Here is a 144,179-nt window from a genome sequence, read left to right as displayed (position 1 = left end):
GGTGGGACAGGAGAGCCAGAGAAAACTGTGGAAGGCGGCGGGAGGGGGTGGGGAGTCCCCTCCCACTGCTTGTAAACACAGTAACAATAAAACATTACAATATAATAGTATACAGTGCAGTGAAACAGTAGAACGGTGGTATCTGCAAAGAAAACTATGTTTAACAATGAAAAACACAGCAACAATAAAATATTACATTATAATAGCATACAGTGCAGTAGAATGGTGGTATCTGCAAAGCAAACTATGGTTAACAATGAAAAACAGTAACAATAAAACATTACAGTATACCAGTATATATAAAATATAATTAAAGTAGAAAGAGTAGAAAAGTAAGTAAGAGTAAAAAAAGAAAATTAACTATTTTTGGCTTTTTTATTTTAAAAATTTTTTAAAAAACTTTTTTGTAACTTTTTTTTTACACTTTTTTTTGTAACTGTAAATGTTCCAGGCTAGGGCCTCTCAAAATGCGATAGCCATCTAACATCTTTCGAGACCCTGTGTGGAAGTGTGCCCTAGACTGTGCGTGCTGTACCCTATACTAATACTCCACTAGTGTGTGGTAGCGACAGAAACAGTCCCCAATGCAGAGACCAGGTTGGCCAGGACAGGAGGGACAAAAAGCGTGTGTCACGCCCATTTCTGTGTTTTCTACAGACACAACATCTTCTTTGGGGTGCTCTTTGGGTAGGGGTACCAGGGAGGACATCCCGGAAATTGTCTCTCATGCAGCCGGCTCACTGCCTCTGGATTGTGAATTTGGGCCACAGAACCTTCTGGATACAGAAGGGCTGTGATGATCTCTTCCTGGAATTGTAGGAAGGATCCATTTCTTTCTGATGCTTTGTATCGCACATAAGCATTCAGCAGAGCCAATTGGAATAAATATACAGACACTTTTTTTGTACTAGTGTCTTACCTTACAGGAAATTAAGTACGCACCATCATCTGGTCGTTGAAGTCCACCCCTCCCATGTTAACCACTTAAGCCCCGGAAGATTTTACCCCCTTCCTGACCAGGGCCTATTTTGCGATTCAGCACTGCGTGACTTTAACGGACAATTGCGTGGTCGTGCGACACTGTACCCAAATAAAATTGACATCCTTTTTTTTCCCACAAACAGAGCTTTCTTTTGGGGGTATTTGATCACCTGTGCGATTTTTTGATCATACGCTAAAAAGTTATTGCGTTTACTTACTAAGGGAAAGATTTTTGTCATTTTTGTTGTTTTTTTTAACGAGTAATGGCGGCGATCAGCGATTTTTTTTGCAGGACTGCGACATTGCGGCGGACAGATCGGACCCTTGACTGACATTTTTTACCCTTTTGGGAGTACCAGTGACATTACTACAGTAATCAGTGCTATACATATGCACTGTTACTGTAAAAATGACACTGGCAGGGAAGGGGTTAACTTTATTTGAGGAGGAGGGGTTAAGTGTATCCCTAGGGGCGTGCTTCTAACTGTGATTGGATGTGGCTGTGCGTGTAACTGCAGAGAAATATGATCCTGCATAGCAGGACCGTATGATCTCTGCTGTTACACAGGGTAGAATGACAGGTGGCTTTGTTTACATTAGCCGCCTGCCTTTCTCCCTCTGTAAGCGACGATCGCGAGTGACAGGCGGACATTGGGTCCGCCACTCACACGCGCGGGTGGGGGGGCGTGAACGAGCGGGGGCGGGAGCGCGCATCCAGCGGCGCGCCCTCGCCCCCTAGAGCCTCACAGGCTAGCGACGTAGTACTATGTCGCTTTTCCTGTGAGGGGATGACTGCCGACGTAAATAGTCGTGCGGCGGTCGGCAAGAGGTTAAGGTTGTATTCGTGGACACAGAGGGACTTCTCAACAACACCAGTTACCATTGCAGTTTGGACTGTTGTATCTGCACGAATGGAGGACAGAACGAAAACATTCTGTGCATCCCTCCACTTCACTGCAAGCAATTTATTACACTTCAATCAGGCTCTCTCCCCCTGTCTAAGTCGGAAATATACAATTCGTTGGTGGAAGCCCCGGTGATTAGGTCGCACTGTGCCACATGCTCCAATTCCAAAATCATAAAAGTGGTACGCTTGTGTAATAATTGTCCACGTATAAATGGTACCCCTTTCCGAATAAGGGGGACACCAAGTCCCAAAAAAATCTTGCTGCTGCGCCCTATGTAGTCTGGGCAGTTGGGGGGCTCCACATTGCTATCTTTTCCCTCGTAAATCCAGAAGCTACATGTATAGCATAGCCTGTTGCCCTGTCACAGAGATTACACATCTTGACCCCATATCTGGCACACTTGCTGGGGAGAAACGGTTTGAAAGCAAGGTGGCCAGAAAATTTAATCAGGGACCCATCAACGCAGACAGCTTGTTGGGGCATATACAAGGCTGCAAAGTTCTGGTTGAAGTGATTTACGAGGGGCCGAATAATGTGGAGCCGGTCATATCCAGGGTCACCCCGAGGACGACAGAATTCATTGTCACTGAAGTGCAAGATTTGTTTGTATCTAGTCCTGGCCATGGCAGCAGAAAACACAGGCATATGATGAATTGGGTCAGTGGGCCAATATGACTGCAACTCACTTTTTTTTGTAATGCCATAAGGAGGGATAGGCCCAGAAAGGTTTTAAATTCGGAAACAGTGCTACGTTTCCATGCAAATTCCCTGGCAAGGGTCAAATTTGGATTTGTGGTGATGAATTGATCGGCATATAAATTGCTTTGGTCCACAATAGATCTGTACAGATCTTCCGTGAAAAACAGCTCATAAAAACCAAAGGGAGTAAAATCAACTGTTTCCACCTGAATTTCGGGTTGGCCAGTGAATGGGGGAAGTACGGGCGCTGCAGAAGTGGTGGACCCCCAATCAAGATTTGCAAGCATCAGGAAGGGCACTTCGAATTATTGGTGGCTGCGGGACACTACTTGTGTTAGCCACCGCGCCAGCTTGAACTGCACATTATGGGACTCGCCACGTCACCAAGTGTTACTGCAGTGCTGGTTTAACTATAACCAGGATGTACTAGGCCACTGGTGAACCCTGCGATTGTTGTACCTCAGCAATAGAAGAATGGGGTCAAATATGCCTGACCTTAGCAGGGACCACTACACCGTCGTCAGAACTATCTGTCAGGGTGCTGCTCTACAGGTTCCAATACTGAGCCTGATTCTGACAGTGAGGCCTCCCCATCGCTCTCATCTGTCATGCTCAGCATCGTGTAGGCCTCTTCACTAGTGTACCTCTGTTTGGACATTTTGGCCAATAAATGTATTGGTACCTAGTTTGACTCACAGGTAAAAAAGCACCTGGTTGTCAAGGATTGTTTGAACCGCTACCAAAAAATTTAAATGCTAGTGTTAGCAGAGATCAAGCCTGACTCTGCAAATGCTGCGGTTTAGTGTGCTGTGTATTGGAAGTGATAGTAACCTGCTGAAACTGAACTTCTTCGGGGATGGGCGGAGGGGCTAAACGCAGGTGCTTGCAGGTGTCGGGGCTGATCCTGATAACACCGCGTTGGGGACGCTAGTAAAGTTCTGATTAGATCAAAGATATTGATCTGTTCAGACACTATACTAGTAATGGATGTGTTTAGTGTGTGTGTGTGTCACTCAAAGGGTTAAAATGTATTACTAAATATGTGACGGGCAATCTGACGCTATCATGTATTGAGACTAACTAACATTAATGCTAACTGATGTCACCTGTAACACTAATACAGTGATCAGAAAAAAAGATCTGTACCCTATAATAGTGACGCTGTGACAGGGCAATGAAGGGGTTAACTGGGGGTGATTAGGGGGTTAAATATTTATTAGGGGATGTATGGTGGGTACCCTAGACCTATCTCTGACAGACACTAACTACCACTAACTGTCTCTCACACTAACTGAAGTCACAAGTGACACTAATACAGTGATCAGTAAATTATCTGTATACTGTATATAGTGTACACTGTGACAGGGAGTAAAAGGGTTAACTGTGTGCCTAAGTGTACTGGTGTCAATGTAGTGCTTGTGTACTGCGTGTTTACATTACACAGGCACAGGACATTCTGCAATTGGTCAGAACCGATCACCAGGTCCAGGCCAAAAATCATTGGCCTGGACCTGATGACTGATCGGTTCTGAACCCAATCAGAACATCACCGGGACTGCAGGCGCATTCCCACGCCCCGTAGCCCTGCGCACGACTGATGCACAGTTGCGTCGGTTCGCACAGCTGAGCCACCTTGCCGCAGTAAAACTGCGGCGGGTGGTCGGCAACTGGTTAATAGGGTTTGCCGTTCAGGTCAGAACTTTTTCTCTATAGTACTACTATACTTTAGTGTTTTTCATAGCAAGCCAATTTCAGCTTCGGAAGTGTTTAGGTGATTATCAATGGCAACCCTTGTTTTGCTCTCTATAAAGGTTTCCTTTAAAATTATGTAGCACAACCCCCTTGGGGGTTGCTGGTTAGTGAGATATCCTCTGCACTCATCTGACCCTGAGAAGCGTCCAACCCATTAGGCACTATAGGTTCAGACATTTTCTGGAAGATTCTTGAATACACTTGACACAATGAAATACCAGTTTAACTGTTTACTGGGATATAAATGTTAATCAAATAACTGGATAAGAACAGGTAAAATGTTGAACAGTTATTGTCGTGTCCCTCCACCAAACCCCCAATAATGCAAAAGGGGCTTAGAGGACTGACACTGCAAGAAACAAATGCTTGACTCACAACATGAAATAGGTGAGAGTAACTGCAGTAATTATCAGCTCTAACTATCAAGGCTATAATTGAATGTAAGCAACATAAACATTATTCTGCTTCTACTATAATCAGGCCTAGAGTTATCTTATGTTTGACTAATAAGATTCCTATCATATGTTAGGGGATCCCCTTTAAGAATTGTGAAAAGTGGAGTTCCTGCTCTAGCAAGGCCTTGTGGAATCTTCACCGGCAGTTGGAGCTCTTTATCACTTTTCTATGTGATATTTGTAATCCAGAATGTAGGGGTGTCTATAAGGTCCTAACTGCCACCAGTGTATTATGGATGCAGGGTTATACTTGTGGTTACTGGTGTCACCAGGCACTCTTGCACAGCAGCAGCGTCCACATGTGACTGTCCGATCCCCAAGCGGGACTTCTCCTCACGGTGTTGCGTCGCTGGGAATGCTCAGCTCTCACTGTTCCGGTTTGTCAGTTCAGCGTTACCCGCTCTCCTCTCAGCTTGATCTGGATCCGCTCTCCACGAGTCCCCGAGGCAAGAGAAGTACATTCAATCTCCCATGATCCAATTCGTCCATTTTCGGGGAAAGCCGGTCCTTCCCATAAATTCTTAAAGGAGCACTCTGATAGAGTCAAAACGGTAACTCAGTTATATATATATATTTATAACATATGTAAACACAGGAGTCCCAGCTCGGCTACAATTATTAAACAATCCTTCACAATAAATATGCGCATTCCCTGCATTTGAAACCATAATTTCTATATTATCTGCAATCATCATGAGGGTTTTACAGGCTGTACCTTTGCATAGGATCCAACTGAGTGCACAATCACGTGTCAGAAGTGTAACGAATGCTGAAATCTTTGGGTCCTTCTGCCCTTCCAATTTGTCAGGAAGCCAATAGTCATGCGCATGCACTGGCACACAGACAGAGGACTCTTGCCAGCAACTAGGTTGCACTCATACGTCAGTGCATCTGCATGCAGACGTGTGTGCCAGCAGGCAAGTCTGCGTGCCTTGGGCGCAAACACAAACATACCCAAACACAATCCTGGGAATGGCTCCAAGTCACTTTTTTGAAAAATTCCTCTTTATTGTTGTGAATAAATAAAAATTTGAACACACTCCACATAAACCCACACAACTGACAAAAGCTGTACCTAATGAGGGCTCACGAGGTACCAGTTCACAAAGCTTTGAGATGAGCATCTTCCAATTACAAGGTAGGGTTAAAGCAACCAAGAGCAAAGGGATGAGCGGATAAGATCACAAAGGATCACTAACAGGCATCAGGGGGCCAAATCCACAGCAGTAGATGGGTCCTTGAGCCACACACACGGGTTCACACATTATCAAACTTTTTCTTACATGCTCCTATTTTCTTAAGTGTCCCAACGGAGAGGGAGATTCAAGTTAACCAGGCATTTCCAGAATACAATAGAAGGCCTTCTTACAGGGCAAAGAGACTGATTTCCTAGCATAGAGTAGATTAATAGTAATAGGCCTAAAAGTTTCTGTTTGGCCACAGTAGGGGCCAAACAGGCATGTTCTTGGTGTTGGGGTAAGACAAATTTTAGAGACTGTGCTAATGATGTCAAAAGTATCCAGCAAAACTGAGAAAAAAACAGGCAAGTCCAGGAAATGTGAATAAGCCTCCAACTAGTCTGTCCCTGACGTGCAAACTGGCTGTTGAAGGCATGGGAGAGTTGTAGATATCTACAGTATATTGGTAGTAGGTAGGCAGATTGTGATCAAAAGGAATCAATCGCCCATTTTTAATAAGGTCTTAATTTGAAACTTAGCCCATCACTGGTGGTCGGAAAACATTTGAAAATGGGAAAGGTAAGAATTGTTCTGCAGCGGATAGGAAGGAGAGAAGGTATGAGGGGGTTGCATTTCCCACCTAAGTCCTATTAACCGGGCTCTAATGGTGGTTTTTATCAGGGGGCTGAGATGATAAGGGGCCCCAGGACAGCAAAATAATAAGTGCCGGAGGGCTTCCAGTGAGTGTAGGATGGCTGCCTCTAGTAACGTAGAGGAGTTACTTAAGTTGGGCACTAGCCACCAATGGGCAATAACCAACTAGGTGGCTTTGAAGTATTTAAAGAAGTCCAGCATGGCCAGTCCCTCCTGTAGGGTCGGCATGGTCAGCATTGAGAATTTATAATGCGAGACCTGGGAACCTCACAAAAATGTGAGTAACAATAAGTGAAGTTATTTAAAAAGGACTTAGGGATCCAGGCAGGTGAATTTCAAAATAGGTGTGTAAATTTTGTTAGAATGTTCATTTTTATCAAATTGATGCGATTGAGCAGAGATAAAAGCAAATTCCTCCACACCTTCAAACTGTTCTTAACAACATAGGAAGTAAAGTCAGAATTTAACATTTAGGATACCACTATGCCGAGATATGTAAAAGATGGAACCCACTGCAGCTGCATACCCGGGAAGGCTGAGGCTGGAGTCAATAAGAAAGAGACGTGATCTATGCCAGTTAATTATGAGGCCGGAAGCCCATGAAAATATTGGAAAAGAGGGACCGGCAGTGTTCAGATAGAGTAAGAGGTTGTCCGCTTTTTTAATGAGACTCTACCCCCCCAACCAACCAACCTCCAACCAACCAACCTGGAGTCCATGGATATCAGAGGAAGTACAAAGGGCATCAGCTATTGGTTCCATGGCCATGACAAATAAGATGGACGAGGGGGGACAGCCCTACCGTGTGCCTCTAAGCAATGAAAAGGAGCGAGACAGCCGGGCCCCCCCCAGGCGCATAGCTGCAGTAGACCCAGAGTACAAAAATTGTAACCATGTGATGAAACACAAAAGCCTCTTCTATGTCCAGAGACACTACCACCCCGGTGCCGGTATTGATATGTTGCGCCTGAATATTCATAAATAATGTGCAGAAGGTAATGTCTGTAGATTTATGGGGAATAAATCCTTTTTGGTCTGGGTCAATGAGACTATGTAGCAGCTAGAGTCTAGAGTTTAGGAATTACATAAGAATTATAGGGTCACTGTTCAGGAGTACCATAGGTTGGTAAGACACACATAGGGATGGATCTTTGGGTGGTTTATTCAAAACAATGTGGGCCTCTTTCATGGGCTAAAGGAGGACCTTGTTCTCTGAACAGGTAAAGTGGCAGCTAGAATGGGAGATAAAATATCTGATTGAGTTTTAAAAAACTCATAAGGTATCCCGTCTGGACCCCTTATGGACGTTTTTTAACAAGCTCTCTCTTATGACTACCATGTATGTATTTATTTGATCAAATGTTGTTGCCACGCAGTCACCTTACACACTAAGTCACCTTTCACATTTTTAGTGTTTGGTGCTTTTATCACCGTCATCTATTTATATATTTGTTATCTTTGATGTCACTGGCTTGTTATTTCTAATGACTGGGACTGAAGCCTCAGTTATTCATCGCACCTTTGTTGCACCTGTAGCACTCTCTTAGTGGTATTCCGCTCACAGCACAGCAGCCACATCTTATTTACGGATTTTCCATATTATTGTTTTATGCACAGCCATATCAATCCTCTTTGTTGCACCATTAGCAATTTATACTGTCACTGTGCTTAGAGCATAAGAGTCACGGTTTATCTACTTATGGATTACACTTTTATCATCTGATCTATATGTACTAAGGATAAGCGCAGCTTCATTACTGTAATACTTGCAATTTGAGAAAGTATTGACAGAAGCCTACCATTTTCGTCCCCCTGCTCGAAAAAGTCTTGTTTTCACTTGTGCAGGTCTGTCCTAGTAAGGGCAGTCATATGAAGCTGCAAGTCTCTCCTCACAGATATGAGGTCAAAATTAGTCAGCGTGGGAGAGGTCGTGTAGCAGTAAGCCTATGTTTTTTCCAAGTTTTGTGAATACTGAGTGTGAATCTGATGGTCAGACATGATGGAGAGGCTCGGAGTAAAGGAGAGAAGAGACATAGACGGAGGGCCGGCATGACAGGGGTTAAAGGGGTTTGGGACAAGGAGGGGTTTTCAGCCCAGTACGATAGAAAATATAAGTGGTGGGACTTTTAATTGGTGTTTTGGCCAGGAAGGGGTGGAGCTACAGGGAGAGGTCAAGCTAGGGGCCTCAGGAAGTCTTCAGTCAGATGAAAGCTGCATTTGAGAATATTTCCCACCCTCCCTCCCATTTTCTTGTATTTTCTTGTTTTCTCTGACTTTTGGTTTTGCGGTCCACTGCCCTTGTTTTTGTTTTTTGTTTTGATAGAGCCTTCTTCTTTTGAGGTGGTACAAACAGTAGCATTTAATTTCGTATGCGCTGATTTACACATGACATTATACACATTTGTTTGAACTTGATGAAACCTGCCATCTACTGTTCTGGCAGTGGTAATTTTTATAATTGTAACGAGTAACTATGCAGCACAAAAAAAAAAATATCGGAGTAGAAGTATTGAAATCATCGAAAAAATGTAGTGAAGTAAAAGTGGAAGTAGGAGAAAAAAATTCTACTCCAGGAAAGTACAGATACCGCCTTTCGGTACTTAAGTACAGTAGTGAAGTAGTTCTACTTAGTTACTATACATCTCTGCTCCTGTGTATGAAGTGGAGGGAGTCAGTCTGTCAAGGTCAGGAGACAAGGTAGCATTGAAGTCCCCTATAAAAAGAACCTTGTCCGGGCAATAGGAGCTGACCAGATCCAGCAACATATAGAGGAGATCTGAGGAGAACAAAGGCAAAGGCATTAACAAAAACATACCTCTGATTCCAAATAGTAAATGCCAAGATTATATATTTGCCATTCAGATTAGTGTGTACACCCTCCACATCACATAGCAGAGATTTGCTAACAAGTATGGATACCCCCTGGAGTAAGAGACGTATGTGGCGTGAAAAGCCTTATGGACCCAGGGTCTCTTCAAGAAAGAATCTTGCTACCTACCAAGTGCGTCTCTTGAGAATGCTGGGGGCATAAGGTTTGTTGTATTGAAATAGCAGGGCCTGTTTAAATTTAGAATGGAAGCCTCTAAAATTCTAGGACATCAAATGAAGACATTTTGAGTCACAGTTACCTATAAAATATACAAATTAGCCAGCATGTAAGGGAAGACGTAAAGGGTGGATACAGCCACCAGTAGAGCAGCACTGAAAGTAAGACATGATCCTGGGTAGAAAAGCATTTCAGTGCAGTGGCAAACACACATTTCAACATAAAAAGAAGAAAAAGAAGAAAAAACTCCCTACCCTCCTGCTGTGGGCTCAACATGAACACACCACAGTTGACTTATATCCAGAAACGTTTAGGGAAGACCCTAAAATTAACATTCCAAAAGGAACAGTTCTCCACAGGGGAAAGTTCAAGAAGGACGCCATGGAGAATATCTGTGTGCACTACTGGAGGAACGATATACTAGCTCAAGAGATGAGGAGGAGCCTGGCTGTATTATCACTCTTTCTCCAGTGGATAGCAAGGCGGCATGAAACGCGTCAACGTCAGAGGAACCAGGATGCTTTGCGACGCTTTCGAAGCATGCGCTTTGCTGTTCCCAAGCATCCATGCTCCTTTGTCAAACTAAACAGTCTACTGGGAGCCAGGGTAGCCGGCCGGAAGTAGAAGCAGGTGTATATAATAAATAGGAATTATGCTTTGTACTGGTACATTGTTTTACAAAGACAATAAAATCCACATATCAAAATAGGTAAAAGCGAAGGTTAATTAGAAGTATTCAAATAATATAAGAATGAATTATAAAAAGGATTATACATTAAAAAAAAATGAAAAAATATAAAAATGTAAATAGAGAGATATATGCATATCTTGGTATGGGGGCTATAATCAGAACCAAACAGATCAAACAAATTAAATAGCAACATTTTCAAACGAGAATTCAATCAGAGGATATGGGTGTGAGCCAGCTATAGCTCATGGATTGTACAAAGAGCAAATAACTCCTGAGCCTATGGGGTGGCCTTGCGGCTGGTATCCTAAAAATGCAATTCAGGTCGAATTGTAGTAAATTCAGGCTTTGCTGCCACTCTCGGGTCGTGGTAACCCAAAGCAGATACTGGAAAAGAGAAATGGACAGAGGGCGCACCAGCCTAGCGCATTATCTTTAAAACAATTTATTGTAATAAACATATGCAGTATACACATTATACTCACAAAACAGTTATGGAACACGGGCAATAAGCAATGAGGGACCACCAGGGGTCTCTACTGGGCATCCTTAGCTACCGCAGGCCATGGAAGGATGTAGACCTAAAAAAAACAGCCCTTCATCAGAGCTAGTTGGGGGAATGAGTGGTAGGGCTTTTGTATATTCCAAACGGTCACATGATCAAGTCCTGAAGCTCCACCCGGATCATCCCTGTGTCTGTAGTCTTTGTGTCCCCATTTCCGCTGATGTCCTATTTTGGATATCCGGTGCCGCCATCAGATGGCGGCATACAAAAGCCCTACCACTCAATCCCCCAACTAGCTCTGATCAAGGGGGAACACCCCAAAACGCGAAAGCTGTTTTTTGGAGGTCTACATCCTTCCACAGCTGAGGATGCCCAGTAGAGACTCCTGGTGGTCCCTCATTGCTTATTGCCATGTTCCATAACTGTTTTGTGAGTATAATGTGTATACATGTCTATTACAGTAAATTGTTTTAAAGATAATGCGCTAGGCTTGTGCGCCCTCTGTCCATTTCTCTTTTCCAGTATAGCTCATGGATTAGCTTGTCTTAGTGTTGGACTATTATGAACTTTATATGAACTGTTATAAACTAAGAAACATTGCCTTTGAGCCTAATCCCTCCCTTTATCTAAACCGTGACAATGCCTTTGCAGGCATTACTAATACAGTTTATGTGTTTTTCTTTTTTTATTCCACAGGTTTCACAAATTACTTTGGCTATCTTCCAGATTGCCCTGGGCATCAGCTGTGCAATACTCTCAGCTTCCCAGTATACATCGTACACTGGTTATAACTTCTGGGGACCAATATCTGTACGTACAGTATGTAATCTTTGTCACAACTGTCCCAGTTACTTTCATTTGTCACATTCTCGGCCTTATTTTCAATGAAGCTAACAATCCCTTATTTCTCATACAAACAAAAACAGCTGCTATAATGAATTATCCATCAACCTTTTAAATTTAAGGTCCCATCCAGGATCTTGTTTATTGTACACAAGCACTAATTAACTTTTTTATTATAAGGTCACATCTCGTTTTGGTGAGTCATCTCAAGGAAGGGGTGGGTGCACATAGGTATTGGAAGGCAGGTCACTATGATTTATTTTGGCACTATTGAGTGATCACACCAATTGTTTTAAATCAATGGTTGCTAAGGCGTACAGCTAAGATTGAACGCAATTTACTGGATTATTCACTGTGGACTATTTAGGTACTATACAGTATGTGGACACATTTATAGGATTCATTGCTTGCTAAGGAATACTATCAATGTGCTAAAGTCTTATCATTTACCTTTTTTTTGTGTTTGCTGATGTTGTTTTTCCTGTATTGGCCCACTTTGACACTTATGAGCGAATTACTCATCAGAGGCAAGAGGGTGAGTTGGCTTGTTGATAAGAGTCAAATCAGAGGTGTAACTAGAACCTTCAGGGCCCGGTGCAAGAAACCATGAAGGGCCCCCTGGACCCCTGGCCGAGGCCCTTCTCTTCAAGCCTGGGGCTCTTCCAACTGATCCTGGGGCCCTTTACTCTCGTTACGGGGCCCTTTATTATGGTCCCGCAGCGGGACCCTTTCACAAGTTCTGCAGTGGGCCCCCTTCCTGCCATCTTGGGGCCTCCCCACGGTGGTGGAATGCCAGGTCTCAAGTGTGACCTTTGCGATCCTGGAAGTTTATCCACTGGTGTCAGTAGTTTTTATTTTATGGTACTTTAATTGTATTCTTTTTTATCATTTCATTTTATTTCACTGACTATGACTCTGTCCATTTAGAAAAGGAAGGAGCTGGTAAATTACATATTTACTGACCCCTTCCTGGTTCTCTATTGTGACACATCCCCTGTAGCAGCCGGCAGGAGGGGGCAGAACAGTGGGGGGGGGGGGTACCAAGGGAGCACACAGGGGCCCAGAAAACAGGTGAACTGGCGGGGGCAGCATACAGAGGAACCAATCGCCTCCATTTTCCTCCTGCAGCTACAGGAGGAAAAAGGAGGATAGTGATTTCTCTACATGCTGCCCCCACCGCTCCTCCTATCCAGGTGTACAGGGGAGCCGCACAGGCCCCCTGGAGCATGTTGCTCAGTTGCAATTGCAACCCCTGCAGTTATGCCCCTGAGTCAAAAGACTCTATGCACCAGAACAGCCCAGCTGTAGCTGTGTATGCAAAGGGTATCTTATACCTAGGGCAGTGGTTGCAAACCTTGGCACCCCAGATTAGGGATTGACCGATTATTGGCAAGGCCGATATATATCGGCAAGGACGATATATTGAGGGCCGATATTGACTTTTGCCGATATATCTGTATCGGCCCCGGAACAGACCGATATTGCCGATATTCCAAATATTGCTGATGTAAGGGTAAAATGATGGGTCAGTGCTGGTACAGCAGCCAGGTGTACAGTGCAGTAAGCCATCACAGGTGATCAGGACAATGATTGTGTACGGTCCATGCTGCACTTTGTTCTGTCTCATTATTAGTAATGAATGACAATGTTCTGGAAATGACTGGCTGCCAGCACTTCCTATGGACGGTACAGACACACACTGCCAGCCACTGTCACAAAGCTCCACCCCCCTGCCCGCCCCTTCCTATACACTGCATCCATCTGTGGGCTCCTCCGCCCTACACAGCTCTCTGCCTGTCACATGTGTCTGTCCGCCTCCTTAGACTGTCAGTAAAGTTTGATTGATCTCCCAGCCATGCCGGGAGATGTAGTCTTGCGAGGGAGCCTGGGAAATGTAGTCTCAGTGTACAACGGACTCCTACAGACTGGCAGCGTGTTAGTGTCAGAAAGAAGGCACAGAGTGGTTACAGGGGGGACTAGGGGACATAGGGGGGGCCAGAGAGAGCGGACCGGCACAGAAGGGTAATGACCATAGGAGGTGCAGGGGGTCCCTGGGTTGGCATTGTCTATAGGAGGTTCCTGAGGTGGGCGTGACCATGCACGTGACCTCCAAGATCGTATGTGGAATTGCTTATATCTTTAATTTGTACATATGTGAGTGGCATATTCAATAACATTTGTAAACTGAATTATGCTATGTGACATAATTTTGCCCTTACATGAGCATCACCACCTAATGGTTGGAGGAGGAGAAGACTAGTCTCCACTTTCTAGCTGTTTGTTGTTGTCTAGCTTTTTTTCTAGCAGTTTAATTTGCACTGACTGCAGTGTTAAAAAATGTTAATAAACAAACCTTAACATGTTCAGTAACAGATTTGTATTGAAAATTGTGTTTATTTTGCAAAATTTTAAATGTACAAAATATCGGCCAATATCGGCCGATACCGATATGCATTGGCCAAAATATCGGTATCGGCAACGAACAACCAATATCGGTCGATCACTACCCCAGATGTTTTGGAACTACATTTCCCATGATGCTCATGCACCCTACAGTGTAGTTGAGCATCATGGGAAATGTGGTTTCAAAACATCTGGGGTGCCAAGGTTCGCCATCACTGACCTAGTGTATAGTGTGTTGAGATTTCATTTTTCGGACAATGATCGTGTTACATTGGTGCTGACAAAAGAAGTGGAAAATACAAAGAATGGCAACATTTAAAAAAAAAAAAAAATTCCAGGTACACCTTTCTTGCTGTGCATCCAGCAAGCCATTGTAGATGGAGAATGTATTTAATCATGGGTGGGGCATTCATTTAAAATTAGCGCGGTTCTTCAAATGGCATACTGTTAACCTATTGTACATGATTATAGGCCCTCACCTTGTAAAACAATCCATTCAGTTTAAAATAGAAATTAAAGGCAAAGCATTTGTGTATACCTATAAATATATTATAAATACCTTTTTTCCCCCTCTTAATGTAGCACCCTCTAAGGTGCTACCAGTGTCAGAGTAGGTAAACCATAGTCTATCTCAGGGCTAAATCTGGGTCAGGGTTTACTGGAGTTCTTGGCTGGATGTCTCATGCAGGCAGCCCTCTGGTGCCTCACCCTGGTTCTGGAAAGTTGGAGAACATTCTTAAAGCTGGAGGGCGGAGGCTAGGAGGGGTGTCCTTCATAAATATGCATAAGTCATGCCAGCAGGGGAGTCCGGTGGAAGATAGAGATGGAGCGCTGAGGAGACTGTGGGTGGCCCTTGAGGTGAACCCCCTAGTTTGGGGGGGGGGTGCTCTGCCTCAGGCCGGGGCTCAGGTGCTGGCCTGGGAGGATCCTGACAACAGGAAAAGTTTGGAAGGAGTCTTCCACGAGAGGCAGCAGGAGCAAGGAGGACAGTATGAGTACTACAGCATGGTGCAGGGAATTACAAGGGGAGAGACTGCCACATGTAGCAGATCTCGCTGGAAGATAGGGGTGTGCTTAAATCTTCCCTAACCTTGCCCTGGGAAATCTCTGGAGGAGTTAGTCAGATATACTGGTGAAGAAGCAGCTAGGTGGCCCGATGGAGAAGAAGCCGGGTGGGCTGACATTTCCTGCAATGGTAGAGCTGGGACTAGTGTCTACAAGGGAGCTAGAGGTGCTCCAGGGTGCAGTTCACAGCACATTGTGCTACTTCATAAAAGGACAGAGTTCCTAGTCCATAAGGGGCTATTGCTTTCTAACAGATTCTGTTAGCTATTAAAAAGGAATCAATCAGAACTGTACAGACTGGGGAAGAAGAATCAATCAGAACTGTACAGACTGAGGAAGAAGAATCAATCAGAGCTGCACAGACTAAAGGTGAAGAATCAAGTGGAGTTGTACATAGGTAGAAAGTTGGGCGTCTCATAATTCCTATTCTAATAAAACATCAAAAGCAAAGCTCAAAGACTGTTCCTTGTTTTTGGAGAAAGTTTTGTGTGGCCTGGCTGTGCAGCAGTGGGGAACCAGTGGGGAGTTTGCTTCTTTGGGCTCCTCAGCTACGTTCATTCTTGCTCCATTCTTCTTTTGTTCTGTGAGGCGGGCAGGCGAATGTGCACAGAAAAAAGGAGACACCTGTCCACTGACTCTTCTACTGAGGGGATGGCCCTCACAGGACAGGTCCCATGACACAGATCTTTACTCACTTTAGGCAGACTCTCCAGTGTCTCCCTTTCAGTCAGCTCTGCAGACACCTGGGTTCAGCTCCTATCTGAGGTTCAGGCCCTCAGATCGACTACCAAGGCCACATGGAAACTTCTACAGAGGAAGGGCAGGCGCCCCCTCCCTCCGGGACCCCACTTTCCAGCCGAAGACCATGAGCACATGTGCCCTTGGTATTTATACAATCACCCAGCATGCACCAATGCACTTTCCTCTGCCAATCACCATATAGACCAGTGTGGAACATTCAGACAAGCTGAGCTGCACCTGAGCACCATAAACCGACTCTACCAATGGATCCTGCTCCCTGGTAGGCACAGAGCACTATAAATTTACCTGGCAATCATCCTGGTAAGCAGAAGGACCCAAAAACTATAATCTCTTCTAGAACCTACCTAGGAGGGTGCTACATATAGTATTAACCTTTATTCATCTGAGCTATTATATACAATGGTATGTAGAGAGAAGGGAGGATAGAATGGATAGGCCAGCAGAGAGAGTAATTAGACCAGCCTTTCTCAACCTTTTTACCCCGGGAGAAACCTTGAAATAATATTTCAGGTCTTAGAAAACCCCTGCTAAAACAAATTTTTTGGGAGTCATTGGGCAAATGCTCCTTACATTGGTGGCCAGTGGGAAGAATACCCCTTAAAGTGGTGGTCAATAGGAGGAATGCCCGTTACAGTGGTGGTCAGAATACCACCCTTACAGACAACTAAAAAGATCTTTGGTGTCAAGCAGCTGGCTCTGGTACTGTGTATGCACCATCATATGGAAGGTCAACTAGCCACAGCCCATGGTTTCACTGAACCCTGTTTGAGAATGGCTAAATTAGACACTCCCAGAAGAATAAATGGAACTGACTAGTCAAATGTGTTGGCAAGTTCAGAGGCACATCACAAATTAACAAAAAAATGAATAAAACAAAAAATAGTTAATTGTTCTGTTCTTTTAACATCATTTTTTTGGGGGGTTGGAACAGGGTTTTTTTGAACCTTCTTTCTGAAGTGTTAACCATAATGGAAAATGGCCTGAATGGGCACAAGCTTTATCTTATAACAAAGTTGGAATTTGCTTTTTAGAGTGTGTCACAAGTCTAAGGCTACATTCACATGTCAGCGTAGCGATCACGGGCAGAATCACCACGATTCTGCCCGCGATCCGGAAATCATTGCAAATCGCGGGACACCTGTGATTTGCAATAGCACCCCAAATGCTGTGCGATGTTGCCACGATTTCCGCCTGCCAAATCGCGGTAACATTGCGCAAAAAAAATCACGGGACCCATGACACCCCAAAGAAGCTCTTGTACCTTTTTTGGGGCGTCATGCGTCCCGCGATTTTTTTTGCGCGATGTTACCGCGATTCGGCAGGCGGAAATCGCGGCAACATCGCACAGCGTTTGGGGTGCTATTGCAAATCACGGGCAACGCACAGGCGCCCCGCGATTTGCAATTATTTCCGGATCGCGGGCAAAATCGCGGTGATTCTGCCCGCGATCGCTACGCTGACATGTGAATGTAGCCTAATCTTTGGTGACGTTCTCTTGCAATACTGCATATTCTCCATATAACATATAGATGTTAAAATAAAAACTCTATTAGGCAGAACTATAATATTATAGATATGCTGTCTTGTTTTTTTTGCAGTTCCTTTTTGCTGGATGTATAACAGTCGCTGCCACCACTAGAACATCCCTCGATCTTGTGAGTACTTCTGTCGCTTTCCTCAGAATTTTAGTGAAAGTAATGTGTGATGGAATGGACAGATTTATATGATCTTTGCAGATGCAGGTAAAGTGATTCATCAGTGGTGTACAATTGGATCCCTCTTGATCTCCTAGGACCTGTTTACAAATATCTCAAAATTAAAGACAGGAAAATTGTTGTTCATTTGAGCATGGCCCTTCCTGGTGGCAGGGAGTAAATATGAAATACTCATTATTGTAACTGTATTTCACATTTTCTTGATTAAAAAGATTGCCTTCCCCACACTCCCTCACTGCTCTTTGTCTCTACCAGAGCTGGGAGTCCAAGCCCTGTGTAAGCTCCATGTTGGATTATGTGCTGGAGTTTATACAGGGTTACTGACTATCTCCCCTCCATCACATGACAGTGTTCAGGCCTAGTGACTGGCTGTTTAGGCATAAGCCTTCCCAGGGCCGTTTGAAGGAATTTGGGGGCCCCAAGTAGAATGGACATGGAGGCCCCCCAGCACACACGCAAAGTTGTCAGATATTATCGCCCCTCCCGTTCCCCCACCATGTGCCCTAGATGATACCAGGGGGACTTTTTTCTTATGCTATGGGACTATCCAGCTGTCTGTTAACAGGTAGGTATTGTTCCCAATTGGTCCAATTTTTGCATGAAACAATGGAGTGACAGACTGTCAGTGTGATCATGTCGCTGGCCTGGTCCGGTCCACGTGTGTGAGGAGGATGTGATGACTCGTGGTGTGTCTCTCTCTGGCGAAGTTTATGGGCCTGGTGGGGTGGCGCCACTCCCGCGCGCGCTTTAGTCCTCCTAGGCTTGGGCGGGGCTGTTGCGCACTGCGCAGATGCGCGCCGCCGCTGCGCACTCTCAGCCTAGCGAGCCGGCGCCGCGTGACGTCATGTCGCTCCTCCGCTGTGCGCCCGCCCGCCCGCCGGCCTGTCACAGGCCGCCTGTGTGTTGTGAGGCCTGCCTGTGTGTGTGAGGCGCTTGTGTTTTGGGTTTTTGGGATAATGTCAGTCTGTGTCTTGGGTCTTGGGGCCCCGGGCCAGTTCGGGGCCCCAAGCAATTGCTTGTTTTGCCTGCCTTGACGCGACGGGCCTGAGCCTTCCACCATAGGAGGACGTCACATGCTTCCCCATACTTGGTCCCCAAGGACTTCAAAGGAGCAGCAGGAGAGCGGGGCAAAGGTAAGTGGCAGCAAGTGGAGGGTTGTTCTTTCATGAGAGCCTATCATTTTTTTTTTTTATTAGAAATTTAAATTTTGATTTAAATGTACAGCTACCTTTCACTGCTGTTGCTAGGGTTTCCTTACTATAGAAATAACTGATTTATTTTCTCTAATTAGTTATCTTTCTGTCGTTTTACCCAGGTGAAAGGTTCAATTGCTTTGAATATCTCCAATGTATTCATATCAGCCACAGGAGTAACACTCAACAGTATTGATGTTTCTCAAGGACAATATACCTCTGATCCTCATAGAAGTGTGGTAAGAAAAAAAAAACATTTTAGAGCATTATTAACCGCTTGCCGACCGCCGCACGACTATTTACTGCGGCGGTCAGCCCCTCACAGGCAAAACGACGTAGGACTACGTCGCTAGCCTGTGAGGCTCTAGGGAGCGAGCGCCCACTCCCGCTCGGTCACGAACACCCCCGCGCGTGTGCCCGGCGGACATCGGGTCACTCGAGATCGTCCGTTACACCGGAAGAAAGGCAGGCGGCTAATGCAAGCAAAGCCGCCTGTCATTCTCCCCTGTGTAAGAATGGAGATCAAACAGTTCGGCTATGTAGGACCGTTGATCTCTGTTCTTGCACATGAAGCCACATCCAATCACAGTTAGAATCATGCCCCTAGGGACACACTTAGCCCCTCCCTCTCAAAAAAAAAAAAAGTTAACCCCTTCACTGCCAGTGCCATTTTTACAGTAACAGTGCATATGTATAGCACTGATTACTGTAGTAATGTCGCTGGTAACCCCAAAAGTGTCAAAAATGTCAGTCAAGGGCTCGATCTGTCTGCCGCAATGTCGCAGTCCCGCAAAAAAAATCGCAGATCGCCGCCATTACTCATTAAAAAAAAACAACAAAAAAGACATAAATCTTTCCCTTAGTTAGTAAACGCAATAACTTTTGCACAAACCAATCAAAATATGCTTTTTGCGATTTTTTTTACCAAACATATTTAGCATAAAACAAATTGGCCTAAAATGTTAAAAAATTCTGATTTTCACATTTTTTTGGGGGAATTTCATATAAAAAAATGTGAAAAATATTGTTATTTTTGCAAAATTGTCGCTATTTTTTGTTTATAGCGCATGATCATAAAATTGCACAGGTGATCAAATACCACCAAAAGAAAGCTCTGTTTGTGGGAAAAAAAGGACAACAAATTTGTTTAGGTACAGTGTCCCACGACCGTGCAATTGTCCGTTAAAGTCACGCAGTGCCGAATTGCAAAATAGGCCCTGGTCAGGAAGGGGGTAAAATCTTCCGGGGCTTAAGTGGTTAAAATAACATTGCATCATACTTCAGTCTAAGAACTACTACAGGAGTTGACCTGAGCATTGTCAGGGGCTGCCCCTTTTTGTACTGTGCACTATATGTTTTTTTCACTTGGAAATCAGATCCCCAGCCCCAGGTCAATGAATAGTTAAGAGCAAATAACAGAAAACACTCATTGGAAAAGATGGGCAGGAACAGAAATGGAGGGAGGTCTCATTAGTAGGGATGAGATAAACTTACCTGGGTTTGGTTCAAAGCAGGTTCTTAGAACTAAAGGCCCGTACACACGTACCGATCGTCGGCATACAAACGTCGGTGGACGAAGGATCTGCCGATTGTACGCGTGTTAGTATGGTGCCTCCGACAGATGTCTGCGCACAATCCGCGGACAAAAGTCTTTCTTGCAAACATGAAAATTTTTGTATGCCGACACCAGAACGGACGATTGTTCGCCTGTCAGTACACAATTCGGCCGACACACAGCTACAAATCCCAACACGCATGATCAAACCAAATGAGTTCCCGGAAGAATTTTCTCTAGTAAACTCAACATTTTATTCAGAAAGAACTTTCGGCTCGCGGAAGTCCAAGAAATAGGTGAAATGCGGAGCACATGCTCATCTTGATAAATGTGAGAAGAAGGAAGATGCTGCTCATAATGCCATACTTTTCTAATAAAAAGGCATGTGTTCTGTTATGATGAAGATAATGTTTGTCTATTCTATCTGTTCTATCAAATTTTATAATTAAATAATTTGAACTCTTCACCATTATTTTTGTATTTTCACACCAAAGATCTAACTATTGATATGACCCTTTATTCTTGTATGAATTAATGTCTAAAACATATTTTTCAGGTTATGCACAATATTAAACATGTTAACAAATTCAGATAGGCCATTTTTTATTTTCATTTTCTTTATTTTTTGGATCTCAGCAAAAAAAACCAAAGCAAACATCAATACTTTCCGTATAATAAACTAAACATAAAAAAGGTCCATTTGGACAAAATTAAACTAGAAACTGGCAAACAGGGGTAAAATAAATAATAGGGGGTTACAAAAATTAAAGTTGCTGGTAACTGTAATCAGGTTGCCATGAGGGCAGGTTTGGATCATGCTGGCCATATTGCCACTGGCCATGTGGCATTTGGCGAGGTGGTGGGTGTTGTGGAGGTGGAGGTGGAGGTGGAGGGCACGGGTGCTCCTGGCATGCATGGCTGTGCTCAGTAAGTATGCCGTTTTCAGCCTTTTGCAGCACATCAAGAATAATTTTTCTGGCATACTGACACTGCCTGAGATCCACCTTATCCAAAATTTTGGCAGTCATATTCCCGAAGGACTCATTGGCCTCCGGTTTCCGACGTAGGGCTATGGTGGCCTCCTGTATGAATTCATCTGTGATGTCGTCGATGTGTTTCCTCTTTTGCCTCCGTTTGGCAGGAGGAGGTGGTGGTGGAAATAGTTCCGCAGGCTCCTCAGGCTCCTCAGGCTCCTCAGGCTCCACAGGCTCCCCAGGCTCCTGGCTGCAACCTGGCTCCTCCTCAGTGACACTTCCCTGTTGATGAAATGAACAATTGATTAGAATGTTATAGTGTATATAAAAATGCATGTTTGTTATATTATTGTGAACAAATAGCAGACTTTACATACAGTGGCGTATCTAGGGTCTCCAGTGCCCTTGTTGAGGAGCTGTATTTGGCAACAACCCCCCCCCCCCCAAGATCAATGTAAAACTGTAACCCACCCCCCCAAAAAAAAATTAAAGGGCATTAAAAGTTTCTAATTTGCCCCTTGTTTGCCCAGTGTAGAGCTCTCTAGTGGGCAATCATTGTCTCAGGTGTGAAAAAGAAAGAGAGGGTTGAGAGATAGAGAGAGGGAGAGAAAGAGGGGGTGTGAGAGAGAGAGGAGGGGGTTGCAGAGAGAGAGAGGGGCCTGAACTTGCAGAGGGCTTGATGTAGGGCATTGAGGGTGAAGCAGTGCAGGGAAACAGGAATAAGGAAGCCACCTGCCTTGCTGACCCAGAGTGAGAGACCAGAGACATGGAAGCAAGGATGGATGGATCATTTGCAGGAGCTGTTAGTTTTGTATTAAAAAAGGTTGAGCCAGAGGAATGCTGAGGCTACAGCAGTGTTTGTTAGGACCAGAGGTGTGCTGGGGATGCAGCAGTGTTTGTAAGACCGGAGGTGTGCTGGGGATGCAGTGAGAGGCAGTCTCAGTCTCCTGGTCTTTTGGCTCAGCTGCTCTCAATGTTTTACACCTGCATGAAGCAGCTCTCAATGTTTTACACCTGCATGAATCCACCTGCAAACTGGGGGTTCTGGGGTGTGCAGGCTGAGTGGATTGTTAAAATAAACAATAAAACAATGCCAATGTTTTTGTGACCCACCCCCCTTGGCCTGCGCCCCTGGCGGTTGCCTGTCATGCCAACCCCTTGCTATGCCCGTTTACATAAAGGGTCAATTATGGTTTAGCTTATAATTTTGTTACATGATTACATTTTAGCAGACAATATATTGTGAAATGCCATACCTGAGTAAAACTCTCCTCCAGGAAATCCTCATCCTGGCTTGGATCAACCGACACTGAGCCCTCTGCCGATGTAGAAGGCAGTGTTGAAATTGACGGCCTGGATTCCATGGTGTCTGCCAGGAATCGCATGTTATCATAGTACCACAGCCGTGGTACATATACATTCCGTGCCCCTGCTCCAGACTGGGTGGAATCTTCAATTTTTTTTAACTCCCGCCTGTAGGCAGTGCGAATACTGTTTATTTTTTTGCGTATATACTCAAAATTTGCCCCAGGACAGACGGGCTTGTAGAAGGCCACCAAATGTTCCATGGCCTGTTTTCTGAGTTTTCTATTTTTATAATCTGCGGACTTCACTTGCCACAAACACGGCAGTTGCCTGAACTCATCAATGAAACTGATGAGAAAGTTGTGGGTGGTGTAATTGTCCACCATATTGCAGGACAGTATATGCCTGCAAGACACAAAACAACACAAAACATATTAAAATAGCATGTATTTTGGCACATAATAAAGATATTCCTAATAAAAGCTGTATAGGGCCCAAAACACACACTTTCTATTAAAAGAGTCGTACCTTTGTTTGTGGGGAAAAGTCGTGATTCGCCGCTCGATCGTGCTCCAACTCTCGATATGTCCGCTAGCGAATCGTCGGCCGAACGATCTGGCGTCCTTTAAATACAGCGCAGGCGTCAACTCCTCCTCCAGTGGCGGGCTTGTGCAGGGGTGTGTACGTGCCGAAGATCAGGCCTACATGCGACACTCACACCTGAGGCAGTGGAATAATCATTGTTTAATTACGAACCATGTCTCAACAATCTGGGAGCTCAATTAGTGGGGGCCGAAGTGATTGGGCCACCCGAAAATCAAGGGCTACACCCATGTCAAAGCCAGAAATGGTGGAGATGGTCTCCATTTTAGAAAAAATGGATTACGATGGAAAGTTGGCAAATTACGATCGGCCCAATGCCAGGAAAGATGGCATCATGGACAAGGTGGTGGCCTGTTTGGTCAAAAAATTCGGTGTCGAGCGATCGAAAGATCAGATTCGGAAACGGTGGTCTGACCTCAAACACCGTGAGCAGGATCAGCTTTCCCAAATCCATCGGATTTTGAAAAAAAGTAAGTTTTTTTTTTTTTTTTTTTTTTTTTAATCATGCAATATGTTTTTTATAATTTTGTGTATGTTGTATTAACATGTCTAGATTATAATGTCTATGTAAAAAGTTAGATTACTCATTTTAGTTGTCATGTCGTGATTTGATCGATCTATTGTTGATGTTTTAGTATATGACATTAAAAGTCAGGAAGCCATAGTTAAAAATATATGTATTGTGTTGCAACGAACGTTCTTTCCTGCACGAATCTTCTCAGCAAACATTCCTATTAATCACAGATTATTATTCAAACCTTTAAATAGGAGAAAAACGTAAACTCCGTGCCAAACTATGGGAAAGGAGGAGGAGAGGTTTGGCAGCTCCATCGGCAGTTGTGGAAGAAGAGGAGGACATGGGCCCAGATGGTGGCACAGATTCCACTAAAGGTAATTGGTTCCTATGCACTGTCAAACATTAATGTACCATATTTTTCGTAGATAACCATGTACATGTCTTCATATTTGTTACTAAAAGAGCTATCAAGCAGGGCACCATGTCCTAACAAATGTACCTCTTGTGACTTTTATGATATGGCCAATGTTTTGTATTATGTAGATGAAGACATTATGCCTGAGGTGATTCTGGTGGAGCCTACAAGTGACCAGACACCAGAGCAACAAGAAGGTTGGTAGTCACAGATTTTTGTGTAGTGGGATCATAGAAATATGTGTATTTGCAATGATTGTTTAACCTTATATTCTTGTATTCCCTTACAAATTTACATTGCAGATGTTGCGTCATGCCAGGATGTGGCATCCCCAGCCAGGTCTGAACCAATATCTCCTGGCAACTTGCCAAGCAGCATGGAAGCCACTTCCGAAACTGTGGAGGAACCAGGACCAAGTGTCCAAGAGCCAATTGTGTGCCCACGTAGGTTTTTTCAGAATGATTTTTATCAGTGTTATTTTTAGCCTCCAATTTACAACACTAGTTCCCTATGGGAGCCTCTTTATTTGAATGGAAGTCGCACCGTAAGTCGGATCAGGATGCTCTGACTTGCGGGGCCACTTGCGTTGTGAAGATTTTTGAGGGGGAACTACACCAAAAAATTGAAGAACCCACCGTGGGTGTCCCCCCAAGTTCACAACCAGGCCTTTTGTGTGTGGTATTGAGTTTGAGGGTATGCCCACAACAAAAAGACAGCGTGGGTTACCCCCAAAACCCCTACCAGACCCTTATACAAGCATGCAGCTTGTCAGGCCAGGAAAGAGAACGAGCAAGCGGACCAAACACCCCCTGGACCACAGCAGGACACATGCCCTCAACATGGGGGGGTTTTGTTGCTTTGGGCCAGGGGGCCTCTGCACCGCACACCCAAAAGCACCTTACTCCCATGTAGAGGAGGACAAGAGCCTCATCCCCACAACCCTGTCTGGTGGTTTTGGGGGGTCATGCGGCCAGGGGGTTCCTAGGACTTTGGAAGCAACCTTTAACAAAGGGTGGCCCCCAGATCCCAGACCCCAATCACTATGTGAATGGGTATGGGGTACATAGTACCCCTACACATTAACCACATAAATGGAAGTGTATGTGAATAACGACAGGAGACGTTTATGAAATGTTCTTAAAGATCTTCGTCCGGTCTTCTCCACTCTGCTCTTTGGATCTTCTCCTCTCCAGTCTTCTGCTGTCCAATCTTCTGCTCTTATGTTGTCTGCTCTTTTGCCCTAGGCTCTTCTTCTTCCTCCTGTCCTCCTCCAATGCTGTTGCCGTGCATTCTGCCCGTCTCTGGTCTCTGCATCTTAATATATATACATTACAACCATGCCCTCACAATGACGTCATCATGCGTTCACACCCCTAATGAATATATAGTAAGCTCAGGAGACCGGCAGAATCATCAGCAACAGCATTGGAGGAGGTCAGGAGGAAGATGAAGAGCCTAGGGCAAAAGAGCATAAGAACAGGGTAGGTATTAACTCGAGAGGAATTTAAAGATTACCTGCACACCAAATGTTTCTATATTATGACCTCATGTAGGTGATTCACATTGACTCCGTTGTATTTTATTTTCCAGATCATGTATTACATAGTTGCACATTGGCCAAATTGACCCGTGAGGCTCTTCAATGCTGCTCAGACCTCGAGCAAATAAAAGAGACTGCAACGGCATTGCAAGGAAAGATGCGTGATTTTGTGGACATGCTTGCCAAATTTTAAAAAAAATTAATTTAAAATTTTTTACTGTTTGTTTTGGGATGTTCCTATTTTTATATAATATTTTATGCCAGTTTTATGACACTCAGATGTTAAAGAGTGTACCCAAGTTTGGGAAAAGCACTTTCCAACACCCTAACCCTAACCCTAACCCTAACCCTAACCCTAACCCTGTGAATGTTTGATACTAAAACATTTTTACATTCAACAATGTGTGTTCAATTCTTTATTAGACTTTCGTTGGGGGGTCGAGGTCTAAAGCTGTGTAAAGAAGCACTAAATGTATGATGGCTGTCCTATTCACATATTTACATGTTAATGAAAGCATTTGGGACACTGCCATATGCAAGTTGCTGGAGGTGTCAATGAAATGTTAAAGATACCCCCAGTTTTAACGCATATCACAGTGCGATCTGACATTTCACACAGGATCGGATCACACAAGTTTGAACGACTGTGCGATCCTATCCTGATGCGGCTGAATAAATGCATCATGTGCGACTTTTGTGCGAGTGCAGTGCAAATTGAGCCATACAAACTGTATAGCTGATTTTCGCATGAACATCTGATCGCATGTAATAAAGGAGCAGTGCGCTACGATATTACATGCCATCAGATGTGCAGTGTGAATTGAGACATACACTTTGTATGGCTACATTCGCACTGAACACGCATACAAGTCGCACATGACCCTTTATTTCTGATGTATCTGGATTGGATCGCACAGTGCTTAACACTTGTGAAATACAATCCTGTGGAAAAAGTAAGTGGCGGGTCACCCTTATGCAATGCTGGAAGGCTGCAAAGTCGCAGACTTCCCGCATCGCATAAGTGTGACTCAACACTCAAGGTACTAGCAGTCCTAGGATTCAATATGGCATTGATATTGCCAGTAGCAATCAGTGTAGGGAGATCAGTGTAATCTATAGTGTATTGCTTGTTCGTTGCTCTAGTTCACTTTCCATTACCTATATATATATATAACACTTTGAGATGAACAATGATCAAGTTTCACATAACACTGACATATCCTAACATTGGTGGGCAGTGAGAAGGATGTCATAAATGAACACAACATAACAGGTGTAGGTACTTTGTTAATACCCTAATGTATTATCTGAAATATATAGTATGGGCAACTTCTGGACAATGAACACCAATATAAGGTGACATTAGATGAACCTTGGGTGTGACCTAGTTCTCAATGTGACAGGGTTTGTGTACATTTTGTGGGGTGCAGAAGGCCCTTGTATTTACACCACTGGCTAAAAAATAACACATGGCCATCATCACTTTGGATCAGCTGGTGAGAGACTACAGTCAAGAAACACACTGATGAATGTATTAACCCTTCCAAAGTCACACATATATAACACATGATTAACCCAAATAATTGTGTTTGGCATATGTGCCCAAATGATTATAATCCACAATACAGAATCATTGCAATTTTTGTTTAATGTGTTGAAAAATAATATATCTCTGACATTTATCTTGTGTGTCCAATCTTTAACAAGATTAATGTGTTTGTGACAGTGATTGCTGCCAGGACACAGCTCCTCTCCCCACGAAATAGTCCAGATATTCCTGGCGGATCTGACGGGCCCTGTGTGATGCCAATGCTGACCGTCCAACTTCCATTGACGGCATGGACTCCACTTGGTTAGAAGGTTGGGCCTCTCCACTTGTACCTGGCATAGCAGGGTCAGTATCCAGTTGCTGCAATACATAATTTTGTGCATTCCTGCGTAGGAAGTTGTGCAAAATGCAGCAACACAAGACCACATTATCCACTTTGTACAGTGCCAGTTTTATGGACGTCAGGAATATCCGGAACCGGTTGGCCATTATCCCGAAGGCATTCTCCACAACTCTGCGAGCTCTGGACAACCGGTAGTTGTAAATCCTTTGGTCTGGGGTGAGGTTCCTCTGAGGGTAGGGCTTCATGAGATGCTCCCCAAGCGCAAAAGCCTCATCGGCGATAAACACAAAGCTCATACCCTCAACAGTTTGCTCCCTGGATGGCAGGTTCAGAGTGCCGTTCTTTAGACGACGAGCGAACTCCGTCTGATCAATAACTCCCCCATTCGAATTGCGGCCATTTTTGCCAATATCCAAAAAAATAAACTCATAGTTTGCATTAACTATGGCTAGCATGACTATACTAAAAAAACCTTTATAATTATAATAAAATGTGCCGGAATTCGGAGGGGGGACAATGCGGACGTGCTTCCCATCAATAGCACCCCCACAATTGGGAAAATTCCACTTCTCCAGAAATTGATCAGAAATCTCCAGCCATTGCTCTGCGTTTGAAGGAAACTGTGGGGAAAAAATAAAAAAAATAAAATTAGTGCTTGAGCACATCACATTATTAATTACACACACAGTTGTCTGTTAAATGCTTATGCAACTTGCTAAAAAAATATACAACAGGAAGGCAAAGGTTTGGATATGGGGATGTAACATCTACATACATTTATTTTCAACCTCCTATTGTTCTTATATTGTAAAGGGCCATACACACTAGAAGATTCTCTGAAGACTTTTTCGTGCAGATTTACCTTTTCTATGTAGTGCAAGGGCCTACCAGATTGCATAGGATTTGAAAGTGTTTGTTGGACCTCATATTATTTGGTTTTGGTAAATCTGAAGGATAAATTGTTCTGACATTCTTCTAGTGTGTATGGCCCATTATACTCACCAGCTAGAGCTGAGATTTACAAACTACGGCCCTCCAGCTGTTGCAGAACTACACATCCCATGAGGCCTTGTAATTCTCTGACATTCACAGACATGACTAGGCATGATGGAAATTGAAGTTCGTGAACAACTGGTGGGCCATAGTTTGAAGACCTCTGAACTTGAGCTTTGGTATATGCTGACTTTGAGATTTAGCATGTGGGTGGGGGATGGGTAAGTAAAACTGGGCATTTATACATCAATAAGGGCTTGTGGTCAGTGAAGGTTTTAACATCATTACATAAACATACAGAATCATAGGTGGGAATGGATGGACTGATGTATTTTAGATAAATCATTAACTAGGTACTAAAACATTGGCCAAGGAATAATTGTTTGAGGGAAAGCAATAAAATGACCCAAATTCAAAATACTGTTAACAGGCAATGCGTTTAGGGACACATAGGAGAGAATGGTGGGGTGGTTAGTGGGTCATTTTACAAATGGTTAAAGATAATCTACATCTTTACTACTATGTGCATGCGGACAGAGGGTAGTTTACAAATAATGGCCTGTATCAATTGCTGTACATCCAAAAACATCATAATTCGGGTGAAACTAGTAATACATGTAATGTAATGTAAAAAATCAAACATACCTTGATATAGTCCTTCTGCAAGACCTTGATGATGGCAGAGCAGGTCTCAGGGATGATGATACCAAGTGCTTGGGGGGAAATGCCTGTGGTGAACTTCAGATCCTGCAGGCTTCTCCCTGTTGCAAGATACCTCAACGTCGCAATTAACCTTTGCTCAGGAGTAATTGCAAGCCGCATACAAGTATCCTGCTTCAGAATATAGGGGGACACCAGGGCAAGAAGACGGTAAAAGATGGGATCCGTCATCCTCAAATAATTCCTGAAGTCATCAGGATTATTTTCCTGGAGCTCCCTCAGCAAGGACATATGAGAAAATTGATCACGGTTAAGCAACCAATTTTTCGTCCAGGAGGTCAGCTTCTTCTTCCTATTGCTCGTACGTCGTCTCAGAGCCAAAACTCCAACACTAACGACAGCAACGGACGAATTCACGGTCGCCATAATAAATTCTCGAACGATGTCTCGGAAAATAGCGAAATGTCGTCAACCAAACAAATGCTACCGAAATCAGCGCGAGATGCCCAGAAGGGTCACGGCCAAACACTCACTTCCTCTTTTGTAGCGGCGAACGTGCGTGGAACGTAGTGACGTCATTTTCTGTCGGAAGACAAATGTCCTGGGCAAGTTTAGAGCACTTTTCAACAGACAAACAACAAACACACCAGCCGCGAACATTTGTAGGACGTTCTGTCGGCCGACGATCGGTACGTGTGTACGGGGCTTAAGACAACATTTTTGGTGCCATATTCCAAATTCACTGAAGTCAATGGAAGCCGAATGTTAGTAAACAGTAATGGCTATTTTCTAGGCTAATAGGTAAAGGGATGGGGATCCCTGTGACACCACTGACCCAATATAGACCTGTCCTTGTTTGGTCAAGGACATTAGCCGGGACACCCCATCCTTTGTTTGTGTTAGCGTAGGGGATCAGATGTCATTTGGTGCAAGGGAAGCAATGGAAGTGGATTGTTTCCGTGGTCAGCGTTTTTTTCTTTTGGCGGATCGGCGAGTGTTGTTCATCATGATTGACATGGACATTGACGTCGCTGGACAACGTGATAGACTGAGGATTTACGATGTGGGACATAGTGCCCCTGCCCTGGGCTAGCTAAATTTTGTGTGATGTAAAAGATGGTGTCGCGCTAATCACAGCATAAATATAATCCAACTGACAGTCCCATGTGCAATAAAAGTCCAAATCGATCAGAAGGAGTGCAGAGAAATCCAGAGGATCCACCACCAAACAGAGTCACTAAACACTCTTACCGGCTGCTTAGACCCAAACAAGTGTCACACAACGCCCAAAGTGCTGATGTATACACGACAGGCGGGATCCAATAGCCTCTAAAGATCTCCTGCTGTTGCGGACCGGTAACTACTCCAATAAACTTTTGCTGCACTCAAAAGACATAAACAAAGGATCCCCTCATGGTTTAGTAAATCTTCACAATTTATTAGGGTATAAAGAAAGCAGCTTACATGGTAGATGTCAGTTGTCAGCATTCGGTTGTATAGCAAGATGCGATCGTTGGTTTCCCCACCAACAAGATGGCTGCCGCATCCCTCGTCTGCGCATGCCCATCCCGACGCGTTTCATCATACAATGACGTCGTCAGGGGTGTGATGGCTGAGCTGCAGTAAGCTGAGCTGCAATCTATCTTTTAGGATTCTTCAAGCTGTCCCTAAACCTGGTGGCTGATTACGCCTGCTTGTTGTTGGAAGAATGATCCAACAAGTAGTGTGAGAAGGTCAACCCCTAAAGTTATGAACATTTTTCCAACCTAGCCAATACCTGGAAGGCCAGCTGAGGAGGAATGGCTAGGGATTAGATTAATATATTTTGGCGGAACTTATCACACTTTCTTTCCCCTGATGTTACTCCTAGGAGGAATGTGTGAATCAGAAGCTACTAATTGTTTTAGGCCTCAGCAGGTGCTATGTGCTTGAGGCTTGGGAAAATATACCTGGTGAAACTGGGCTGGAGAAGAAGACCCTTACTGGAGAATGTTAGAGCCGTTTCACACTAAGGCACTTCTAAACTGCCAATAAAACACAGCGCTTTTCGGGCACTTTTGAAGAGATTTTCAGGCACTTTTGAAGAGCTTTTCAAGTGCTTTTGAGGAGTTTTTAGACGGTTTTGAAGAGATTTTTGACCGCCCACCAGCGCACTGCCCCAGTGTGAAAGCATTCATTGATTCTAATAGGAATATACTTTCGTAAGCTTTTCAGGTGCTTTTTTTTAGCACCAAAGTGCTTGAAAAGCACCTCAGGGGTCTTACAGGGTGGTTGATCAAGAATCTGCTGCCTGAACATTGGGGGTGGAGCCAATGACATCATCCACAATCCAGGAAGTGTATGCCAATGTTTTATGCTCCTTAACCGCTTGCTGACCGCCGTACGACTATTTACTGCGGCGGTCAGCCCCTCACAAGCAGAGCCGCTAGGGAGCGAGCGCGCGCCCCCGGAGGTGCGCTCCCACGCGGTCACGGACCCCCCCGCGCGTGTGACCGGCGGACCCGATGTCCGCCGGTCACTCAGCGATCTTCGGTGCAAAGGGAGAAAGGCAAGCGGCTAATGTAAACACCAAAAAAGATAAGTGCTATACAGCACCCCCTTCCTGGGCTCAGAACCTGGTCCTCAGGCTGCCTCAATCCCGGAACTCGTGCTAGTACTTGGCATCCATTATGGCTAGGCTTTGCTGCCCCTTACGACCAGGGCGGTCGACCAAACACTGCAAATACAAGACAAAGAAAGGGCGCACCAGCCTAGCGCATTATCCTCAGCGAGTTTATTAAATGAAAATTAAAAATCAGCTACTCACAAACATTCATGAAATTCAGGCACATCGATTCCATAAAGCCGCCTCATAGCAGAGGTCCAACGTCTTTACTGGAAGCAGAGGGCTGACGTGTTTCGAGGCCGTGCCTCTTCCTCAGAGCCTGGAGACCATGGTCAATTTACTGGCCCTATGTGGAGTAAATGGTTGCATAGGGCCAGTAAATTGAAATTGAAATCTGCAAAGTTTTTGGCAATCAGTTGTGTAGCCACGCCCATTGGGCGATATCTCCTCCCACATCCCCAAGGGTCATGTGGAGGCCTGGTCTTCCATACCATATTTAAGCAACGGATTTGACCATGGTCTCCAGGCTCTGAGGAAGAGGCACGGCCTCGAAACGCGTCAGCCCTCTGCTTCCAGTAAAGACGTTGGACCTCTGCTATGAGGCGGCTTTATGGAATCGATGTGCCTGAATTTCATGAATGTTTGTGAGTAGCTGATTTTTAATTTTCATTTAATAAACCCGCTGAGGATAATGCGCTAGGCTGGTGCGCCCTTTCTTTGTCTTTTATTTGCAGGCTAATGTAAACAAGCCGCCTGTCATTCTCCCCGGTGTAGGAATGGTGATCATACGGTTCTACTATGTAGGACCGTTGATCACTGTTCCTACACCTCAAGCCACATCCAATCCCAGTTAGAAGCACGCCCCTAGGGACACACATAACCCCTCCCTCTCAAAAAAAGTTAACCCCTTCACTGCCAGTGTCATTTTACAGTAACAGTGCATATGTATAGCACTGATTACTGTAGAAATGTCACTGGTAACCCCAAAAGTGTCAAAAATGTCAGTCAAGGGTCCGATCTGTCCGCCGCAATGTCGCAGTACCGCAAAAAAAAAAAAACAGATCGCCGCCATTACGCGTTAAAAAAAAAACGACAAAAATCTTTCCCTTTGTTAGTAAACGCGATAACTTTTGCGCAAACCAATCAAAATATGCTTTTTGCGATTTTTTTTACCAAACATATGTAGCATAAAACAAATTGGCCAAAAATGTAAAAAAATTTTGATTTTTACATTTTTATTTGGGGAATTTCATATAAAAAAATGTGAAAATATTGTTATTTTTGCAAAATTGACGCCCTTTTTTTGTTTATAGCGCATGATCAAAAAATCGCACAGGTGCTCAAATACCACCAAAAGAAAGCTCTGTTTGTGGGGAAAAAAAGGACATCAAACTAGTTTAGGTACATCGTCGCACGACCGCGAAATTGTCTGTTAAATTCACGCAGTGCCGAATCGCAAAATAGGCCCTGGTCAGGAAGGGGGTAAAATCTTCCGGGGCTTAAGTGGTTAAGGGGTCAGAGTCCACCTGCACATGCTTTTATCTGTGTGCACCATTTTGTGCACACTAAAACATGAGTGTATTTTAAGAAGTTTTTAATGAATCTCTTGCAAGTTTTTATAGTTGTAAAAAATAGTGCAGCGCTAAATGTGTATATGATAAATGATGCACAGCATATTAATGACCAAACAAAAATATGTACAAAAAATTGGAAAAAAAAACTAGAAAAACAAAGTCCAATAAGTCCATAAAGTGAAAATAGTGACTTGAAGGATGTTGAATCCCACAAATAAAATTGGTGACTGGAACAAGTGATAAATCCCACACCAAAAGAATAAGGATGTGCTCACCAGATGGTATGGACCCAAAATACTGTATAGCAAATGGGTCATACACGCTGTATGTGTAGATGTCCTTGGTACCGGATAGTAGGAACCTCTGCAGTGTCACTGGAACACAGATGATGATGAATATCCTCCAGACTGCTCCAAAACGAAAGGTGCCTAGGAATCCCCACTCATGGGATTGTATGAAGGGATAAACCAAAGAGACACCATAGCATAATACCGTTTGGGCAATTTATTGGAAGATAAAAGGAATTACACTTACAATATAACAGATGGTATAAAGCATTTAGTAATTTAGGCACTCATGATACTTCTAACGCGTTTCTTTAAAAATAACATTAGAGGCTAATTCCTTTGAGGATGTTATTTTTAAGGAAACGCATTAGAAGTTATTTTGCAGGTGACACCATTATTGTTATATTGCATTTTTTGTGCACACTGCTGTGTTTTAGGGTTTTTGCGACACATTTAGGCTGTATATTTCTATAGTATCCATAGTGGGTGACAACATTATTGCACATATTACATACATTGGTTTGCAGTGTATTTAACCCCTAGGGGGTATATATAATACATTTTTTTAATATTTGTTTGGTCTCGCTGGGCAATCTTTGTGTTGTGTGTTTTTTACACATTGTGTTCACACGGATACTATTTTTGAGTTTTCTTTGCCCACATTTTGTAATATTTTTGTTTAGGGTGTTTTGCACTAACACTTTATAGTCTCTTTATTGGTTCGGAGTAGAATCACATTGCCTTTATTTTAGTTAATTAATTTGATGTGTGGACACATGTTTATGCTGACAGCCACTCATTAGATATCACACTAGCATAGTTGCCAACATTTGGAAAAAATTTCCAGGGACACTTTGCAGCATAGCTATCAACTACTAACCACACCCACTTCCCTGAAGCTCGCCCACTCCACCCAATTAATCTCTGCCTACTTATCATCAGATTATAGGGTCTACTAAATAAAGAGAGAATTACAGGAAATTGAAAAGGGAATTTCAAACTTAAGGCCAAAGTACCAGAGTAAATTACCCGGGACAGTGTCCAATTTGCCGGGACTGTCCAAAAAAAAACGGGACAGTTGGCAGCTATGCACTAGAGAGGTCTGCATGGTGGTTGCTTAGTTATATTGTGAGAAGTACCTGCAGCTCCAGGTATTGAAGTGAGCATTAGACGCCATGTGGAGCTACAGAAAGAATGTGACTGCTTTCAGTTTTGAGGCTGCTGCTTAAGGCCTTAGTAATAAATGCTCCTAATATTGTTAGGAAACTATCCTCAGAGTTTTCTTGTGCCTTGGGTATTCTGTACCCCAAAACCTGTGCCTAAAGTTTTTGGTGGAGATCTGCAATAAACTGTAAAAAGACCCCAAGAATAGAGCCTGAGTTTGTCTGTGTGCTACTGGGGCTTGAAATAGGGTGGGCAGCCTCTGAACAGGCAAGGGGATTGAGTTCATCTCTACCAGCTCCTTCGGGGGTCATTGCTACATGTGGGGGCTCACAGTTTGGTATGCTCCTAGCTTAGTTCAAGCTACCGTTGCCCTTAGCAACTGTCAGAAGATTGTGGATTTTGATTGTGCTTTATGGTTGGGAGTGTAACTAAAAACTGTTTCAGAATACTTTTTGTATGCCTGTGGGGAGACTTGTTTTTTGTCAGGGGAGAAAGCTTGGTGGTGTGTGTGTGTTTTCTTTCCTGCAATCAGTGGGTTAACTGGCACAGCAGGTAGAGTTCAGTGTTTAGCACCAGAATTGGGAAGAAGAAGGCAGGAGCCATAAGCCTCAGAATACATGTGTGTACCATGCTAGGGAAGACAGCATGCATGGAAAGTTAGGACAAGATGCCATACTACAATTACTTCGTTTACGACACTGTGCTGGAATCCACCAGAGGTAACAGATTTTGGACTGGCTGATGCAAAGAATGAGTATGTGATTCACACAGGAGTGGGGTTGACACAAAAATCCAGATTTGCGTAATCTGAGCACCTAAGTATTGTCTGTGGGTGTGGGACGCTTTCCATTATCATAAATATGTGGTGCCTCTGTGATCATTGCTGAGACTCTTTGTTGAACTTGCTACCAAGCAACCCCCCGCCAACTATATTCTGGGTTAAGTGGCAAATCAGATACAGCACCAAAGTGCTGGAGTTCACCAAATCTGCTGAGTAAATCCACAGCTGCGATGATAAGGACCAGGAGTTCATCGGTAATGAGGCTGGGTATGCAGCAGAGGTAGAAAGCTTTTGACCAGAATGCTGAAGACATCATGACCTGCCCATACCAAAGGCTATAGCAAAATAGAAAGGTGAGACCTCTGGGGTTGCTAGTGATAGGGGCTTGGGCCCAGGGTCACCCAATTTTGAGGCAGAGGAAGGCACCAGTGAGGCTGTGCAGCTGGATAGAGACACAGTTGAGTGGGAGACCTCAGAAGGGTCCCATTCTAAGTGGTCCTAGCGGACATTGTCGAGAAGGGAGTACCAGATTGTATCCCCGAGCCAGACCAAGCTGAACACATGGAAACTTCTACCAAGTTGTTATAGAATGCTAAGAGATTGCACCTGGATAAAACTCTTAGGAGAACATAGCCTACAGCTTTCCTCACCACGGACTCCAACACAACTATAGCTTGGGCACATATTAAACTGATAAAGAGAGCTACAGATTCCTGTGTTCCAGTGGGGAAGGGGAAGGTTATAGAGTTTCCCCATTTGTCTACAAAAAGGTTGCTCTGGAATACAGATATAATACCCACGTGCCCAAGCAAGTGATGGAAGAGATTAAGGGGCACCAGTAGGCTTAGTGTGAACGAAGAAACGTGGGAGTACCTAAGTGCACCAAACCCATGCTGATATGAGGATTCCATCGTGTTTTGGGAGAAGTTTCTGGGCCGCAAGAAGAGGTAAAGTCTGGAAAGAGCAGAGTGGTGATCAAGAGGTCTGGATGCAGAGACCATGAGTGGGCCAAAACTGTCTCGGCCTTTACCAATCTTTCACCACTGTTTTCTGGCATTTTGCTTCTGTGTTTGAGGACTTGAACTGTTGTCTGATGAAGCTGAAACTTGACACACACGCATTTTGTAAGAGAAGCTTCTACCTCAAACTGGATTCTACAAAGAGGACCCTCTGCCTTTACTACAGCCTGCTGGACTTTTTTTTGTGTTGAATACAGTTGATTTTTTTTGTGCCTTTGCCAAAATGGAGCCACGTCCTAGGTCCATGACTAAGAAAAGGTCTACATGAACTGTTATCCTGTTATGCTGATTGCACTTAGTTTACTTTCGATTAGATAGGATATGTATTTTCTGCTTTATTTCAGGGCGACAGAGAATGTCTTTGTGTCAAACTAACAGCACTTCAGTTACAGTCATGCTAATTGTTTGGACTTTGTGTTTGCTGCATTGATTACTTACTTGGAGTTCAATAAGGGAAGGAATGTGGCGCTGCCAATTTTTCATACCACTCAATAAATATCTAATAAATTTGTGAAAGTGTAAACAGTATATAAATAAATTATAGTGCAATATGTGTCCAATCCAAGAATGCAAATAAATTGAGTGCGTGAGTAAATATGCACACAAGTGACTGACAAATAAAGTGCAGAAGTGCAAAATACTGGTATAGTGTACCTAGTACCAATGCGGTATATATAATATAATGACCTTAAACGATATAGGTGAATAAAATGAGAAATAAGTGGGTGTCTTATTAAAAATGTGATACCAAGTGTTGACCAAAGTGCAATATAAAAGTGATAGGAGTTAATATAATAATGACACAGCTAATCATAAATTAATGGCACTCACATAGATCCGTGATAACATGTGATAAAGAGGATAAGAGTGGTAATAAATAATATTAATGTATTAAATAAGTTTCTAAAAGATACCAGCTGGGAATGATTGAACCCTCACAGTGGGTATATGAACTATAGGTAGTTACAAACCACCTTAAATAAATAAATATAGCAGCAATTCCAGAACCTCACATCAATAAATAGTCCATAACTAATTCAGTAATGAATAGTCCATAGAGCAATACAAAAATGAAAAAATAATGCAGTAGTAATCTTCAAGACAAAAAAGTGACTTCAGTGCAGGTGCTTTTAAATATTCCTGAAAAGGTGCCAGAACTCAGGTGATCAATCCGTGCTCCCCGCACCCTTTGGACCGCACTCACCAGAGTAAATCACCCCTACAGGGGTACCAAGACTTCAATGGGTAGTATCCTGGGTCCCCCTCTGGTCTCCCTGGGTGATCCTATGGACACGAGTGCTATCCGGTCCCTGCCCGAGTCCTCGTCACACTGTCCTTAGAGTTAGGTATTTGTCCACGGGTATATGGGGGGAATAAAGGTCTGACATAGGGTAGTACCGTCTAATAATGTTTATTAAATCAATATAGTGGTACTCACAAACAAGCAGGTTAAAAATCGGCAGGTAATTCAGTGGTGATCGCGCACTTCCGGGACGCCGTGCGTTCCACAGACCGGATGTGCGTGTCAGCTGGGCGGATGTGACGCAATGACGCTCTACGCGTTTCGTCAGAATGACGTCTTCAGGAGTAGCGTCATTACGCCATCTCCGCCTATTTATAGTATCATGGGAATCGGGCCATTTTTTGCCGCTCCAATCACAGCGGCTGGCTGAGCAGCCAATGGAATAAATCTATGTGTGTCGCACTTAGTTGCCGGGTGAAAGCGCTCCTCACATAACTCGTATATGGAAGCAAGTGGCCGTCCTAAACTGAAAACTCCGCACCACACGTCTCAATGCGTGAGCGCCATAGGATCGACCAGCATATACAAGACTATAAAGCTTTTCTTATGCGGTGATATTATGTCCGCATTGCAATGTGCCCGATAACGGAAGTATTTTTAAAAAGGTCCTAATTCCATGGTACTAGAACATGAATATATATAAGAAAAAAGTTTTAATATATACACAGCAAGCAATCAATAAAAATAAAATTATGTATGTATGAATAGAGGTAACAATCACAATTGCAAAGGAATAAAATGATGAATTTATAAAATTCCTCCTTTTCTCCTGAAAATTGAATTATGTGCCTGTGGTTGGCAGGTGGAGATAGTCTGCGTATCCCAACTGATTAGTTATAGGTAAAGGGTAAAAATAGGCAAAATTGGCATGGATTAAAAATGTAAAGGATTAAAAAAGTCTTATAAGTATCCCAAGTCAAATGAATCTCTGGAAGTACCCTTAATAAAATGAAATATTGGGTGAAGGGGTGATTAAAAAGATGTTGGAATCCAGATATCCCAATGTGTTAATGTATTATATCCTGTGTTCAATAGAACAAATGGGGACTAAAACCGTGAATGATAAAAGTGCTAAGTGCATATGTTCAATGAATCCACAATCTGGTAATATAAATATTGCTACCCCAAATATATCTAGGTGATGCATTGTGTGAAGGTGCTAGAAAATATATATGTCTTCTAGGAAAGATATATAAAGAGAAGGGTAAAAGTGCCAGGAAGAATCAAGAGGGGCTGGGGTGATACCCTGGTGATAATAGGGAGTGGCTGATGAAAGCCAAAAAACGAAAGTAGGACAAACAACACCCCACACATACTCAAATCAGGGGGTACTACTCTTGTGGAGAAAGACTGGTAACTGACCTCAGGGGGCTGGGCCTGATGTTAATCATGTTATAAAATATTAAAAATATATATTAAATATAAATATACTGAATGTTAAAAATTAGAAATAAAACAGTTCAGGTCTATATCTAGATTAAGTCCCCTGGGTTGAAGCGATTCCAGTAAATATATCCACCTGGTTTCATTTTGGGAGATTTTCTTCCTTTTGCTCTCCCCTCTCCAGTGTCTGGAAATTGAGTCTATGCCATAAAAGATCAGGCCTTTCGGGTTCTTATTATGGACTTCTAGGTAATGTCTGGAGAGGCTATGTTTCGGAAAGCCATTTTTTATATTGGTTATGTACTCCCTGATCCTTACATGGAGGGGTCTAGTAGTGCGTCCTACATATTGTAGATTGCAGGTGCATTCTACAACATAAGTAACATGAGTAGTGTTACATGTAATAAGGTTATTAATTTTGTGTCTCTTATGGTTCACTTTCGATTTAAAATCTAGCATTTTCTTAGGCTGAGAGGGATTATTCCTGCAGGCCAAACATTTTCTGCACCTGATAAACCCCTTCATGTCAGGAAAGATTTCGACTTTCTTAGGGGGGTCTATCACATTTTTGAACAGTCTGTTCCTTAAGGTTGGTGCTCTCCGGTAGATGAACATAGGTTTCTCTGGTAATACTTTAGAAAGTGTTTTATCACTCTTTAACACTGGCCAGTATCTTCTGAATATCTTTTCTACCTCTCTATATTGTCTATGGTACCCCGAAATAAAGGCACAGTCATAATTCCCTCTCTTCTCTTTAGTTTTTGTTTCCAGCAGGTTTTCCCTGTTCATATTTCTGACCTCCACCCTTGTTTTTTCCAAAGTTTCCTTGTTGTACCCTTCTCTTCGAACCTTTCCATTAAAATAGATGTTTGTTGGTCATAGTCATCTAACCTCCCACAATTTCTCCTCATTCTCATGAATTGTCCTTTGGGGATATTGTTTTTCCATTGCAGATGGTGGCAGCTAGTTCTCGGAATATATCCATTCTTATCTGTGGTCTTAAAAAACGTCTTTGTTTGTAGATGACCCTCTTCTTTGAAAATTTGTAGATCGAGATAGTCTATTTTTTCCAAATCCCAATGTCCAGTGAAAGTTAGCCCATATGGATTGGAATTAATCTCTTCCATGAATTCTTGTAAGGAGTCTCTTGACCCCTCCCAGATCATTATAATGTCATCTATATAGCGTTTATAGAATTTGATTTCCGGTATATTTTGGTTGTAAATTTGCTGTTCCTCCCACGTGTTCATGAAAACATTTGCCACACTGGGGGCATATCTGGCCCCCATGGCAACGCCTTTGGTTTGTACGTAGAATGACTTGCCATACCAGAAGTAATTACTTTCCATCGCCAATTTTAGGCCTTCTAGTATGTACTGTATTTGGGTTCTTTTCAGGCTGTTGTCTTCATAAAGTGCTTTCTTTATTGCACTAAGCCCATCTCCTTGTATGATGCTGGTATACAACGAATTTGCATCTATGGTGACCAAAAATTGGGATTCATCAATTCTTATATTTCTGATTTCTTTTAGCAATTGTGTGCTGTCTTTTAAATAAGATTTGCCTTTGGATACCAGTGGTTAAGGACTAGACTGGTCAAAAATGTGATAGACCCCCCTAAGAAAGTCAAAATCTTCCCTGACATGAAGGGCTTTATCAGGTGCAGAAAACGTTTGGCCTGCAGGAATAATCCCTCTCAGCCTAGGAAAATGCTAGATTTTAAATCGAAAGTGAACCATAAGAGACACAAAATTAATAACCTTATTACATGTAACACTACTCATGTTACTTATGTTGTAGAATGCACCTGCAATCTACAATATGTAGGACGCACTACTAGACCCCTCCATGTAAGGATCAGGGAGCACATAACCAATATAAAAAATGGCTTTCAGAAACATAGCCTCTCCAGACATTACCTAGAAGTCCATAATAAGAACCTGAAAGGCCTGATCTTTTATGGCATAGACTCAATTTCCGGACACTGGAGAGGGGAGAGCAAAAGGAAGAAAATCTCCCAAAATGAAACCAGGTGGATATATTTACTGGAATCGCTTCAACCCAGGGGACTTAATCTAGATATAGACCTGAACTGTTTTATTTCTAATTTTTAACATTCAGTATATTTATAATTTAATATATATTTTTAATATTTTATAACATGATTAACATCAGGCCCAGCCCCCTGAGGTCAGTTACCAGTCTTTCTCCACAAGAGTAGTACCCCCTGATTTGAGTATGTGTGGGGTGTTGTTTGTCCTACTTTCGTTTTTTGGCTTTCATCAGCCACTCCCTATTATCACCAGGGTATCACCCCAGCCCCTCTTGATTCTTCCTGGCACTTTTACCCTTCTCTTTATATATCTTTCCTAGAAGACATATATATTTTCTAGCACCTTCACACAATGCATCACCTAGATATATTTGGGGTAGCAATATTTATATTACCAGATTGTGGATTCATTGAACATATGCACTTAGCACTTTTATCATTCACGGTTTTAGTCCCCGTTTGTTCTATTGAACACAGGATATAATACATTAACACATTGGGATATCTGGATTCCAACATCTTTTTAATCACCCCTTCACCCAATAATTTAAGGGTGATTCATTTGACTTGGGATACTTATAAGACTTTTTTAATCATTTACATTTTTAATCCATGCCAATTTTGCCTATTTTTACCCTTTACCTATAACTAATCAGTTGGGATACGCAGACTATCTCCACCTGCCAACCACAGGCACATAATTAAATTTTCAGGAGAAAAGGAGGAATTTTATAAATTCATCATTTTATTCCTTTGCAATTGTGATTGTTACCTCTATTCATACATACATAATTTTATTTTTATTGATTGCTTGCTGTGTATATATTAAAACTTTTTTCTTATATATATTCATGTTCTAGTACCATGGAATTAGGACCTTTTTAAAAATACTTCCATTATCGTGCACATTGCAATGCGGACATAATATCACCGCATAAGAAAAGCTTTAGGGCTCTTTCACACGGGCGGTCTGATCAGATCTGCCTGTCAGTTTTTTAGGCGGATCTGATCGGATCCTCCATGCAGCTCTATGGGGCAGCGGGTGTCAGCGGAGACACCTCCGCTGACACCCGCTGCCATCCGCATCCGATCCTGTGCTGAAATCTGGACGGATGGAAACCCTATTTTTCCATCCGTTCAGTAATCGGAGCGGATCTGATGAGAGCGGACAAGCGGTCCGCTCTCATCCGATCCCCCATAGAGGGCAGCGGGTGCTGAGACACCTCCCTCTCCGCTCTGCAAGCGGAGACGGAGCTGTCATCCGCCCGGCTCAGCGGGGATCGCGGATCGATCCCCGCTGAGCAACACGGATCCGCCTTATAGTCTTGTATATGCTGGTCGGTCCTATGACGCTCACGCATTGAGACGTGTGGTGTGGAGTTTTCAGTTTAGGATGGCCACTTGCTTCCCATCAGATGGGCATATACGAGTTATGTGAGGAGCACTTTCACCCGGCAACTAAGTGCGACACACATAGATTTATTCCATTGGCTGCTCAGCCGGCCGCTGTGATTGGAGCGGCAAAAAATGGCCCGATTCCCATGATACTATAAATAGGCGGAGATGGCGTGATGACGCTACTCCTGAAGACGTCATTCTGACGAAACGCGTAGAGCGTCATTGCGTCACATCCGCCCAGCTGACACGCACATCCGGTCTGTGGAACGCACGGCGTCCCGGCAGTGCGCGATCACCACTGCATTACCTGCCGATTTTAACCTGCTTGTTTGTGAGTACCACTATATTGACTTAATAAACATTATTAGACGGTACTACCCTATGTCAGACCTTTATTCCCCCCATATACCCGTGGACAAATACCTAACTCTAAGGACAGTGTGACGAGGACTCGGGCAGGGACCGGATAGCACTCGTGTCCATAGGATCACCCAGGGAGACCAGAGGGGGACCCAGGATACTACCCATTGAAGGCTTGGTACCCCTGTAGGGGTGATTTACTCTGGTGAGTGCGGTCCAAAGGGTGCGGGGAGCACGGATTGATCACCTGAGTTCTGGCACCTTTTCAGGAATATTTAAAAGCACCTGCACTGAAGTCACTTTTTTGTCTTGAAGATTACTACTGCATTATTTTTCCATTTTTGTATTGCTCTATGGACTATTCATTACTGAATTAGTTATGGACTATTTATTGATGTGAGGTTCTGGAATTGCTGCTATATTTATTTATTTAAGGTGGTTTGTAACTACCTATAGTTCATATACCCACTGTGAGGGTTCAATCATTCCCAGCTGGTATCTTTTAGAAACTTATTTAATACATTAATATTATTTATTACCACTCTTATCCTCTTTATCACATGTTATCACGGATCTATGTGAGTGCCATTAATTTATGATTAGCTGTGTCATTATTATATTAACTCCTATCACTTTTATATTGCACTTTGGTCAACACTTGGTATCACATTTTTAATATGACACCCACTTATTTCTCATTTTATTCACCTATATCGTTTAAGGTCATTATATTATATATACCGCATTGGTACTAGGTACACTATACCAGTATTTTGCACTTCGGCACTTTATTTGTCAGTCACTTGTGTGCATATTTACTCACGCACTCAATTTATTTGCATTCTTGGATTGGACACATATTGCACTATAATTTATTTATATACTGTTTACACTTTCACATATTTATTAGATATTTATTGAGTGGTATGAAAAATTGGCAGCGCCACATTCCTTCCCTTATTGAACTCTAATTTTCTATATATCTTCGGAATATAGTTTGAAGGGGGCTGCAGCCAACACTTACGGAGTAACTTGATATATCCTAAGCGTGGATTTCTCTACATGCATTGATTACTTACTCCACTAGGTGGTGGTAAAATACAGGGATGGACTTTAAGTCAATTTTTTTTCAATATAAAAAAATGTCACACATTCCCTCCCTATACATTGGAATGTCATTTGTGAGGGGATGGTGTTTCAAGATTGAAGAAAATGTGATAAACACGTTGTTTGCTGCTTTTTTCTTTTCTAGGTAAACAACTGCAAGATTTCTGCTCTTCAAGAAGCAATGTATTGCCCTATTCTCTGTATGATCATTTACTTGCTGCTACTAATTGGACAGTAGTAGGGATCTATATAAGATGTATTGTTGCTCTTAATGTAAGGATGCATGTTACTGTATGGATGATTTTGCCTTATGACAGCCTCTAACATTGATATAATTGTTACTGCTCCAAGGTTTTCTACTTCATACTGTATATATGTGAATTGTTTACCCTTTTTAACTCCTACCCATCCATTTGTAATGTAGGATACCCAGCTTTGGAATTTTTGGATTTTTTTTTGAGAATTCTTGGCCTATAAATACAAGGTCAATTTTTAAGGGGTGGGTGGGTGTAGAACATAAGGGGTCATATCTGTTAGGATGCTGGTAGCTGGTGGCTACTAAACATCCAGTCTGTGGGAAAGCTGTCACATTTAGCAGCAGTAGTAATACTGCTGCTAAATGTATCACTTTCTGCTACTGCCAGAGGTCAATTTGGTTAAAAATCTATTAGCTTAGTTGGCCATTTGCCAAACCTCCATACACGCAAAATTCAGTCTGTTTAGCCATTCTTAACACCCTATAGGTTTTCTAACACTTCCCCTTTTTTACTCAAGGGGGCTTTTATTTCTGTCTTCATGCTGTCTGCATTACCTTTAGAGAGATTCTGTTATTTTCTTGTCCTCTTGAAAAAAAGGGAAGTAAAGGTAATTTCCATTGGGGACACATATAGCATTGAAACGTCCATTCCCCAATGCTATGCAAATCTAGATAGAGACCAAGATAAAGAAGTTTGGTTTGAATTCCACTTTATGATGCAAGAACTTAATTCTAGGTGGCACTGAGCTCTTCTAAGCCCGAATTGACAATGTGGGGGGTTTATGGGCCTCCCATTGAGGTATGTATATGGTAAAAAGGAAGAGAGTATAATCAATCTTACATAGTTACATAGTTAGTCAGGTTGAAAAAAGACCATCTGGCTCAATCAATTAAAAAAAAAAAAAAACAGTAAAGAAAACCCAACCATACAATCCCGTATACACAATCCTATACCCACAGTTGATCCAGAGAAAGGTGAAAAAAACCCAGCAAAGCATGATCCAATTTGCTACAGCAGGGGAAAATCCTTCCTGATACCCTGAGAGGCAATCATATATTCCCTGGATCAACTTTACCTATAAATATTAGTACCCAGTTATATTAAGTACACCCAGGAAAGAATCCAGGGCTTTTTTTAAGCAATATCTGAAGGGAGTCTATTCCACATTTTCACAGCTCTTACGGTGAAGAAACCTTTCCATATTTGGAGACGAAATCTCTTTTCCTCTAGATGTGAAGAGTGCCCCCTTGTCCTCTGTGTTGACCTTAAGGTGAACAACTCAACACCAAGTTCACCATATGGAACCTTTTGTATTTATAGATGTTGATCATATCCCCCCTTAATCTCCTCTTCTCAAGGGAGAATAAATTCAGTTCCTCTAATCTTTTCTCATAGCTGAGGTCCTCCATGCCTCTCATCAGTTTGGTTGCCCTTCTCTGCACTTTCTTCAGTTACCCGATATCCTTTTTAAGAACTGGTGCCCAAAACTGAACTGCATATTCCAGATGAGGTCTTACTAATGATTTGTACAGGGGCAAAATTATATCTCTCTCTCTCTGGAGACCATGCCTCTGTTAACACAAGAAAGGACTTTGCTTGGTTTGGAAACCGTAGCTTGGCATTGCATGCTATTATTAAGCTTATGCTCTACCAGAACACCCAGATCCTTCTCCGCCATTGATTCCCCCAGTTCTACTCTGCCTAGTATGTATGATGCATGCATATTCTTAGCCCCCAAGTGCATAACTTTACATTTATTTATCTTAATAGGGAATGAAATTGAGCAAAGGGAGTAAAAGCAGATTTTTGGTTTTAAATGACTCCTACATGAAACACATATGAAGTAAGCCATTTTCTGACTTTCAGACCATCTAATGTTTAGGGGTAGTGAACCTGAACCTATTCAGCATTATAATGAGTGTCATCACTGCGTAGAAGCTATTTTGCTTCCTTTTTTAACTTGCTGGAGACTAATTATTGAAAGCCACAATTAAAGGGCTAATAACAGAGCTGAAATACTGCACATACTGTATATGTAAATAGTTTCACCTGCCATTCTGTTCTGTAAAGCTGGCCATAGATGGATCGAAACTCGGTTGGTTCAGCAAGTCCCTGTTCAACAGAAATTGGGAGTGTTGGAAAATATTTGTTGATGGAGAGTTCTGCTCTCAGAATCCAAAGTCCTGACTGGGGGGATACCCCAATCCTCACTTGTAGATGGAGGAATCCGTTATTTCTTTTTTTTTTTTTTCAATTAGCCCACTTGCTGAACCGAAAAAAAAATCACCTTAATGCCAGCTTAAGTCTTGTGGTTCAAACAGGGAGCCTGTAGTTACAAAACCTTTGGCGACCAAAACAAAACCACTTTGCTAGGATCACTTCATTTGGAAGAACATTTTCTTTTTTTTTTGTGTTCCTAACCTGGCCTAGAATATTGTAATAATTGGTAAATCAATCTATATGAGTTGACTGTAGTTCTTCTGCTGATGGGGAAAAAAAATGATGTCTGTGACTGTACAGGGAATAGCTGCATCCTGACTTCAGTCAGCTCTAGACATACAGATAAATCCAGCCCTGAGTCCAGCCAACACTGTCCCTGGGTTTGATGTCAGACAGCAAAGTCAAACGGGTAAACTTACTTTTTTCCTGCAGTTAAGCAATACAGCTGGGCCATTGGTCCATCCCCAGTTTGGTGAGAACGTTGCTGCAATTCATAGCACACAGTTGTAAGGCCAGCTTCACACTAGCTGCGGCCATGGCTCGCAGCAGGGGGTCTGATGCCTCCATGTTCTCCATTTCAGGTGCAAATCAGGTCAGATTTTTTTGCCTGATTTTGGACCTAAAACGGAGCAAAAGATGCACAGGACCAGTGAACCAGCTTCATTGAGAAACCTGCATCCAATTTGCGTAAGTGTGAACCCAGCCTAATGGGCCATACACACTATAAGATTTTCTGAAGACTTTTTCCTTTAGATTTACCAAAACCAGATAATATGAGGTCAAACCTAAACACTTTCAATTTGTATGCAATCTGGCAGGCCCTTGCACTACATAGAAAAGGTAAATCTGAAGGAAAAAGTCTTCAGAAAATCGTATAGTGTGTATGGCCCTTTACTATACTCTCCCCTCCTTTCTGCAAGCTCCCATTGTCATATAAATGTTATAAATAGAACGTGTGTATAATAGTAATATATGGTTAAATATAAAGTGTAACTAAAGGCAAAACCTTTTTTTGTTTTAAATAGAACTGAGAGGGATTAGAACACCTGTCAGTTTTTATTGTCATCTGTTCTCCTGTTAGGGAGTTTGGGAGTTTCACCTCTATTTGGCCTGTTTACTATTGTCATTCAAAGTAAAAGAAATCACCAGAACACTGATAAAGGGGAAATCTTCCAATGGGGACACTAGTTCTGATGACCAAGGCGACACCTCAGGATTCCCTCACTTTGGAGGGATTTCCTTTAACTTCCTATTTTAGCTATGTAAGAGGAAGTGAAGGAAAATCTCCTCTATGGGACACAGAGGGCAAAAAAAAAAAAAAAAAAGAAAAGACAGGGGTTATAACTCTCCCTATACAAAATTTTAAAAGTTGCTTTTAGTTCTTGTTGGTGGTGGCACTTAGTGATGTCGCGAACCTAAAATTCGCCGTTCGCGAACGGCGAACGCGAACATCGGCAAATGTTCGCGAACCGGCGAACCGGGCGAACCGCCATAGACTTCAATAGGCAGGCGAATTTTAAAACACACAGGGACTCTTTCTGGCCACAATAGTGATGGAAAAGTTGTTTCAAGGGGACTAACACCTGGACTGTGGCATGCTGGAGAGGGATCACGCAAAAAAAAAGTTCTTAAAAATTATAATTTTTTGATAGAGAGCCAATTATTGGAAAAATTAAAAAAAAATAAAAATAAAAAATTTCTTTGGATTTAGCATCTGGGGGGTCTAAAAAGTGTACCTGTGAAGTTTCAGCTCTGTAGCATGTCCAGAACCCCTAAAAAACAGCATTTGTCTTATATTTTCAGGAATATGGCTTCTCTGCGGCTGGCTTTTTCTCTTGCAGGCATTTATCGGGCATTTTTTTAGGCAGGCATGTCATTTTTTGTATTTAGTGTCTGGGGGGGTCTAAAAAGTGTACCTGTCAAGTTTCAGCTCTGTAGCATGTCCAGAACCCCTAAAAAACAGCATTTTTCTTATATTTTCAGGAATATGGCTTCTCTGCGGCTGGCTTTTTCTCTTGCAGGCATTTAGCGGGCATTTTTTTAGGCAGGCATGTCATTTTTTGTATTTAGTGTCTGGGGGGTCTAAAAAGTGTACCTGTCAATTTTCAGCTCTGTAGCATGTCCAGAACCCCTAAAAAACAGCATTTTTCTTATATTTTCAGGAATACGGCTTCTCTGCGGCTGGCTTTTTCTCTTGCAGGCATTTAGCGGGCATTTTTTTAGGCAGGCATGTCATTTTTTGTATTTAGTGTCTGGGGGGTCTAAAAAGTGTACCTGTCAAGTTTCAGCTCTGTAGCATGTCCAGAACCCCTAAAAAACAGCATTTTTCTTATATTTTCAGGAATACGGCTTCTCTGCGGCTGGCTTTTTTTCTTGCAGGCATTTAGCGGGCATTTTTTTAGGCAGGCATGTCATTTTTTGTATTTAGTGTCTGGGGGGTCTAAAAAGTGTACCTGTCAAGTTTCAGCTCTGTAGCATGTCCAGAACCCCTAAAAAACAGCATTTTTCTTATATTTTCAGGAATACGGCTTCTCTGCGGCTGGCTTTTTTTCTTGCAGGCATTTAGCGGGCATTTTTTTAGGCAGGCATGTCATTTTTTGTATTTAGTGTCTGGGGGGTCTAAAAAGTGTACCTGTCAAGTTTCAGCTCTGTAGCATGTCCAGAACCCCTAAAAAACAGCATTTTTCTTATATTTTCAGGAATACGGCTTCTCTGCGGCTGGCTTTTTCTCTTGCAGGCATATATATCAGTGGTGGGTGGGCAGTGGCACAGTACACTCTCTGTGGACCTGACAGCAGTCACTGGCACCCAGGCAACTGCAATTTAAAAAATATATATATTTTTTTTACTTTGCAAGCTGCTGTGCCACTTTATATATCAGTGGTGGGTGGGCAGTGGCACAGTACACTCTCTGTGGACCTGACAGCAGTCACTGGCACCCAGGCAACTGCAATTTAAAAAATATATATATATTTTTTTACTTTGCAAGCTGCTGTGCCACTTTATATATCAGTGGTGGGTGGGCAGTGGCACAGTACACTCTCTGTGGACCTGACAGCAGTCACTGGCACCCAGGCAACTGCAATTTAAAAAAATATATATTTTTTTTTACTTTGCAAGCTGCTGTGCCACCTTATATATCAGTGGTGGGTGGGCAGTGGCACAGTACACTCTCTGTGGACCTGACAGCAGTCACTGGCACCCAGGCAACTGCAATTTAAAAAAAATATATTTTATTTTACTTTGCAAGCTGCTGTGCCACCTTATATATCAGTGGTGGGTGGGCAGTGGCACAGTACACTCTCTGTGGACCTGACAGCAGTCACTGGCACCCAGGCAACTGCAATTAAAAAATATATATATTTTTTTTTACTTTGCAAGCTGCTGTGCCACCTTATATATCAGTGGTGGGTGGGCACACAGTGGCACTGCAGTGGGCACAGTACACTCTGTGGACCTGACAGTAACTGGCAGCCCAGGCAACTGCAATAATAAAAAATATTTTTTTTTTTCAATTTATTGCAACAAGATGCTGTGCCACCGTATATATATCAGTGGTGGGCAGTGCACTGCAGTGGGTACAGTGCACTCTGTGGACCTGACACAGCACTCACTGCAATTATGACAGAGGAAAAAAAAAAATATTTTTTAAAATGCAAGGTACTGTGCCTGTGCCACCCGAAATGAGTGTGGTGTGCACACAGTACAGTCTGTGGTAGGTCTGTGGCCTCTCACACACAGCGGGCAGGCAACTGCAGTGTACAATAGATATATATAGATATATATATAAAGAAAAAACTCTATTACCTTACCAGCCCTTAAAAGGGCTTTTGGGGACACTATATATATATATATATATATATATATATGTATATATATAAATAAAAAAAATCCTCAATTACCAGCCCTTAAAAGGGCTTTTGGGGACACTAGATAGATATAGATATATATATATATATAAGAAGAAACAACTCAATTACCAGCCCTTAAAAGGGCTTTTGGGGACGCTAGGTATATATATATATATATATATAAAAAAAAAAAAAAAAAAACACAAATACCAGCCCTTAGAAGGGCTTTTTGGGGTGCTGACACTATGGTTCTGCTCATTGTTCTCCTCGCTGGAGACTTTGACATAAGAAAGCAAAGTTCTGTCTCTACCAGGATTGCTGCATCCAAACAGAGACACAATGCAGAACAATGTAAGTCAGTCATGAGAAAAAGTCATGAGAAAAAGATCACCTAAAAAAAGACAACAAGCAATACTGATGACTATCCCTTTGCCCTCTGCCAATCCATTTTACACTTTTACACTTTTCAGTATCTATGATGAGCACTTGACCAGACAAATATTGCATAAGCCTTCGTTTTATATTTGTAGCACTTACCAACAGAGGGACCACTGGAAAAAAAACAGGTTTCCCTTAGCTGTCCAAAGGCTGCCAGCCCAGGTATCAGCTCCAGAGCACCCCGACAAAATTCAAGCTTAGTCTGGCAGTGTCTTTTTGAAGATTTAACCACTTAAGCCCCGGAAGATTCTACCCCCTTCCTGATCAGGGGGTATTTTGCGATTCGGCACTGCGTGACTTTAACGGACAATTGCAGGGTCGTGCGACGCTGTACCTAAACAAATTTGACGTCCTTTTTTTCCCACAAACAGAGCTTTCTTTTGGTGGTATTTGATCACCTGTGCGATTTTTTGATCATGCGCTATAATCAAAAAAAGACCGACAATTTTGCAAAAATAACAATATTTTTCACATTTTTATATGAAATTCCCCAAAAATGTAAAGGTTCCATATGTAAAAATGTAAAACACTAATTTTTTTTAAATTTTTGGCCAATTTGGTTTCTGCTACCTATGTTTGGTAAAAAAAAAATCTCAATAAGCGTATTTTGATTGGTTTGCGCAAAAGTTATTCCGTTTAATAACTAAGGGAAAGATTTTTGTCATTTTTGTTGTTTTTTTGTTTAACGAGTAATGGCGGCGATCTGCGATTTTTTTTGCGGGACTGCGACATTGCGGCGGAAAGATCGGACCCTTGACTGACATTTTTGACACTTTTGGGGGTACCAGTGACATTACTACAGTAATCAGTGCTATACATATGCACTGTTACTGTAAAAATGACACTGGGAGGGAAGGGGTTAACTTTATTTGAGAGGGAAGGGTTAAGTGTGTCCCTAGGGGCGTGTTTCTTACTGTCATTGGATGTGGCTGTTTGTGTAACAGCACCGATCAATGGTCCTACATAGCAGGACCGAGTGATCTGTGCTTTTACACAGGGGAGAATGACAGGCGGCTTTGTTTACATTAGCCGCCTGCCTTTCTCCCTCTCTACCCGATGATCGCGAGTGACCGGCGGACATCGGGTCCGCCAGTCACACACGCCGGCTTCTTCGGGTACGAGCCGGGGCGGGAGCACGCCTCCGGCAGCGCGCTTGCCCCTATACGCTCCCAGGCTAGTGACGTACCGGTACGTCACTTTGCCTGGGAGGGGCTGACTGCCGCCGTATATAGTCGGGCGGCGGTCGGCAAGTGGTTAATGCAGTAATTGAACACAGGCGGGTAAGGGGATGAGGGTGCAGGATACTCCAAAACACACGCAGGTATCAGAGAACAGATTCTCAATAAAGTTCTTCAGTAGCAGCTTCCAATAAGTAGAGGGGACAGCCAGCTAGTCTGAGACTCTGTAAGAGCAGTCACAGTCCTTGCAGCAACCTCTGGTATTTAATCATCAAGGCACTGGCACACATGGAGCTCTAGGCAAAAGGTACTATTGACAATTTCCAGAGGCAGCTTCCCAACCAGCTCCCCTGCAACACTCTTCAGTGAAAGGGCTCCCTCTCCAGCCCAGCTTCCACAGGTAGGGCCTTCCAGCAAGTTTATTTACGTCCAAGTTCCTCCAAGGCCCTCAGCCAAGCACATGCTGAGGCCTAGCAGTAACAGCTTAGATCAGACCCTTCTAAACATTTAGCTTCTCCCCAGCCACACATTCTGGGCTTCCCTCCCAGAGATTGGCTGAGGTTTGATAAATATTTATAACCCAGTGGCAAACCCTCCTACTCTATTTCTGGAAGCTTCTTCCAGAGGCAGGTAGAAGCATTCAACCATCAGGCATAGGGATAAACCTGACCAGACCTATAAAATAAATTGCTCAGTTGGGTATAGGAGAGCCAAAACCTAAATCTAGTCAGCTTAGGGCAGGGCGCTATTAAAAGTACAACCACCCCAACCTATAACTGACCTTTGAAGCAAGGAGCAAATGGAAGGGCGATGTATGTCAAAAACAACAAACAAAAATTCTTAGCTCACTTACTAGACAGTGCAAGCAAATAAGTTGGACCGCACTCGGATCCATGAAATCAAAATAGTTCTTTATTCCTCATCGAATCCATATAGACAGTGCATTGAGAGACATGTCAGGTTGACGCGTTTCACGATATAGATAATCGCCTACTCATAATGAGTAAGCGATTATCTATATCGTGAAACGCGTCAACCTGGCATGTCTCTCAATGCAGTGTCTGTTTGGATTCGATGAGGAATAAAGAACTATTTTGATTTCAGGTATCCGAGTGCGGTCCAACTTCTTTGCTTGCACTGTTTCTGGATGGCGGATCTGATCAGCACCGGTTCATTCAGTCTCACCTAAGCGGCTTTTCCTTCCCAAACTCCATATCACTTACTAGACAACCTGCAACAAAATAAATTGATCCTGTCTAACAGTTCACGTTAAAAACAAAGGGTTTATTTTGCACTCATTTTCAAATATATGTGTAAGCTGCAGTGGCCACGTCATGGCTCCCCCAGTGTACTGCAGTCCTAACTCTATAATTTTGAAAGTCTCCTGAGTTGGAGCACATATTCAATAATGGATATATTAAGAGTAGGTATGCCTGGAGAGAGCCCACCACTCCATAAAGGTATAGGGACACACCGGACCCCCAGAAATGGCAGTGAAGGTATCCAGTACATCCCCTCACCAATTACCAACAGTACAAACAAATGGCACCAACCCCAACCTATAACTGGCCTTTGCAGCAAGAAGTACATGGAACAGCGACGCATGTTCAAAATCAATAAACAACAATTCCCACCTCACATACCAGCCAGCTTGCAACAAACCGAATTGACCCTGCCCAACGGTTCACATTAAAAACAAGGTGTTTAGTATGCACACATTTGCAAATATATGCTACCTATCAAAAACATTAATGTAGGTTTCTCTGTGGTTATGTGTTTACAGGGGGGCACTATAGCAATTCTTGGGCTTCTCCTTACCACAAATGTGCTGCAGTTTATTCTGGCTTTATCTGCGTTTATTGCAGGAAGTTGTTCTCTGCGTCACACTTCTGTAGCCTCATCACTGGTAAGAGCTTTTAAGAAGTAACACACTGTAGATCCTTCAATTAACCTGGGCTATTCAGACAAGTTTGTCAATATAATGTTTTACCTTTTTCTTCCCTGTTAACCTCTGAGAGTTTATCTGCAATCCTGAACTCTTCAAAATTTTGAACATGTAGTTTACATTAAAGCAAGAATCCATGTAGGCATTCACTACTTTCCAATCAGGCACCCATACTACATGGAAACACAAGAAGCTCTGCTAGATTGATTTTGGGGTGCCCTTATTCACACATCAGAAATGCAAGAAGTCTTACTTCTTGTCCTATAAGGGCCCTTTCACACGGGCGGTCCAATCAGATCCAGAGAATGCTGGGCACAGGACTGCATAATATACAGGACTGCATAATACACAGAGCTCTAGGCTCAGGACTGCATAATACACAGAGCGCCGGGCACAGGACTATATAATACACAGAGCACTGGGCAAAGGACTGCATAATACACAGAGCATCGGGCACAGGGCTGCATAATACACAGAGCGCTGGGCACAGGAATGCATAATACACAGAGCGCTGGGCACAGGACTACATAATACACAGAGCGCTGGGCACAGGACTGAATATTACACAGAGCTCTGGGCTCAGGACTGCAAATTACAGAGAGCGCAGAGCACAGGACTGCGTAATACATAGAGCACCGGGCACAGGACTGCATATTACACAGAGTGCTAGGCACAGGACTATATAATATACAGGACTGCATAATACACAGAGCTCTGGGCTTAGGACTGCATAATACACAGAGCGCCGGGGACAGGATTACGTAATACACAGAGTGCTGGGCACAGGACTGCATAATACACAGAGTGCTGGGTACAGGACTACATAATACAGAGAATGCTGGGCACAGGACTGCATAATACATAGAGTGCTAGGCACAGGACTATATAATATACAGGACTGCATAATACACAGAGCTCTGGGCTTAGGACTGCATAATACACAGAGCGCCGGGGACAGGATTACGTAATACACAGAGTGCTGGGCACAGGACTGCATAATACACAGAGTGCTGGGCACAGGACTGCACAATACACAGAGCACTGGGCAAAGGACTGCATAATACACAGAGCGCCGGGCACAGGGCTGCATAACTCACAGAGCACTGGGTACAGGACTACATAATACACAGAGCGCTGGGCACAGGACTGAATAATACACAGAGCACTGGGCAGAGGACAGCATAATACACAGAGTGCTGGGCAGAGGACTGCATAATACACAGAGCGCCTGGCACAGGACTACATAATAGACAGAGCGCTGGGCACAGGACTACATAATATGCAGAGCGCTGAGCGCAGGACTACATAATACATAGGGGGGTGTTAGGCATAGAGTACAGAATTAAGAGGTTTGCTATGCACAGAAGACACTTCTGCCCCCACATCCATAACTCACCTCTGCACCCTTCTCTCACAGATTATCTCTGCTAAAGTTAAACTCTCCACCTCTCCATGCAGCTGCATCAACTCTGACCCCTGCCCCCCACTGCCCTCACCTGTGTACAAGCAGACCCCCCCTCCCAATCTGTTTACCTCCCAATCCCAGCCCTCCACACAGTCAAGTTTTGGCTCTGTCTCTCCTCCATTGAACAGCAGCAGGAGTGGCAGTGAGATCGTCCAGCAGGGGTGTCGGCATCTGAGCCACCAGGCTGTTTCTCAGCCAGCATGGGATGCTCTGTCTACATTAATCTGGCCCGGACAATGTCTTCAGTCCGGAGACTGTCCCCGGAAACTGGGGATGTCTGGTCACCCTATATTAGACACTTAAATTTTGGGATGCCGGACCTCATTCCCTTACCCCCTATCCCACTGAGCCCCAATCTAAACTCTAAATTTTTCTGTCTGCATTTCTTTTTATAATTCTTTCTGTATAACAGGTTACATTTCCATTTAACTTTGTATAGTCCTCTCTTAAACTGGGAGTCAAAATTAAATTGAGAGACAGGATATAGAAAATTAGAAGGTGAACAAAGTTATCCTCTCATGTTAGGAGTTACTTTATTAGTTTTGTGTTTAAGTTCAGGTTACGGTTTAAATTACAAAGTAAACTGGAGAGAAATATGGAGCACTGTGGTTAGGGTTCAAACAGGGGGTTAGCGTTAAGTGTTGGGGTCATGTTAGGGATCAGGGATTGGTGACAAGTCTGGCTGATTATTGTCCTTACTTTAATATTTCCGCATTTTATTTGGCTCTACTCTACATTACAAATGTGTTCAAGTTAACCGGTTGCCGACCGCCGCAAGCACATGTACTGCGGCGGTCAGCCCCGGCCAGGCAAAGTGACGTATGGGTACGTCACTAGCCTGTAAGCCAATAGGGGGCGAGTAAAGCCACATCCAATCACAGTTATAAACACGCCCTTAGGGACACATTTAACCCCTCCTTCCCCAATAAAGTTAACCCCTTCCCTGCCATTGTAATGTTTACAGTAACAGTGCATATATATAGCACTGATTACTGTAGTAATGTCACTGGTACCCCCAAAAGTGTCGAAAATGTCAGTCAAGGGTTCGATCTGTCCGCCGCAATGTCGCAGTCCCGCAAAAAAAAAAAAATCGCAGATCGCCGCCATTACTCGTTAAAAAAAAAAACAACAAAAATGACAGAAATCTTTCCCTTAGTTAGTAAACGCAATAACTTTTGCGCAAACCAATCAAAATACGCTTATTGTGATTTTTTTTACTAAACATATGTAGCAGAAAACAAATTGGCCAAAAATGTTAAAAAATTTTGATTTTTAAATTTTTTTGGGGGAATTTCATATAAAAAAATGTGAAAAATATTGTTATTTTTGCAAAATTGTCGCTATTTTTTTGTTTATAGCGCATGATCAAAAAATCGCACAGGTGATCAAATACCACCAAAAGAAAGCTCTGTTTGTGGGAAAAAAAGGACGTCAAATTCGTTTAGGTACAGCGTCGCAAGACCGCGCAATTGTCCATTAAAGTCCCACAGTGCCAAATCGCAAAATAGGCCCTGGTCAGGAAGGGGGTAAAATCTTACGGGGCTTAAGTGGTTAAACTAAAAAAAAATTCAGATGTAACATTTAGAAAGCATTGACTATATCACGTTATGTAATGCCTAATAAAATAAACTACATATTCTTTTGTGTCTTTTTTTAGGTGTATGTGATCCCGGCAGATTTTCCCCCACATTCTCCACCTCCATATTCTCTAGAGCCTCCTGTTTTTACTGACCCTCCACCTAGTTACTCCAGCATCGGCTGAGCGACTGTACATTTCGGGTCAATTGAAGGAACAATGAGCATGCACTCATAACAATAGGAAAATAATGCAAATGTTCTATATATGTGTATATTTCTTATCACTGGCCCTGGATATTATTTCTTATTGGCTCCAGATAGACATTTACGCTTGTGGAATACTTTGGCCATACAGGAGGTGCTAAGATCCTCTATTCTACTATCCAGTTGATTCCTCTCTTTACCAAGGTTCCAAAATGAGGACAATGTTTGCCACCACATTACATGAACTTTTCTGTATGTCTCCTGCATGTGGCAATGCTCATTAATAAGCAAGACTCTGGTTTGGAGAGATTTGGAATATTATGTCTAGTACAACAGGCTCTCAGCAACTTATCCCTATGATTTAGAGAATTACAGTATCTCACAAAAGTGAGTACACCCCTCACATTTTTGTAAATATTTTATTATATCTTTTCATGTGACAACACTGAAGATTGGACACTTTGCTACAATGTAAAGTAGTGAGTGTACAGCTCGTATAACAGTGTAAATTTGCTGTCCCCTCAAAATAACTCAACACACAGCCATTAATGTCTAAACCGCTGGCAAAAAAAGTGAGTACACCCCCAAGTGAATATGTCCGAATTGGGACCAATTAGCTATTTTCCCTCCCCGGTGTCATGTGACTCGTTAGTGTTACAAGGTCTCAGGTGTGTTAAATTTGGTGTTATCGCTCTCACTCTCTCATACTGGTCACTGGAAGTTCAGCAAGGCACCTCATGGCAAAGAACTCTCTGAGGATCTGAAAAAAAGAATTATTGCTCTATATAAAGATGGCCTAGGCTATAAGAAGATTGCCAAGACCCTGAAACTGAGCTGCAGCACAGTGGCCAAGACCATACAGCGGTTTAACAGGACAGGTTCCACTCAGAACACCATGGTCAACCAAAGAAGTTGAGTGCACATGATCAGTGTCATATCCAGAGGTTGTCTTTGGGAAATAGGTTGAAGGGGTGGGGGTTCAGCCTGTTAGTGCTCAGAACATATGCCGCACACTGGGTGGCTGTCGTCCCAGAAGGAAGCCTCATCCAAAGATGATGCATATGAAAGTACACATACACAAATAGTTTGCTGAAGACAAGCAGACTAAGGACATGGATTACTGGAACCATGTCCTGTGGTCTGATGAGACCAAGATAAACGTATTTGATGATGTCAAGCGTATGTGGCGGCAACCAAGTGAGGAGTACAAAGACAAGTGTGTCTTGCCTACAGTCAAGCATGATGGTGGTGGAAGTGTCATGGTCTGGGGCTGCATGAGTACTGCCGACACCGGGGAGCTACAGTTTATTGAGGGAACCATGAATGCCAACATGTACTGTGATATACTGAAGCAGAGCATGATCCCCTCCCTTCAGAGACTGGGCTGCAGGGCAGTATTACAACATGATAACAACCCCAAACACACCTCCAAGACGACCACTGCCTTGCTAAAGAAGCTGAGGGTAAAGGTGATGGACTGGCAAAGCATGTCTCCAGACCTAAACCCTATTGAGCATCTGTGGGGCATCCCTAAATGGAAGGTGGAGGAGCGCAAGGTCTCTAACATCCACCAGCTCTGTGATGTCATCATGGAGGAGTGGAGGAGGACTCCAGTGGCAACCTGTCAAGCTCTGGTGAACTCAATGCCCAGGAGGGTTAAAACAGTGCAGGAAAATAATGTTGGCCACACAAACTATTGACACTTCGGGGCCAATTTGGACAATTCCACTTAGGGGTGTACTCACTTTTGTTGACAGAGGTTTAGACATTAATGGTTGTGTGCTGAGTTATTTTGAGGGGAAAGCAAACTTACACTGTTAAGCCCCCGTTCACACTAAGGCGACCTGTGAGGCGACCTGGTCGCCTCACAGGTCGCCGTAGGTCGCCTTCCATAGGGAAGCTGCGGACCCGTTCTAATAGGAGCGACACAAGTCGCTCTGACTTAGAAAAAGGGTCCGGAGCTTCTTTGGGGCGACCCGGAGGCGACCGCCATAGACTTCAATGTTATGAAGTCCGTGGCGGCCGCTCCGAGGTCGCGGCGCGCTGCTCGCACCGCGACCTCGGAGGTCGCCCCCCGAAGTCGGATCGCCCCTATGTGAACTGGGCCTATACAAGCAATACACTCACTACTTTTCAAGTGACAACACTGAAGAAATTACACTTTGCTACAATGTAAAGATATAATAAAATACTTACAAAAATGGGAGGGGTGTACTCACTTTTGTGAGATACTGTATTATAGCCAAAAATCACAAAAGACCATGTTTCTGTCACTCTGCTGTTATTGGGAAGTTGCCAACAGCCACACTTAATTATTAAGGTGCATTTGTGGATGTACACCTTTGGGCTACATCATGTTTAACTGTTTTGGAATCTTTGTGCTATATATATATATATATATATATATATATAGTAGCTATATTTATACCCCATTCTTTTATTAAAGTTTGCACCATCTTGCAGATTTTCTTGCTAGTTTGTAGGCAGGGGCAAATCAAGGATGGTAAAATGTTTAGCTTTCTGCCTACCATTAGCCATTTTTAGCGACTAAAGAGTCCATGTACCCCAAGTCCTGGTAACGCACCAACTGGCAGATCCAGAGACCTACTACTTACAGTTCCCCAGGTATAGACCACCACCACAAGAATAAAGTGAGTCCAATCCAGACGGACTTTCTTATTTTCTTTACTAAATGACAAGGGAAGTCGAACATCTTCAGTGCAAATAACATCTTCATATCCAGTAAATCAAGCCAACACGTTCCAACATACTATTCCAATGTTGGCCCATCTTGTCCTACTTCAGGGCCTTTTTGGAATATATATGCCCTGCTGTATCGCCAGTTATATTCAAGATTTTTTGTTGCTATGAGCTGCACTGGTTTGTTTTTATGTATGGTTGTATGATTTGCATATATACAACTGTTTTAATATGTATACAATAAAAGCTATTTTCTTTATTTAATAACAAAGTACTTTTTCATATTGAATGGTTGGTTGCCTCCATCCTCTAGGGGTTTTGTGTTCATGCTTGACTATTAGGGACGAGGGCTACCTCCATTCAGGTATAGCATGATGTGGTAAATCTCCTATATAGTTGTATTTTTAGTGCAATCTTTGAGTTGCATGTCTTTTTTTACAGGTGCAAAGTCAGAGTTGTATAAAGTACTCGAAAACCCATACTTGAGTAAAAGTACAAGAGCTCGATCAAAAAGTGACTTGAGTAGAAGTACTAAAGTATTCAACATTTTTTGTACTTAAGTATTGCAAGTAGTTTTTTTTTTTAATTTTGCTACTCAAGTACTGAAAGTAAAAGTACCAGTAGTTTTGAAAAAAAAAATTGCTACTCAAGTACTGAAAGTAAAAGTACAAGTACTGTGTTATGTAGTTATTAAAGAAAGAAGTCAACAGTTTGAACATCATATTGTTTTTTATTATTTCAAATGCAGCTTTTATTTATACATACAGTAGCATTTATTTTCGTATGCGCTGATAATACACATGTTTTGAGCTTCATGAAACCTGCCATCTACTGTTCTGGCAGTGGTAATTTTTATAATTGTAACGAGTAACTATGCAGCACAAAAAAAAAATATCGGAGTAGAAGTATTGAAATCATCTAAAAAATGTAGTGAAGTAAAAGTGGAAGTAGGAGAAAAAAATTCTACTCTAGGAAAGTACAGATCCCGCCTTTCGGTACTTAAGTACAGTAGTGAAGTAGTTCTACTTAGTTACTATACATCTCTGTGCAAAGTGCACCGGAAACGCAAAAAAATGCATATGAATATGCCGGTCACACGCGCGGGGGGGGTCCGGACAATTGCGCGGTCATGCAATGCTGTACCCAAATAAAATTGATTTCATTTGTTTCCCACAAACAGAGCTTTCTTTTGGTGGTATTTGATCACCTGTGCAATTTTTTTTTTTTTTTGCGCTATAAACAAAAAAAGAGCGACAATTCTGAGAAAAAAAAAAACAATTTCCTGACAGACTCCATGGCAGAATACTTATGGGGCTAGTCCCACCTCCAATCCTATCCTATAGGACACCCAGTCCCATAAATCTTTGCTCCTGTTCAGCTCCTTTGTTCTTTTTTTTGTCCTCCTACGGTGCACCTGTGCAGTGCTCATGTCCTACTTGGTTGGATTCATAGGGATGGCCAGCATTGGCGACCTGGAGATAGATCGCATGTCTCCACTAAGCCCTAGCTGTGGCAGGGTATGGAGTGGGCATAAAAGGGCTTGTTAGCCTGGTATTGCGGCCTTAAAACCCAGCTGCTGTAAGTGGCCTTTCAGCCTGGAAGTCCAGTGTATGCTGGTCCTCTATCCATCCCTGGTGTCTAGTGGGCCTCTCTGGTAAGTTGTTTTTTCTTTCTCCATGGCAGCTGTAATATGTCCTTTATTGTTTCCCCTTACCTCTCTCTCTGCTCCTTTACTTCCCTGGTGTCTAGTGGTCCTGGGGCCGGTACTCTACCGCGTCCCGCAGGGCGCCAGTTTATGCCCTCTGCGCATGCGCGGTCGCCTCGGGATCGAGGCTTGGTTCGCGCCTGCGCGGTGGCGGTGGTCGGCGTTGTGGCGCATGGGCTGTGGATTCCGGTCAGGGCCACTGGATGATGTCCGCAGGCACCATTTTTAAATGTAATTGTCAGTATACAGCAGTCTGTGTAGTGTTCTACACGCTGCTGAGAAGAGAGTGGACCAACCTTCACACATCTGCCTCTTCCCTGCTTGTTGCCAGGACAGCTGGAGGTGAGATTGATCCCCAGGGTTGTGGGGGCTCTTTTTCACCCCTTCTTCTTCCTCTCTGATTCCCGTTGTCCGACTTATCCCTGTAGGTCAGCGCCAGAGATGGAAGCCTCGCCGCCCTCCTGTGGTCAGCCATCCCATAGCAGGTACCTATGGCATGGGGTGGTGGGATGGGTAGAGAGGGGGAAAAGGGGCGTGCTTTCATGTCCTTTACTCCCTGTTTGTGTTCTTGTTCCTTCTTCTTTTTTTTTTTTTACAGCCCTCCTAGGTCTGATCCTCTTCGTTCTACATGCAAAGATGAGCATCGCTCTAAGTCGCATCACCGGCATTCTTCCTCAAGGTCCAGGCGTAGGTCCCCGTCCAGCTCTGGGTGCCATGGGAAAGACCCTGCCTCTCCCGGCCCCTCTCAGCACCTAGACAGAGTGGGTTGTTGGGGTTGTGGTGCCCGAGTCAAGGTCAATGTGTGACCGATGCTTATCCCAGGCTGTGGGCGACAGGGACAGCTCTGACCAACGGCTGGAGTCCTTAGTGAAGCGGGTCCTCAAAGACTCCCTAGCGGAATTGCGAGTTGGCCAGACTCGGGGCCCGGTTGTAAACCCTCCATACTTCCCCCCTCGGAAGGGCACAAGGCCGAAAGGAGCTGGGGGTCATCACAACCCAGTCATCCATCAGCAATGCTGTCAGAAAGTGACTCGGAAGCGGTAGATCCCTTTCTGGAGTTTGATTTTGCTACCGTTCCCCCCTTGGTCAGGGCAGTGAGAGAAGCCCTGAACTGGGAAGATCCAGCGGTGTCTCCGCCAAAACAAAAGATGTATTCCAGACAGCTGAATAAGGAGCTTTTTAAATGAGAGGGGCTGCGAGCAATCTATGGTGATGTGAGTCAGAGATGCTGCTAGCACTGTTCACTCCCTAACTGTGAGTGCAGTTTGTGTAACATGATAAAGATTGTGCTGCGCAAAACTGTGTATCCTATGTAAAAAGTTATTGTAAAATCAATTGTCTATATGATCACTATTTGTGATGATGGATGTGCGGTAAACAGATATATTAAATTGACTATGTGATAAATATACTCAGAGAAGCTATGTTGCTGTGACAATCGTGAAAATGAAATATAAACACAATGAACATCAATAATTTATCATTTCCATATTTGATACATTGAAAAGTATCCCAAAAAAGGTGGATTTAAATAAGACAATCGTGCAAGAAATAAATGTAGTTTTGCACAGTACAATCTTTATCATTTTACACAAGCTGAATAAGAAGCGCCTTTATTTCCCCTTTCTGGGTGAGTTGGGAGAAGTCATTACAGATGAATGGAGCAGAGTGGAAAGGAAGAACTCCATGCTCTCAAAGATGTCTAAACTTTATCCCTTTAAGGAAGAGGAAGTGAAACACCTGGAGTCTCCTCCCCTGGTGGATGCGGCTGTAATGAGGCTGGTCAAGCATGTGACCCTCCTGTTAGAAGATACGGTCTCTTTCAAGGACCCTTTGGATAGATGAATGGTTTCCGACCTCAAATGAATCTGGCGGCTGGCATGGCCTGTAAACTGGCCTTAGCCTTGGCCGCAATGTCCAAGGCTATGGAGTTGTGGGCCGACAGTGTGGACGAAACCCTAAGGAGTGTCTCAGAGGACGTCGCAAGAAGTTCTCAGATTCGGGAACTGAAGATGCCCTCATCTTTTTTGGGGGAAGCTTCTATTGATGTTATCCGTCTTTTGGCCAGGGTTATGCTGTCCTCCGTTACGGCCAAGCGGGCTCTTTGGCTCCTGCCTTGGATGGCCGATCCAGCCTCCAAGCAAGTGTGGTGCCGTATTCCCTTTGAGAGTTCTTCCCTTTTTGGGAAGAAATTGGATGATGCCATAACCCCGGCCAAGGGTGGCACGTCTGGGTTCCTTTCCCAGGATCGGCGTCTTCTGAATCAGAAGAAGATACAGCCCAGGAGGCATGCCCCAGACCGTACCAGGGAGGCAGGTACCTATAGGCCCGGTAGGGAATTCGGGCGGAACTGGAGGTCAAGACAGCCTTCCTTCCGAAAACCTTTAAAGAGTGTCCCCTCTGGTGACTAAGTCCTTTTGAGATTGGGCCCGCCGAACCATATCAGGCGGGGGCACATCTGCTGCACTTTTGGACATGTCTGGGCGGCCTCAATCTGGGACTCTTGAACTGTCAGAACAGTCTCTTTCGGACACACGTGGACGTTCCACAGTGCCCCCAAACTCAGGTTCGTCCCTACCTCCCTATCTTTTTCAGAGGAAAAACGTCAAATACTGCTGTCCTATGTGGAGTCCCTGGTATCCCAAAGGGCTGTCATTCCTGTACCGGAGCACAAACGTAGACAGGGAATGTATTCCCCTCTCTTCATGGTCCAGAAAAAGAATGGCTCTTGGAGACCCATCATTGACCTTACACACCTAAATCAGTCCATCAAAAAGGAGAGGTTCAAGATGGAAACACTGTTGTCTATCCAGCAGGCAATCCAGCCAGCAGATTGGCTGGTGTCAATAGATCTAAGGGACACCTATTTTCATGTTCCCGTTGCAAGGGAATTTCAAAATTACCTCCACTTTGCCATTGGTCACTCTCACCTACAGTTTACTTGTCTCCCCTTCGGGCTTTCCACATCGCCGCGGACATTTTCAAAAGTCTTGATGGCTGTCGTGGCTCTGTTGAGGGTAATAGGCATTCGGCTCCACCACTATTTGGACAACCTTCTCCTTTTGTCCCGGGACAAAGATCAGTTGGTGGAGCACCTCTGTCAAGTCGTGTCCAGCCTCCAGTAGTTGAGGTGACTCCTGAATTTGGAAAAAAGTAGTCTAATTCCTACTCAGTCCCTTGTTTATGTCAGGGCTCTGTTCGACACAGCGAGAGGCACAATCTCCATCCCGGAGGAGAAAATCCCAGTGATCCGAGACAGGATACTCCTGGCTCTTTCGTCTTCTCCTTTCCGTTCTCGACAGTGCCTGAGAATCATCGGGACCATGGTTGCCAAGGCCCCCATGGTGAAGTGGGTTTTCTGAAAAATGCGGGCCTTCCAGAGTGGATTTCTCCAACAGTGGGATACACTTCATCTGGATCAGCCCATCTTTCTAACCCCTTCCATGAGGGCGAGTCTTCCATGGTGGCTTCATCAGGAGAATCTCCTCAAATGTCACTCCTTAGCCCCAGCCTCGCGGATCATTGTGACCTCGGATGCCAGCAATATGGGGTGGGGCACTCACTGCCTTTGAGGTGGCTCAGGGCAGGTGGAACTTTTCTCCTCTGGGGATAGTTTTCTAATGTTCTGGAGCTCCAGGCAGCGCTTCGAGTGCTCCAAGTGTTCTGCCATCTAACAAGAGGACTTCCGGTGATACTCAGACTGGACAATACAGCAGCGGTGGCATACATAAGAAAGCAAGGCGGAACACACAGTTGTTCCCTGCTGCGAGAAGTAGAGCCGATCATGTCATGGGCGCAGGAAAATTTGTCCGACCTGTCGGCTGTCTACGTCCCCGGAGTCCAGAATGTACAGGCAGACTTCCTCTCTCATGTAAAGTTGGACAACAACGAGTGGGCTCTCCACAAAGGGATCTTCAAGTGTATCCTGACCCTGGGAGTCTCTCCAGAGGTTGACCTCTTTGCATCCCTCTGCAACCACAAACTACAGAGGTATTACTCGAGGTTCTGAGATCCCCAGGCCCTCGGAGCGGACGCCCTCACAGACCAATGGAGGTTCCGCAGAGCCTATGCCTTCCCTCCAGTCCCGGTAATTCTCCAGTTTCTGCGGCGACTGGGGTTGGAAGCAGCAGAGATAGTGGCAGTGATTCCATTCTGGCTAAACAGGCCTTGGTTCCCTCTTCTGATGCTCCTCAGTGTCCGGAATCTGATTCCGCTACCCCTCAGGTCAGATCTGTTATCCCAGGGCTCCACGCTACAGCCATGTCCAGCTTGGCAGCAGCTGAAGGCCTGGTTTTTGAGAGAGGAAGGTTACAGGCCCTAGGCTGCTCTGAAGAAGCCATCCCCATGCTGCTAAATGCTAGGGGGAGCTTGACTAACAAAGTCTACAAGAGAATCTGGTCTAGGTTCTCCTCGCATATGGCGGCTTGACCCAAGCCTCATGCCTCCCCCGAGGTCCAGGACATTCTGAGCTTCTTGCAATCGGGTCTAGACCTGCCGCTCTCTGTCAGTTCACTCAGAGTTAAAGTGTCGGCCATTTCAGCATTTACCGAGATCTCTTGGGCTAACCACTGCCTTGTCCGACAATTCTTTAACCTCCCTGGCTCGGGTGGATTTTTCAGTGCAGGATCGGTAACCCCGAGTCACGCTCGGGGTGGATGTGCAGAGAGCGCAGCGGTGTTCTCTTACCTTCTCCTGGCGATCCAGCGATGAACTCTCATTGCTGTGACCGCCAGCCGAGAGTCCCGCCGCTCCTCCATCCTCCGTCGGTGTGATGACTTCCTAGTTCCGTTCCCTGCAGCAGCAATGTTGCATGGGAGCGGAACTAGGGAGGGAAATTAAAAAAAAAAAAAAAAACGTTGCACAAAACACAAACACATAACACATTTTATATTATATATATATATATATATATATATATATATATGCACACACACACACACACATATATATATATATATATATACCTATATACACATATATATATATATATATATATATAAAATTATATTATTGATTCGATTATAATTCATGCGTTATATATATATATATATATATATATATATATATATATATATACACACACACACATATACAGTATATATATATATATACACACATATATATACAGTATATAATATATAACGCATGAATTATAATCTAATCAATAATATAATTTTATTATATATATTATATAATAAAATTATATTACTGATTTGATTATAATTCATGCGTTTGTGTTTCAAATTTATCACATCTGGGATGTCTACTAGAGTCTTATTTTGGTCAGGGTTAAGTCAGTAATTACTAAGAATTGTAGGCCTGTAATACATAACGCCAAATTTCCATGAAAAGAATTGTACTGCTTTTGGTACAGAATTCCTGACAGAATCATACCGCCAGGGAGGTTAAAGGGGCAGTAAGGCTCAGGCCCCAGAAGAGGCCGAGATTCCCCAAATGGGACCTTCCGCTAGTCCTCAATTTCCTCTCACAACGTATTCAGGACTCGGCTGAGGTTCTTACAATTAAGGATCTTACTCTTGTGACGGTCTTCCTGGTAGCCATTACTTCAGCTAAGAGGGTCTCCGAGCTCGGGACTTTAGGCGCAAAGGAACCATTCCTATCCTTCTTCCCGGACAGAGTAGTCCTAATTCTTATGTTGGAGGCAAGACCAAAGGTTACTTCAGTGTTTCACAAAAATCCGGAAATAGTCTTGCCTACCTTAGGCAGGATAAAGGCTCCTCTGGCCATCCACTCGATGTTGGGAATTTTCTCAAACGGTAATTAGAGGTTGCGGCTCCCTTCCGGCAGTCTGAGTACCTGTTCTTCTCATTCAGTGGGAAGAATAAAGGACTACGTGCTTCTTCGAGGTCTATCTCTTCCTGGATCACTTAGACCAGTGGTCCTCAACTCCGGTCCTCAGGGCCCACTAACAGGCCAGATTTTAAGTATTACCTTGGGCAGATGCAGACTAGAGTACTGCAATTACTGAGCAGCAAATTATATCACCTAGGATGTATTTCAGTTATCTTGCAAACCTGGCCTGTTAGTGGGCCCTGAGGGCCAGGGTTGAGGACCACTGACTTAGACCATCCAGTGGGCTTATAGGGCAAAGGGCTTGGTGCCTCCAGAGGCGGTTACAGGGCACTCGACTCAGAGTGTCTCCACTTCCTGGGTAGTTTCCAGACACGTCGCACCTGAAGTGATCTGTAGGGCGGCATCCTGGTCTTCCATTAATACGTTTTTGTCACATTATTGTATTGAGCCAGCGGCTCTATCTTCTGTTAATTTAAATTACAAGTCCTGTCGGTTGACAGAGTTAATTAAACTTTTATTCAGCATCATCCCACCCTGGTGTGTACGGCGAGTTATTTCCCGATAAGTATGCTGCCATGGAGTCTGTCAAGAAACCGGAAAATTGTTATCAAATACTTACCATAATTTTCCTTTCCTGATGGACTCCATGGCAGCAGGAGTCCCCTTCCAGTTCCTAAGTAGGCTAGTTACAGAACAAAAGAGCTGAACAGGAGAAGGATTTATGGGAGTTGGTGTCCTATAGGGTAGGATTGAAGGCAGGACTTGCCCGATACGTATGCTGCCATGTAGTCCATCAGGAAAGGAAAATTACGGTAAGTATTTGATAACAATTTTCCGGTATTTTTCACATTCTGCTATATAACATTCTCAAAAAATAAAAATAAATAGAAATCAAACTTTTTTTTTTACATTTTAGGCCAATTTGTTTTCTGCTACATATTTTTGGTAAAAAAAATCGCAATAAGCGTATTTTGATTGGTTTGCGCAAAAGTTATCGCGTCTACTAACTACGGGAAAGATTTATGTACTTTTTATTGTTTTTTTTTTTTACAATTTTTAGTGGGACTGCAACATTGCGGTGGACAGATCAGACCCCTAACTGACATTTTTTACACTTTTGGGGGGGACCAGTGACATTACTAGAGTAATCAGTGCTAAAAATATTCACTGTTACTGTAATAATAACACGGGCAGGGAAGGGGCTAACATTGTGGGTGATCAAGGGGTTAAATGTAAGCCTAGGGAAGTGATTCTAACTGTATAAGGGGGGGGGGGGCTTCTGAAATGACCATAGAGACCTGTGTTCCTATATAGAAGGATCACAGGGGCTCTATGATCATTCCAGGGCGAAGAACGGTCAGCTGTGTTTACAACAGCTGACCATTCTTCTCTCTCTCAGCGGGAAACGATCACGGGTGTCAGGCGACAATTGGAGCCACCTGCCCCGTGCATCGGAGTCCCCACTACCGAGTGGGGGAGGGAGCGTGCCGCCGGCGGGGTGAGCTGGCCCCCTAGCTCCCTGCTCGCGACCGACGTAGCCCTACGTTGGTTTACGCAGGAACCGGTTAAAAAATACCTTTCCTTTTCAATCTGCAGCTGCTGTCATTTTCTGAAAATGCAATGCAATATGGCTACCTTGAGTTGTTCTGTACACAGAATGTATAGCAACCACACCCCAGAAACATCTTTTCCTGCCTGTGTGATTGGCTCACCAATTTTTCCAGAAGTCCGCCCAAGATACAAGTCAGATTTCTGGCATCCCCTGCAAAAAAATGTAATTTTTGGTGACATATTTCTAATAGGAACACGTCTAAAGGGATGCAGGCCCAGCAGATTTCCTCATTAGAGCCCTGCAGCTGCCACAGCTGGTTGAGAATTATGAAACCACTCCCATTTGACCCACTCAGCACAGAGGAACAAACAATGATTTCTTCAGAAATTCAGAATAACAAAAGGTAGGAATCTGCAACAAAGGTTGTTATAATCCTTGCAATGAACATAGATCACTCAGAGGGAGAGGGGATATTCAAAATGTCTGTTTATCCAATGATACTTCAAAAGGCCCATATCAGTAGAAAAAGAGTGCACATATCTAGAGATGGGCTCAGGCATGTTTGGATTCCCATGAGACAATCCCGCCAGGATCACAGGCAAGTAGACAATTGGGAAGTAGAGACATCAGCCCATTGGAATGCAGAGATGTCAAGCTAGGGATGCCATATTTTAAATTTTTTTGAAATTTTCAATCTCTACCTGTGTTGGCTTTTTTATATTTCATAGAGAAGGGTTCGGGCGTGTTCGATCTAGCCAGGAAGCCGACATTGCACTCCTCTAATCCCAGGCACTGAGACTTTTCCCAATCTGTGCAGCTGCGGATCGAGAAATGTCTTACTGTCTGTAATTAGCGGAGTGCAGTGTCAGCTTTCTGGCAGGATCGGGCACGTGAGAATTCAAACACACCCGAGCCCATCTCTAATATTTAGGGAGAGCAGAGTTTAGACATGCAATGTGTTTGTATGTGGAAATAATTTACAGCCACCTGATCACTTCCACAGCCTGTTTCTCACCAGTGGCGGCCCGTCCATTGGGAGTGCAGGGGCGCCGCCCCCCCATCCATGCGTCCGGCCCCCTAATCTACATGCAGGGCGACGAGTACCCGGAAGTGATGTCATGACATTTTACATGGAGACCCGATCAGAGCCGAATGCGTCTTTGATCGGGTCTTCGGCGGTCATGCAGGCTGGTTGCCAGGGTCTTCCGGTGGGACAGGAGACCTGGGTGAGCCGCGGGAGGTGGCGGGAGGGGGGGGGGGACGTCCCATCCCGCTCCTTGTAATGACAGCTGAGCGGCTTCTCAGCCGCATCGGTTGTCATTACAAGACAGCAGACCATCGGCTCTGGACGCCGGTACCGGGGTGATGCCTCTAGCTGCAGGCATCACTCCGGTACAAGCACTTTCCGAAATATTGGCAATATCGGGCACCTTGGTGGCCGATTCCGATATATCGGGGAAAGTGCATATAGGCCCTTGATATATCGGCTTTGCCGATAATCGGTAGATCATTAGTGTAAATCATGGAAAAAACCCTGGTAGACAAGTGGTTACATTATTAATTGTCCTGGAGTGACTGTTTGGTGAATGTCGTTTTCGCTGCTTTATAAACATACCTCTTGAAGTGTATGCATAGCCCAAAGTTTATTCAATACATAATGAAAGGGTAATACATTTCAGTTTTTTTTTTTTATTTTGCTATCTGTGTCCTGAGAGATTTTCCTTTATTCTCTGTCCAAGAAACATGATATTACATGGCACAGTACAATGATGTTATCACTAGTTAATCAATAATCTGGCAGACAGAAGGCTGAAGTATGTCAACTAGGCAGATATTGGAAATTTGCAGAGCATTTAAAAAACTAGTAGGACTCATTCACACAGGCGGTGCAGCGGGCAGGAAAAGCCGGTGGTTGAGCCACGGTTTTTCTACAATTTGCGAGCAGGCACACAATGTCTCTTCTGTAAAGAATATACCTACTTGCCTGTTCACAGTGTTCTGCTGCGGCATGTAAACTAAGCTGCGTGTGGGGAGACGCAGCGTTGTGCGGCAGCAGAAAAATGCTTCCTCCAGTAGCAGGAAATGGAACTGTATTAAAAATAAAGTTCAGCAATATACACACCCCAGTGGGAAGACACCCGACCAGGAACACTCACAGGTAGTAACAGCAATGAAAAGTAGCGGAAGATCTCAAGTGTGCTGACAGAATTTGTCTTAAGGCACGAACTGCGACCTAGCTGGTCCGTCCCCAAGTGGGGGAGCTCCCAGGTAGGATGATGGTATGTCCCTGCACTTTCCTTACTTGTCTGAATCATATACCTGGTACTATGCACTGCCCCTGACAGGCAGGTGACATGTCCCTTCTCTAGCCACACACGAAATTCGCACTAAACCTGAGAGCCAGGGTCTTAAATAGACTCTGCCTGACCAAAGATGGCCACCAAAGTCACCTAGCTGGTCCATCCCCAAGTGGGGGAGCTCCCAGGTAGGATGATGGCATGTCCCTGCACTTTCCTTACTTGGCTGAAACCTCTCCCTGATGCCAAGCACTGCCCCTGACAGGCAGGTGATATGTCCCTTCTCTAGCCACACACAAAATGCGCACTAAACCTGAAACCCAGGGTCTTAAATAGACTCTGCCTGACCAAATATGGCCACCAAAGTCACATGGGGTGCCAGCATCCAATCAGATGCTGCCTCTCTGTGACAGAGGAAACCATAGAGGAACTAGGTTCATCTCTACTTCCTCCTTCACCTATATTCCCACTGCAGACGAGCGCCACCTGCAGTGGAGAAAGTAGACTGCACCTGCCTACATGCGCATGCCATCTGTTTGACCATACCAATACTGCTGAAAGTGAAGGAAAATCCCAAATTTTGCATGTTTTCAGAACAGGAATAGAGGGGAAGTCTTCCAATGGGGACAATAATGACAACAAGGGACTACCTCACTTTGAATGGATTCCCTCCTCCTTCCTGTTTTGGCTATGGGAAAGGCCTATGCACCCATGTGTTTATAGAACAACCCATGAAATCTCATTCCTTGCTTGTGTGATTGACTCTCTGCTTTACTCAGTTTGCAATGAGCTTCAAGTCAAATTACAGACATCCACTGACAAATTGCACTTTGTTGTTTCTTAAGGCCCATACACATGATAAGAAAATCAAAAGTAAAATCTAGTCCGACGAAGAATCTGTTGATTTTTGGATTGTTGGTATAGTGCTTTTGTCAGCCAATTTCAAAATTGGACGATAAAAACTGAATGTGCAGGCTATAAAAATGTTATCGTATGTGAACACAACGTCTGATTGTTGTTTAATTAGTACAGCTTTCTTCCAAAAAAAATGGTAAGAACAAGACTATGCATACTCGGAAACAAAAGAATACATTACAAAACAATTCAACACATTATATTACTTCTGAAGTTGAATTCTGTCATACGGGAATTTTCGTATGAAGGTAACCTCTTCACTTTCGATATGAGACTAGCATGCAACAAAAAATGTACCAAAATTCGTGTATGAGGTGAAGTGAACAGCCCCAGATAGTACACAGAGATGAAACAAATCTCCCTACATAGGTTTTACTTGTATATGTGCCGTCTTCAGCTTTCTATACTGTTAAGAAAGTGCACGTCCTGTTAGTATTTTTTCTTCCTGGTTCACCTGTGGGTGTGGATTCTTGCCATACACTATGAGACAGCTGATTGGGGGAAAGGCACACACCCCCCTCTCTACATAGGCAGAAAAAGGAAGAGCTGTGCTGTGAATAGTTCAGCTCTTTGATAATCTATTTATAGCACCCACCCCGACACAAAATTCAGCCTGGTTTTATCTCAGTTGACGGAGAACTTGTCAGAAATGATCACGCTGATAACAGAAGAATGGAGCAGGGGAAAGCCACGGGACTTTGGGCTTTGAAGAAAGATAAGTAAACACTACAGATAGATGTGCCGAGGTCAAATTTCATGAATGGGGTTTACATTCACATTAAGGCTGGCCATAGATGACTCGCAACCTAAGCAACATGGATGCAGGGAATCCTCCCCTCTTTGCCATTATATTCTGACAGCAGGACTCTGAGTCTTCCTCTGTTAGAATTCACTGATCAGTGGCTGCAGCCAATTTTTAGTTTTGGATAAAATAAGCATTAGTTAAAATCCCTAAAATCTTTGCTGGCTGTGTCCCTGTGGAGAAATGTTCTTTCAATTCACCTGATTTGATTCACAAGAGGGGATGAGAGTAAAAAAACTCAAGGGAAATCTCTATTTAGAGTGCACTCTTACTGGCAATTATAGCCATGCCAGGAAACGATTCACCCCTTGATCTGGTTTGTTTGCGCAGTGTGGGTACACCCTTAGACATTCATAAATGGAATAAGCGTCAACATTCTAGATTATCCCTCACTTTCAGTCCCAGTAAAAGTAGTCACTGGGACAAACAGAGAGAACATTTCTCCAGCAGGAACACAAAGCAATAAAAACAAAATGTAGAAAAAAGCCACCACTCCATCAATATTTCAAAATGTCGGTTTATCCAACGATACTCCAAAAGACCCATATCAGTAGAAAAAGAGTACACATATCTAGAGATGGGCTTGGGCGTGTTCGAGTTCCCACGTGCCGGATCCCACCAGGATCACAGGCAAGTAGACAGTTGGGAAGTAGAGACATCAGCCCATTGGAATACAGAGATGTCAAGCTAGGGCTGCCATATTTTAATTTTTTTTTTTCCAGGCAAGCCCTACCTGTGTCGATTATTTTATATTTAGTAGAAATGGGTTTGGGCGTGTTCGAGTTCTCACGTGGCTGATCGCGCCAGGAAGCCGACACTGCACACCGCTAATTACAGTGACTAAGGCCTCTTTCACACGGGCATTCCGTATGTCCGTATATCACCCCATCCGTTTTCGGGTGATATATGGACATAATGCATGTCAATAGGATTGCGGATGTCAGCGGATGACCATCCGCTGACATCCGATTTGCGTCCTTTCAGTTCTGTTCCGTTTTTTGGAACGGAGCAGAACCCTATTTTTCTTCCGTTTAAACAACGGAAAGGACGCAAAATCGGATGTCAACGGTGTCATCCATTGTCATCTGCAATCCCATAGACATACATTATGTCCGTATATCACCCGCAAACGGATGGGATGATATGCGGACATACGGACCGGATGACACAAGTGTCATCCGTGTCCGTAAAAAAAAAAAAAAAGTGCCGGAGCGGATCGAAATACGTGTGTAAGAGGCCTAAGACATTTCCCAATCTGTGCAGCTGCAGATCGGGAAATGTCTCAGTACCTATGATTAGCGGAGTGCAGTGTCGGTTTCCTGGTGGGATAAGCACATGGGAACTCGAACACGCCTGAGCCTACTACTATACACATCCTTTTTTTCAAGGGTATGGAGCATGTCTGTCTTTCCTTGAGAAAGAGGGTCTTGGTACTCATTGGTAAACATTGATGTATCCTGCTGATATGTGACAGGAGACAGTCATTTTGGGATATGTTGGAGTGCTGGAATTTCGCTGCGTTTAGATGCGTGCAGGGTCATCGCTCAGCCAAGCACCTGTCCCTCAATAAAGCCTTACATGAGGTCATTGTGGTGTGGTTTGATATATTGCAAACAGTAATAAACAAAAATGGGTTCTAACCCTTCACTACTCTATCCACATTTCCCCGCATCCAATTCGCATAACAGGAAAGTGGGACCGGCTCTCATTCGAGCCGTTTTACACATCTCCAGGGTGGCCGCAGTCCACATTAGAAAAGGGTCCTGTGCGTCTTTGGCTCCGTTTCAGGTATGAAGTCAGGCAAAATTCAGACCTGATTAGCACCGGAATCAGTGAACAGGGACACACCGGACCCCCTTCTGTGAGCCACGGGGAAACGTTCAATGCCTTAAAACAGCTGGTCATATTTTACAAAGTGAAGCAGCCATATACGTAGCATTTGTGACAGTAATAAAACCGTGAACATGCAGAGATAAGAAAACAGTATCCAGGGAGAAGGTGAACTTTGAGTCCTACACACTTTCCTGGACCAGGTTATTATTCATCTGTTAACTATCATTAAAGCCATAAGGTCATTTTGAAACAATTTTTATATCCCATAAAACATCACAGAGGTCATAGTACAGGATGTTATATGAATCTCTTTTTTTTTTAGTCGTTGTTTGTGCTTTTACTTCTTCCGTACACAGTTTTTTTTCGCTGTTTCTCTAACTAAGACTTTTAAATGGACTCTCGAGAGGCCCCATTAAGACTCCACTTTCATGATACAGTCCAGATCAATATTCACTCATCTTCTCAACCACGGTGGGATGACCCTCCTCCTGCCATCTGCTGTAACAATACAGCAGTTGCTGGACGTCGGATTGTCTCACCTGCATTACGAAGGAGGAACCAGACAGAAGAATTTCACCAGATCTTTCTGAGGGCAAAGCCTAAACTTCGTGGAGTAAGTGCAAGTATTTGGTTGTTCGTTTATTGTAGATATCTGGAGTTTCAGCCAAAACCTGTTTTTTTATTTAGTTTGTGATAAGATGTGAAGGAAAGAATTTTTACTGCTGATGTTTAGGGTTTTACTGCTTTCTGTGTTCCTACAGAGGAGATTTGCACACATTTCCTGAGCGAATATGGCTGCCCTCATGTACAGTATCTCACAAAAGTGAATACACCCCTCACATTTTTGTAAATATTTTATTATATCTTTTCATGTGACAACACTGAAGAAATGACACTTTGCTACAATGTAAAGTAGTGAGTGTACAGCTTGTATAACAGAGTTAATTTGCTGTCCCCTCAAAATAACTCAACACACAGTCTTTAATGTCTATACTGCTGGCAAGAAAAGTGAGTACACCCCTAAGTGGAAATGTCCAAATTGGGCCCAATTGACGATTTTCCTTCCCCGGTGTCGTGTGACTCATTAGTGTTACAAGGTCTCAGGTGTGAATGGGGAGCAGGTGTGTTAAATTTGGTGTTATCACTCTCACTCTCTCATACTGGTCACTGGAGGTTCAACATGGCACCTCATGGCAAAGAACTCTCTAAGGATCTGAAAAAAAGAATTGTTGTCTACATAAATATAGCCTAGGCTATAGGAAGATTTCCAAGACCCTGAAACTGAGCTGCAGCACAACGGCCAAGACCATACAGTGGTTTAACAGAACAGGTTCCATCCAGAACAGGCCTCGCTATGGTCGACCAAAGCAGTTGAGTGCACATGCTCAGCGTCATATCCAGAGGTTGTCTTTAAGAAATAGACATATGAGTGCTACCAGCATTGCTGCAGAGGTTGAAGGGGTGGGGGTCAGCTTGTCCGTGCTCAGACCATATACTGCAAACTGCATCAAATTGATCTGCATGGCTGTTGTCCCAGAAGGAAGGCTCGTCTAAAGATGATGCACAAGAAAGCCCGCAAACAGTTTGCTGAAGACAAGCAGACTAAGGACATGGATTACTGGAACCATGTCCTGTGATCTGATGAGACCAAGATAAACTTATTTGGTTCAGATGGTGTCAAGCGTGTGTGGCGGCAACCAGGTGAGGATGAGTGCAAAGACAAGTGTGTCTTGCCTACACTCAAGCATGGTGGTGGGAGTGTCATTGCCTTGGGCTGCATGAGTGCTTCCGGCACTGGGGAGCTACAGTTGATTGAGGGAACAATGCCAACATGTACTGTGACATACTGAAGCAGTGCATGATTCCCCTCCCTTCATAGACTGGGCCGCAGGGAAGTATGCCAACATGATAACGACCCCAAACATTCCTCCAAGACGACCACTGCGTTGCTAAAGAAGCTGAGGGTAAAGGTGATGGATGGGCCAAGCATGTCTCCACACCTAAACCCTATTGAGCATCTATGGGGCATCCTCAAATGGAAGGTGGAGGAGCGCAAGGTCTCTAACATCCCCCAGCTCCGTGATGTCGCCATGCAGGAGTGGAAGAGGACTCCGGTGGCAACCTGTGAAGCTCTGGTGAACTCCATGCCCAAGAGGGTTAGGGCAATGCTGGAAAACAATGGTTGCCACACAAAATATTGACACTTTGGGCACAATTTGGACATTTTCATTAGGGGTGTTTTTACTTTTGTTGCCAGCGGTTTAGATATTAATGGCTGTGTGTTGAGTTATTTTGAAGGGACAGCAAATTTACACTGTTATACAAGCTGTACACTCACTACTTTACATTGTAGCAAAGTGTAATTTCTTCAGTGTTGTCACATGAAAAGATATAATAAAATGTTTACAAAAATGTGAGGGGTGTACCCACTTTTGTGAGATAATGTACATATACTGTATAATTATACATGAAAGTCAATATAGAAAAAGCTACACTTTCTTTTATGTTCTGTTATCTACAACTTTTGATATTGGTATCAAGATTCGATCTTCACCCGATTACTGTGATAATTATATAGAGTATAATTATATATTTTACAGTACACCTGTGTGTTCTTGCATTGAGGCTGCAATGACCAATGCAGATCAACACAGGTCAACGCTCCTGGTATGCATGGCCCCTTAGGGTGAAAATCATGCATTTTATGTATCTATTGTCACACTTCTTGCAATATGGCCATAATAACATTCCCACTTTCCATTTTTTTTTTTTTTTTTTTACGTTTTTGCATACCAGTTGTTTTTGTTCTTCCTATACAGCAAATGAAAACTTTGCCCTACTAAATTAATTGTTTCTGTTTGTTACCAAAATATTTTACTCTTAGACCCCGTTCACATAGGGGCGACGCTACTTGCGCACCGCGACCTCGGAGCGGCCGGCACGGACTTAATATCATTGAAGTCAATGCAGGTCGCTCCAGGTCGCCCCAAAGAAGCTCAGGACCCTTTTTCTAAGTCAGAGCGACTTGTGTCGCTCCTATTAGAACGGGTCCTGTGCTAATCTATGGGCAGGCGACCCACGGCGATCTGTCAGGCGACCAGGTCGCCTGACAGGTCGCCCCAGTGTGAACGGGCTCTTATGTACTAATGAAAGAATTTCCAGTTGCAAATTCCTTTAATGCTTCCCTTGTTTCTTTCAAAACCCCTTCACAATCAGCAGTGTAATGGTACCAGGAGAGTAGATATTTAGCTAGTGCAGGCTGGATATGTGTATTTTTTCCACTTTCACATAGATAAAATTTGCATATCCCACTGCAAACTCACACCTCATCAAACCAAAAGTAGTTATTATATACTACAAATTTAATACATTTTAGGATAAATAATAACTCAAATAGTGCAGCACAAACAGATAATCGTTAATAAAAGATAAAAAATATTCATCAAAAAAATCATAAATTGATGATTCATAAGTCCATGTCGTTTTTCAAAGCTTAAAAAGTCCACACATTGATAACCACTGTGAGGAAGTGCTTCCAATTCAGGCATGCAGGTGTCAATGTGAATAAATTCCCTCCACCACAGACATAAGCAGCCGCTCACTTCCTTGTTATAAACAATATGGTCTCAATGCACCTTCCCCAATAAGGGGACACAATTCCTCCAGTGGGCACTCAGCAGCAACGATAATAATCCATCAATGGCGTATGTGCAGAAATAAAACAAAGCAACATCTAGTGCTCTCTGCTTAATAGTACAACTTGTTAAAACGGGTGAAAGAACTTAGAAGTCCAGCACTTGTAACAAGTGCATATGATGAGTGTTCATAGTACAGGCTATACACCAAAAAATATGGCATCACACATAGCTCCCCCATGTACGCGTTACGTCCTGGGTGGGACTTTGTCAGTGGGATGAAATCCCGCCCAGAAGGTAACGAGTACGGGGGAGAAGCTACGTGTAACATCACCTGCGGCCATCTTTTTCAGTATATAGCATGTAGTATGAGTGCTCATTGTATGCACTTGTTACAAGTGCTGGAAGGCGCATTGACATCATATTGGTCATAACAAGGAAGTGAGTGGATGCTTATGTCTGTGGTGGAGGGAATTGATTCTTATTGACACCTGCATGCCTGAATTGGAAGCACTTCCTCACAGTGGTCATAAATGTGTGGACTTTTAAAGCTTTGAAAAACTATATGGACTTATGAATCGACAATTTATGAATTTTTGGTTGAATATATATTTTTCCTTTATTATTCATTATCTGTTTGTGCTGCACTATTTGAGTTATTATACATTTTCGAGGTGTTGCGTTTTGGCCTTGCAGTGTTAAGCTTGCAATGCACTAGTTTATACTTAAGGATTTGTGCTAAATGTATATTTTATTGTGGATTTTAGGATAAATAGTTTCTTTTGAGCTTCCATCCCCAAAGTTTCATCCCATAAAATGTTTTAATCCTGTAATCCCATTTGGTAGTCAATTATGGTGTACAGGAAATTAACATCACATGTTGTTATTACATAATTAACTTGTTTCCATTCTGCATTTTCTAATTCATTCAGTATGACATTCTCAATGGCACGTTGCACTTCATTTAGTCTGGTGTAACACCCCAGACATACGGAGAGTAGGCCCACTCTACCAAGCCCTGCCAGCTCATCATCCATTAAAAGTTCTTGGGTAGCCTGCAGCACTCCCTTTCAAGGGCCTACCACCAACAGCCTGGGATGCTTTCCCCTGCTTGGGTTCCTACATTCCCCTGAGCCTTTCTTAGCTCAATCATATGAGACCCCCTACTTGTTCTTATCCTGGGAGGATTCTACCACAATTATGCAGAATTTCATGGGCCAAATTGCAACTCCGATTGCTGAGACCATGAGTGTAACACATCCCCTTCCCCTGCATAATCATTATGTGACCCTTCCTGCTGCCTTAGTGGCCTCTAAGCCTTCAGTTATGAAGTCTCTATCCAATGAAGGGTCTCTGAAATCCGTGCTGCATTAAGTTGTCCCTGAGGAGTTTTAGGCAGCTCCCATAGCTTCTAGATTTATAGAGACCATTCATCTATTGGTGCTGTTACCTGTCTAAGAGCCTCTAGAGGTCCAAAGCCTATCATAACTTTTCTAATACCCAGATGTCCTGTACAAAGACTGGGAGACTCTTGATTTCACCTCCCAAACATTTTGCAGCCCAATACCAGTTTACGTTGTCATTTATTAAGAAGTCGGCCATTTTGGGCTTTGATGAAGCAACAGTGTCATGTCCAAATAAGCACTGACGAATTCTGTAGAGGATGCGCTGGTATTTAAGTGCCTTATAGATGTCTAGAGAGTCTTTCCAAAACCTTGTTTTCTATGGCAGGCACTGCTAGGAAAGTGGTGCAAGTCTGTCAAACTGTAGTGGAATGGACTAGGTTTAGGAGAAAGAATCTAGCTGTCAAGGCTTACCTTGGTTGGAGTCTGTAGCGCAGAGATGTACGCTCAATCTTGCAGATATCCATAGTCCAAGGTGACCAGGTAAGGAAGCCACCTGTGAATGTAAAACAGAGATATATCAGCGCACGCACAAAATAAAATAAAATGAAATAAAATAAATAGCAGCTGACACAGGTAAAATAGATAAAAACCCAATGAACAATAGACAATAGAAAAGTGCAGCGCTTAGAAGGTTAAAAAACAGATCAATGGATAAAAGCAAGAGTCCTTGAATGGCACAATCAATATCTAAAATATATGAGGGTAATAAAAAGTCCAATAAGAGAAATCCAATGAAGGTGCTCAGTGCTGTAATGACACACAGGAAAAAAGTGCTTTCAATCTGTGCATTCCTCCACCAGAGATACAAGCCTCTCACCTGAGGGCTGTGTTAAACCAGCCTCAAACAAAATCCCAGCAATGGTAATCTCTTGTTCAGGACAGCGGTCTCTAAGGACATCCCTTCGTCTGGCTGATGGTGTCCTGGTCTGGCGGTTGATGTGGAGCTCCTCTGATGACTCTTCTATGGTTGGGTGACTTCTGACTCTTCCCAGCACGGTGACCGGACATGAAGGGGGAAATCTCTCCCAACTCTCGGCTTCTCTTCCTCCTGCTCACAAGTGTCCACAATCAGGGGAAAGTTCCCCTTAAAGTGTCATTCCACCTTGTGGGGGGTCCTAGGCCTGCAATGTGCAGACTGTAGACATGAAGCTGATTCTGCTCTGACCTGTGTGAGGATCTTCTCTGTCTCTCCTCCGTGTCCCCGATGGAAGATGGAGGCTTCTTGTCCTGGCTGAGAGGTGTGAGGGCCGTTCTGTGTCTGCACTATGGATCTGGGAAGACTCCAATCACATTGTGAGCCAACTTCCTCACCTAAGTGTCTGCACAGATCCATAGTGCAGACACAGAACGGCCCTCACACCTCTCAGCCAGGACAAGAAGCCTCCATCTTCCATCAGGGACACGGAGGAGAGACAGAGAAGATCCTCACACAGGTCAGAGCAGAATCAGCTTCATGTCTACAGTCTGCACATTGCAGGCCTAGGACCCCCCACAAGGTGGAATGACACTTTAAGGGGAACTTTCCCCTGATTGTGGACACTTGTGAGCAGGAGGAAGAGAAGCCGTGAGTTGGGAGAGATTTCCCCCTTCATGTCCGGTCACCGTGCTGGGAAGAGTCAGAAGTCACCCAACCATAGAAGAGTCATCAGAGGAGCTCCACATCAACCTCCAGACCAGGACACCATCAGCCAGACAAAGGGATGTCCTTAGAGACCGCTGTCCTGAACAAGAGATTACCATTGCTGGGATTTTGTTTGAGGCTGGTTTAACACAGCCCTCAGGTGAGAGGCTTGTATCTCTGGTGGAGGATTGCACAGATTAAAAGCACTTTTTTCCTGTGTGTCATTACAGCACTGAGCACCTTTATTGGATTTCTCTTATTGGACTTTTTATTACCCTCATATATTTTAGATATTGATTGTGCCATTCAAGGACTCTTGCTTTTATCCATTGATCTGTTTTTTAACCTTCTAAGCGCTGCACTTTTCTATTGTCTAAGGAAGCCACCTGGACTGCAAATCTGTGCACGGGGGCTTGGCAGGAAAAGTGCTCCAATTAGCAGTACCTGCAGGAATACAAACAGGATAGTCCAGGAATAACCGTAGTCAATGGATGCCACAAGTCAGGATAAACACGGAGCGGAGGCAAGGTCAGAAGCTGGAGTCAGTCTGGAAAACAAGCTCAGGAGACAAGAAAACAAGAACTAAATCTGTTAACCAGGAACAATGAACTGACACAGGGGCAGCCCGTCCATTGGAGGCGCCGGGGCGCCACCCCCCTATCCATGTGCCCGGCCCGCTAATATACATGCAGGGCGCTGGACGCATGGATTCCAATAGGGGATTTTTTTTAAGCACATGATTAGAGCCAGAGGCTCTAATAGGCTTCAAAAAAGGTGGGCTCGAGGCGCAAAGCACCGCGCCTTGAGCCCACCCAGTTGTGTGACAATATCGAATGAATATTCACTAATGTCACACTGACTCTCCTCCCAGGAAGAGGGTTGTGAGACCCCTTTCCCAATTGGCCAAAAGGAGAAGCGATCTTACTGACCAGTGGCCAGGAAGAGGCAGAAGAGACACAGCTGGAGGAAAAGGACAGCGACTCAGCCATCCAGCACTCCCCGGCTCGGACAGGAGGAAGGAGGAGGTAAGGAGGCAGACGGTTGGGGGGGGGGGACGCGTCACCTGCCAACTGACTGAGTCTGACTGAGACTGACCGCTGGACGGACCAACCAATGGGGAGGGGGGTGCACATTGGTTTGCCCCCCCCCCCAAATTATAGAGCACCAGCCGCCACTGAACTGGCACTGCTCTTAAGGAGAGGCAATGTTTTATACCTTGCTTAAAGGAGAAATTAGCTTCAGGTGGACAATGAGAGACACGAGCATACTCAGGTAAAGTCCAGCCCCCTAATGCTGCAGGCAATGCCAAATAAACAAGACTGGATCAATACGAGCTGAAGTGTGGCTCAGAGGCAGGATAAAAGGCCCATAACATCAAAGTATCCAGGTTCAAATCCCCTGATAGGTACTTAATGGCGGCCACGCCATTATTGTCTAGAGATAGTTTGTGCTGTACGTGTCTACCTTGCAGCAACTGCTTCCATTAGAAAGACTGGTTCTCTTTTTGTCATCCATGATGATCCCCGTAAAGAAGAACCAGTTTCTCGTTCCACCAATTCTCGGAGGCACAGACAGGATTATCATTCAAGTTTATGGTCTTAAGGATCAGATTCCACCCTTTCTTGTCAAGGCACACTCAATTAGATAAGTGAGTGCCTCCTGAGCTTTTCGGCATCACACAACTGTTTCCCAGAATTGCAGGACTAATATCTGGTCTTCTTTTCTGAAATTTTCCAGGTTTTACAAGATGGATATTCAAGTCTCATCTGATACCAGCTTTGGACATAAGGTCTTTCAGGCCTGTGCTTATTGTCTGCTCCCAATACTGCTTTGTTACAAAACTGAGGCATCCTGAGAGTGGGACAGATTATACTAGGCTGGTCACTCTTTCTTGTTTGCCAGTCTCCAAATCCTCCTGTAGGTGACAGTATACAAACAGTAGTCTCTAAACCTTGTGTCCCTCAATGAACTCCAAGAACAGAAATTCCCGGTGAATACAAAAATCCAATTATTGCCCAAAAGGTAACAAACTTCTCATCCATACTGTCAACCATCTTTCTTTTTTTTTTTCCACATCAGGTTGCAGGGACAACAGTTTTAAGTACCATCATATAAACTTTATGCCGGGGCTCAACAACCTGTAGATTGGGTGACTGATAGAGCCGCCATCCCAGAGCATCAAACATAGTGCAATGCATTGGGACTACTTGCAAAGTTAGAGCTGTAGTAGGGAGCAAGAGCCACATAAGCCAATGCCTCCTCTATAGTGCTGGCTCCTGTCCCATGCGGAGTGATACCAACTGCACTCCACCTTTTATCCTTTTTATCCCGGCTAGCGGTCTTTAGAGTGGTGCCAGCAGCAGGAAAAAAGAGATCTTCAGGTCAGTGTGAAGCAATACACTTGGCATAATAGTATATGGCTGCTTTCACACTGATGTGCTGAAGTTTACCAACACCATGGGTGCAGTGCTGTGTACCTGTAGCTTTCCTGTGAGTTTGCTGCGCTTAACCATACAATTCTATTATAGCCTGCGGGTTTGGATGCTCTTTCTGAATGCAGGAGTTGTTTTGCACGTTCAGAAAGTGCACCACACCTGCAGGATATAGAGGTTCATCTCATAAAAATAGAATATCATCAAAAAGTTAATTTATTCCAGTAATTAAATTCAAAAAGTGAAACTCCTATATTTTATATAGATGCGTTACACACAGAGTGATATATTTGTTCTTTCTTTTAATTTTGATGATTATGGCTTACAGCTAGTGAAAACTCAAAATTCAGCATCTCAGAAAATTATATTATGTAAGACCAAAAAAAAAAAAAAGGACTTTTATTACAGAAATGTTGGCTTACCGAAAAGTTTGTCCATGTACACTATAGTATGCACTCAATAGTTGGTCGGGGCTCCTTTTGCGTAAATTACTGCATCAATGCGGAGTGGCATGGAGGCGATCAGCTTGTGGCACTGCTGAGGTGTTATGGAAGCCCAGGTTGCTTTGATAGTGGCCTTCAGCTCCTTTGCATTGTTGGGTCTGATGTCTCTCGTCTTCTTCTTGACAATACCCCCCTGCAGATTCTCTAAGGTTAGGCAAGCTTGCTGGCCAGTCAAGCACAGTGACACCATGATCATTAAACCAGGTATTGGTAGTTTTGGCAGTGTGGGCGGTGCCAAGTCCTGCTGGAAAATGAAATCAGCATCTCCATAAAGTTGGTCAGCAGAGGTAAGGGTGAAGTGCTCTAGAATTTCCTGGTAGAGGGCTTGATAAAACACAGTGGACCAACACCAGCAGATGATAGGGCTCTCCAAATCATCACGGACTGTGGAAAATTTCAAGGTCCCAGAGTCTGGAGGAAGAGTGAAGAGGTGCAGAATCCAAGTTGCATGAGGTCCAGTGGGAAGTTTATACAGTCAGTGATAGATAGATAAAGATACTGAATTTTGGGTTTGCACTAGCTATTAGCCATAATCATCAAAATAAAATAAAAAATGCTTGAAATATATCACTCTGTGTATAACACATCTATATAAAATAAGAGTTTCACTCTTTGAATTGAATTACTGAAATAAATTAACTTTTTGATGATATTCTAATTTTATGGGAAGCACTTGTAATAGAAGTCTAAGGTCCCTTTCACACATACGGTCCGTTTGTCCGTTTTTCATCCATCAAAACGGATGAAAAACGGGCATCGATGCATCTCTATGTAAAAACGGATGACAACGGATGATCATCCGTTAACATCCGTTTTTATCTTTTCATCATTTCTTCTGTCAATGTCCGTTTTTGTGGAACAGATGAAAGCTCTATTTTTCATCCGTCAAAAAAAACGGATCGGACGAAAAATAGATGTAAACTGACAAACGGTCCGTTTTTCATCCATTGTTTCATTGGTAGTGGATGTAAAAAAAAAAAAACGGATTGAAAAACGGATAAAAAAACGGATGAAAAACGGATGAAAAAACTGATGAGAAACTGATACATTTTGACACGACTGAACTGATTGATGAACTGAACGGACCGTGTGAAAGGGGCCTAAGGCAAAGAACAGCTAACCCAGGAAAGTTGCAGATGCTCTGTGCTGCACCTGCGGTGCAGGTAAACTGCAGCACATCAGTATGAAAGCAGCCTTATAGGGGGCTCCGGACAGTAAGGTTTCATTTACATTTGCAGTTAAGGGAGGTGGTAAAACCCCATAGTTAAGATGTGTTTTTATCATCCTCACCCCAACCGCACCCCCCTTTAGCTGCAGGTTTAACCCCTTGGATCCCGCAGAAACATGCAGCTGCAGGGCACCCAATGTTATTTGTGCTAATTAACACACCTATTGTCTTCTAGCAAACTAATGGGGGATGTGTTTACACTTAAAATAATGTGTATTGTACTTTGGGAGCTTGATGCCGGCAGTCTGACCTGGAGTGAGATCCTGATTAATTGAAGCATTGTCTAGGTGTGGATTCCCATTCATTCATATTGTTTCTGTCTGGTGGCAAATTTGATTAACTCTTGGAGGATTCTGTATGATGGGATTAGCCTTGTGTAAGCTGTACCTCGTTATCTAAACCATTGTGTGATGTTTTGGGTAAATATTTGGGTGGTTACTGGCATACTTCTCAAGTATATAAAAAGTCTGAATTCTTGTTCGATAAACAGTTCCAGATCTTATACAAGCTAAGTTGTCGGCTAGACTTGTATATTGGGGCTATAATATCTGATATCTGTTCAAGACTGAAGGAAGTGGTAAACTGACGGAAGCATGCAAGCACATTGTGGGTTGGTTCTCTCACAGTTAACAGTAAGAAAGGTATAGCACAGCGATTAAACAATTGGAGGAATAAATTGCTACAATATAACTGCAGAAAACAATAGTACTGTAGTACTTAAAGTGGAGTTCCACCTGTTTTTGTGTTTATAAACACACATTCACTTGTCCCCCGATCCTGTGATGCGGCCGGCGGAAGCCTCGGTTCTCTCCCTCTTCTCTCCATGGCGCCAGCATCACTAGTGTGGGCACCCGGCTGTGACAACTTGTGGCTTCACAGCCAGGTGCACACTGCGCATGCGTGAGTCGCGCTTTGCATCCTGAGTGGAGGGCAATCTTCTGGGACCTGTGACGTGTCCCAGAAGATTGCAGGGAGGGAGGGGAAGAGGAGAACTTCTGCTCAGGGAGTCGGTACCTGTCAAATCTAGGTACCCACTCCCCCTCCAAAAAAAGCACATGCCAAATGTGGCATGTTAGGGGGTCAGGAGGCCTTAAAGCGGAAGTTCCACTTTTGGGTGGAACTCTGCTTTAAGCTGTAAGGATAGCAGCTGCAAAACAGTGAATATTCAAGAGTACATGTGTGCAAGGTGCAGCGTGGTGTGGCGGGCAGTAAATACACAGAATCAAGGGTGTAACTACAGGAGTCACAATTGTGCACCAGGGCCCCCCTGTACACCTGGATGGGAGGGGCGGCGACATTCAGAGGAACAGATGCCCTCTATTTTCCTCCTGCAGCGGCAAAAAGCCTGCTTCTTCTCCTCTCCCTCCCAAAGGCATTCAGCGGCTACAGGGATAAAATTATGGGGATCAGTTCCTCTATATGCTACTGCTCCTCCTATCCAGCTCCTTTCTGCTTTCCCTGTGCTCTCTCCCAGCCCCCCTGTGCTCTTTCTCTCCCCCCCCCCCTCGCTTCCCACAGCTGTGCCTTGTTCCTCCCGCCCGCTAGCCACTCACATAAAGCATGCTAAACCTAGAAGCTGGAGTCTTAAGTAGACTCTGTCTGACCCAAGATGATCACTTGAGTCACAAGGGGCTCCAGCATCCAATCGGACAGCTGTTTCCTTGTGATTGCAGGAAGTTATAGAGGAAACAAGTTGCTCTTAGCTTCCTTCTCCTTCTGCATTGCCACTTTAATTGAGCACCACCTGCAGTGGGGAGTACAGACTGCACCTGCCTACAACTCTTTCTTAAACCTGCACTGGGTAACCCTAACTAGGGGTGAGGCCTATAGGTATATATCAGGTGTGAACCCCTAATGACGTCAGATGTTGCTGATGAAACATGTTGGGTGGGATCTACATGATACGTCACTTCCGCCATCTTGGAATGCAGGTGGAATGCAAATCGGCGTCCCTGCTATGTTACCAAGTCCATTTTGATCTGCAACATTCGTAAGTGTTTATACTAGTGCGCAATTAATACATTCTTTTAAATACTACACTATGAAGGGTCTTTTGTCTTTTTCCTAATCATATGATACTCTGGAGGTATCATCTGACTGGACTGGAGTGCTACTGGGGAACATCTATTTCTTTGAGAGAAATTCCTCTCAATGATCCAATATGCATTCTAAATGTCTGTGTCTGGTGAGTAGGAAATCTATCTGATGGTGGTGGAAGATAGCACAACCCACTTTTTGCTGTGTGGAGTCACTTGAGAAGATCTCTGCATCACCTTATTTGCATGATTTGGAGCACTTGGTGGTTATGTATGGACATTTTCATATCTTAAGCTTATTATAAGCGGTTTCTTGTTGAGTCCATTTTTAAAGAGAGCATGGTTTTAACTTTTTCATTCACATATATCACAGTCAGCAACCAGTGGTATACTACTCCAGTCCTTGTGCTGGACAGCTTGTTGGGGCCCAAAACCTTGTGTAGTGTTCCCTTAAAACCTGAGGCCTGCAATGACATAGTATTTCTATCAGGCAGCTCTGTCCCTCTGCTGTGAAGTTGTTTTTTTAGGATTTTACTTTACACAAGCTGACAGCTTTCTGGATTTCCTATTTTTGCATTAATACAAGTCATGTGAAGGTACTTTTTTACTACTTATTAATAAAAATTAAAACTTTAATGGGCTTCAGTATGGCAGACTTTTTTTTTTTTAATCACCTGGGTTACTTACTGGGATCCGGTGCAGAGTGATAACCAATTTCATTTGATGACCAGATCTCCATTGTATATCACATGCGTTTATGACCTTTATAATTTATAGTCCAACACATTTTGTAAAAGGCGTACACGGAGTGTTTTTGGCTGGTGGTGGATCGCACAGTGCACTTTGGATGGTTGGATGCCGGTTCATCCTATTTACATTGATTTGTTTATCTGAATGTTTACAGGCTGTTTTCATGCAAATCGCTTTAGTGCGTTTGCACTTTATGTATGTGCATGAATTTGTGTTTATGTGTGTTTATGAATTTATCATTTTTTTTATTTTTACTAGAGCTGCTTATAATTTATACACATTGTGTATGAGCTGGTATCACAGTTTATTAGGCAGCTGCTCGTTTGAGGTTTTATGTCCGTGCTGATTTTTTTAAAAATTTGATTTGTTGTGTAGGATTGGTCAATGGTCACTCACCAGTCTCATGTTGGCATGAGCCTTCCTTCTCCCTAAAGACAAAGGGTCTCTTTCAGGGTCTCCTCAGCATCTGACCCTTTAACTGAACAGCAGGCTCCTTAAAGTCCAGGCCTCACTTCAGTGCTCCAGAATAGCATTCACTCTGCCTCTCCTGCTCTCAGACGTCACTGTCTGCTCCCTGCCTCTGCTTTTCAGGCAGAAATCACCCCTCTCTTCTCACCAGGTGCAGCAAATCAGTATCAGTTCTGTTCTTCCCATAAGAAGAGCGCCCTTCCCCTCTCTTAACCTGGGAAAAATGCCTCAACTGCTCCTCAGTTATATAGTTACATAGTTACATAGTTAGTCAGGTTGAAAAGAGGCACAAGTCCACCTGGCTAATCCAATAAAAACAAAAAAAAAAAAAAAAAAACAGTAATGAAAACCCAACCATACAATCCCATATACACAATCCTATACCCGCAGTTGATCCAGAGGAAGAAGAAACCCCAGCAAAGCATGATCCAACTTGCTACAGCAGGGGAAAAAAATTCCTTCCTGATCCCCCGAGAGGCAATCGGATATTCCCCGGATCAACTTTACCTATAAATATTAGTAGCCACTTATATTAAGTACACCCAGGAAACAATCCAGGCCTTTTTTAAAGCAATCTAGTGAGCTGGCCAGAACCACCTCTGGAGGGGGTCTATTCCACATTTTCACAGCTCTTACGTTGAAGAAACCTTTCCGTATTTGGAGACGAAATCTGTTTTCCTCTAGACGTAAAGAGTGCCCCCTTGTACTCTGTGTTGACCTTACAGTGAATAACTCTAACCAAGTTCACTATATGGACCCCTTATGTACTTATACATGTTGATCATATCCCCCCTTAATCTCCTCTTCTCAAGAGAGAATAAATTCAGTTCCTGTAATATTTTCTCATAGCTGGGCTCCTTTATGACTCTTATCAGTTTGGTTGCCCTTCTCTGCACTTTCTCCAGTTACCCGATATCCTTTTTAGGAACTGGGGACCAAAACTGAACTGCATATTCCAGATGAGGTCTTACTAATGATTTGTACAGGGGCAAAATGATATCTCTCTCTCTGGAGTCCATGCCTCTGTTAATACAAGAAAGGACTTTGCTTGCTTTGGAAACAGCAGCTTGGCATTGCATGCTATTATTAAGCTTATGATCTACCAGAACACCCAGATCCTTCTCCGCTATGGATTCCCCCAGTTCTACTCCACCTAGTACGTATGCTGCATGCATATTATTAGCCCCCAAGTGCATAACTTTACATTTATCAACATTAAACCTCATTTGCCACATAGTTGCCCAATGAAACAGTGTAAAATAAGTTATTCAACTGCAAAGCTTGGTGTCATCTGCAAAGACTGAAATTGTACTTTTAATCCCAGACCCTATATAATTTATAAAGATATTAAAAAGTAAGGATCCCAACACTGAACCTTGGGGTACACCACTGATAATCTTAGACCATTCAGAGTAAGAATCATTAACCACTCTCTGAATTCTATCTTTTAGCCAATTTTCTATCCATTTGCAAATTAGTGACACTCTCTGGGAATTGTAGTTCAAAACAAACTTTCTAGTAGTTCATGTCCTCAGTTTCCCCCCTAGTAGATGGAGAGTGAAGGCCCCTTGAACCTCCTTTAGGGAAAGAGAGCCTTGACTACTGGAAGCATGACATCACTGTGGGTGTGAAAATAAAAGGGAAGTTAATTAGCTCTCTTAGGATTGGCTACAAAGACCTGAGGTGACTGGGTGGAGCCTGAACTCTAAGAAAAGGCTACGCTAGGGCACGTCCAACTGCTCTGAGGAGATTCAGCAGTCACAAAAGTTGCCCACCCTCCTGCTCGCTGTGATATTTTGTCACAGCTTTATTGGCGGTTTTGACCTTGCCAGCAATTGATGTTTCTTTATATTATATTTATATTATTTGCCCTTAAGTTAAATTCTGGGGTCAGTCTAATGCCTGTTTGGCACTGATGGTAAGGACAGGCCTCCTAGACAATGGGAGTTTATGTTTAATGAGTGCTTACAGTATAACTTTGACTGGCATTGTTGTTTGGTACATTTGGAAAGTTGTTACTGTCAGAATATTTATACTGCTATGAATATAACAGTGTCTATTTATGTAAATAAGCAAAGATCTGTAAGGTAGGAGAATCTCAACTTATTTCCACAAATCAATATGTAACAAGTTCTTTTTAATCAATTAATTTATTTTTAAAAGCATATACCAATCTTAGTGAAAACAGTCTACAGTAGGGAATATATAAGAATATTTATTCACAAGACATGTATTCACAATAAATGATTAGACTTGAGATGACACAAAGAGATAACTTTACATAAAATACAAACTTAAAACGATAAATGCAATGTGATATTTAGCTCAATAATGAAAGTAAAAATAAAACAAGATTACGTTTTCCCCAGGTAATAGCATAAACCATAGATAAGTATTCTATATAATCAGACCACAATTGTCTGCGAATTGCGCAGTCTACAGTCACTCCACTGCAGATGGAGCGAGAATAAGCTATGCAAAACGGGAGACTAAAATCACTAATATGCGCTAAATCTGATATTAATAAAAATGTATAAAAACAAAAATCAGCTTTTAGAGAAAAATCTACTATGGTTTATTTGGCTGGGATTGTAATCTCATTACCCTTAAATATGTAATTTAAAACATATAAGGAAGAACATAAATGATAGTAAATAATAATCAAATAAACAGCAAGGTATATTTACCACACTTAAGATGGCTGCTAGCTTAAAATCGTCGTTACCAGAGTCCTTAAGATGGCTGCCTTCCCAAAATGGTGGCTGGTTAGGGAGGAGTTTCTTTTGGCGTCCTTCAAAGTTTCAGAGACATTATGGAGCAAAATGGAGTATGTATAGATAAGTATATGCATGGCTGTAGTAGCGTGTGTGTTGTAGGTGTAATGAATGTTGTCAGTAATGTGTGTCTCTCACATCTGGGTTCTCCTTTTTATATTGTGTTGAACAAAAGGACAGTAAAATTACCATAAGCCAAACCCAGAAGAAAGAACTTTATCCCCATTGGTTAGGATATTTTATCATTAACTGGTGATGTCATTGGGCAACACCTCTAGTTATCCAGTATTTTGGATATTAAAATTAAATGATATTTAAGAATAATCATAAAACAACATAAAAACTTGTCCATACTCTCATAATACACATATGTCCATCTAATATCTCCATCATGTATTTTGGCAGGGATTGGATCTGGTAAAGCCATTTATATGATTATATTTATAATACAATATATATTTTTATTGGAAATACCTGATTTTACCCCGAGACTGCATTTAGTATTAATCTCCAAAGGGGGCAGTATTGTATTACTCTTTAAATTCAGTATAAAACATATCATAACATGCACAATAGTACCACTATTAACTGATAACCTTCTGACCTGGCTGAGCAAAAATAATTAAATCACTTGGATCCTGTCAAAACCCTGTCAGACTTTTGGGCTAGGATATAGTATTTATGTGGCCATAAAAACTTAAACACAAACGTTTCTAAGATGAGGTAATTAGTTTCACCTAAGTAAGATTATTATGTGTAAAAATATAAAACCAAAATATAGTATATAATACACTCAACTATTGTTCATTGTAAAATACAGATAAGAGTACAAGCTAGACTAGCCACCAGTGACTGGTATGGTGTCTCGCTAATTGACTCTTATCTGATGAGATGTAAAAAGGCCTCATTATTTAAGATTTAAAGGAATACAAAGAAAATCTGTTGAAAATATAAGACCTTCTTGTAAGAGAAATTTTGTTTAAAAAGGACATATGAAATTTCCATCACCCCTAACAAAATGGATGCTGTACTATTCAAAATCTCTATATAGGACTGAATATGTATGGCCTTTATAATTCCATTTTTCTTTTATTTAATCTCCCCAATAATCCTGACATTACATTTTAAGTTCAATTAAACTGTGGCTTTGCCCTATTTCCAACTTAATCTGCTTCTGTGTCTTTTTGGGGGGCAAGGTATTGATTTATTACTTGGTCATAGATGAGCCTATGCTTCTCAGCAGTCATGGCTGAACACCAGATGTTGTGCGTAATATGACAACATTTTCTTCTATAGCTGTGCCAGTAAATATCACTGAACAAACACAGAATACTCTCCTTAAACATAAACAGGAACCGCATTGCAAATAGTAAATTAATAGTCAGGTCCGATAGCTGCTCCTGTCTTTGCCAGCATTGCAGATTGGGGCTACACAATTGTTTGACATTTTTCAACCACGGTGCTGCTGGGTTCTTCAGAGGTGCCTTGGCAAAATGCCTAAAAATGGCAGCAAATTGCCACAGGTTTTTACTTAGCAGCATTACAACCCATGGCACTGTGCAGGTCATGCCACTGGCACCCTGACAACCAATTATATCACTGGTTGATAAGGAGAACGACGGGTGCTTGCATAGCACCCTTGTTTACTTCCCCCCCCCCTCCATCAGCACTGGGGTCACATTGGCAAGTAGAAGAAGAGAAACTGAAGGGGAAAATAAACGCTAGAATACTAGTCAGTACCAGTTTACCAGGAATAAATAATTTCTAATGTTGGATGGCCCATGTTTTGGATGCTGCTGCTATGTGTAAAACTATTAGTTTAGGGTTATTTTACATTTTAGAATGTGGTGGGTTGAGATTCTGCAGAATTTTAAAGGGTGCCCCGACTTAAAAAAGGTTGAAAAATACTGCTCTAAACATTATACCTCTCCTTTACATCCCCATACTTCTACTACATTGAATTATTGCCAACAATAAATCAGGCAGGAAGGTTTCCCAGTGACCAACATATATATATATATATATTATGGAAACTGATTTTAGAAGCACTACTTAGAAAAAAAACACAACTATGGCTAAAATGGCTAAAATGTTATTCCATAGCAATCATCTGATATACTTGTTTTCTCTTGATTTTATTTTACAGATCTTCCAGATATTTTTGTCCCACTTTCAGCTGGCACTCGGGATTGCTCTTATTTATATTGGTGGCAGAAACAATACCCGCATGAGCTATATTACTTTTTGGGGACCAACATTTGTATGTATTACTCATATCTAGAACTTTTAAAGAACTCTGTTGTTGGATGGAAATTGTGCATTTTCCGTAGGTATTTTAATGCATACAGTACAGATGGGTTTTTCACTATTGCATTCAATGTACAGTAGTATAAATGCTCCCTTTAGTGCCGGTTCACACTCTTGCGAGTGCGGCGATCGCATTTAATATCGGAGCGCACTGCTCCTTCATTACATGCGATCGGATGTGCGGTGCGAATTCAGTTATACACTTTCTATGGCTAAATTCGCACTGCACCCGCACAAAAGTCGCACATGTCCCTTTTTTTCAGCCGCATCAGGATCGGATCGCACAGTGGTTCACACTTGTGCGATCCGATCCTGTGCGAACTGTAAAGATCGCACTGTGATATGTGATCCAACTGGGGGTGTCGTTAACATTTCATTGACACCCCCAGCGTATCGCATATGTCAGTGTGAACTGCCAGGGGTGCGTTTGCGATGTGGGAACAGGCTGCGAATTCGCAGCCTTCCCGCATCGCATAAGTGTGACCCGGCATTTAGCGGTCATCTGTATATCAAAGAATGTGTTTGGCATCTTTGCTTGACGGAGACCTGTAGAGAGCAAGTATGGATGCTGCCATTAATGACTAGTTGTCTGGCTATTCCATACCTCCCAACTTTTTGAGATGGGAACGAGGGACACCTATTAGCAAAAGTATGTAGGAATAGGACACACCCCTTCCCTGCCCTTTAACCGGTTGCCGACCACATGCCGCCTATATATTGTGGCAGTGTGGCTCTCCCAGGCAAACCGAAGGGCTACGTCGGTCCCGCGCCTGCAGCTAGGGGGTGAGCGCACGCCGCCGCCGGCACGCTTCCACCCCCACTCATCAGTGGAGACCCAGATGCCACCTGACCCCCGCAATCGTTCCCTGCTGAGAGAGAAGAACGGTCAAATGTTGTAAACACAGCCGACCGTCCTTCTCCCTGGGATGATCACAGAGCTCATGTGATCCTGCTATATAGGATCACATGTCTTTGTGATAATTTCAGAAGCCACGCCCCCCATAGTTAAAAAAATCCCCCTAGGTACACATTTAACCCTTTGATCACCCACACTGTTAACCCCTTCCCTGCCAGTGTCAATTTTTGCAGTAGCAGTGCATATTTTTAGCACTGATTACTGCAGTAATGTCACTGGTCCCCCCATAAGTGTCAAAAATGACAGTCAGGGGTCCAATCTGTGCGCCGTAATGTCGCAGTCCCGCAAAAAATCACAGATTGCCACCATTACTAGTAAAAAAAACAATAAAAATGACATAAATCTTTCCTGTAGTTAGTAGATGCAATAATTTTTGCGCAAACCAATCAAAAAACGCTTATTGTGATTTTTTCTTTACCAGAAATATGTAGCAGAAAACAAATTGGCCTAAAATGTTAAAAAATTTTGATTTTTTTATTTTTTTTTTTGGGAATGTCATATAGAAGAATGGGAAAAATATTGTTTTTTATTCCAGAATTGTCGCTCTTTTTTTGTTTATAGCGCAAAAAATTAAAATCACACAGGTGATCAAATACCACCAAAAGAAAGCTCTATTTGTGAAAAAAAAGGAGTTTCATTGATTTGATGCTATACTCTGATTAAAAAGTGTTCCTTTAATATTTTTGAGCTGTGTAGTTTCTTGTATTTCAAAAGAGTTATGGACTGCATAGAGAGAAAGAGAGAGAGAGACATAATTTTGATGAGTTCTTGATGGAGGAGGGATGCAGGCTATCTGGCATCCACAGATGGCTACAGAATGTTTACAGAGATCACACTATTGACAAGAGCAATGTCTTGTCATTTGTGACTCTTGCCAATGGTGTCATCTCTGTAAACATTCTGTAGCCTTCTGTGGGTGTCAGGCAGCCTCCAGGCAGCTTGCATCCTTCCTTCAACAATAACTCAATGACGACACATTGCTTCTGCTTGGAATCTACAGTTCTCACTGTATATTAATGTAGCACACCCCCATAGGGACTGCTGATAAACTTGGATCGCCCACTCCTGCACAGCCAGGCACACCGAATCATTACAAGCACATAGAGTCAGAGAACAGTTCGTGACTTTGCTTTTGTTATTTATTTAGGGTTAAAGTGGTTGTAAAGGCACAAGGTTTTTATGCATGAAGGTTGCTATGCATAAAGGTTAAAAATCTTCTGTGTGCGGCAGCTCCCCAGACCCCCTAATACTTACCTGAGCCTCCGCTCGATCCAGTGATGTCCACGAGAGCCTTGTCTCTCTGCGGACTAGCACTCCTGATTGGCTTTTGGCAACAGTGGGAACCACAGCCAGTGAGCCAATCAGGAGACAGAGGGGCCGGGGCCAAACTGCAGCTCCGTGTGTGAATGGACACATAGAGCTGCGGGTCGGAAGAAGCCAGGAACGCCGGAGAGAGACCAAAGAGGAGGATCAGGAATGCTCTATGCAAAACCACTGCACAGGGCAGGTACGTATAACATGTTTGTTATTTTTAGAAAAAAAAAAAAACAGACTTTGGTATCACTTTAATAACTTGGATAAGGACAGGAGGTTATGGGATGCCCACTTGACTTCAGCAAAACTTCAGGGACATCTTCCTATATGCAGTCTATTTACAGTTTCCTTCACTTTCCTCCTCCATAGCACTTGCTTGCTCCAGCTGAATCACTTTAATTTATCTGACAGGCTCCCAGTCAGATTAGCAATGACCCTTTACAGGCAGGAACTCGTAGCCCCCTTTTTTTGTGTAGCACAGTGTCGTAAAACAGCTTGTAACTCTTCCTCTTTGGCCACTGATCCCAGCACCACCTCTTCAGGCACTGCCAACCCACCTGACTACAGCTGCCCCTTTCACTAGCCCTCCAAGCTAACTCTCCACACCAGTCCATCTGACTGACTCTTCACCAGCTCTCCCGACTGACTCTCAAGAGATCTCTCAGGGAAGGATGAAGACTTAAGCACACCACTGTCTTTAGGGAGACTGGCTACATGTGGCAGTATCCGACTGCCCTGCTGGCATGGCCCATGTCTATTTATGGAATGGTCTCAGCCCCGTGCCAGCCTACCTCTGAGGATTGGCTGAGGCGCCATAAATATTCAAGGAAGCTCTTCCTAACCTTTCCTTCTTGAAGATTCTTCAACCTTCTAGACCAGGGGGAAGCACCAGAGAGCTGCCAGAATGAGTCACCCAGTCCTGAACCTTAGTAAACCACGACCCAGATTCCATAGCTTAGGCTTAGCCCTGAGCTAAAATAAATTTTCCTACTCTACTTCTAGGACATACTAGAGGGTGCTACATTAACAAGCTGTATCATTGGGGCATCGGGACTTTGATTTTGAGACTCTTTTTATAGTTCGCTTAGTAGTCTCTCACTTCACGTGGAATGCACAGTGTCAGGTGTCTACTCTGGAAAAAAGTCCTTCCTGTCGAAGTGGTGGTGCACAACATTCTGGGTGAGGTTGGGAAGGTTTGGGGTCTTGAGAGAGACAGGCAGACCGGGCCTGGACAAAGACGTGGAGGACTGTCAGGTCCCTGTAGCTGCTGTCTGTCAGTCTCTGGGTGTCCGGCTTTTCTTTCTGTCCTTTCACATCCCCTAGATTTTTATAAGATCAGATTTTTGAAAAAAGGCTGCATGTATGGGTTAAATGTTCAATCGTTTCTTAGCCTGAGGGTGTGTTTAAGTTGTGGTTAGGTGCTTCTGAGTACCGGTACTGCATGACATCACCAAGAGGCTGGCCAGGAGGCGAGCTGGGAGAGGATCATAGAGAGCAGCTAGGCCTCGAGTGAAACGTGACTGAAGAGGAGGAACCAACCAGTCAGGCAGAGAATCTCAAAAGTAAGCAGAGGGGCATCTACTGATTATTCAGCTAACTCGGGGGGAGGGGTTGGAGGGGAGAGGAGAGGTGAGGTTAAATATTTACCAATGATATTTAAAATACAGGCATACCCTGTTTTACGCACACTCATGAGTACAGACACATCTTGGTCAGCTTGGCATGGCACTACTCCCGGTTTTTAACATTGGCGTCTATAGGAAATCTTGGACAACTTGACATGGCACTGCTGCCGGTTTTTAACATTGGTGTCTATGGGAAATCTCAGTCAGCTTGATATGGCACTGCTTCCTGTCTAATATTGGCATCTATGGGAAATCTTGGTCAGCTTGACATGGAACTGCTCCCTGTCTAACATTGGCATATATAGGAAATATTGGTCATCTTGACTTGGCACTGCTCCCGGTTTTTAATATTGGCAACTGTGGGAAATATTGGTTTTGAAATGACACTGACTTTTTCTTTATACCCAGGGGGTGGTGGGAGGGGGGGGGACGCAGTTTGCCATCTTTGCCCTGGGCACCAGATGACTTTGTCCCGGCACTGGTGCATTCTAATACTAATATTAGCGTATGTCTTGGTTTGTATATTTCTTTCTTTTTTTTTTTTTTATGGCAAAAAAGCCAGTTAGTTTTTTTATGCTAAAGTAAGCTATTTTTGTTTGTTGATATGTTATTTATTCTGTATATATGTAATTATGTTTCTATTTTGTTGTATGTTTGTAAGATTTTTAAGAAACATTACATTATCAAGCTGTATTTTAATAGTCTTACCTTCACTTTCTTCCTATAGCAGCATGTGCAGTGTGCCTAAATATGAACAGTCTAATAGGCACCAAAGTCTGACCATGCTTCATAGTGCACTCAGCAACCTAACACGCCTGGTAAGACATGCCCCATCTGAGCTAAATGTCTGCGTAAGGACACTTTTAATGAAGGTCGGCGGAAAGGCCACGACTAACACCAGTCACGTTGATTCATCAGTAAAGATCACAGTGTGAACTCATCCCCCTTGTAGCTATGGGCTTGTGAGTGGACTCGTGGAGCAGACTCCCCAGTATAGAAGTGGATACTAGGGGAATAAATGATTCATTTGAAGTACTTTTCAGATCTGATTTGTTCCTCCTGCTGCCAGCACAGGAAAGCTTAGCCCCAGTACCCAACCTGTGGATTCTTGTCGGAAGTAGCCTGACTGGTGTTTAACTAATCGCACTCTATAAAATAAGTGAGAATCTGGATGATTAGTCTGTCTTAAGGCACAGTGGTGTGATAATACAATATCCCCTGAAGAAGCCGAAGTGGTCGGCGAAACATGTTGGGACTGTCAACCTAGGAGTTGCATCAATCTTGGACCATGTTTACTATTTTTCAGTATACCATGATGGAGTGATTTATATTTATGTTTCTATATGTTGTGTCTTAAAATATATTTTTAATAAATTAAAAAAAAAAATGTTTAAATCTAAAAAAAAAATGTCTCCAGTTATTGGCACCTAAAATATTCCAGCTCCCACGTGAACACCTTTTTCTGTGTCTTGTATTTTGATAAAGGTGTAGCTGTTACTCATTTTGCTAGCATGCAGCCTGGAGTGTGAAGTAGCACCTGAATGACACACACCGCTTAGCTGAAGGCACTTAAACATCATCTGTCCCTCCTCCAGATCATAGTCCTACAGTCAATATAAAATGATTTGTTCCTGGGAAAACCAGAGATAATCAATGTAATGGACTTTGAAGGTGGGTTGTCATAACTCACAGTTGTAGTGTCTGTATGCGAGACCATTCCCCTTTGTTGCCATAATTACCAACTCTCTCCCGGTCCATCTAGAAGAATTGGGAGTTCCCTCTCACCTTTGTGTTTCAGCATTTACTCTTATTTTTCCATAATACAAAATACATTAGAAAATCAGCAGGGATGGTGAGAATTAATGCGCACAGCAGATGTGCAGACCTGTGAACTGATTGCAGTGATCTCACCAATAGAGTCCCTGAGGTTCTAGTCACACCTGAGCGTATCGTTAAGTGGTGTTTTTTAAGCTTTTTGGCAGCTTTTTTAAAGCATTTTAGAAGTGTATTACAAGTGTTTTACAGCTTCAGGCGTTTTTGTTTAACCAATAAAAAGCACTAGGGGGAGGAGAGTGAGAGGAAATTAGGGGTGGAGAGCTGCTATTTGAGCATTTTATGAGTTTTACAAGCGTTCTTCTGCTCAAGTCAGGCGTTTCTATTAAAAAGAAGCTAATGTACATTTTGAACTTTAGGAGTTTTGCTTCAGGAGACAGAACGCTCAGATGTGAACAGGGGCCATTGAAATAATTGAAACTTTGCTCGTTGGGCGTTTTGGAGATTCAGAGCTGATCGTTTTACAAGCTGAAAATCGCTCAGGTGTGAACAGGGCCTGAGGGCTAGAAGGTGTTTTAACTCTCCAATATCTACCACTAAAATACATTTTGGAAGCACTTTAGGTGTAAATAAATGACAAGTAAGATATTTAGAAAAAAGCATATGTAGAAACTAAAGACTTTTCTGAAGAATATAACTTATATAACATGTATTTTACAGTTGGTCATCTCAGGATCCTTTGCTTTGCGTGCGCGGGCCATACCATCTTACAAGCTGGTAAGTGACATTCAAGCTATTACAAAATAGATTTCAGCATTTAAAGCCAATTTCCATGTCTTAGGAGTGGGGAAGAGTTGAATTTTAAATGGTGTCAGTACAGCCCGAAGCAAAAACAAAATAAAAAAATAAGTGCAGGGCTAGCATGGGTTAAGAAAGTTCAGAAAATGTTCAATCAGTCTTCTACCTGTCAGAATGTTTATACTGTTCTGTTCTGATATAACAGTGTCTATTTATGTAAATAAGCAAAGATCTGGTAAGTTAGGAGATTCTAAACTTATTTCCATAAATCAATAAAAATGCAAGATCGTTTTAAGTAACGCTAAACTGAAGATAAAGATATACAATTCTTTGCAAAAATATATATATTTATTTAATACTTCAGTGCAAAATAAAATGTCAAAAATATAATTGGTGATAAACACAAAGTTTAGAATAAAATGCAATAAAATATATAGTTTGCACAATTGTAACCCTTATTTCACTAGGTACTTGTAAGGTCTTGTAAGTGTTATAGTCCCCATAAATTCTCTATTCTAGCCACGAAGTCTCAAGTGTTTGACAGAGTTTTGGGATCTAAAGTTTTTCACCAGCCTAAGGTCAAAGGGTTAGCTGTGGGAAAATAATGCAATTATATTCTATATACCAAATCTAATAGTGATACAACACTGCCCTCTGGTGATTGCTTAATTTTGGATTCAGGTATTAGTAGAAATTAGATCCTTTATGTGACATAGAAATGATATGATAATGAGATCCCCGCCCACACTTCAGGGGGCTTAAAGTTTTAGTCAGCTAGAGAGAGGGGGGAGAATTGAAGAGATCGTAAGAGGAGTAAGATGCTTTAAAGGCGGCTCTGGGACATTGATGGGTGACATTTGATCCTGAAAGCCAGGGCAGTGTGATATCCCATTCAACATACTCTCCAGAGTTTGGTAAAGTATAAATTCTGTATTGCATTATACATATGGTCCTAATTGATCCATTCTCACACCTAATCTGTTAGCATCAGGATTTGAATTTAAATCATTCTAACTGCAGTATGATTGGTTTAATTCTTTTTATCTTGGAATTTGAAGCTAATTTTGGCTTTAGTAAATGGTTCAGTTATGATGATATTCTTTATTGTAGATTGAATAAATAGAATTTTACTTTACCAAAAATCTGTGGACTTTTGTCCCAGTACATGGTATAACAATTTATATCCATGTAACTTTATTTAAAATATTGCAATTATGAACATCTGTTGGATGAGAGAAGTCACGTGTCAAATCTGTCATATTGGTTGCCATCTTTTATGTCTTCCTGGTAGACTATTAACCTTCCTAGCGGTATTCCCGAGTGTGGCTCGGGGTTACATTTCACTGTCAAAAGCGGTAACCTGAGCCACACTCGCGGTACCGCCAGAAGCATTGCTGGATCCTGGTAGAGGGGTTACTTACCTTGTCACCAGGAGCCAGCGATGTATACGGGCGGTGTGCGGCAAAGGTTCTTCCTCCCGATGCTCTCCGTGCCCGGCTTCCGTCGCACGTAAAAATAAATTCACATTAGATTGCCCCCAAGTGCCCCTTCCTGCAGTTTTACTGTACTTTTTATATATATATATATATATATATATATATATAATATACAGTATGTATACGTATATATATATACATACATACTTTAACTTATTTATAGCCATTTATTATATTATAATATATTATATTATAATTTATGATTTTGTGTTTCAAACTTTATCATACCCGAGATGTTATAAAGAAGAACGCACAGTAAAAAAAAAAATCATATGTAAATAGTTGGTTTGGGCTGCTCATTCTTAAGAATTACATGCAAAATAATTGTACCGCTTTCAGCACCTAAAATCGGAAAGAATCATACCGCCAGGGAGGTTAATCATCTTCTAGAAGTCTTTGGTTATGGTTATCTTATTATTCTGAGATAATATTCTTTGTTTATTTTCTCATATTACCTTTGTGATATATTTTATTGCATTTTATTCTTTTATTCTAAACTTTGTTTTTATCACCAATTATATTTTTGACATTTTATTTTGCACTGAAGATTGATTAAATAAATATATATATTTTTGCACAGAATTGTATATCCTTATCTTTAGTTTAACGTCACTTAAAACGATCTTGCATTTTTATTGATTTATGGAAATAAGTTGAGAATCTCCTAACTCACCAGATCTTTGCTTATTTACATAAATAGACACTGTGATATCAGAACAGTATAAACATTCTGACATACCCAATTAGGGGTTTTTATTTTGCCTGTGGGAGGGACTGGAAAGGTGGTCTTGGAGAGGGCAGCACATCTTCACCGCATTCCGTGAAGCATGTGGGGAGGAATGTTGGGAAGACTGTGCTACACCTGCCCCAGTTACGCCCCCCCCATGGCCGACCTTAAGTCCATGAGAGAGCAGCAAAGCTCCATGGCTGCTGCTATGCGGATGGACTGGCTGCAGTGGCAGATCTCCTGTCTGCTGGGAGCCTTGGCTGCCTCAATGGACCCCCCTGCTAGGGGGCCCCCAGAGCACTTTAGCCCCTCATCTCATCCCAGAGCTCTGCGTCCATTAAGGAGCCCCTGTGGGGACCCTCCAGGCATGCCAGAGCAGCGTCCCTCAGCTGTCTCCGGTGCCCACTCTGGGAGGAATCCCAGCCATAGGCAGAGCTCAGCAGGCAGGAACCATGGCTCTGCAGTCTCTCTGGTCCCTCCTGCTCTGCGGTGGAATCCAGAGAATGCGGCTGCCTCTGCTTCAGATGTCCCCGCTCGTGAGGCAGCCCAGCATGGGATTGTGTCAGCAGCAGGCTCTGGGCAGCAAATCAGGGCGACCAGAAGCTCTCCATCTGTCAGAAGATCTCCTTCCTGGGCTCAGTCACAGGGACATCGCAGTGGGGCCCCTTCATCCGTTGGCGGAAAAAGAAGAAGGTCATTGGTGGCGGCTGTGCGGTCGGGCCCAGTGATGCAGAGGCGCAGGAGCGATGACGAATGGTCGGCACCTGTGGCGGTCGGCATGGCTGTGCCAGACCTTCTCCCGGGGACCCAGCAGGAGTCCTCCAGGTCTGAAGGGGAGCTGTCGAGATCTGAAGACGGTGACACTCCGCGTTGGTCGGCAGCAGTGGTTTCAGGAGTGGCAGCTGAGGGGTCTCATCCTGGTCAGCCTGGTAAGTGCACATCTACTTCTTCTTTTTCTTTAACACGCACACTGTCTGCGGGAGTGGGGTGTGCGGCGGGTCAGGGCTCAGGGGATGGTCCGGGTTTCACAGCCCCCTTGGCGAATGGGGTCTCCTCATCCAGGGCGACGGGCTCGGCGCCTGCTGCACCAGGTAATTCTGCGGCATTTCAGGACTTGCTGTCTGGCCTGCAGGCGTTGGTCCATCGCTTAGACGCAGGTGCCTCTTCTAGTGTGGCACCGGTGGTGGTTTAGGTCTCAGATCAACTGGGGGGTGGTAACACAGCGAGCCAAGTGCAGGCGGTCACTGCTACTGGGTCACATCCTGGGACGGTGCCTGGGGCCGGGGATGCATCCAGGCTTGCCGAAAAGGCCGCCTCGGATATGTCAAAGGAAGTGGGTAAAAGTGCGGACCTGATTCGCTTGGCGGACTCGGCTAAGTGCAAAGTTTATGTTTGTTTTGAGGGTCTGTTAGGGGCATATCTTAAACAAAAGGTGTGGGAGCGTACCTGGCACAGGGACTATGTAGAGATTTGTTGCCCTTGGAGAAATGTAATCTAGATAGGATTCTAAGAAGGAGGATGACGAGAAGAGTCGAAACCGCTTGATTCCGCGGACGTTCAGTAACTAGCTTAAGGCATTCGCCATTTTTTTGAGCGTTGTTGGGGAGAAAGCCCCAGGGAGAATTGTTCTCCTTTGTTCTGTTATCTGAATGCTATCAGTAAGGCCCACAGAGTGTATGGGGGCATGGCATGGCTGTGCTACGATGAACAGTTTTGTCAGTGGAAGGCTATTAGGCTGCTGTTACACTGGGATCATAAGGACATCAGCTTATGGATGACCCTCATGACCTCGGCGTGGGCTCCCACTTTGTTTTTTCCAGGGGGGGGGCGGGAGTCAGACCGCCCCCGGAGAGCCGGACGCAAAAAGGCGGGGCTTTTGCTGGCAATTTAATGAGGGCGCATGTAGATTTGGCACCAGTTGCCGTTTCAAATATGAATGTTCCCACTGTGGGGAACCCCACCCCCTCTCTCGCTGTTTCAAAGCAGGTAAGACCCGTTCCGGCGACACTACGGGGAAAAGACAAGACTCCAGGGAGGGTGGACAGGATGTCCCCCTTTCTAAGTAGATATTCTGACCGGCAGGCTGCCCGGTTGTTGGAGGTGGGTTTCTCGGAGGGCTTTGTTATTCCTTGCTCTCTTACCCAGATCCTGCCTCTGGCTGACAAGTCAGCTCAGTTGCACTCTGAGGTGTTTTCGGAAAAACTCATTAAGGAGGTGTCTTTGGGGCGTATGAGCGGCCCCTTTTCTAATCCTCCCCTCAAGAATTTAGTTTTCTCGCCGTTGGGTGTTGTTCCGAAGAAGGAACCCAGTAAGTTCCGCTTGATACACCATCTGTCGTTCCTGAAAGGCGGGTCTGTTTACAATTCTATTGACCCTGAGGCATGTGTGGTGTCGTATACCTCCTTTGATGTGGCTATTTTTTGGGTGCAGCATTACGGCAGGGGCTCCCTCATGGCCAAGAAGGACATTGAGTCGGCCTTTCGGCTGTTGCCGGTTCCCCCGTGTAGTTTTCATCTTTTGGGTTGTAAATGGGCTGGAGCCTTTTACGTTGATCGCTGACTCCCTATGGGTTGTTCCGTATCTTGCACGCTTTTCGAGACCTTTAGCTCTTTTTTCGAATGGGTGGTACTGGACGTGGCGGGTGCCAATTTGGTCATCCATTATTTGGACAACTTTCTGTGCATTGGTCCTCCTGTGTCCACGTTGTGTGGTGTGCTGTTGGCAACTGTGCAGCACATCGCAGAGCGTTTCAGCATCCCTCTTGCGACCGATAAGATGGAGGGCCCGACGTCTGTTATTCGGTTTTTGGGGATAGTCATTGATTCGCAGGCGATGGAATGTCAGCTGCCAGACAACAAGCTAGGTGCTCTCAAGGCTGAGGTGTATGGCTAGTGTAAGATCCGGTTGCGAGACTTGCTGGGCAAGCTGAATTTCGCTTGCCGCAGTGTGCCAATGGGCAGGGTCTTCTGCCATCGGCTTTCTGCTGCCACGGCTGCGGTGTGTTCCCCCGGTCATTATACAGTATTAGCTTAACTAAGGAGCACATGGAAGACTTATGGGTATGACACGTTTTTTTGGAAAATTTTAATGGTCTGTCGCTTTGGATGGATGGGCTGGTTAGCAACTGGTTAGCAACTGCGAGCTTGATCTCTACACTGACGCAGCAGGCTCCACTGGGTATGGAGTCATTAATTCGCTTTCTGGGTCTTCTCTGCCAGTGGTTCAGCTACTGCATCATCTTGTTTTGCGTTGTCTGCAACTGAATGTATTTTTGTATTCTGTTCATCTTCCAGGGGTCAAAAATACTTTGGCTGATGCTTTATCCCGTTTTCAGTTGGACAGGTTCTGGGATTTGGTGCCGGGTGCGGAGCAACACGGAGCACCTTGTCCACAGTGGTTATTGCGTTGGGATTGCCTCTGGTTTGATTTGCAATTCCTTGAGTGGGTCCACAAGGTCTGCATACAGCAAGGTCTGGCGTGAGTGGTGGGAGCTGTTACAGTGGGCTGGGGTCGACATGGCCAGTAAGGAGGTTAGAAATGTTTTGATTTACTTCATCTGCTTGAATATTTTACTGAGGGAGTGTCAGTTGCTGCCATTAACCGCAAGTGGTCTGGTTTGGCCTTCCTATTTAAGTTGTGTGGATTGCCAGATTTCACCAAGGAGTTTTTGGTGAAACAGGCCTTGAGAGGTTATCAAAAAGGTTCCCAGAGGCCTGATGGGCACCGGCCAATCCCTTTCGACATCCCGAGAGCCTTATTTGTGCAGACACGTTACATTTGCTCTTCAAGTTATGAAAGTCTCTTGTTCCGTGCGGCCTTTGCATTATCCTTTTATGGGGCTCTTAGGATCAGCGAGTTGGTCAGCCCGGATAAGGCTGCTCCAGGGCTTGCAGGCGTAGAATGTCCGATGTGATGGTTCTTCGGTAGTTCTGTTTATCCACCGATCAAAGATGGATCAACCTGGGAGGGGCGCACATTTGCGGTTGCTCCGAGTGCATGGCTCGCCAATTTGCCTAGTTTCTGTGGTACTTGAGTATTTACAGTTTTGTCCTGAGGGGACTGGTTCTTTTTTCATTCATTCAGAGGGTTCAGCTTTGTCCACTTTTCAATTTGTTTTGGTTCTGCGGTGCTGTCTGACAGCAGTGGGTTTAGAGGCCTGCAGTTATACAGTGGGGATCAAAAGTTTGGGCACCCCAGGTAAAATTTTGTATTAATGTGCATAAAGAAGCCAATGAAAGATGGAAAAATCTCCAAAAGGCATCAAATTACAGATTAGACATTCTTATAATATGTCAACAAAAGTTAGATTTTATTTCCATCATTGACACTTTCAAAATTACAGAAAACAAAAAATGGAGTTTGCAAAAGTTTGGACACCCTGCATAATTTATAGCATGCACTGCCCCCTTTGCAAGGCTGAGACCTGCCAGTGTCATGGATTGTTCTCAATCATCGTCTGGGAAGACCAGGTGATGTCAATCTCAAAGGTTTTAAATGCCCAGACTCATCTGACCTTGCCCCAACAATCAGCACCATGAAAAAAACTGAAAATAGTTGACGCTCACGAAGCTGGAGAAGGCTAAAAGAAGATAGCAAAGTGTTTTCAGATGTCAATATCCTCTGTTCGGAATGTAATTAAGAAATGGCAGTCATTGGAACAGTGGAAGTTAAAGCAAGATCTGGAAGACCAAGAAAAATATCAGACAGAACAGCTCGCAGGATTGTGAGAAAAACAATTCAAAACCCACGTTTGACTGCACGATCCCTCCAGAAAGATCTGGCAGACACTGGAGTTGTGGTACACTATTCCACTATAAAGAGATACTTGTACAAATATGGTCTTCATGGAAGAGTCATCAGAAGAAAACCTCTTCTACGTCCTCACCACAAAAATCAGCGTTTGAACTTTGCAAATGAACATATAGACAAGCCTGATGCATTTTGGAAACAAGTTCTGTGGACAGATGAGGTTAAAATTGAACTTTCTGGCTGGAATGAGCAAAGGTACGTTTGGAGAAGAAGGAGCACAGATTTTAATGAAAAGAACCTCTGTCCAACTGTTAAGCATGGGGGTGAATCAGTCATGCTTTGGGGTTGTATTGCAGCCAGTGGCACAGGGAACATCTCACGAGTAGAAGGAAAGATGGATTCAAGCTAATTTTGGATGGTAACTGGATGCCATCTGTGAAAAAGCTGAAGTTAAAGAGAGGGTGGCTTCTACAAATGGATAATGATCCTAAACACACCTCAAAATCCACGGGGGATTACATCAAGAGGCGTAAACTGAAGGTTTTGCCATGGCCTTCACAATCTCCTGACCTCAACATAATTTAAAATCTATGGATAGACCTTAAAAGAGCAGGGCGTGACAGACAGCCCAGAAATCTCAAAGAACTGGAAGACTTTTGTCAGGAAGAATGGGCAAAGATACCTCAAACAAGAATTGAAAAACACTTGGGTTGCTACAAAAAGCGTTTACAAGCTGTGATACTTGCCAAAGGGGGCAGTACAAGATATTAACTCTGCAGGGTGCCCAAACTTTTGCAGACGCCATTTTTTTGTTTTCTGTAATTTTGAAAGTGTCAATGATGGAAATAAAATCTAACTTTTGTTGACATATTATAAGAATGTCTAATCTGTAATTTGATGCCTTTTGGAGATTTTTCCATATTTCCTTGGCTTCTTTATGCACATTAATACGAATTTTTACCTGGGGTGCCCAAACTTTCGATCCCCACTGTACTTCCCACTCCTTCAGCATCGGAACAGCCACGGAAGCCGCCAGGTGGGGTTTCGACGATTCTGTTTTGCAGCGTATTGGCAGGTGGGAGTCGACTAGGTTCAAACTTTATGTCCGCCCTCACCTGGTTTAACAACACCACTTTTGGTGGGGTTTTTCTGTTGGTCTTTATATATTTTGGTTATATCTTACAGTTGCCAATTTTGGTCATGTGCTATTTTGCTATATTTCTTTTCAGATGCTGCTCGCCTCTTTTAGGTATTGGGTCACTCCTTTGTGTATTGGGGGGCCAGAAGGGCTGATGTCCAGCCTAATGCTCATCAGTTGGGCATCTCCAGGGACGATGAGAGTATCAGGTGGATAGGTATTCTGGGTATGTTGTGGAGCAGGGTGGTCCCGGAAGTTCACAAAGTTTTGCGCTGGGACAGGGCTCCTGACGTCCTAGTTATACACGCTGGCGGAAATGACCTTGGTGTTCGATCATGTCACCCTCTTATTCGGGATGTCAAATTCGATGTCCTTAGGCTGCGGATGGAGTTTCCTGACACGGCGGTGGTTTGGTCAGATATTGTTGGCCGGGTGACTTTGCGTTATGCCAGGTCCGTGGACAAGCTGAACAAGGCTAGAGTCAAGGTTAATAAGGAAGAGGGCAGGTTCATTGTGCGTAACGGTGGTATCGTGGTTAGGCACAGAGGGCTAGAGGTGGATACCTGGCGGTATCTACGCAGTGATGGTGTGTATCTTAACGCAGTGGGCATAGATTTCTGGTCCCTAGGTTTACAGGACGGGGTGCAGAGGGCCTTGAATTTTTGGCAGGGAACAAAGGTGTGAGTTTTCCCACTTTGTGCTGTGGCGGTTGGGGTCTTTGGAGGCGTTAAAAAATCTGCTGTGCCTATCAGTTTAGGGACCCATCTAGGGTATGGAGTCACCTGTGGAATGCCAGTTAATAGTTGTTTAACTGGTAGGTTAAAATTGTGAGGTATCTGCAGAATTTTGAAGTTGTCCCCGAGCCGGTGTGGTGCGACTGGGTACCGTTTAAGTAGTTACGCAGATACAAAGTTGATAATTGATACTTGGTGCCTCCAAAGATCGGCAACCTCATGTTTCTTGTTATTGTATTATTATTTTTGGTTCTTGTTTTAAGGAATGTTTGTTATATTTTGTTTGGTTTTAATAAATGCCCATTACGGCCAAATTTTACTCCAACAATTGTGTTTTGTAATTTTTTCTACAGAGTTGGGGTAAAAGGGGATTGGGTTGGTGAGAGGTTAAGATGAGTTTGAGGATTACATCTGGGGTGCCTTAGTCAGAGCAGTGTCAGGATGTACATGTAAGGCCTCTGCGTTTTAACCTTTATCAGAGTTAGATCCTTTTTACAGCTGAAAAGCTCACCCACTAGTTTTGGGGTTTTTTTTCCAGCCAGAAAACGCCCCTGCCAAAAAACGCTAATGACAGCCTATGTGTGCATGGACACATAGGATAACATGCTGGGGAGTTTACTGGCTGTATAAAAAAATTGCCTGAAGCCAAAAACCACAGCTGTAAAAAGTCCTATGTGCATAAGGCCTAAAAATGTGGCTCTTCAGCATTTATCAGCGTTTTTGGGCCAAAAGCTTTTGTGGGAGTATAGTTTTGCTAAAAAAAAGCTGAAAAACGCAAACGCTAAAAAAACTCTGAATAATGCAAACGCTAAAAAACTCTGAAAAACTCATTAGACAGCTACAGTTTTCTACAGCTAATGCTACTGGCGGTTTTATAAGGTCCAGTTTGCATGAGGCTTAATAATATAACAACAAAAAAGCACAAAGCAATACAGAAATGTAGTCGATTCAGTTTGTAATGTTGAAACTCACCGGGTTTCCTTTAAGAAAAAAAATTAAAAAAGTGGGGGTTTAATGGAAAATAATAGTTATTGGTTTTTACAATCTCGAAAGAACTAAATGGAAACGAGTTCTTTGATGAGACTCAATACCAAAGTTGAGCCACACCTTGTTAACAAAAGAATAGAATTCTGCCAACAGAAAAAGAGGCTTGGGGATGCATTCCTAAAGACTTGCACCATGCTTTCCAAGTGTAATAGTAAAACACGTGGGCATACCTTACCACCTTTTTGAGATGGGAATGAAGAACACATATTGGCACTTTTCCACTGCAAGTACCGGCTCGGCTCCACTCGGCCCTGCTTGGCTCAGTTTGGTTTTCCACTGCATGGTACCGCATGGTACGGTGTTGGAACAGTTCGGTACGGTTTGGTACGGTTTGCTTTTCCACTAAAGTAGTAAGTGGGTGGGATAACAACGATTCTCTGACCAATCAGTGGCTAGTAGTGACAAACAGTCAAGGCTGCATGCAAAGGATTGCGGGATATGGTATAGGTACGGCCCTCTTGGAACCACAACCGAGGTGGTACTGTTTAAGCGAGCCGTACCGTTCAGTTCCATGTAGTGGAAAAGCGCCGCCGTATCGTACCGTACCGAACCGTTACAACACTGTACCATGCGGTACCATGGAGTGGAAAAGCGCAAAAGCGAGCCAAACCATTCGGTTCCAGATGCAGTGGAAAAGCGCCTTTAGAAGCAAAATGTATGTAGGCATAGGACACACCCCTTGCCACGACCCCTTAAAGGAGAATTATACAAAAAAAGGATTAGTTAATCCCGCAAGTGCTTTCTTTTTCCTTTACCACTACTATTCCCTTATACTGGCTTTGGACATTTACAAATGCAGCAATTTAGAAATTGGATGAAACGTTAGCACTGGGAAACACTTTTTGAAAGAGAAATAGTACAATTTATATACAACTATATAGATCAGACCAAAGTGAGGGACAAATGAAGAGGATAGAGGGACTTTGCTTCAAATCAGGGACAGTCCCTTGAAATCAGATTCTCCATCAATGGACTCTGCCAGTCTTGGACTTACACCTGTACAGGTATGCCTGGACAACCATAGTGTTGTTAGAGTGGAGAACTGAGTGTGCATTGTGACCTGTAAATGTTACAGGAGCATTCAGTAAAAGTTCCTAAACTGTCCAAATGCCTGGTCTGAAATTATTCTAAAAGGGTGGCATATCAGTGAAGCAGGGCCTGTAAATGACTCATGGGGTTCAGGAGGAAAGCCACCACAAAAGGTTAATTCGGCAGAAGAGTCGGAGCAGGAGACTAGTTGCCAAGTGTAACCATGAACTGGTGAGAATGTATAGCATCTGGTCAATAAAGCGTGGTATCTATCTGGCACCGGTGACAGGTCCTCCCGTAGTGAGGGGGTCAGTGTTCTGGTTCCCTTCCTAGCGATCGATTCCTCAAAAGCAACTGGGACTGAACCTGCAGTACGGAGACACCACGAACCTAGCCGCATGGTACGGGAGAGTGAAAGAGATAAGTAAGTGCACGCATTAGGTCCACGCTATGTGCACGGCAGGACCCGATTCTGTCACTGGGAGTGAGGTGACAGAGTTACGCTGGACTGGTGGAGAGGGCATGGGCTCAGCAGTGTCCCTCCTAAATGCAACATACATCGAGGAAAGTGTGTAGTGACATGGGACAGGAAATTCACAGAGAAACTCTGTACATTGTACTACTGCACATGGTACATGGTGTACAGCTCATCTCCAAGCCGGGGTATAATTGATTTGGTTTTAAAACAAGAAACCATTTTTTTCTCCCTTGGCTTCTTCACAATAATTACCACTTACGGACCGCCCACCGTGTATTTACGTTGGTACTTTGACGTTAAATACCGAGGTTATGGCAGCAGATTTAACATAAGGGTGGTCCCATCGGTGGATTCGCCGCAGGATCACCTTTATGGGCGGCGGGAGAAGTGCCCCCCCTCCCGCCGGTTCCTGGTCATTTTCAACGCTTACCGGACCCGTCGGTAGCGGGGAAAACGATCCGGGCCGCTGTCCTCTCAGGCAGAAATTCGAGTGAGGGCAAGATTGCCCTCACTCAACTCTATGGCCTTGGAGGACCGGAATGACACCATACGTCGCTTCCTAGCAATGGTTTTAAAGAGCCCATTTTTTTTCATCATGAAAAAAAATTACTTTTTTTTTTTTTTCTTTTTAGTGTAGATGTGAGATCTGAGGTCTTTTTGACCCCAGATATCATATTAAAGAGGTCCTGTCATGCTTATTTCTATTACAAGGGATGTTTACATTCCTTATAATAGGAATAAAAGTGATCCAAAAAATGTTTTTTTAAAAGCACAGTGTTAATAAAAAAATAAAAGATAAAATAAATAGAAAAAAAAAAAAATTAAAGCGCTCCGTCCCCGTTAGCTCGCGTGCAGAAGCGAACACATAAGCAAGTCACGCCCACATATGTAAACGGTGTTCAAACCACGGATGCGAGATATCGCCGTGATCGTTAGAGCGAGAGCAATAATTTGAGCTCCAGTCCTCCTCTGTAAAGCCCCGTACACACGTACCGATTGTCGGCCGTAATTTACGGCCGGCCACCGATCGGCCGATTGTAGGCTTGTTAGTATGATGCTTCCGACAGCGCATTTTCGGCCGAACAGAATCTGTCGTGCAGACTTTAAAATTTTTGTTGTCCGTCACCAGAACGGCCGATTGTTCGCCAGTCAGTACAGATTTCGGCCGACAGACAGCAGATTAGCAAGACTGGGCATGCTCAGAAAAGAAAAAAGACAAGGAAAGTTAACCATCACATGACATCACTTCTGCAGTCGGCTGTTGTTGGCCGACAAAATTCATGTGCAGTCTTTTGCAGTTTTCAACAGACACGACAGCCCTAGACAAAAGACGGCAGATCGTTCGGCCGACGATCGGTACGTGTGTACGGGGCTTAACTCTAAACTGGTAACCTGTAGAAATGTTAAAGTATCGCCTATGGGGATTTTTAAGTACCAATGTTTGTCACCATTCCACGAGCGTGCGCAATTTTGAAGCCTGACATGTTGGGTATCTATTTGCTCGGTGTAACATTATCTTTCAAATTATAGAAAAAAATTGGGCTAACTTTACTGGTTTCTTATTTTTTAATTAAAAAAATAATGTATTTTTTTTTTCCAAAAAATTGCGTTTGTAAGACCGCTGTGCAAATATGGTGTGATAAAACATATTAAAAACAAACTCAATTTTATTCTCCAGGGTCTCTGCTAAAAAAAAATATATATTATGTTTGGGGGTTCTAATGCCTCATTTCCACTGAGTGGTACTGTTTGGTTCGGTTCAGTACGGTACGCAATTTTTGCCGTTTCCATTGTCAAAAGTTATGAATGGTACCCCAATTCCGAACCGTACCGTACCACTTTTTTGGGACCCTTTCGTTGGGGTACCAAGCACATTAGTACCGTACCAATAGGGTGGAGCTACACTGTTGAGGTACTGTTGAGCTGAGGTACGGTTGGCAGTAGAAATGCAAGCCTGATCAAGGTGTACCGTTCCCAACCATACTGAACTGTACCGAACCGGACCGTACCACTCAGTGGAAACAAAGCATTAGTAATTTTCTAGCAAAAAAAAAATTGATTTTAACTTGTAAACAACAAGTGTCAGAAAAAGGCCCGATCCAGAAGTGGTTAAAAAAGACATGGGGAATGATACCACCAAGCAAAGCTGGATGATTAATGACTATGTCCATGGTATCTTTGAACATATTCTTACTTTGGAACTGTACCTAGCCAACAATACGAGAAGTCATTCATTTTTGGGTAGATTACTCCTCTTAAAGTTGAACATTTTTTGTTGAATGATTGATAGTAGGTAGACTTAGTACTGAGAGGTAAAAAATGAAATATCTTACAGTATGTTTTCTCTGCACAGGTCAAGAGCTGCTTCATCTTGCATACCATCAGTTGCTCTATTTCCATTGCTGGGATCGCATTATGCTGTATTGATGATTTTCAAATATATACATGTTCCTTTAGTTGTCTTAATGGAAATGTGAGTAATGAGCACTTTGGCTAACTTTGAAAAACAAACCATGAATGGGGAAATCCACTTGAAATAAGGGCCAGTGCCACAAGTCTTGGGGAAGAATGACATCAATGCTGATTGCATTTTCCAACTTGCCCAATCAATCTGCCACCCAGTTTGGCTGAAAATGACCGAATTAGGTGACTGCCAGGAAAATAAATTAATATCAGCTTTTAAAAACTTTTAAAAAAGTATTTGAGTTCATGTTATTTGTTAACTGATGGATTACCACCTTAAAGTTTATTTAAACCCCTGAACAAAAATGAAACATAGTGAAAATGAAAAATAGTTTATTTAGCTCTGTTGGCTACTTTCATATTTTCCCAATTTTTTTTTTCCTTTACTTTTTTTTACCTGGTGACCCTGCCAGCAACACACTTCCTTTCCTATGGTGACAACACTGACTCACCATCAAATCTTATTTTTGTCAATAAATAGGTGGTGACACTCCCTTCCTCCTTGAGTGCCTGTGGCATGGCCAAAAGCAGGCATGATGAATCAAATGGATGTTGTTTAATGGCCTTTGACTTTTAGTGACTTGTAGTGTTGAACCCTTCCCACTAAGTGATAGCTAAACAGGCATTGTTGGTATCAGCGGCAGCAATATAATCACCCAGCATTGATGACAGTCGCATTACTATTTCAATTTTGCCGGCATTGTTGCTCAGTGGCAGTGAAAATGTACCCCTCCATTGGTGGTAAGTGGCAGGGAAATGTATTCCCTCAGCATTGGTGGTCAGTGGCAGTAAAAGGTAACCCCCCAGCATTTGCAGTCAGAGGCAGTGAAATATACCCCTCCCCCCCCTCTGTGGTTAGTGGCAGTGCCCCCTGCTTTAGTGTTAGTCTTTTACCTGAATGCCCCCTGACAGTACCAGTATCTCTGTGCTGGGTGCTACAGAGAGTTCTAGCAGTTCTAGCTACCCTACAAAGTCCAAGTGTCTTGGGTTCTGAGTCCACGGGACATGGACACTGTGGAATGGGGTCCGAAATCCTATGACTTGTACCGCTACCCCTGAAGGGGGCCGCTTGTATTTTTGAGTTCTCCCTTCTGTGCCTCAACCCCAAGAACATCCTCAGCCCCTCTGGCACACCCGGTTTAGCAAATGTCACAGCAAACACAGTGGTAAAAGGACACCAAGCTGTAGTAAATCAAAAGTATTTTACTAAAAGACTTTTGCAGCAAACAAACAGTAATAACTTTAAATAGGTATTTATCTATGGCAAACTCTTAATATGTACCAGTGTTGTTCACTGAGTCCTTGGCGTAGTAGAAGATATGTGGGAGTCCTTATAGTGGAGATGTAAGGTATCTTCCGCTAGCTCAAAGGCCCTAAAAGATCTCTTTGCGATAACACTCAGTAACATGGGATAATTGGTGTAAAGTGGGCTCTGAGAAGATTAGGTAGAGGTGTCTGCATGCAGTGTCTCTTTTTAGTGTATGTGTTCAAGATTAACTTCTACCAGCTCACCAATTCTGGTGACACCAAGACTCAAGGGAGGGTTGTCCTGGAACAGGCTCTTAAAGGATGTCTGACTGGCAACCTAACGACCCAAGGACCCAATGATGTCCACCCGGATACCTACACGGCCCATGGGTGTCTGCCACAATTAATCTGCATCTAGGGATGTGGCTGGCGGATGGGGTCACCAGACCATGATGGTCTCTACACGTCAAACAAGGTGATGGGAGATAAATCCTTCTCCTGCAGCTGGTGGTGCCTCCCTCTTTCCAGTGTGCCTCGTGGTCCCTTAACCTTGCCTGCCCTCTCCTTTTCCTCCTGGTCTCTCCTCTCTTCCGGTCTTCCCCCCCCCCCTGCTGGGGGCTACAGTCTGCCCTCTGGGGATCGCCATTGGGCTGCTGATCTTTGGGACTACATCTCCCATGACCCTCTGCTCCACCAATAAGAAGAGGAACAAAGCTGCTGGCTGTTGGTTCCACTCCGCCTCCCCTGTGCAGTGTGAGTAGGAGAGGGAGGAGAGAAAAGCCTGCAGTGGCTGCTGTCTCCCCAGGGAAAGATTGGCACCCGCTACAGACTTTTCAGTGAAATCTGGGTCACTTAGCAACTTTGGAACCCGGAACAATTGCAGGTAAGCCGCTCAGGTGGGAAGATGTGATCAGGTGCAGGTCAGATCCGTAGTCTCCAGCAGTATCCTCAAACACAAAGTGATTACCGCACTCCGATATAAGTAAACATGTGAAGTTTATTCACCACTGTAAATCCAAACTGGACATCAATACATCACGGACAAGGACAAAGGTTGACGCGTTTCACGAGTTTACTCTCGCTTACTCATAACCACTAACCACTGGCTATGAGTATGTTTACTTATATCGGAGTGCTGTAATCACTTTTTGTTTGAAGAAACTTTGGAACCCGGACTTTGGAAACTGGAACACAGAAAATTACAATTCGGGAATTCAGGATTTGGAACTTGGAATTCGGAATTCAGAATCTGGAATGTGGGATTCAGAATTCGGAACTCAGCATTCATATGTTGGAGTTTGGAATTCGGAACTCAGAATTTTGAATGCTCAAAAGTGTTCAAACAATGACTGCTAGAGTCATTGTGCTTTGTAAGTGCCAAGAGACATATTGTAATCATTACGTTGGTTAATTTAAATGCCTAAGGCCTCATTCACATCATATGTGCATAAAAACTGATGAAAAAACAAGCAGATTTAACTAAGGACCAGTTCACACTTGTAAAGACAGCTGAATTTTTCAGCCCGCTATTGGCTCCCAGGCTAGTGACCTACCGATACGTCACTTTGCCTGGCCGGGGCTGACCGCCGCAGTATATGTACTTGCGGCGGGTCGGCAACCGGTTAAAGACCACAACATACAGGGGTATATAATGTACGGTTAACAGCAAACACACACACATCATAGGTTGAACTGGATGGACTGATGTCTTTTTTCAACCTCACTAACTAAGTAACTATGACTTTGCGCCACACCGATTTCCAAAAGTAGTTCCTGCACTATTTTTGGCAATTTCGGGAGGTGACTTCAACTGACATCTGTGCATGAACCTGTGGAGCTGTCTAAAATATTCAGACAATTTTTTTGTTATTCAGAGATTTGGATATATCCAAATACCGAATCGCAGTATAAACTAAGTTTACCGAATGCTCCATATAACGAAACGAAATTCGTCCCAATTTTCGGAAATTCTAATTTAAATTCCGATCTAGATTTTCATCGAATTCCAGCCAAATTCGAACTGTAAACATATTTCTGAAATCAAAGACTGTGTGTGTTATTAGAGTACCATTTGGAAATAATGTTGTTTTTGTTAAGCCAAAGATGATTTAAGGAGTCATTGTAATCCTTTGATGAAGATTTTTCTTTAGTTTGTTCACTTTGCCACATTCGAATCGAAAGGAAAAAAAAATCGAGTTTTCAATTTGACCGATTCAAAATTTATCAATTCGAATGTTTTGAATAAAAAAAAAAAAAATCTATAAATTCGAAGAAAATTCGAAAAAGACATATAACAAATCCCGAATACGAATTGAACGAATCAACCGAATTTAGCGAAACTAAATAACTAGATTAACGAATCTAAATGAAACAAAACACACTTTTTTGTCATGCACATGTCTACCAGTGGTAGTTGATCTAGGGATTATCCGATTGCCTTTAGGAGATCAGGAAGGATTTTTTTCTCCTGCTGGGGCAAAGTGGACCATGCTTTAAATGTTTTTTTTGTCTTTTGTCTTTTGTGATCAACCATGGGTATAGGATTCTGTATATGGAAATTTTCTATTTATTCATTTTTTCATTTGGTTAACCACTTAAAGTGGAGTTCCACTCAAAAGTGGAACTTCTGCTTTAAGTGGTCCTGACCCCATGACATGCCACATTTCACATTTGGTATGTAATTTTGTTTTTTGGGGGGGGGGGGGGGGGAGCGGGTACCTAGATTTGACAGGTATCCGCTCCCTGAGCGGAAGTTCTCCTCTTCCCCTCCTTCCTTGCAATCTTCTGGGACCCGTCACAGGTCCCAGAAGATTGCCTGTTCATTCAGCACGTGCAGCGCGACTCGCGCATGTGCAGTGCGCACGGCTGTGAAGCCGTAAGCTGTCACAGCCGGGTGCCGACACCAGAGATGCCGGCGCCGTGGGGAGAAGAAGGTGAGAACTAAGGCTCCCCCCTGGCCGCATCGCGGACCATGGGACAGGAGAGTTTGTGTTTATTAAAAGTCAGCAGCTACACTTTTTGTAGCTGCTGACTTTCAATAAACACAAAAACGGCTGGAACTCTGCAATAAGGACCGGAAGGTTTTTACCCCCTTAATGACCAGGCCATTTTTTGCGATACAGCACTGTGTTATTTTAACTGACAATTCCGTGGTCGTGCGACGCTGAAATCAAATAAAATTGATGTCCTTTTTTTCCCACTAATAGAGCTTTCTTTTGGTTGTATTTGATCACCTCTGCAGTTTTTATTTTTTGCGCTATAAACAAAAAAAAAAAAAAGACAAAAAAGACAGACAAAATGTTTTACTTTCTGCTATAAAACATTCCCAATTAAAAAAAAATAAATAAAAAAATTAGCACAATATGTTTTACTTTCTGCTATAAAACATTCCCAATAATTTTATTTTTTGCGCTATAAAAAAAAAAAAATAGACAGACAGACAAAATGAATAAAACAAATTTATGCAGCGCTAGCAATAAATTAGTGAAAATATAAAATTATAAAATTATGATAGAACCAATCTATATCATACAAGAAATCATAATATAATGTATCAATCACATTAAGTGCATAAAATAACTGCAATAATTATATAAAGTGCATGATAAACTAAAAAGTTAAGTATAGTTTTCAAGTGAGAAGATTAAAGTGCATAAATAAATAATTTGGTGAAAAAAGTCCTTATTGATGATCCAATAGGTGCCAAAGTGCCAAGTGAATAAAGGTGCTTATAAGGTGAAGGTGCCCTCTTGGTTCCCCACTCACCGGATTGCGATTGTAAAAAAGCCCTTGGTATTATTGCACATTTGCCCAGGATCTGATGTGGGGTTCCTCCGATGTGACCTCCAAATTGAAATCGTCTCCGATATCACCATTAAAAGAAAAAAGGGCCATACATCGTGAAGTACGTAGGTATATTTTATTTCCCCAAAAAGCAATTCAATACTTACAGGATAAAAAGGTTAAAAAAGCATGTATCAAACAAAGCGAGTGGCGCCGCTCGTAGCGTGCGTTCCACATACAGGAAGTTCCCAACCGGAAATGACGTTACGTCCGCAACCGGAAGTGCGTCAACGCGTTTCGCCGTCACACACACAGCGTCTTCAAAGGATACCTACGTACTTCACGATGTATGGCCCTTTTTTCTTTTAATGGTGATATCGGAGACGATTTCAATTTGGAGGTCACATCGGAGGAACCCCACATCAGATCCTGGGCAAATGTGCAATAATACCAAGGGCTTTTTTACAATCGCAATCTGGTGAGTGGGGAACCAAGAGGGCACCTTCACCTTATAAGCACCTTTATTCACTTGGCACTTTGGCACCTATTGGATCATCAATAAGGACTTTTTTCACCAAATTATTTATTTATGCACTTTAATCTTCTCACTTGAAAACTATACTTAACTTTTTAGTTTATCATGCACTTTGTATAATTATTGCAGTTATTTTATGCACTTAATGTGATTGATACATTATATTATGATTTCTTGTATGATATAGATTGGTTCTATCATAATTTTATAATTTTATATTTTCACTAATTTATTGCTAGCGCTGCATAAATTTGTTTTATTCATTTATTCTAAGATTTTTCTTAGTGTTTGCAGCAGCTGCACACTTTCACAGTTTATCACCATAATTTATCACTATTGTGCAGCGCGGGTTTAAATTTGTTTTTTCAGACAGACAAAATGTTTTACTTTCTGCTATAAAACATTCCCAATAAAAAAAAAAAAAAAAATCAATAAATAAATTAGCCCAATATGTATTCTGCCACATATATTTGGTCAAAAAAAATCCCAATAAGTGTATATTGATTGGTTTGCGCAAAAGTTATCGCGTCTGCAAACTAAGGGACAGATTTATCTTTTTTTTTTTTTTTTTACAAGTAACGGTGGCGATCAGGGATTTTTAGCGGGACTGCGACATTGCGGCGGACAAATCGGACACCTAACTGAAACTTTTGACACTTTTGAGGGGACCAGTGACATTACTACAGCATACCTCCCAACTTTTTGAGATGGGAACGGGGGACACCTATTAGCAAATGTATGTAGGCATAGGACACACCCTCTGCTACGCCCCCTTAAAGGAGAATTATATTAAAAAAAATGATTGGTTAATCCCACAAATGCTTTTTTTTTTTTTTACCACTCCTATTCCTTTATACTGGTGTTTGAAATTTATAAATTCAGCAATTTAGAACTTTTAGCACTTTTTAGCACTGGGAAACATCTTCGGATTGACAAATAGTACATTTTGTATACAACTATATAGATCAGACCAAAAATGAGGGACAAATAAAAAGGGAAGAGGGACATTTTTCCAAATCAGGGACAGTCCCTCGAAATCAGGGACAGTTGGGAGCTATGCTACAGTGATCAGTGCTAAAAATATGCACTGTTACTGTACTGACTCTGGCAGGGAATGGGTTTACACTAGGGGCGATCAAAGGGTAAATGTGTCCCTAGGGGGTGCTTTCTAACTGTGTGGGGGGTGGACCGTGTTCCTAAATAGCTGGAACACAGGAGGATCCCTGTGTTCATCTGTGACAAAACGGCGGTCTGCCTTGTTTACATAGGCAGACAGCTGTTCTGTCTCCATGGGGAGCGATTGAGGGTAGCCGTTGGACACCTCATCCGCCGGACACGCTCTTTGGCTCCCCCTCTGGCCAATTGGTGCGTGTGCGCACGCCCCCACTATCTATTACACAAAGCGACTTACAGGTACATCGTTTTGCATAATGCAGCCGACCTGCCGCAGCAAAACTACGGCGGCTGGTCGGCAAGTGGTTAAACTAGATGGACTGTCCTTTTTTTTTTCATCTGGCTAACCATGTAACTATGTCAAAGAAAAAAAGAAATATTGTACAAACTACATAGAAAACATTGCAGAAGTTGTGTAGGCCACATTTTGGAAATGGCCCAACGCATGCAACGTTCAGGGCAAAAATACATCTTGCTGCATATTTTTTACACTAAAAAAAGGAAGGAATTTTGTGTACGCTGTATAGCATTAATTCTTCAATTTTTGGTAAGCCTCCATGGCTAAACGAAATCCTTCATTTAGGACAGTTAGGGCCAGTTCACACCACAGAAACGTGTTTTTGGCACTTTTTTTATGCAGTCCAGTGCATTTTTTTCCCCTCTTTTTTTCTTAACCTTAATAAGGATATGTGTTTTCCAGCACCTTTTTGGTGCGTTTAGATGTTTTCTGGTGCATTCCAGTGCATTTTTTGATGCATTTGACAGCGTTCCAGTACAGTCCAGTGCAGGAAAAATGCAACATGTTCTACTTTTTTTTTTCTGGAGATGGAACGCACTGGAACTGCAAGTACTAGTGTGAACTATGCCATTGAAAAACATATAACCTACTTTCCAGGGGTGGCCCATCCATTGGGGGCGCAGGGGCACCGCCCCCCCCATCCATGCATCTGGCCCCCTAATCTACGTGCGGGGCGCCAGACGCATGTATTCCAATGGTGTTTTTTTTTTTTTAAGCACTTGATTAGAGCCAGAGGCTCTAATAGGCTTCAAAAAAAAGGGTGGGCTCGGGACGCAGAGCACTGCGCCCTGAGCCCACCCAGTTGTGTGACAATAGCGAATGAATATTCGCTATTGTCACACGGATTCTCCTCCTGGCCAATCAGGAAGTGGGTCCTGAGACCCGTTTCCTGATTGGCCGAAAGGAGAAGCCATGCCATTGGCCGAGGAGGAGGAGGGAGGAGACGCAGGAGACCGAACGAGGGGGAAGCCACTGCCGCCGCCGCTGACTGCCGACTGCCCTCCACATGTCCACGTTGAGTGAGCCGGTGTGAGATATTCATTTGATTCGCCCATGGCTCCCAGGTAATGCCTCGTACACACGCAACGATTGTTGGCCGACCGATCGGCCGTCTTTTGTCCAGTGTTGTTGTGTTGGTTGAAATGTGCTCTAGACTGCACACAAATTTTTTCGGCCAACAACAACCAACTTCAGAAGTGATGTCATGTTCTGGTTTACTTTCCGTGTGTTTTTTCTTCTCTGAGCATGCCCAGTCTTGCTCATCTGATTTTTGTCTGCCGAAATCTGTACTGACTGACGAACAATCGGCCGTTACGTTGACAGCCAACAAAAATTTTATAGCATGCACACCAGATTTTGTTCGGCTGAAAAGTCGCAGTCGGTTGTCGGAAGCATCAACAATCGGCCGATCAGACGCTGGCCGAAAATTCACGGCCAACAATCGTTGCGTGTGTACGAGGCTTAAGTTCAAATTTATTGACTGAATCCTGCAAAATACTGGTCATCCGCTCCTGCATCATGATCCAGGAGATTTTTTGCTTCACTATGACTAGAGAGACTGTCTGTCTCTTCCAGCATCTGGCAATAGACAATTTGGCCCCCCAACAAATAAATGTAGCCAGTCATTGTGTGTGCTTGGGTACATGCAGGATTGTCATTAAGTAGAGCCAATTGTGGGGATTTGGGAATTGGCGACCGGTGTGCGGGCTGGTGTGGTCCGGGGGGGGGTATGGTGTGGTCCGTCTGCCCCCCCCCCTGGCCCATGGAGCACGGGCCGCCACTGCTACTTCCCATGTGTTTTGATACAGAAAGCAAATGCACTGGACTGCATGTGGCGTGAATTGGCCCTAAATCAAATTAAACTTTATATTTTTAAGATTAAAATAAAAATGAATATGCTTTTGCTACACACAACATATATATTATTGCTAGAGCTAATGAAGTACACTTTTTACTTTCTTTATGTTTTCAGGTGGGAACTCTCGCTATTATCAGCTTTCTGCTAATAACAAATCTAGTGCAGCTGGTTTCATCTGGGTGTATAGTTATATACAGCTACCACTCTCTGAAATGTATTTCAAGGAACCAATCACAGGTAAGAGCTGTGAAGTTGAAGACAAATACATTAAATTGGAACTTCAGCAAAAAAATGATTGGTAGTTTCTGTTGGGGAGGGAATATGTCATCTCTCAGGTGTCATCTCTTGCTGTCTGTGTCCTTAGTTGGGGGTATTTTTTTCACTTCTTGTCTTGGTGACACTCAAGAGATTTACTGTGAGTTATGCAGGCCATACCTGGGTCGAACTCCAAACAAATTTTTATTTCGAAAATTTGAAATTTCTTGTGTCTTGTGATCCGAAGATCCCACCATTGATTTCGAAATTCAACCAACCAAGCCTTCAATTTCACCATTTTCGTGACCCAGGAATCTTCTTTTTTTTCCTTGGATTTTCTTTTCTTGTGCTCATGCACATTTCCTTTTCTTTAATATATTTCTCACACGATTCTTCCATCATTGATTAGAAAATTGTTCATTTTTAAAAACGTTTCCAACATGCCCGATTACTCAACAAAAATAATTAGGGGAATGGAGGATCTCAGCTATGAGGAAAGACTACAAGCACTGAACCTATTCTCTCTGGAGAAGAGATGCTTGAGGGGGGATATGATATCAATGTACAAATACTGTACTGGTGAGGACCCTAGCATAAGGAACAAACTTTTCAAAGAAAGGGAATACAATAAGACACGTGGCCACTCACAAAAACTAGAGGAAAAATGTTTTAACCTTAAAATACGTAAGGGGTTCTTCACTGTCAGAGCAGTGGGGATGTGGAATTCTCTTCCACAAGCAGTGGTATCAGCAGGGAGCATCGTTAGTTTCAAAAAACTATTAGATGGGCACCATAAAGACATACAGGGGTATACAATGTACAGTTAACAGCAAACACACACGCACATCATAGGTTGAACTGGGTGGACTGATGTCTTTTTTCGACCTCGCTATGTAATTCAAATTTGATGGCCACACAAAAATCGGCTGTTGCTGCAGCCCTCTAATGATGCAAAATTCGAAAGGAAGATTCTTTTGAAGTTTTTCTCATGTATGGCCGGCCTTAGGCTTCCTTTTCCCTTCTCTGGAGTACATTCTAAAATTTTTAAGGGAAATCTCCTTGTTTTAATGACATCAGCAGGTCATGACAACATCAGCAGGTCAGGTTCATCCTACCTCAGCTACTAGGGAGTTATTTTTTAAGAACAATAGTCCTAAAGTTGCAGTGCCCACTATATAACCATAGGAGGCCCTTTGGTACTTGTTATGTTGCCCTTGGACTTAATAGTGGGAGTGGGGGCATTAATTTGTAAAGGGGTAATATCAAGGATTTCTACTAGCCTCATGTAACATGTCCCCAATGTCCAACCAAACTTGTAGCATGTCCATGGTCTCTGACAATCATTACCTTTAGTATATCTGCTTCCCCTCTAACTTTACATACACTAAAAATGATGTGAGGCCCCCCTTTACTTCATAGGATGTAAACCACTGTTCTATAATACTCCATTGTAATGGTACAGCCTATCAGCCACCATTATAACATACAGCATAATATTTGGCCATCATATTACCATACCTGTTGGCAATTCAATATACTCCCTAGTCAATCATACACCATTATACCCTCTTTGCCAACAGTAAATGGTTATATCCCTTTAAGCATACATGTGCTATACTTTCTATTCACCTACAAAATAAATTCTCTCCCAGCCAATAGTTTATAATACCATCATCAGGAAACAATACATGATTATACCCCCATCCTACATACACTATATTGCCAAAAGTATTGGGACATCTGCATCTTTCTATTCACCTACAAAATAAATTCTTTCACAGCCAATAGTTTATAATACCATCCTCAGGAAACAATACAATACATGATTAAACCCCCATCCTACATACACTATATTGTCAAAAGTATTGGGACACCTGCCTTTACACACACATAAATGTTAATGGCATCCCAGTCTTAGTCCGTAGGGTTCAATATTGAGTTGGCCCAACCTTTGCAGCTATAACAGCTTTTCTTTGTGAACTGGTCCAAATCATTTGGTGAAGGGCTTGGCCCCTTAGTTCCAGTGAAGGGAACTCTTAAGGCGTCAGCATACCAAGATATTTTGGAAAATGTCATGCTCCCAACTTTGTGGGAACAGTTTGGGAATGGCCCCTTCCTGTTCCAACATGACTGAGCAAAGTGCACAAAGCAAGGTCCATAACGTTGCCCATTGTTCAAAATGTCTTGGTATGCTGACGCCTTAGGAGTTCCCTTCACTGGAACTAAGTGGCCAAGCCCAACCCCTGAAAAACAACCCCACACCATAATCCCTCCACCAAATGAATTGGATCAGTGCACAAAGCAAGGTCCATAAGGACATGGATAAGCGAGTTTGGGGTGGAGAAACTTGACTGGCCTGCACAGAGTCCTGACCTTAACCTGATAGAACACCTTTGGGATGAATTAGAGTGGAGACTGTAAGACATGTCATCTCGTCCAACATCAGTACCTGACCTCACAAATGCGCTTCTGGAATAATGGTCAAACATTCCCATAGACATACTACTAAACGGACTAAGACTGGCATGCCATTAACGTTCATGTGCTTGTAAAGGCACCCCAAAACTTTTGACAATATAGTGTATAATTATACTCACCTAACAAATTCTAAGCCAACAAGCTATCCAATATCTCCTGATTGGTGTAACAAGATGTTAGTGAAGCATTTTGTATGTAATGAAAGGTGCTGCAGCTATTGGGAAGGTAGATACAACATAAGAACCAAACCCAAGGACATTTATAGAATATATTTCCAGCTGCCAAATTCAAAGTTAAGTATATAAAGCACCACATCTGCTAAATATTATTAAAGTGGTTGTAAACCCTTGCATATACCCAGTGAAGGGACTATCCTCAGGTAATACACAGAGATTAAACAAATCCTCCTACATATGTTGTATCTGTCTATCTGCATTCTTCTCTTCTCTACATCTGTTCAAAGTCCAGAATTTATAAGCTTGTCTGAGAGTTCAGAAAAAAAGGGGTTGGAGAGCTAAAGTTGCAATCTGTAGAGCTCAGTGAGAAGTCTGAGAGCTGATTGGAGGGAAGAGACACACACTCCTCACAGGAACGGAGCTGAGGCTATCAATCTGCTAGAGGTCACTCCCCTGTCACAATTTTTCTCTTGGTGTCAGGAAAAACTGTCATAAGTGACTCATGCTGATAGCAGAGGAACAAGGCAGCAGACAGAAATTACACTTAGTGCTTTTATTTGAGACAAGTACACACTATAAAGGGATATGCTTTGTTCATATCTCATGTCTGAGGTTTACAACTTCTTTACATCTACAGCTCACTGTACATAAGCATAATCTGTAAGCTGTAGACATGAAGTCAGTATGTTTGGATTGCTATAACAAAAACATTAACAAAAATAAGTCGCTATATGTGATCAAACATTAAATCAAAATGTAAATAAATTGTCCATAAGGTCCACAAAGTGACAAGATAAATGAGCGTGGCTGTGGATATCCGTGTGGATGTGAGGCTTACCAGAAATCAGTAGATAATATGCCAAAAGATAACATAAACTTCAATAGAAATCCGGGAACAGCTGTACACAAAGAACCACAGGATCTCGAACGGCCACCGCAATGAGGTTTAAACGTGGAAAAAAATAAAAAACGCCATAGCGTAAAACCAAAACAACTGGTATAGGACAAACTAGTGCACTCACTATGTGAAACTATCACCAAACAAATTCAGTAGTGATAGGGTGCTTGTTGACAAAATAGATATTAATAAGTGAATTTTGTAGAAATCCACATGAAATCCGAAGTGATGTAGTGAATAGTATATGAAACCTCCACCATCAAAAAGGATCAGTTAAATACTCCTTACCAAATAAAAGAAGTGACAGGCTGAGTGGTGAGCATACAAGAACCAGGACACCTCCACCGATATAAATGCAGCTTACCAGAAACGATGTGGTGTGGAAACTCATAATGTGATATCCAGAAAAGATTCCAAAACGTGCTAGACCCGTGACACCAACACCTGCATTAAATATCCTTACCAGATAGCACTGGATACAGGCAAATGCTGTTAGTAGATGATTAGAGCAGATGCTGAGGACCGGATCTCAAATGCCAAACGAAGGGGACTCAGGGATGAGCAAAAGGCAGGCAGGTATTCAAACATATGGAATAAAGAGAAGCGCCATAGCATAAAATCCCACAGATTTATTAGATAAAAAAGAAACACACTTACAATTGTAGATGAAAAAATAGCAGGGGAGAGATATTTGCAGCCGCCGGCCAGACGGCTCCGCTCGCCCGTACTTCCTAGACACTTGTGAGGGTGATGTAAGCACGCCGTGACCCGACACGTTTCGTCATAGATGATGTTTTCAAAGGTTTTATGCTATGGTGCTTCTCTTTATTCCATATGTTTGAATACCTGCCTGCATTTTGCTTATCCCTGAGTCCCCTTTGGTTGGCATTTGAGATCCGGTCCTCAGCATCTGCTCTAATCATCTACTAACAGCATTTGCCTGTATCCAGTACTATCTGGTAAGGATATTTAATGCAGGTGTTGGTGTCACGGTCTAGCACGTTTTGGAATCTTTTCTGGATATCACATTATGAGTTTCCACACCACATCGTTCTGGTAAGCTGCATTTATATCGGTGGAGGTGTCCTGGTTCTTGTATGCTCACCAATCAGCCTGTCACTTCTTTTATTTGGTAAGGAGTATGGCCTACAGGTTGGAGGTACAGGTGGAGCCTTTTAACTGCACAGGCTATTTTCTGAAAAAGGTGAACTTCTAAATAAAAATTCTACATACATAGATATCCTATCGACTAGATCACACCAATAGAATCCCCAAGAGGTAGAACAAACTTTCCAATGGTTTACCAACTCTCACTAAACAATGAAACATTGGTATTTTGAAGGACTTATTAAAATGTTGGGTATTTGAACCACAATAAAAGTGCAGCGCTTAAATGAAATCAATGAAATCGTGCATGTGAATAATAAAAGTCTGTATAGTAGTTAATCACAGAAATTCCTGGAGAACAACACATAAAGCTGTGATAACGATCGTCCAAGGTGGACAGTGGACAAAGACCCAACACCAGCGTAAAAATATATATATAGTATATGTGCTCACTACAAAGTATGGGCCCAAGTGCTGTATAGCAATTAAGTCAACCAGGATTATTAAGTGCAGTATTTTATTATGAATGCTCTTCTTTCAGGCAACCGCAGCCCAGAACCTTGGTGGTATTTCGCTTGATCCACCAGCTTATTCGGAAGTGTCATCAACTCTTCCTCAACTGCCAGCATTATCCCAACCACTGGAGTTTCCACAATCAACATATCTCTACCCTCCAGAATCCACAGGGCCACCTGTGTACAACCATCTGCCAGAGTATTCTCAGCCCCCAGTGTTTTCTCCAACAACAGATCCACCACCGCCTTACACGCAGTGATGCACATCTAGATACTGAATTTTGGAAGATGAAACCTGGAGAAGTGAATCATCACAGCTTTTGCTGGCCGACAATAAACAATTCTAGCAATGCAGAGACAAAAGGTGTATTTCACTCCCTGACTGCTCTTTCTCCTGGTGGTTTTCCTGCAGGCAACCTTGGGCTGGACAGTGGCTAAGTGGTTAGAACTTACACCTGGCAGCACTAGAATCACTGGTTCAAATCCCAACCATGGCACCACCTGCAGTGGTGTTTGCACGTTCTATCTGTGCCTGCATGGGATTTCCTCCAGTTTCCTCCCACACTCTAAAGACATGCTGGTAGGTGAATTGGCCCTAATATATGTATGAATGTGAGTTAAGGACCTTAGATTGTAAGCTCCTTGCAGGCAGGGACTGATGAGAATGTACAATGTATATGGAAAGTGTTGTATAAATTGATGGTGCTATATACAGTACCTGTAATAAATAAAGCTGATCTCCAGGCAAACAGCCAAATCCACTGATAAAATACATATTTGGGAGCTCTTCAATGATTTGTATTTCTGTCTATCTGCTCTTGGGTCTAACATAGCACAGTCCTGTCTAGTGGGATGGGAGACCTGATTTTTCTCTGCTGCAGATAAGTCTTGTCCCTCCCTTAGCCTGTGACTGGACAGTGAAAAGAAAAGCAACAGACTAATGAGCTTATCTCTCTGTGCCTCTGCTCTCACCTCCTATCAGCACGTTCCTTGTTAGCACATGAGCACTGCAGCCAGGGCCGGTGCTACCTATAGGCAAGGTAGCCGCCGGCCTAGAGTGCACATGGGTCGGGCATGCTGCCGCCTTCCGTGCCCTGCAGCAGGCAAGTTAAATGTTCAACCTTGCTCCCGATAGCTGCTGGAAGAGCGAGAATAGAGGAGTAGGTCTTCAGGTGGGTGGAGCGGTGGGTGGACACAGATGTGCTGGGGGAGAATGGGGCCTGCTGTCATGTAGGCTTAAGCTTCAATGAGGAATGGGGGAGTGCACCCACCTGTACCGGGGGGTGCAGGTAAGGGGGTGCATGCAGAGGGCTTGTGAAGGAGAAGGAAGAAGAGGAGGAGGTCAGGGTGAAAGAGCCCCCCACCCGCTCTGTGCTGCAGCTGCCACCGGAGATCTTCTGCATGCCTGGACAAAGCTTCCCTCCTGGCACCAGATACACACTGACAATATCTGGTGAGATCTGGGAGGACTGGTGCCCCCCTCCTGTCCTGCTGCCCCCCTCCTGTCCTGCTTCCCCCTCCTGTCCTGCTGCCCCCTCCTGTCCTGCTGCCCCCCTCCTGTCCTACAGCCCCCTTCTGTAACATTACCCCCTCCTGTCGCCCTGCCCCCTCCTATCACACTGCCCCCTCTTGTCCCACTGCCCCCCTCCTGTGTTGCTGCCCCCCTCTTGTCCCACAGCCCCCCTTCTGTCCTATTGCCCCCCTCCTGTCACACTGCCCCCCCACTGCCCTCCTCCTTTTACACTGCCCAGATACCCCTCCCCTGTCACACTGCCCTCCTGTCACAATGGTGGGTGTGACAGGAGGGTGGTGTGGGGAGGGGGTGCTGAATGGTCGGGGGGGGGGCCGGAAAAAAGCACAGTCGCCTAAGTAGACAAAAATCCTTGCACCAGCCCTGACTGCAGCACAACTTATTGTATGTTGTTGCCACTTTACCCTACCCAACTGGGAACTGTGTTATACAGGGTGTGTAAGAGGCTGATAGATCAAATTCAGACTGTACACCGCTTTTCTTTTACAAAATATATTTAAAGATGTAGCCACAGAATGCCTTGATATATATAATATCATACCTCCCATTTTTGTTAGATAGGAACGAGGGACACCTATTAGCAAAAGTATGCAGGCCACGCCCCTTTAAAGGAGAATTATACATAAATAAAAATAATTCTTACCATAATGCATTACCTGCATTAAGGTAAAAAATGTTTAGGGATTAATATCTATACTTACCTGGGTCCTCACTTGATCCAGCGCTGTGCCCATCTGTAGCGGCTCTTTCCTCTTCTCCCTGCTTTTACAGGCTTGGCTGAGAGCAGCGTGAAGCATTGGCTCCTGCTGCTGTCAGTCAAATCCTGTGATGAGGAAGTGGGAGGTGGGGCCAAGGCTGACTGTGTTTATGGATGCAGGCAGCGTAGCTCATGATTGAGCCTGCATGTGTGCCTCGGTAGGAAGCAGCTTCCTATGGTGGCACATCAAGAAGAGGAGGAGTGCTGGTGTGGGACCCAAGAAGAGGAGGTACAGGGCCACTCTGTGCAATTCTATTCCATGTTACATTTTTTTTTCTTTTTCTTTTTAAGGAAGAGACTTTTTAATCACTTTAAAGAACAAAAATGCTGAATGCAAAAGAGGATGGACTTTACTGGCACCACAACAGGACACTATGTCGTAAAAATATTATATAAATTTTATTTCAAAACAATTAAAAGATTTTTTGTTTTCTCTTTTTACACAAAATACAGAGTACAAATGAACATTGTTTTTTTAAAATAAATTTTGTAAATATCAGACTATTCATTGAACTAGTCCTAAGTGAACCCCACCAAACCACATAGTACCAATATACCAAACCCGCTATAGGCTCCTGAACCTGGGCTCGGGTAATGTGATGGAAAAGCTTTTATGGTGTCGTTTTAGTGGAGGCGGTGTGTTCACTGGAAAACGACAAATATTCTCAACATGTTTCGCCCTATGGTGCTTCTTCTGGAGAGTGTCGTGAAGTACAATGCTTTTACATACGATCTAAGGAAAAGACAAGGGGGATATATGCATGAAAATTCATACAATATACAGCCAGAAAACAATGCTCTACAATTATGCACACTATGCACAATAACCGTATACCGTTATGCATATATACATATAGAAGTTAGTTGGACTTCTTACCAATAGACAGTGTGTTACAAAGTATGTAAAAGTAGTCCAAGACGAACCACATCAACAAGTAGTAGCTAGCAGCGGTGGATGAGTTAGTGTGAGCGCCCAAAGACAAAAGGAGGTGGGGGGATGATCTAAAGTACATTAACTCTTCATACCTGTATATATGGAATGTATCATTGTATATAGATTAGTCACTCGTATCCATGAAGTAAGTAGGTTTAAAGAAAAGTCTTTAAAATAAATACAATAAAAATTTTTATTTATTTATTATTATTAACCACTTGCCCTCTGCTCACTCGAGCACTACTGCGGCAAAGTGGTTCGTTATCGTCATAGACCTACGTCGCCAGACACTCCCCTTTTTCGGCGGCGTGCACGCGCCGCCCGAGGCTCGCTCCCGCTGTGTTCAGTAATAGCGGGAGTCGGGCCAGGGGAGGAGCAGCGGCGATCGCCGCTGCTCTTCCCCGATCGTCGGGGAATCGAGTGTGGAGATCCGCCTGCTTGTGTAAACACAAACGGGCGGATCTCCTAAGTGACAGGCAGGGTCAGATTGCAGGGTTCAGCATAGCTGAACCCTCAATCTGTCCTTGTGTCACACAGTCACCTCCCCCCACACACGTTAGTAAGCACCAGGCATACATTAACCCCTCCCTCTCCCAAAAAATTAACCCCTTCCCTGCCAGTGTCATTTTTACAGTAACAGTGCAAATATATAGCACTGATTACTGCAGTGATGTCACTGGTACCCCCAAAAGTGTCAAAAATGTCAGTCAAGGGTCCGATCTGTCCGCCGCAATGTCGCAGTCCCGCAAAAAAAATCGCAGATCGCCGCCATTACTCGTTAAAAAAAAAAACACCAAAAATGACAGAAATCTTTCCCTTAGTTAGTAAACGCAATAACTTTTGCGCAAACCAATCAAAATACGCTTATTGTGATTTTTTATTACCAAACATATGTAGCAGAAAACAAATTGGCCGAAAATGTAAAAAAATTTTGATTTTTACATTTTTTTGGGGGGGAACTTCATATAAAAAAATGTGAAAAATATTGTTATTTTTTCAAAATCTACGCTCCTTTTTTGTTTATAGCGCAAAAAGTAAAAATCGCACAGGTGATCAAATACCACCAAAAGAATGCTCTGTTTGTGGGAAAAAAAGGACGTAAATTTCGTTTGGGTATGGCGTCGCAATTGGCAGTTAAAGTCGCAATGCTCCGAATCGCAAAAAGTGGCCCAGACGTAAGACAGCAAAATGCTCTAGTGGTAAAGTGGTTAATTTATTTATGTTCATCCTTTTAGGCCAATTTGTATCCTACCACATATTTTTGGTAAAAAAAATCCCAATAAGCGTATTTTGATTGGTTTGTGCAAAAGTTATTGCGTCTATTAACTGGGGGAAAGATTTATGTCATTTTTATCAATTTTTCTTTTAATAGTAATGGCTGCGATCTGCGATTTATAACGGGAATGCGACATTGCGGCGGACAAATCTGACCCCTAACTGACATTTTTGATACTTTTGGGGGGACCAGTGACATTACTGCAGTAATCAGTGCTAAAAATATGCACTGTTACTGTAATAATGACACTGGCAGGGAAGGGGGTTAACACTGTGGGTGATCAAGGGGTTAAATGTGAGCCTAGGGAAATGATTCTAACTGTGGGGGGCGTGGCTTGTGAAATGATCACAGAGACCTGTGATCCTATTTAGAAGGATCACAGGGGCTCTATGGTCATTCCAGGGAGAAGAACGGTCAGCTGTGTTTACAACAGCTGACCGTTCTTCTCTCTCAGCGTGGAAAGATCGCGGGTGTCAGGCGGCAATCGGAGCCTCAACATCGGCATTCCCGCTGCCGAGTGGGGGCGGGAGCGCGCCGGAGGCGGCGCGCGCGTGCCCCCTAGCTACAGGCGTGCGACCGACGTATACCTACATCGGTTTGCGTGGGGGGGGGGGGCTGCCTGCCACAGTATAACTGCGGCGGACGGTCGGGAAGTGGTTAAAGTAATCCAGTGCCGTATCGTAAAACATGGCCTGGTCATGAAGGGGGTAAAACCTTCCGTGGGTCAAGTGGTTAAAGGGCATTAAAGACCTAGCAAAGAAGCTAGGTAAAGACTTAAAGAGATGCGATCAATGAAGAAGTAACAAAGGCCCTAAAGTGGGAGGTATGTTAATTTATAAAGCAGCGCTTGAAACAGGACAGTACATGTAGCAGGTAACACTCAGTTCAGAAGAAGTAAAAGGCCCAACTATTCACAAATCAATATCATTGATTCGAATGTCCAAAATTTCAGTGTTTTTTACTGCATTGTAGGTTCAACTTTTGTGTTAAACCCAGTGGCGGCCCGTCCATTGCGGGCGCAGGAGCGCCGCCCCCCCATCCATGCGTCCGGCCCCCTTATCTACATGCAGGGCGCCAGACGCATGGATTCCAATGGGTTTTTTTTTTTTTTTTAAGCACGTGATTAGAACCAGAGGCTCTAATAGGCTTAAAAAAAGGGTGGTCTCGGGGCGCAGAGCACTGCGCCCTGAGCCCACCCAGTTGTGTGACAATAGCGAATGAATACTTGCTATTGTCCCACGGATTCTACTCCTGGCCAATCAGGAGGCAGGTCCCGAGACCCATTTCCCGATTTGCCGAAAGGAGAAGCCATACTATTGGCCAAGGAGGAGGAGACGGGAGTAGACAGAGGGGAAGCCTGACCCATGGAGGAGACTGAGGGGGAAGCCGTTGCCGCTGGAGCTGGTGTGGTCCGGGGGGGAGGTATTGTATGCGGACTGGTGTGGTGTGCGGGCTGGTGTCAGTAGTTCTACAATTCACAGTTATGGGTCTTCTGGACTTATAGTCGAGGATCCAGCACTTCTATCAAGCTACAGTGAGTTCTCAGTGTCAGTGAGTGTTGGCTGGCATCGGCTGGCGTCAAGGAAGCGCCAACGGGCATTTTTCCTGGATTAAGTCCCAAGTGTATTTAGTTAAGCCAAAGGAGTATCCCACTCATTCCCTTCTCCCATCCCTCAAACACAATAAAAATCACAAAACCAAGATGCCGGAGTTGTCCATGTCTCAGTTTTCACACCCAGGGTCGCAGCACACATGGGCTGGAGAGGTAACCGGTGACAAAATCTGCTACATTTTGGGGCTCGTCCGGGATTTTGCCATTAGTTTCTGGAATTGCTATTCAAGCGCCAGGCCGGATGTGAGACTGCAACTGCGGGAGGCAGGGAGAGTGGGTTAAGGTTGGAAACCCACATAGAGGGATGCTTGTGGCAAATGCTCCAAGAAAGATTGCAATGTAATTAAGACTTTTCATATGAACTATGAGATGTATTCTGCTATCAGAAAATGGAGAGCAGGAGACAAATGTGTCCGAGTGTATGAATGGATTGTAAGCTCTGCTGAGCAGGGCCCTCTAAATCCTTTTGTATTTTATTGTACTGTATATGTACTGTCTCCCTCTAATATTGTAAAGCACTGCGTAAATTGCTGGCGCTATAGAAATCCTTAATAATAATAATAATAATAATAATAATAAATGCTGCAACTGCTTAACAGTAAGAAGTCCCAGTGTGGATGGTGAAGATGGCGTCAAGGGTCCAGGGGATGACAGAGAAGTGGACGCCGGAGGTCCTTGTGTGGACAGTGAAAATGGAGGCCAGGGGCAGGGGAAGAGAGGTGCCAGGGGCCTGGTGGTGGTGCACGCTATGTGGAAGGATGTTGACCATGCATTTGACAGCGGGACATTTATTCTTTATAGTTGCTGCACGCATACTGTGGGGATTGTAGTCGGCCATGCCGAGAAGGGCAATGGGGCTAGTCCTGGAGCCAGTATGGAAGATGAGGATTGCACATGTATGGCAAGGAAGAGGAGTATCAGCAGTGCAACCGGCAGCGGGATGCTACTCTTGCCGAGCAAGAAGGGACAGCTGGCTTCAGTCAGGAAAGCGCAGTAGAGGCCCTAGTGCAATTAAGATGGGCGAATGTATGTCTAGCAAGTGACTTAATCCGCTTTGCAGCTACTTCCCAAATGTTTGCAGCGAAGCAGCATGGCAGGGGAAGAGTTACAGTACAGGGCCGGAAAGTGCACCACGTGCAGGACTGCCCAGAGGGAGGAGTAACCGCCCAATATGGCGAATGGGTGATGACAGCTGGAACATCCGGCCAATCAGGAGTGACCCAGAGGACCCTATTAATATCCCCTCCTTCTTGTTCGGCCGTGCGGGAGACACGTGTAGGAGGAAGCAGCATGTCGTTCATGAGAGGAGTGAAGGGTGTTCCCTCTATTACTGCCACCATGGGCGAGAACCCTGCAGAGCAGAGCCGAGAGCAGATCCAACAGCCCAATCCCCCTCTCGTTTGGGATACCGGTATCCGGATGGTGCCGGACTGCGGACTCACGTTATGCACCAGAGGAGGCTGAGAGTTCCTTGGAGTGGTATGTCCCCAATGTGCCACTATTACTCTAAAAGTGCAGGCGTGGGTTCAATGTGGGCAATGTGGCAATCTGCTGCTCAGGGCAGAGAAAAGTGAGGGCCGTTCCAAGAAGCTTACTGTTATGTGGAGACAGGCCTCACCCAGGAGGCGATGGGGAACAAGTCCAAGTTCCTCCGCAGAGCAGGAAGGGGCATGTTCAGGCTGATGATGCAGCTGGAGGCCCTGCCAGCATTCGGCGGGCCTACAGTCTGCGGGAAGGAAGTTCGGTCGCAGAGCTCCATAGGGAGGGGATCCGTGTCCACCCCAACCGTAGGAGAGTGGCCAGAGATGCCTGCAGCAAGGGTCATAATGGGATCCGCCCCAATTAATGACCCACAGCCTGTCAAGACAGAAGCCACCCAGGTGTCCTCTTTCAGCACTAGCAGTGAGGGTGAGAGATGCCCTGTTAGAATTGATTCCCCATCCTTCTACATTAAGTACGGGCCCTTTGAAGAAGGCATGGATGATTGGGGTTTAATTGATGAGACAGAGTGGGAATGGGGGTCAGAGGCTGGTAGCAGCTCCCCAGGTCCCGAAGTGACTGTACCCTTAGACCAAGATGCTAAGGAAGCCATTGAAAGGGGGGAACTGGCCCAGAAGTTGGGGTTCTGCAATGCCTACGTTACAAGGGTCCCAGACCTCACTCCACCCGGGAACATTGCTAGGGCCAGGGACCAGAACACAGCATATGAGGAAATGATACAAAGAATATGCACCCCATTTTCTCCACCAGGGAGAGGTAACCGGAGGACCCTCCCCCGGTTATTCAGGATGCAGCGTTGGATGCAGAAAAAGGTCGCATTAGAATATGGTTATGATTACCCTTATGCACCAAGGGAAGTAATGCTAATGGTGGAGAAGTTCCGGGACTTTTGGTGCAATGAAATTATCTGGGACTACCTATTTGATCCTAAGCCTTACAGGGACTCCCCTGAGGAGGGATTAAATGACAAATTTAACAAGGTCAAAGCTCAGTGGTATTACGGGCGCTCCATCTACATAGGAGGAAAAAAAATATTTTGGCTTGCCTCCCAATTTTAATAGATGATTGTGAAACATGGGGAGATTTCATTTGAACATTTTGACAGTTTTGAAAGCGATATAAACATTTCTCAATTTTGTTTTTTTTTAACCTTGCTGACCTGTAATCTCAGTTTATTCAATGAAAGTCTTGTCTAATTGTTTTCTTTAGAAGGTGTTGCCCGTTACTCTTACGACACATGGGAAAAGACTATCATGTCCCTACCTGTAAGACTAAAAGAAGAACTGTAGTGTTCTGGAGAATCTGGCTTGCGGGTGTATGAAAAGACAAGTTTCTAATCTTGGCTATAGCAAACACACTAACACCAAACACCTTGAGGGACTACGTTGGATTGACAACGAGATACTGTAGTCCTGGCACGGCCTCCTCGACCAGCCCTACCCATAATGATTTACTCAGTTTAGGGTGGTAAGAAGCATGAGACTTTTATTAAAGAACAGACACAAGTACACATGGGCGTCCGCAGAACTTTTTTCAGGGGGGGGGGCATAATTTTAAGGTCACCCATGCTACGCCCCTTTTCAACAATGTCATGAAGGGGAGGGGCTTAGTCATTATACTTATTATGAGTATTTATTTTTGAAGAGCAAACAGCAGCATATATTTTTAAAGCTAAAAAAAAATATATTGATCATGTTCCCTTAAAGCATGTGATACAGCACAGTTTTGCTGTGTAATTTGGCCCCTTCTATCAGCTAAAATACTTGGCTGACCCTGCCTGGCTATGTCCTCCCCTCTGTAAACTGACCACGGTATACCATGGCTGCTGAGCCCTGACACTGTGGTCAGTTTACGTGCCTCCATCATCTGCAGCCCTCCTGTTCTCCTCTGTCCTCTCTTCCCCCTCCCTCCCTGTCTGCTCCTGTGTCAGTGCCCCTCCCACCCCTCCCCTCCTGCTGCTGTAGTTTTATTTAAAGTTTCATATCCTGTCTACAGTCTATTTAATAATCCTGTGTGCCCCTGTGTCTGTGTTTTATAAAAATAAGCCATTCTTTACAAGTTTTTAGAGTGCCACTCGCCACTCACGTGACTCGTCCCCTCTCTCCTCCTCTCCCCCTCCCCTCCTCTTCCCTCCAGACTGACACCAGTGGGGAATCTTTGGCCCTGCAGGCAGCTGTCAGACGGGGAGAGGAAAGAGCTGACGGGTCACAGGAGCAGAGCTCGGCCCTCTGAAAACTGGCAAAAAAAGGCTTATTTTTTTTAAAAAACACATACACAGGCACACAGGATTATTAAACAGACCAGACAGGATGGTATAAAGTGGCTTTACAACCACTTGAAAGGAGAAGTTGAGATTCCAGAGGGGGGCATTTGCCCCCCCTTGCCCCTACCTGCGGATGCCCATGCAAGTAGATCTCCGGGACAATCCCCCCTCCTTGTTAGCATAGAGACACAGGATGGGGTAAAATGTACGTCCAATAACATGAGGCACAGGTAAATTCAAACATTTCTACAAATCGTATAAACTAAAACTGGGCACACAGCCAACTTTGCCAGTAGGAAAGACATTTGAGGAAACTTTTCCCCCTCCACCTCAAACTATACAGCAATGGCTATTGAGACACTACTACAATATTCTAGCAGTTTTAAAGGTGTTATTTTTTATCTTCATATATTTCTTGAGGGTTATTGTTCATAAATATTACTGTCCCAAGTGAAGGAGCCTCTCCAACTTTCAACACAAACCACACATATAAGATCCAGGATAACAGGGGTAAAACAAAGTGCTGAGTCTGGTGTGGTGTACTGTGGGTCTGGTTAGGGCAGGCCAGACTAGGCTTCTCTGTCACCCTGTACCTCTAATAGATACAGGGTGAATTACACATAAGAAAGACCTGGGGAGCTGAACAATGAGTTTCCCTCCCTCTCTAAGGTAAGCTGGGTTCCACGCCCCCCCCCCCCCTGCCCAAAATGACTCCCTTCACATATCTCCCGTTTTGGCAGGAAACCAAGACAGGAGGAGACCCCAAATCGGTTGACTTGGAAGTTAGTCCGTATTTCCAGTCCCCCAATGCCCGTACCTACACATTACTGGAAACAAATTGTCCCTAACAGAGCATTACTCACCCAGCCAACCTCTGCTTCTGTCACGTACCTGATCCGATGCCAAGATGCAGAGAGGGCTCCCCTTGCGGCTCAGTGCGGCACGCCCCTGGGGTTGAGACAGAGGGTGTAGCGCCCACAGAAGCACTGGTTGCCAGCAGAGTCCTGATGGTAGACAGGCGGTCTCTAGCAGAGTGCAGGAATACACAGGACAGTCCAAGGAGGAACCAGGAACAACCAGGCAGTAGGTGTAAGACCGGCTGGGGGTCAAACACAGGGCTCGGCAGGAAGCTGCAACAGGTGCAAGCCAGAGGTATAACAGGAAGGCCTGGAGCAGACAAGTCCGTGGGAAAGCCGAGATCAGGTACTGGAGGGCAGGTAGACAAGAAGCAAGTCCGTGGGCCAAGCCAAGGTCAGATAACAGGAGAGCCAAACTGGAGCAGGGATGGTCAGACAAAGCCGAGGGTCAAAGCCAGGAGAGAGAGCAGACAGGTCAGGAATAAGCCGGGTCAAACTGGAATCCAGGAAGTAGCAAACACTCAGGACACAGGAGGAGCTGAAGACAGTCCAGCAACTTGATGGGCTGAGCAGAGTCCTTTTATAGGCCAGTGAATGAGTCTATGGCCTGAGTCCATTGCGCCCATGGGAAGTACTGGCGAAGTTGCCAGTTGTAGCACAGCTCTTCCTCTGAAGATGGGTCTATGGCCTAAGTCCATTGTGACCATTGGAAGTACTGGCGGAATTGCCAGTTACAGCATAGCCATTTATCTGACAGCTTCTCTCCTAGAACATACCCACTGCTGCTCAGTGTGCTCTGGTGCTGCTCATGCTGTCTTGATGTTTCACACTGATCTAATAGCTATGGAGTATATTGGACAGTGGGTGGAAACCTGGCAGATGAGAGCATGGGTGTCTGTACAGCCCTGGCCAATCAGAATGGGATGTGCCCCAAGACATGCTGGGTTACTGTATTTATATCTGTGGAGCACATGGGCTCATGGTCCAGTCTACCTCTAGGGAGAGGGATATATGAATCTATTTGGAAATAGGTTTTAAAATTTTAACTACCTTGATCAGTAACCTAATCATTTTTAACCAAGGTAGTTAACATTTTAAAACCTATTTCCAAATAGATTCATATATCATTTGAGATTTATGTATTCTAATGTAAATTCCTATTTTCAGATATACAATAATTTTTATCCAAGCTCCTGATGAGTGGACGGAGGTCCATGAAATGCGTCGAGCCTACTAGAAATCAAGATGTTTAATGTATTGGATTTATTTTTGAGAGATTTTAGTTCCTAGATATAGTATTCCAGAAATGTAAGATGTATTGTTGAATCTTTTAAAAAATCGATTTACAGTTCCTTGAAATGTTATATAAATTATATATTGTGAAGTTTACAAATTATCATGTGTCAGTTTCCGCACATATGTATGTATTATAATTGTACAATATTTTTATATATTTATTTTTGAAAAAATAATTGAAAAAATTAAGGGATGTAAAATAAAATTATTATTGGATATATTATATATATATTTTTTTGAAATAAATATATAATATAAATAGCACCAAACGGTAATAATATACTATATCCTCTGCGCACAAATCAATATCATATAAATCTAATTTAGAGGAATATCGCTGCTTATTTAAAGAAAAAAACTGTTTGTAAATGACTTGAATAAACAATCCCCCAGTGGGATCATAAAGATAAGTAATAGTAGCGCAGATATCTTATATTCATCAAAGCATGAAAAAGAGCATAAGTCCTTTCACATTAAATGTCCATCTCTGTATAGAATCCTGCAACAATCCTTTCCACCAATTTGGGGTCACTAGTGTTTTTAAGGGGTCACCAGACAATATATCCTCCACCGTTGTGACATAGATAAGGATGGCAACTCACCAGACCAAGTGGCCTTCCTATTCTCATAGGACAGGCAAAACAGCATAAACACTACACTCCTTTCTGGATCAGCTGCAGCTGCTAGATGTATACTTCCTTCTACAGAGATCAGCGTCCACTTTCCTCTCGGTTCTCCCATCCACCGGATTTAAGGAAGAAACAAAAGAAGAGGGACCGAACTAGTGTGATATTGTATAACCACTTCACACTTTATTAAACAATATCCCCAATATAAATGCACTCACAAACGCAATAGAATAATTCGCCTTCATGTATATCATCTAGAAAGTAACAAGGATGCACCGGCAGGCGATGTTGGTAAGGCTCACCCTCTCCGCGCTGATGTTCCAAACCTCAAACACCTCCGAATGTGTCACCCGAGTACTTCCGGTCGCCGTAAGGTTCACGCCCCGACGCGTTTCGTCATTTCCGACTTCTTCGAAGGGCGTGAACCTCACGGCACGGCGTCAAAATATATACACACGGGAATGCTGGCATTTCTGAGATGGCACGCCCTCTTATGCTAATATCCCGGCTATACGATAGACGGGAGCACTTCCGCCCACACTTGGTCACAGGAAGGTCCTAGGTTCTTCCGCCCACACACCATTTCCCGATCCAAGTCCAATACACAACCAAACCTACAGATATACTAATGAATAGTATTACATATGTTGGATGGGGGCCGGAGGAAATAACCCTTTAAGCTCATTCCCCTTACTATGTCAGCAATCCCGTGTTAGATGCAGTAACAGCAAGTGTCAAATACATACATATATCGATATACTTACACTAAATACATAGTAAATGTAAAAAAGCTGCCAAGCAAGATAAAACTCTCAAATACTGGAAGGAGTTTTTCTAAAATCATACATATGTGTGTATATACACAACATATATAAAATTTATATAAATAGATAAAAAAGTTTAAAATTTAAAATAAACTAATTTCATGATAATAAATATGGGCTCAGTTTAATCTGGGCTCCATAGGATAAAATAGATTAAAATTCATAGGATAAATAGACAAAGACTAAATTATATCATAAAATTAATCAGAAATGGAATAAAATGTATAAGATAGAATATAATAAACACAAACCGCCCTAATACCAGGATTTTGCTTTTTGTTGCTACATTACTTCAATACAAGTTTTACATTGCACCCGACTGTGTGAATTATTGCCATCACACATGTTGCACCCCACCTACAAACTCCAGACTGAAAAGACAAATGGTGAATATTTCTCATGGATCCCCTTATTCTACTATAACACAGACATGCTCTGCAGCTTCCAGTTCTCTTCTTTTAGTGCTATATACAGTCATCCACCTGAAGCCTACCACTTTTTCATAGAAGATCTGCAACTAAGCTCTAAGCAAACATACAAAGCAAATTACACCTGAACAAGCTTTGGTCAGGATGGTATCATTATTGACCAATTTGCATATCACCTTAGCACTATGCAACATTTTTTCAAATTTATGGCTGCAAATAAAACAAACGCTCTGCCCTTTGATTAAATCAGCTGTCTTCAGCAACAGTAAAACAAGTGAACATAACGCACTTTATCTGGTAAGAAAAACCTTTGTTTGTATATTTTAGACAGAAGTTGATGGCAGATTCAGCTCTGGGGGCTTCACCCATGTTCCTGATTCGAGAATATTTGTCTGTTTCCTACTTACATAAAAAATTGAATATCTTTATAGGTCTTGCTGTATAGAAATACTTTATGATCACAAGTTGGATATATAGTTTGAGATGTTTGTGTAAGTTATTGTGGAACCCTGACAAGGTATAACTCTACAATTGGATAATGTGGGGGAAGGTAAGAATCTCTGTTGGATTTTTATTGTTTGTTAGGTCCCTGTTGGGGAGATTTCCTGTTCACTTCCTTTTACAGTGACAGCGTTGTCACCAAGACAGAAAGTGAGAGGAAACCTCCAAAGTGGCACAAGACAGTAGTTAAAAATGAATTCACTTTGCTTGAAACGACTTTGCTCGAAAAAAGTGTTTTGTGCCCCTGTTAAGCCTCGTACACACACTACAAATTTCCACCGACCGGTCGTCCGTCTTTTGTCCAGAGTGCATGTCCATTGGTTGGAATGTGCTCTAGACTGCACACAAATTTTCCCGTACGACAGAATTCTACTTCAGAAGTGATGTCATGTGTTGGATTGCTTTGTATGTGTTCTTTCTTCTCTGAGCATGCCTAGTCTTGCTCATAAGATTTTTCCCCGTCTAAATCTGTACTAATGAGACGAAAATAGGACGTTTGTTGACGGAGGACAAAAATTTTAATGCCTGCACATCAGGATTTTGTCAGCCGAAAAGTCGGAGTCGGCTGTCGAAAGCACCATACTAACAATCCGAAAATCGGCAGATCGGCCTTTGGACGAAATTTCCCTTCCGAATTTCTTATCGTGTGTACGGGGCTTTAGAGTGATAACACTGTCAGCAGGACAGGAGACAAAGGAAAATCTGCCCAATAGGGTCACAAAGAGCAAAACCTAAGCAGGTTCTAATTCTAACCCAATTCTAACCTTACTCTATCCTATGCTTAAAAGAAAATTTTGTCTGAAGTACTAAAGGCTAGCTAGGCTCTGATAGAAAAGCCCTTTTGGGGGTTATGCACTTGGCACTGGATCTAAAGAAATATTGTCCAATGGAAAAGTTTTGTTTTAGGTACC

General features: G+C 43.4%; 1 protein-coding gene across 1 annotated transcript; it reads left to right on the top strand.

The window, feature by feature from the left end:
- Positions 1-75,480: 75,480 nt before the first annotated feature.
- On the top strand, positions 75,481-129,120 carry LOC309564695 (uncharacterized protein; the record flags this gene model as incomplete). The annotated part of the gene is made up of 6 exons (XM_082269360.1): positions 75,481-75,702; positions 94,089-94,202; positions 100,598-100,654; positions 114,427-114,546; positions 123,546-123,668; positions 128,887-129,120. The coding sequence occupies 6 exons, from the start codon at positions 75,481-75,483 to the stop codon at positions 129,118-129,120; spliced, it is 870 nt and encodes a 289-aa protein (XP_082125486.1).
- Positions 129,121-144,179: the final 15,059 nt, after the last annotated feature.

Source organism: Pelophylax lessonae, assembly GCF_965119305.1.
Source record: "Pelophylax lessonae genome assembly, chromosome: 9".
In the NCBI taxonomy this organism is placed as follows: domain Eukaryota; kingdom Metazoa; phylum Chordata; class Amphibia; order Anura; family Ranidae; genus Pelophylax; species Pelophylax lessonae.
Note: the sequence above shows the minus strand (reverse complement) of the source record. Positions and strands in the feature narration are given on the sequence as shown.